General features: G+C 40.9%; 3 protein-coding genes across 3 annotated transcripts; all 3 read left to right on the forward strand.

The window, feature by feature from the left end:
- Positions 1-27,621: 27,621 nt before the first annotated feature.
- On the forward strand, positions 27,622-40,636 carry LOC140116633 (pancreatic secretory granule membrane major glycoprotein GP2-like). The gene is made up of 11 exons (XM_072133107.1): positions 27,622-27,747; positions 30,178-30,198; positions 31,760-31,942; positions 32,506-32,607; positions 33,611-33,831; positions 34,819-34,973; positions 35,120-35,362; positions 37,133-37,289; positions 37,394-37,457; positions 37,744-37,773; positions 40,000-40,636. The coding sequence occupies exons 1-11, from the start codon at positions 27,699-27,701 to the stop codon at positions 40,062-40,064; spliced, it is 1,290 nt and encodes a 429-aa protein (XP_071989208.1). The 5' UTR covers positions 27,622-27,698; the 3' UTR covers positions 40,065-40,636.
- Positions 40,637-67,194: 26,558 nt separating this feature from the next.
- LOC140118777 (pancreatic secretory granule membrane major glycoprotein GP2-like) lies at positions 67,195-86,142 on the forward strand. The gene is made up of 11 exons (XM_072137093.1): positions 67,195-67,320; positions 69,136-69,150; positions 71,817-72,005; positions 72,084-72,185; positions 76,330-76,553; positions 77,188-77,342; positions 77,570-77,815; positions 81,350-81,506; positions 83,403-83,466; positions 84,879-84,914; positions 85,752-86,142. Exons 1-11 carry the CDS (start codon positions 67,272-67,274, stop codon positions 85,811-85,813), a joined length of 1,299 nt encoding a protein of 432 aa, XP_071993194.1. The 5' UTR covers positions 67,195-67,271; the 3' UTR covers positions 85,814-86,142.
- Positions 86,143-87,734: 1,592 nt separating this feature from the next.
- LOC140118778 (pancreatic secretory granule membrane major glycoprotein GP2-like) lies at positions 87,735-118,101 on the forward strand. The gene is made up of 11 exons (XM_072137094.1): positions 87,735-87,840; positions 89,349-89,363; positions 96,010-96,186; positions 98,232-98,324; positions 105,144-105,364; positions 106,596-106,750; positions 107,332-107,574; positions 112,461-112,617; positions 114,132-114,201; positions 115,994-116,026; positions 117,686-118,101. Exons 1-11 carry the CDS (start codon positions 87,792-87,794, stop codon positions 117,745-117,747), a joined length of 1,275 nt encoding a protein of 424 aa, XP_071993195.1. The 5' UTR covers positions 87,735-87,791; the 3' UTR covers positions 117,748-118,101.
- Positions 118,102-144,179: the final 26,078 nt, after the last annotated feature.

Consider the following 144,179-nt stretch of genomic DNA (forward strand, 5'->3'; position numbering starts at 1 on the left):
TAGCATGAAATCTGCCATATGCGCCAGAGTACCAACGCGTAAGAATTCACTCCCCTCACTGGCCTGACTGTCCATTTCCTCCTCCTCCAACTCCTCCAACTCCTCTTCTTCTGCCCATACACGCTGAACAGTGAAGGACTCAACAATGGTCCCCTCTTGTGTCTCGCCAACATTCTCCTCCTCTTCCTCCTCATCCTCCTCCACCTCCTCCGATATGCGCTGAGAAACAGACCTAAGGGTGCTTTGGCTATCAACAAGGGAATCTTCTTCCCCCGTCTCTTGTGACGAGCGCAAAGCTTCCGACTTCATGCTGATCAGAGAGTTTTTCAACAGGCCAAGCAGCGGGATGGTGAGGCTGATGATGGCGGCATCGCCACTGACCATCTGTGTTGACTCCTCAAAGCTACTCAGCACCTGACAGATATCAGACATCCACGTCCACTCCTCATTGTAGACTTGAGGAAGCTGACTGACCTGACTACCAGTTCTGGTGGAAGTTGACATCTGGCAGTCTACAATCGCTCGGCGCTGCTGGTAAACTCTGGATAACATGGTCAGTGTTGAATTCCACCTCGTGGGCACGTCGCACAACAGTCGGTGAGCGGGCAGTTGGAGGCGGCGCTGCGCTGCCCTGAGAGTGGCAGCATCTGTGCTGGACTTCCTGAAATGCGCACAGATGCGGCGCACCTTTGTGAGCAAATCAGACAGATTGGGGTATGTCTTGAGGAAACGCTGAACTATCAGATTTAACACATGGGCCAGGCATGGCACATGTGTCAGTCTGCCGAGTTGCAGAGCCGCCACCAGGTTACGGCCGTTGTCACACACAACCATGCCTGGCTTCAGGTTCAGCGGTGCCAGCCACAGATCAGTCTGCGCCGTGATGCCCTGTAATAGTTCTTGGGCGGTGTGCCTTTTATCGCCTAGGCTCAGCAGCTTGAGCACCGCCTGCTGTCGCTTAGCGACGGCACTGCTGCTGTGCCTAGAGCTAGCGACTGATGGCGCCATGCCCACGGATGGTAGTTCGGAGGAGGAGGTGGAGGAGGGGGAGGCATAGTAGGCCTGAAACACCTGGACCGAGGTAGGCCCCGCAATCCTTGGCGTCGGCAGTATATGACCAGCCGCAGGGTCAGACTCGGTCCCAGCCTCCACCAAGTTAACCCAATGTGCCGTCAGCGATATATAGTGGCCCTGCCCGGCAGCACTCGTCCACGTGTCCGTGGTCAGGTGGACCTTGTCAGAAACGGCGTTGGTCAGGGCACGGATGATGTTGTCTGACACGTGCTGGTGCAGGGCTGGGACGGCACATCGGGAAAAGTAGTGGCGGCTGGGGACCGAATACCGAGGGGCGGCCGCCGCCATGAGGTTGCGCAAAATGTTTTGTGGAGATTGAGTCTTTCCGTAAAGGGAACATAACTAGGGCAGATGAAAAGCTTTCTGGTGTGAAAGTATACCACAATTGACTGAAGTCCCCTACTGTAGTCAATTGTTGTAAGCGGTGTGGTACATTATTTAAAAAGACCTTCACCCCCACATGAATTAGATGTGCGCTGTACTGGGATAATTGAGTATCAAGACTGACATACAAAACAGTGGTCTCGTTAAATGCCTACCACTGTCTAATTCTTGCTATAAAATACTAATACAAAGTAGACACCTGTGTACACCTTAACCATTTCATTACCAGGCAATTTTCCAGTTTTGCATTTCCGTTATTTACTTCCCACTTTCCATGAGCCATTTCCATGGCAGACATGACAGAGACATAGGAGGGTTTGCTATCTGCGGGACGAATTGTATTTCTAGTGGCATCATTTTATATTTTGTTCATTGTACAGGGAAGCAGGAAAAAAATTCCAAATGTGGTAGAAAAATTGCCAAAAAACACAGGGGCACCATTTCTAAATGTTTTTTTTTTTTTTATTACCGTATATACTCGAGTATAAGCCGATCCGAGTATTAGCCGAGACCCCTAATTTTACCACAGAAAATTGGGAAAACCTATTGACTCCAGTATAAGCCAAGGGTGTAGTATACAGCCAGCCAGCCCCCATGTAGTATACAGCCAGCCAGCCCCCATGTAGTATACAGCCAGCCCCCATACAGTATGCAGCCAGCCCCCATGTAGTATACAGCCAGCCCCCATACAGTATACAGCCTGCCCCCATACAGTATACAGCCTGCCCCCATGTAGTATACAGCCAGCCCCCATGTAGTATATAGCAAGCCAGCCCCCATGTAGTATACAGCCTGCCCCCAGTAGTATACAGCCAGCCCCCAGTAGTATACAGCCTGCCCCATGTAGTATACAGCCTGTCCCATGTAGTGTACAGCCTGCCCCCATGTAGTATACAGCCTGCCCCCATGTAGTATACAGCCATCCCCCCTGTAGTATACAGCCAGCCCCCAGTAGTATACAGCCTGACCCATGTAATATACACATCATTCACCCCCAGACACACAGCCCTATACACCAAAGCCTTCACCAGCCATAGAGCTCCATGACACATACATATCTTGTTCCTGTCCTGTCAGGCCCCCACCTCCGTACACATGGATAACACAGCTCCTGGGAGGTTTCTGTTCTCTTGTCACACATGGCAGCTTCTTAATTTTTCACTTTCTACTTTTCCCACGAGGCTCCGCCCCCTCCCTTGACATCACGGGATCACATGTTATCACATGCTCCTGGGAGCAAAGTCTGGTGGAGGCCCCCACTTAATGTGACATACACATCCTCCTGCTCACTATTGACTATCCCAAGTACCACAACCACATACACTTCAGTCTGCACAAAACACGCAGTCCCATGTAACATACACCTCACCCCCACAGATCATAAATATTTAATGACATGCCCCTAATATCAGATCCTACTTGACAAAGGTCGAGATGACCAAAATGTCGTTAAATATTTATCATGTGTGAAAACTTACTCTTGTATTTCATATACTACGGTGAAGGCTTTGCTATGTGATATAATCACTGGAATAAAAATAATTTAAAAATCAAGTTCTGTGTTTGTCATGTTCTCCATATAGATTGAACGTGGATTGAGAATCCTACATTGAGCATCACCCCTCTATCAAGTGTGCGGTCACTATTGTTCTACATGACTGACATTGTCAGTAATTGTTATTTGGTGGGGACCCCTCTGGGAGCAAGATGGTGGGGGCCCCGGGGCTCGAGCCACGGGAGCCCCGCCTATAATACATCCCTGGCAATACATCTGCTTGGAGTCCTTTTTTTATGCTTTTATACTGTATGTGTTGTATTTTTAATGATATTTTCTACAGTAAAGAATACATTCATTAGACCTGAATACTCTTTTCCCTTTTGGTTTTGTATCTCATGTTTAGAGTTGCTGCAGCACAGCACCAGCAGGGACAAAGACCCGGCTGCCACCCAGCATCCATACTGGTAGGCATAATATGCCCCACACAATAGTGTAGGGACCCACTACAACAAGGTCACTGGGGGTTATTTGCACAAGAAGCGCTGGCTTCCAGAGATTTAAAGGGCCAGCGTAGCGCTAATTGGCGCTGGTCAGCTGCTAATTCTGATAAATTCCCAACCCCTTCCTGTGTTCCCTGAAGGATCTTTCTGCTTCCATGTCTGAGAGAAAGCTATATTCCAAGCCCTTTGCGATTATCCTGATTTCCTGTTGTGACCTGGATTTTGTTCCTGACTTTGCTCCTGTGCAGCGGCACAGGATCAACTGACTTTGTCCTGACCTACCGCTGCATCCCCTACTCTGATCCTGTACTTCCCGTCTTGACTTTATGCCTGTCCCCGACCATGCTTCAGCCTTCACAACTTTGTACTAGGCCTTGGCCACCATCACGGACAAAGTCGCGCCTGTGGAGCGACATGGTGGTACCAAGTCGAAGCAAGTCCAACCCACTTTGCAGAGGGCTCTGGTGAAAACCAGGTGCCACTTAGACTCCGCTCCCAGGTGTTGGCTTACCTCATCGTCCGCGGTGGTCCAGTGGGTCCATTATCCCTGGTGCAATTAGCTTTAAATTCTACAAATATAATTTTATTTATGCCATATGAGTGCATGGGATTTGTATGGGATGAGTTGTCTTTTCAATGGCACTGTTTTGTTGTACACATGATTTATTAGCTATTTCTGGGGCAGGGGTGTATAGATGACACATTGGGGGACATTTATCAGTATTTCTATGCAAGGTTTGCAATTATTATCGTAACTACACCAATTCCACGCCATGTGGGCATGAGGTGGTGTGAAGGGGTGTGCCCACCGGCGGTGTGGGCCAGCATAGGGTGTTCGTGTTTCTAAAAACCTGCAAACATTCACGTCTGAATGTTCACAGGGGTTTACTTAAAACTATGCCCAGAGCTACTCATGTAGTTTCCCGTTGTTTTGCAGTTTCCCTGCTGGTGTTCTCGGGCTGATGTCCGTCCTCCAATCACGCGTCTGGAGTACGAGCATGCGTGATGTTGTCCGATTGGCAGCAAGTGGTGCATTACGTAACTAGAAATGGGGCGAAACGCATGCGCCATGAATGGCGTGAAACCACCTCTCTGGCACATAAAAACTTGGCACATATATATTTTTTTTCTTGGAACTAAATGGAAATCTTGTTTTGGAGAGATTTTACTGTACTGAACAGAGCCATTTGTGTCCCTTTCATTTTTAAAATGAACTTTTCAGCCTAGGGGTGATTACTAGTCCAGAAATGACGACATTAAAGGGACAGTCACAATGTACACACCTTACCCGTTGGCTTTTGTCCTTGCATACCAGTAGAATTTTTCTATTACTGTTTTTGTTCTATCTGCTACAGGGCTATTCTTTATGTATACGTAAATGAAACTTTTAAGTAAAGATCAGCCTAAATATGCAGTGGGTGTCAACTGAAATTAATGCCAAAAAGAATTTGCTACAGGCAGAATATGTTCGGGTGAAATTATGACCGGTTGCATGTTGGGGATAACCATCTTAGGCTTGGTTAAGGCATTATATTTAGTTAATTGTTTTATATAAAACATATCAAATAACGTATAAAATAAAGCCCCCCCCCCTCCTGAGATGTTTGAAACTGTCTACCTATACAGTACACGTCGTCGGGCTCCAGCTCTCCACATAATTATGTGGCCATCAAGGTCCTATGCAACAAATTGTAGATGCATTGCCACACCATGGGAACAGATTAGAGCTCCTACTCCAGACCCTGCAACAGATGTAGCAAATACATAAGGTACCATCCACACATGTCAGCTAGAATCCTCCACACTCCCATAGGGCACAATAGGAGCATTACAAATGGCACTTGTGTGGCCAGTGACAAAAATAAGTTTGACAACCTTATATAGTTTTAAGTTGTAAGTTGCTCAATAAGCCCCAAACAAAAAAAATGTTTTCATGCAGTCATATTCAGAAACAGCTGGGTAATGATCAGGATCGCAGGGTTGCAACCATGTCAGACTGCGGGTCCCTTTAGAACATGGGTGTACAACCTTTTGTGGTCCAAGAGTCGCATTGTCATACTGCTACCCTTCAGGGGTGGCTGCACTGTTAACCCTTGATGCGCCAAAAATCATAGTACAGAGAGAATTACCCCCAGAAACTGACCATGAATAAGGCGTAACAGCCGAAACTCGTTGGTCCATGGGTTGCTCGTTTGGATACATGCTCTGTATAAGACTTTTTATATATTATCTCCAATAAAAGAAGAATTTATTTTAATCAAGCCACGCTTCCTGAATTTGTGGATTAGTGCCGAGGTCATACCTGTTTCCTGTACTGTGATCCTGCCCCTGTACAAGAATTTACCTACCATAATACTGCCCCTTATGTACAAGAATATAAGTACTATAATACTGCCCCCTATGTACAAGAATATACCTTCTATAATACTGCTCCTATGTACAAGAATATAACTACTATAATACTGCCCCTATGTACAACAATATAACTACTATAATACTGCCCCCAGGTCTAGTTTCCCTCTCCCCTGCAGCACCCAGTCCTATTCCCCTTTCACCTCCCCTTCTGCCCACTGTTCTAGTTCCCCCTTATTGCCCCCAGTCTAGTTTCCACCCCTGCAGTCCCTAGTTCTAGTTTTCCTACTGCAGCCCCGAGTTCTAGTCCCCCCTGCAGCCCCCAGTACTAGTTCCCTTCTCCCCCCTGGTTCACAGGAAAGATCCTGCAGCCCTGTGTTCTTACTGATTTGCGGCTGCTTCATATTTTATTGTTAAAGGAAACCTTCCATCGGGTAGATCTGATGGTAGGGTAGTACTAACATTCTAAGACCTAAACTATCTTTCCCTAATCCTGTAATGCTTTCTAACCTAATCTACACTTTATATAACTAATTTTCTAATTTTCTTCAGGGGCTGCTGGTGGTGGGGTAGACTTAGCCCAGAGAGACTACTCCACACCCCAGTAGCCTCTGCTAATAATTTGCATATTAGTTAGATAAAGTTTGGATCAAGTTAGGCAATATTATAGGATTAGGGATTGATAGTTTAGGGCTTTAAATGTTAGAAACCTACCATTGGATGTATCTTAATAGGTAGTTTCTAAAAGGTAAGTTTCCTTTAACTCTTTCCCGCCGCAGCCCTTTTTTGTTTTTGCGTTTTCATTTTTCACTCCCCACCTTCAAAAATCTTAAATTTTTTAATTTTACATGTACAGAGCTGTGTGATGGCTTGTTTTCTGTGCAACAAATTGCACTTCAAAATGGTGGTATTAAATACCATGCTGACTACTGGGAAATGGGAATAAAAATTCCAAATACACTGGAATTGGTGAAAAAACTAAATTTTCTTGTGGGCTTGGATTTTACGGCTATCACTGTATACCCCGAATGACATGTCTACTTTATTCTTTGGGTCCGTACGATCACGGGGATACCAAATTTGTACAGGTTTTATAATGTTTTCATACATTTACAAAAATAATTTTAATAAAAATAATTTTGACATCTTCTAGTTTACGGAGCTGTGGGTGGTGTAAATTTTTGTGACTTTTGATGACATTTTCAATGTCAATTTCAATTTAATTTTTTCGACGTTTTGATCACTTTTTATAATTTTAAAAAGGCAACGCCATTTTCAACTTTGGGCGCTATTTTCCGTTACCGGGTTAAACGCAGTAAATAACTATTACTATATTTTGTTATATCGGGCGTTTTTGGACATGGCAATACCTAATGTGTTTATGATTTTTACTGTTTCAGACTCCCTAGGGTACTTTAACCCTAGGTTGTCTGATCGATTTTATAATATAAATAAAACAGTCTGACCGGAGCTCCTTGTGTGTCCTTTTATATATCCTTTGATAAATCGACGATTTCACTCCTTTCCCAACTATGTTCCCAGAACTAGCAAGTCTGGCGTCCACATGGTGGATTTTATATGCGCATGTTTTTATTCTATTTTGTGAGTATGTTTTAAGAGAATAAATTCCATATATTTGAACATACTACCCTATCTGCTGCTTAATCTCTTCTATAGTAGCTGTACACTATTTGGCTACAGGATGCAAGAAAACGCAGCTTAAAACTGTCTGAATAGCGATCTATTCCCATCCAAATACCGTTTGTGTGGAAGTGTACTGAAGAATTTGGAACATAGTTGGGAAAGGAGTGAAATCGTCGATTTATCGAAGGATATATAAAAGGACACACAAGGAGCTCCGGTCAGACTGTTTTATTTTTACTAATTGCTAGATGTGGTATCCATCTGTGACTGTTTGGCAGCTCCTATAGGGGATAGTGTTCATCACAAAAACACTTTTTCTTTTGATTTTATAATATATTGCCATACTACAGTATATGGGGATTCTCCTCCTCATTTATTACAATGTGCAAATCATACAGTATAATGAAATGGTTAATACAAGACAGCCTTGGGTCGTCTGAAGACCGATCCTCGGCAAGATGGCAGCGTCTATGCGCAAAAACTTACCAGCTCTGGAGAGGGCTGAGCCTGTGAGCACTCTCCATGCACCCGGCATGTGACGTACTATTACGTCACATGACGGTAAGGGGTTAAAGGGAGGCTGCTGTATATTTTATTAATAAGGAGAGTCTGCTGCATAGTTGATGAATGAGGAGAGGCTGATGCATATTTCATGAATGAGGTGTGCGTGCTGAATATTTCATTATTAAGGGGAAGTGGCTACATATTTTATTATTAAGGGGAGGTGGCTACATATTTCAGTTGTCCATTCCTCACAGAACCTTTAGCTTCACTTGAATACCATCAGCTCTTTTCAAAACTGTATTAAGTATTAGTCACATGCATTTCTCATGCATCTCCCACGCTCTGGAACTCACTACCAAAATTTGTCAGACTGTCCCCCAACATTCAAACCTTCAAATTTAATCTGAAAATCCACCTATTCAGGATTGCCTAAACACGGAATATCAGCACTGCTCTGCTCCTTCACCTTCTGTCTTCATCTAACCCACATAGATTGTGCAGGGTACTCCTTCCACTTGTTTCCTGATCTCTGTAGTTTTGTATCTGTACTTGCATTTGTTTTTGCCTTAATGTAATGTATATGAGTCTCCTATTGATTGTATAGCACCATGGAATAAATGGTGCTATATAAATAAATAATAAAGCTATTTTTCATGTATACAGTGGTTGTCAACTAAAATTTTTGCCAAAAAGAATTTGCTACAGGCAGAATGTGTCAAGGTGAAGTTATGACCGTTTTCATGTTGGGGATGACTATCTTGGGCTTGGTTCAGGAATTTTAAGTTTAAAAGTTTAATATGTAACATGTCCCACCAAATAAAGCTCCCCCACCGATGTTTGTAACTGTCTACCTATACCATACAGTATTAGTAGATGATACTCGAGTATATACGGTTATAATTGGCATTTTGAAGAAAAACCATAAGTCTCGTGTGGCCCGTGACAAAAATGAGTTTGACAACCTTATACAGTTATAAATTGTAACTTGATCAATAAGTTCCAATGAAAATTAATGTATTCATGCAATCATATTCAGAAGCAGGGGCGTGACGATCATGTCACAGTGGGTGCGACCGCAGCTGACCGCAGGTCCGTCAGGGAGGAAGGGAATCAATTGTATGCATGTAAGACATCTTTTAATTGATTTCGAGAACACCCAGGCAGAGACACATCCATGCGCTATGGCACACTCACGATGTCATCATCTGCGGACATACAGGGGCCCCACAGTGTGTGTGCAGAGCACATTGACGCGTCTCTGCTTGCGCTGCTACACTCCTAAGGGAGGAGAGAGAAGCCAAGAATGAGAATGTGAGCTTCATTCTTAAATATGAATGGAATACCGTGTATTGACAAAAATTATATAGTAGCATATACGATAGCTAAAAGTGGTATTATTCTTGTGACTACAAGCATTGAAATGTTTAAACTGGACATTACCGTAAAAACTACTGTGTCCATTTCACACTACAAAGCAGGTTTTGCTACTTGTGTACCTTTGAAGGTGGAGGATTGCCCTGTTTTCTGATCACAGGTGTGAATGCAAGGAATGCCGCTGCATGGGCTATACTTCGTGTGTATTTTAGCTTTACATGGGGTGGCTTGGCTTGCCTCAAGAGAGAAGAACTGTAAATATGAGACACTGGAAAGCTGGAAAACATTTATCAGGCCAGGTCTATGGTAGTGAAGTTGTTATAATCAGTGAGTGACAATTCCATTGTTGATCCCATACCTTCCAACAGTCCCAGATCCAGTGGGACAGTCCTGGTTTTCATAGTGGGGCATCAACATGGGAATACATTGCTAATGCAAAGAGGTGGCAGCTCCCTGTATTACTACTTTAACTTGGCTGCCGCAGGGAGTGGAGTGCTGCAGACGTATGACAAGAAATGAGGTAAGTATCTTGAGTTTGTTATTTTATTTTATTACAGAGCAACAAGGGGGAGCTGGTAGGAGGCAATATACGAGGGGGAGCTGGAGGGCGGTTTCGATATGGCGTTTTTTACGTGTTTTAAAACGCATCAAAAACTCAAGTGGGAGGGGATTTCCCATAGAACGCATGCGTTTAATTGGAGACACATATGTGTTTTGGCCAAACCCTCTCCCATTTATGTTTTAGATGTGTTTTAAAACGGTACAAAAATCCACGTGGGAAACTGCGGGGAGGGCATATGCTATTTTCTCCCGTATTTCAGTTTCGTATGCCCTAGAAGTCACGTATCACGTAAATACAGGCTCGTACGGCACAGCAATACAGGACTGGAGAAATCACACTTTCATGTGAATGCAGTTTAAGGGAGAGCTGCTTGGAGGGGGCGCAATATGAGGTGGAGATGGGGGTGCAACATCAGAAAGAGCTGGGAGACACAATATTAGGGGGGGCAGCATGAAGGGCAGGAGATGGGGGTGAGGCAAAAGGCAGGACTTAGAGCCACCTCTTTTGTCCCTCTTTTACTGCAACAAAAGTTGGGAGGTATAGTTTGTCCTGAGGTCCTACTGTGTGGTAACTACCACTGCACTTTCATCTTGATCTGTGCTGAGATGTGGCCTTGCTTTTATCTCCCTAGCATGGACAGAGGGGAAGCCGGAGTGGTTGGGAATTAAGAAGAGGAGTTTTTTTTATTTAATACAGTATATATATTGGCTAATGCTGGTAAGCTATGTGCACAATGGGGGAAATTTATTAAGTTGTTTGAAATAGCTTGTGTCACTTTTTTTTAAGGTGTTTAATACAGTTTAATACACTTTTCCAACTAGTATGAAATGGGGGAATGGGAATGAGTGTGCCATAATTTGGCAAAGTGAACTAGACCAACTAATAAATCTACACCAATGTTTGTAAACTGATTCTACCACAAACTTTTTGTTAAGCAGAAAAAGGCATAAATCATTCATTTCCTGCCCTCTCAGGAATGTGACCTCAAAACTTGAATGTTAATGTGACAAGCAAAGCCAGAAGGAGTCATGCTATATTTCTTGCAACATTCTTTCAACATTGTTTATTCTTTTATTTTTTTCGGACTATATGACGCACCTGATTTAAGATGCACCCATAATTATAAGGATAAAATAAAATGGTTCATTTTCAGACTTATTGGGGCAGATTTATCAAGCTGTCTGAAATTCAGAATATTTCTAGTTGCCCATGGCAACCAATCACAACTCTGCTTTCATTTTACCAGTGCTCATGAATATTTTAAAGGGGAGCTGTGATTTGTTGCCATGGGCAACAAGAAATATTCTGACTTTCAGACAGCTTGATAAATCTGCTCCATTACCTTTAAGTGGTCAGGAAAAAAATATTTAGTGCATATGAACAGACTGACAGCCTGACAACTGAGCTTCCACCCACAGCCAAGACACAGCCAAGACATTAATAATGTTCTGGATATTACAGAGTCTGACCACTGAACTAATACTCTGCAATACAGCGTCGCAGAAGATCTCTGTTGAACACAGGTTATGACCCAGAAGTCCATCACAAAACAACCCCGTTGGAGGCTACTAGATTCGCATTCATAAGATTCCATAAAGAGTGAGGCTCCAGAAGATTTTTTTCTGGTCAAACTCTGTTGCAATACATTGCTTCTCAGCTTGTTTGATTAATTTAACATAACACTTTACCTATAGGTATTGTTGAGTGGACCCGGACTGCAAAGTTTGGGTCTGTACCTTACATGGCAGGTTTGGTAGTCGCACAGCCAATCAACCAGATTTCACCCTCGTAGCAACCAAAGCCATGCCCAGTTTAAACATAGCTTTTATAGGCCAGGTGACACATGTGACTGTATAAGAGCTGGGTCAAATGTCCCGACAACATTACAGCCAAGAGAGAGTTAAGGTGGGGTTGCAGCTGGAGGAATTATATAATTGCTCTTTTCAGGGGAGATGGGGAGAGAAGGTTGTGACGGCAGTGTGATAGTAATATAATCTTATAATCTTACTGCGTCATCATCATCAATTATAGAAGTAGGCCCACTATTGCATAGGTGTAGGTACATAGGTGTTAATGGAGCCTGGAGCCCTGGATGTCCTTTAGAGACTGCATGGTGAGAATAACCTGTCTTATGTTAAAGCCTTTTGCCTGAAGAAAAGTCAACTTTATGCTATGCCTTCATTTTGCACCCTGCTGAAGAAAGCTGTTTATTTTCATTAGTGAATTTATTTAACCCCTTAATGACCGCCGTATCGGCTTTTTACGATGGTCATTAAGGGTACTTCTTCTGACACAACGCCTTTCTACGGCGGCGCGTCAGAAGAAGATTTCGGGACATCGGGTCAGCATAGTGCCGGTGTCGGGCTGTGATATCACAGCCCAGACCCGGCACTAACACCCGGGATCGGAGTTTTGCATGACCGCGGCGTGTAAGTGTCCACACCGTGGATCGGACCCCCCCCCCCCGATGCCTCCTGCCGCAGCCCCGGGTTCCGACGAGCGACCCGAGGCTGTCGGCTCCTCTCTGTGCCGGGTTCCGCCTCCTGGCAGGACCCGGCTGTGTGTAACTTACTTACACTATACACTACTTACTTACACTATACACTGATCGCTTGTTCAAGCCAAGAAGTAGAAAATGTAAAAAAGTTAAAAAAAAAAAGATTTAGTCATTTTAGAATATAATTAAATAAATAAATAAAATAAAAGTCCCATAATCTCCCCAGTTACACATAAAATGCAAAAACACGCACATATTTGGTATCACCGCGTCCGTATGAATCTGTACAATAAATCTAAATCAATATTGAACCCGCTCGGTGAACGACGTAAAAAAAAACTTGAAAAACTTCCCATAATATACAATTTTTCACCATCACTAAAAATGTTCTAAAAAGTGATCAAAAAATGTTACATTTCCTAATATTATACGACTGAAAAGAACAACTCTTTTCACAAAAAATAAGCCCTCAACCAAATCTGACAACAGAAAAATACAGAAGTTATGACCCTAAAAATTTGTCAATAGTAAAAACTATCCAACATTGTTTCTCCAACATTGATTTTGCTCAGGAAAATTGAGCAAAGATGAGAAAAACTATATAAATGAGGTATCACCGCAATCGTAGTGAACCAGAGGATAAAGATAAAATATTATTTTTACATTACGGTTAGCGGGGGGGGGGGGGGGTGTAGATGCTAAAAATCCAAAATAAAAATTGATGATTTTGTTTGTGTCTCCCTTGAAATAATTAATAAAATCTCATGAATAAGCTTTAGACTCCCAAAATGAATTATATATACATTGTATCTCATCCCGTAAATAATAAGCCTCACATGTTCGCATTACCAAAAAAATAAAAATGTATAGGTCGTACAATGTGACAATACAAATCTGCTGTGAATGGCGCCTCCATTCATCCTATGCTCGGCCGTGCGCCCATACAGCAGGACACCACCACATATGGGGTATCGCTACACTCGGGAGGAATTGGGCATGAAATGTTGCAGTGCGTTTCATCATTTAATTTATTCTAAAACTGTCAGTTTTGGCCTGAATGAATGTATTTTCCAAAAAAATAAAGTTTCTAAATCGCAGGTCCATATTGTTTTAACCCATGTGAAACACTTAAAGGGTTAATAGACTTAATAGAAGTTGTTTTACACACGTTGAGGGGTGACGTTTCTATAGTGGGGTAATTTATGGGGTTTTACTATTATTTAGGCCTCTCAAAGTCACTTGGAAGCTGAGAGTGTCCCTCAAAATGTGAGTTTTGGCAATTTTCATGAAAATGAGAAAAATTGCACCTAAAGTTCTGCGCCTCATAACATCCTAGAAAAATGGGAGGATGCATAAAATATCATCTGGTTTGCAGCTAGATCTTGTTGCAATGAGCTCTGCAGATTTTTGTGGCAGATAACCTTTAAAAGAAGCATCACAAAAGCGAGTGTGTGAGCTTGGCGGCGAGTGTGCATTGATCTGAAGTGTGTGCAGTGTCTTAAGTGTGACTTTAAGGGACTTAAGTGTGTTTAAGGGACTTAAGTTTGAGGGGCTTTAGCAGGTAACTGCTGTGTTTTGTGTTACTTTGACTGTAAATTCTTCTTTCCGTGCATATTTCTATTGTAATCCCCATTAGAACAATGGACTCCATAAGTGGCATTGCTACACGGTGTACATCCTGTGCCATGTATGCTTTCCTTGAACAGCCGTTCGAGGGGGAATACTGCTGTGTGGGGTGTGTGAAAATTGCTCATCTGGAAGCCCAGATTCTGGATCTAAATGAGCAAGTTTCAAGGCTGCGGGCAATTGATAATATGGAACGAAGTTTGCTGCTCCTGGAGCACAAACTCTCTGGGGAAGATGGGTGTGGGGAGGGAAGTATGGAGGTGCAGAGTGAGGGGGCAGCTAGTTGGGTAACATGTAGAAGGTGGGGTAGAGGGAAGAGTTGTAGGGAGTCTAGTCCTGATCTGGTGCACCCCAATAAGTTTGCCAGGCTGGCGGATGAGGGGGATTTCAGATCTGGGGTAGCAATGCTGCAGAAAGACGTGGCCGCTAGCAACCAGAGGACTGTCTGCTCCGGTAAGAAGGGTAATGGGAGCACAGGCAAGGTCAGACAGGTGCTGGTAGTGGGAGATTCGATTATTAGGGGAACACACAGGGCAATCTGTCACAAAGACCGTGCATACCGAACAGTGTGTTGTTTGCCGGGTGCTCGGGTTCGGCATGTTGCGGATCGGGTTGATGGATTACTGGGAGGGGCTGGTGAGGAACCAGCGGTCATGTTCCACATTGGCACTAATGACAAAGTAACAGGTAGGTGGAAGGTCCTTAAAAATGATTTCAGAAATTTAGGCCATAAGCTCAGGGCAAGGACCTCAAAGGTAATTTTCTCCAAAATACTGCCTGTACCACGTGCCACACCCGAAAGGCAGCGGGAGATCAAGGAGGTAAATAAGTGGCTCAAAAGTTGGTGTAGGAAGGAGGGTTTTGGGTTCATGGAGAACTGGACTGACTTTTCTGTCGGCTACAGGCTCTACAGTAGGGATGGGCTGCACCTCAATGGGGAGGGGGCCGCTGTTTTAGGGGAAAAAATGGCTAGAAGGTTGGAGGAGTGTTTAAACTAGAGACCTGGGGGGAGGGCAACTACACTTGTGCAGGGCAAATAGACAGTGTACATAGAGAGCTGGGAAGAGTCATAGTCCATGGGGGAGGAAGGGGGGCTAAAATGAGATTGAGAAATAAGGACAAAAGGAATACGGACAGGGAAAACCATATAAAGTGTATGTACACAAATGCTAGAAGCCTCACAAACAAAATGGAGGAACTGGAACTCTTGATGTTGGAGCGGAAATATGATATAGTGGGTATCAGCGAGACATGGCTGGACAGTAGCTATGACTGGGCTGTTACTATAGATGGTTATAGTCTTTTTAGAAAGGATCGTATAAATAAAAAAGGGGGAGGGGTTTGTTTATATGTGAATTCTCGCCTCAAGCCCGTCCTGCGAGATGACATCAGTAACGCAAATGTGGAGTCCCTATGGGTTGAGATAAGAGGGAAAAAGAATAATAAAATATTACTAGGGGTTTGTTATAAGGCTCCAAATATAATGGAGGCAGCAGAGGAAATGCTGATAAGTGAAATGGATGCGGCTTCAAAGCAAGGTGAAGTACTTATCATGGGGGACTTCAATTACCCAGATATTGACTGGGGGGCAGAAACCTGCAGGTCCTTCAAAGGCAGCAGGTTCTTGTCAACAACAAAAGACAATTACCTGTCGCAACTAGTCCTGGAGCCAACAAGAGGGGGGGGGGCACTGCTGGACCTTATCCTTACCAACAGACCTGATAGGGTATCAAAACTACAGATTGGGGGGAACCTGGGGAATAGTGATCATAATATTATTGATTTTGTATTATGCTTTACTAAGAGCGTTAGTGAAGGGGCAACCAACACTCTAAACTTCAGGAGGGCAAATTTTCAGCAACTAAGGGAAGACCTTAAAGGCATAGACTGGGATAATGTTCTCAAAGACAAAAGTACCCCCCAAAAATGGGACTTTTTCTTATATATTCTGAAAAAGTCCTGTGAGAAACACATACCTTATGGGAAAAAGCATAAAAGGAACAAGAAAAACCCTATGTGGCTAACTAGTCTTGTAAGGAAAGCAATAAGCGAGAAAGATAAAGCGTTTAAGGTGCTAAAACGTGAAGGTAGCAATGAGGCATTACAGGATTATAGAGAGAAAAATAAATTCTGTAAAAAGCAGATAAAGGCCGCAAAAATAGAGACTGAGAGAAATATTGCCAGGGAGAGCAAAAATAATCCCAAATTATTTTTCAAGTATATAAATGATAAGAAACTAAAAACAGAGAGTGTGGGTCCCCTTAGAAATAACATGGGGGTCATGGTGGAAGGAGATGAGGAAAGGGCCAATCTACTGAATGTCGCCTTCTCAACTGTCTTTACCCAGGAAAATCCCCTGGTGGAAGACACAATGAGGAATAATGTTAATTCTTTTTATAATGTCAACAGTTTAACCCAGGAAGAGGTACGGCGCCGCCTCGCAACCACTAAGATAGATAAGTCACCTGGGCCAGATGGCATACACCCCCGGGTTCTGCATGAATTATGTACGGTGATAGACAAACCGTTATTTTTAATATTTGAAGATTCACTGAGGACTGGTTATGTTCCACAGGAATGGCGCATAGCAAATGTGGTACCAATATACAAAAAAGGATCAAATAGCGATCCTGGAAACTACAGACCCGTGAGTCTAACTGCAGTGGTGGGGAAACTATTTGAGGGGTGTATTAGAGATGCTATCCTGGAGTATCTCACTGTGCACAACCTTATAACCCAGCGTCAGCATGGGTTTATGAGAGATCGGTCCTGTCAGACTAATCTGATTGGTTTCTACGAGGAGGTAAGTTCAAGACTGGATCTGGGGGACGCTGTGGATGTTGTATATCTGGACTTTTCAAAGGCATTTGACACCGTGCCACATAAAAGGTTGGTATATAAAATGAGACTGCTGGGAATAGGAGAAAATCTGTGTATTTGGGTAAGTAATTGGCTTAGTGATAGAAAACAGAGGGTGGTCATTAATGGCACATTCTCAGATTGGGTTGATGTTACCAGTGGAGTGCCACAGGGGTCAGTATTGGGGCCACTTCTTTTTAATATTTTTATTAATGATCTTGTAGTGGGTTTACACAGTCAAGTTTCAATATTTGCAGATGATACTAAGCTGTGTAAAGTAATAAATACTAAGGTCGATAGTTTAGCATTACAGAGGGATTTGTGGAAGCTTGAGGGATGGGCAGAGAAATGGTTGATGAGGTTTAATGTAGATAAATGTAAAGTTATGCACTTGGGCCATGGAAACAAAAAGTATAATTATGTTCTAAACGGTCAATTACTTAGTAAAACTGAAGCTGAAAAGGACTTGGGGGTATTGGTGGATGGTAAACTTAATTTTAATGACCAGAGCCAGGCGGCTGCTGCTAAAGCAAATAAAATAATGGGATGTATCAAGAGAGGAATAGATTCTCATGATAAAGACATAGTTTTGCCCTTATACAAATCCCTGGTCAGACCACACATGGAATATTGTGTACAGTTTTGGACACCAGTGTATAAAAAGGATATAGTAGAGCTGGAACGGGTGCAGAGGAGAGCAACCAGGATTATTAGGGGAATGGGGGAACTAGATTACACTGACAGATTAAAAAATTTGGGATTATTCAGTTTAGAAAAAAGACGACTGAGGGGAGACCTCATTACAATGTACAAATACCTGAACGGACAGTACAAAGATCTCGCCAAAGATCTGTTTATACCTCGGCCTGTGACCAGGACAAGGGGGCATCCTCTACGCCTAGAGGAGAGGCGATTTTACCATCAACATAGACAAAGGTTCTTTACTGTAAGAGCAGTGAGACTGTGGAACTCTCTGCCGCAGGAGGTTGTTATGGCGGACTCTATGTACATGTTCAAGAGAGGCCTGGATGACTATCTGGAGAGAAAAAATATCACGGGTTATGGGGATAAAACATTTATTTAATTCTTAAAGGTTGGACTTGATGGACTTGCGTCTCCTTCCAGCCTTATATACTATATACTATGATCTCAACAGAAAGCAGACATTCCATAAATGCTAATTATCAAGCTTTTTCAGTAGTTTTACTTCCTTTCTGGAAAGCAGAACATTTCAAACTTAGAAAATGAAGAATTTTTACAAACTTTTGCCAAATTTTCACTTTTTTTCAGAACAAAACGCAAAACTTATCACTTAAATTTTGTAACTAACATGAAGTACAATGTGTCACAAGAAAACTGTCTCAAAATCACCTGTATATGTTAAAGCGTTCCGAAGTTATAATTAATTATCGTGAGACAGGGCAGATTTGAAAAATTGAGTCTGGTCATTAAGCTGAAAACTAGTGTCGGTGATAAGGGGTTAAATAAACTTTCCCTTATTGGGCTGTTTCAGTGACCTTTGTGACGAAGCATAACCCGCACACAATGTTTGCTCTATCCTTAAATTCCTAAATTGCAGTGTCTGTGTTCTCAAATTTTCCTGCAGTTGTGGAATCAAAGATATTATTTTATCTTTATAGCACAGAACCAGAAAGCTGGCCACCCTGTAATCAGCACTTGGGTTGGCTAATAGAAGTCCAGGCCCTTCCTTTTACTAGCATAAAAAACACAATAGGAAAAATCAGGCCCTACCATTCACTGCCACAAAAGACACAATGTGAAAAACCTGGGCCTTCCTCTCACTACCGTAAAAGATGCAATGGTAAAAACACTGGCCCTTACCCTCCCTGCCATAAAAAGATGCAATGGGAAACTCCGTGCCCTTCCACTCACTGCCTCAAAAGATACAGTGGTAAAAGCCAGGTCCTTACTCTCACTACAACAGAAGACACAATGGGAAAAACCTGGCACTTCCACTCACTGCCCAAATTCAAGGGCATGTTGGGAGATGACTCATCCCCCTGGCCATACTAGTTACACTGTGCTTTGAGAAAAACTCCTTCCTCTTTCTTCAAAACTGTCTACTTGTTGGATAGTGGAGTACCTAGCCACTGTTGGACCAACAGCCCACACTACTCACATCATCGCTAACCAAATTGGTGGCGTATTAGAAGGAATGCAGTACAATAAAAATGTCCCCCGTGGAGGTCCAATGGTTAGTGGAGAAAGATCATGGTCACTATTTCCACTCCCGTCGGCATTTGAAGTGCTTGAACTCAACTATTGCGTGGTGCTGTGCACATACACTTTCCAGCATATGTAAAGCTGAATTGCACCTGCTTCACAAATCACATATTAGATGCTGGGGGGAAAGTCAACATTTCTCAGCATTGCACGCAGTGTGAACGCCAAAAGGGCACACAGATGGCCAGGAAACTTTGCACCACCAAGTTAAGCATATGCACAAGCTTCAGTTGCTACAAGGTTCCACCCACTAAGCCTTGCTAGGGCTTGAGATTAAGGGGCATGGGAACAAAACATTTTGTAAATATTTTATGTTTTAAAATTTTTCCTAAAAGTTAGTTACAGTTTAAAAAAAAAAAAAAAAAGTTTTTTTAAAACATTTGTTTTGGTAAATAGCCTCAGTTGAGGCGGAGAGTTCCTCTAGGGATCAGGAAGGAATTTTTCCTTAGGCAAGGTACAGTCTTTTGCCCAGACAGATGAGTTTCAGCAAAGCCTTCTGTCGGTTCCCCATGGCTATACTGAAAGTGGTGGAGTAGGTGCTGCGATGACTGGATGAGGAGGCAGAAGAAGAGGAAGCAGAGTAGAAGGAGGATATAGTAACAGGAGGCAAGAAGTGATGTCCAGCAATCCTGGGTTGTGAAAGTGTATGTGCTAAAGCGATTCCTGCCTTAGGCCCGGACGCTACTTGTCCAGGTGAATTGTGATGCCCACAATTAAAACTAATAGCATTGGACTGTGCACACCAGATTTTATTAATAGCCTGTTGGTGCAGGGATGTCATTTTCTGCCGAGAGAAGTAGTGGTGGCTGTTAATGACATAAGTCAGGACCAGGGCTTGTCGGTGAAATGGGCCAAACTTCTGCTTTTTCTCCAATGCTTGGGAGATAAAAAGCTGAACCCTTCTCTGAGATGGTGTGGACAGGCTTTCTGGTGGTGGTAGTGTCACTTCCTCCCTTTGTGGGTAGACGGGTGCCCTTGTCACTTGGGAGACAGTGGTAGAGGCTGCAACAACTGAGCAAAGGGAGATTCTGGTGCAGCGAGGGAGCCTCAGGTGTTTCCATGTTTTTTTTTAATGTCTTCTGTACATTGCCTGAAAAAATTACATGTTATAGATATTCTCTGCGCCAGACTTTGTGTGCTCAGTCACTGGGCATTGTGGGCAGCAGCAGGCGACTTTGTGGCTGAAGACAACCCTTTTCACCCTTAGGCATCTTCTGCTTGCTATCTTGTTAGTCTCCACATTGCAGAAAGACAGCAATGATGATGGTTTCTTTAATGGTCTGCTGTCTACATCCTAATCCTCCAACACAAATTTTTGGCATCTGGAAACTCTATGTGGATGGCCCTTGGGATCCTAGCTATGAGAGTTATCATAGAGCATTAGTGACTGCTTATTAACCTGTTATTGAGACATTTTTGCTGTTTTGAACAAGGTGACATTGACATTGAGGGTTTTTTTTTCATCTTTTTAAATTTAATTATTTGTTTATTTTTAAATTTATTTTACTATTTTAAGTACTTTCATGCACCCACTTTTGTTAGGGAAACTGTCATGCAATTACCCCCCATTTCAGCCCTCTACTAGTTCCATTTTACAGCCACTTTTGGGTGTTAATATTAAGGTTCCCATTGATTTCAAAGGAGTTCATGTTTGGGGTCAAGTCGGGGTCCCATACTAAAGTTTTTACTGATCTTTGGCCGAACTCGTCTATCCCGAACTTTGTCAAAACCTATAGTTACTGATAAAGTTTTGTCATGAAGGGATTAAATACCAATTTACAAAATGCAATGGTGAGCTCATACTGCTATATGTATGTTTATGCCATCATACTAACTGTATCTTTCATTATTTTTATTCTCTGGAGGATCCCGCTGGATTATTCAGAGCAAGTGGGTAAAGACTAGCTGCTATGATGTCTCACATAGAACATTTAGTAAACCAGAATCTCTGCTGTCTAAACTGCAGTATCCTGTAGGAAATTTTACTAAACAGTATTGATGTGATTCCAATATCTGCAAGGGTACGTTCACACGACATATGGCCGCCGGGCTGAAGCTCGGGAACATACAGCCACGCGCTGGAGAGAAGGAGGGATGCGTATAGAGAACCAAGCGCTCCCTTCCACATGTGGTCACATGAATTGTTTTCCCTGCTGTCCTAAAAGTTAATTCCACTAGGAACTCCATATTGTTGAAAATGTACTGTATATACTCGAATATAAGCCAAGGCACCTCATTTTAACACAAAAACTGGGAAAATTGATTGAATATAAGCCGAGGGTGGGAAATGCATTGGTCACATGCACCCCAGTATATAGCCCGCAGCCCCGCAGTACATAGCCAACCCCTGCACCCTAGTATATAGCCAGCACCTGCCCCCTAGTATATAGCCAGTAGTCCCCTGCCCGCTAGTATATAGCTAGTAGTCCCCAGTATATAGCCAGCAGCCTATGTCTCCCAGTATATAGCCAACCCACTGTCCCCTAGTATATAGCCAGCTTCCCCCTTGTATATATCCAGTGCGTGCCCCCTTGTATATAGAAACAGCCTTCCCCTTTGTATATAGACAGCATCCCCCTGCCACCACTGTATAGACAGCAGCCCACTTGTATACAACCAGTGCTTGCCCCCCTGTATATAGCCAGTGCTTGCCCCCCTGTATATAGCCAGTGGCTGCCCCCCAGTATATAGCCTGTGCCTGCTCCCCCCATATATAGCCTGTGCCTGCACCCCCTGTATATAGCCAGTGCTTGCTCCCCCCCCCCAATTATAGAGCCAGCAGCACCCTGCCCAGCCAAAAAAAAAAAAACTCTTTACTGACCTTTCCGACACCCCCGCAGGTCCTCTTCTGTCTTCAGCTCTGGCGCGGTCTTGTCCTGATGGTGGCGCACACAAGCCAGATGAAATGCCATGAGCGCCAAACAGCTGTCATGCGCCTTGTCTTTGTGGGAGTCCCAAATTTCTGAATCACCACTTTTTCACCTTTTTGAAATACATACATTTTTTTATAAGAATTGATCAAAAGGTTGTACAGTCACCAAAATGGTAGCAATGAAAAGGTCCATACACAAAAGTATGGATATGGTGAAAAAAAATAGTTTTGTAGAAAAGATTTACATTTTTTAAATGCATTAAAACATAATAAAACCTTGTATTTCAGTGATCATACAACCAATTGATCATATGAGTTGTCATCTGTAGTACACAGTGAAAGCTGTAAAAACCAAGCCCACATTAAAATGGCACAAAATGCAGTCTTTCATCATGTTGTGCATGGTCCTCAAAAACCTTCCCTCAAGAAAGGCCCCTCACACATTACCTGGCATTTTCCCTTTTGTTCCTGAAATAAAAGCAAATCCTTGCACTCACCCAGTATTAAACATGTGTATATGTATAGGCTAATTAAGTATTTTGGGAAACCATTACTTACATTAGTATAGTATTATAGGACCTGTCTTGTTACACCCATATACAATGCCTTGTGAAAGTATTTGCCTCCCTTGAACTTTTCTACCATTTGCCACATTTTAGGCTTCAAACATATTGATTTAAAATTGTAATTTTTTGTTGAAGAATCAACAAGTGGGACCCAATTGTGAAGTGGAACACAATTTATTGGGTAAAAAAAAATAAACTGAAAAGTGGGGCGTGCAATATTATTTGGCCCACTTAAGTTAATCCTTTGTAGAGCCACCTTTTGCTGTGATTACAGCTGCAAGTTGCTTGGGGTATCACATCTCTATCAGTTTTGCACATAGAGAAAATTGCATACTGAAATTCTTGCCCATTCTAACTTGAAAAACAGCTTGAGATCAGTGAGGTTGGATGGAGAACGTTTGTAAACCGCAGTTTTCAGCTCTTTCCACAGATTCTCGATTGGATTCAGGTCTGGGCTTTGACTTGGCCATTCTAACACCTGGATACGTTTATTTGTGAACCATATATTATAGATTTTGCTTTTTGTTTGGGATCAATGGGGCACATTTACTTAGAACTGTGCAAACTGCACTAAAAGCAGTGTAGTGTGCAGAGAGCACCAGATTCAGGATTTCTGGCGCACGTTCTTCATGAATCTGGTGTCCTCTGCAATGCCCCGACAGAGTGCACCCCTTTTTTTGGTGTACCTTTAACATGTGGTGTACGATACAATTCTGTCAGACTTTGCATGTTAAATCTGGCGCATGGTCTGACTGAACACCAGAATGCCCCCTTATTTGTGTTGCATGATGACGACTGAACACATTTGTGGTGCAGACTTCTTAAATACCGTAGCAAGTAGTTTGCACTAAAAAGTATGTTCAAAGTCCGCCAGAAATCTGGTCACGGCCCTAAGTAAATGTGTCCCATTGTCTTGTTGAAAGGTAAATCTCTGTCCCAGTCTCAAGTCTTTTACAGACTCCCAACAGTTTTTCTTCCAGAATGGTCCTGTATTTGGCTCCATCCATCTTCCCTGTCCCTGCTGAAGAAAAGCAGGCCCAAACCATTATGCTGCCAGTTGGGATGCTATGTTCATGGTGATTAGCTGTGTTGCTTTTATGCCAAACATATTGTTTGGCATTGTGACCAAAAAGTTTAATTCTGGTTTCATCTGACCAGAACAGACCCTACAAGACTTTTTATGGATATCTTTGAGGAATGGCTTTCTTCTTGCCCCTCTTCCATGAAGAGTAGATTTGTGCAGTCTGTGACTGATTGTTGTCCTATGGACAGACTCTCCCACCTCAGCTATAGATCTCTGCAGCTTATCCAGAGTGATAATGGGCCTCCTAGATGCATCTTTGATCAGTCTTCTCCTTGTGTGAAATGAAAGTGTAGACGGAAGGTCGGGTCCTGGTAGATTTGCAGTGGTCTGATACTACTTCGAATTCAATATGATCGCTTGCACAGTGCTCCTTGGGATGTTTAAAGTTTGTGAAATATTTTTGTATACAAATCCAGCTTTAACCCCTTCCCGACATTTGACGTAATAGTACTGCATCGCGGGAGGTGCGTTCCCGAAAAATGCAGTACTATTACGTCATGCTTCTGGCACCGGCTCCTGAACCGAGCCGGTGCCAGAAGCTGCGGGTGTCAGCTATATATTGTAGCCGACACCTGCCTCTAACATTTCTCCCATCGCGGGTGTTAACCCGCAAGGGGCATTTGAGAAGAATCGGACCCCACCGCGGCGCTTACCAGGGAGGTCCACTGCTCCAATCACAGCCCCGGGACTGCCGGTGCCTGGGGCTGCGCGATCCTCCTCTGTGTGCCGGGTCCCTGCCTTCTAGCAGGACCCGGCTGTAACACACTGAGCATGCGCAGCACATCTGTATTACATCTGTATTACACTGTGTAATGTGAAGAAGAGCTTGAACAAGTGATCAGTGGATCACTTGTTCAAGCTAACCTGTAAAAGTTAATAAAAAATATGTTAAAAACACTTCATATATACATTTATTAATAAAAAGAATTAATTAAATACAGTTAAAGTCCCCTAAACACAAATATTCCCTATACACATGCAATAAAGTGAAAAAAAGACAAAATAGCCAAAAAACCCAACATGTTTGATATCGCCGCGTGCGTAACAATCTGTACAATAACTCAGGAACATTATTGGACCGGTTCGGTGAACGCTATAAAAACAAAACCCAAAAAACACGCCAAAAATTGAAATTTTTCATAAAATCTCTACACAAAAATGTTCTAAAAAGTGATCAAAAAATGTTATGTGCGCAAAAATGGTACCACTGAAAAAAACAACTCAACACATAAAAAATAAGCCCTAAACTAGCTCTGTCAACCAAAAAATATTAAAGTTACGTCTCCGAAAAGATGGCAATGCAAAAACAAATGAGATTTCCTCTATATTAGTTTTTATCCAGTAAAATTGTAAAAATAAATGAAAAACTATATAAATGAGGTATCACCGTAATCGTAGTGACCTATAGAATAAAGATAATATAGTATTTTTAGTGAACGATGTACAACCCCCAAAAAATACGAAAAGACAGTAAACCAAAATTGACAATTTTCTTTTCACCCATACATTCAAGAGTTAATAAAATCTCATCAATAAGCTAATGACCCACTAAAATGAAGTATTTGTAAAGTACATCTCAAGTCGCAGAAAATAAGCCCTTATATGTCCAAATTGCCAAAAAAATAAAGATTGTATAGCCAATAAAAAGTGACAATGCATAATCTGCTCTGAATGGCGCAGCTCCCCCTCAATGCCCTGGCGTGGGCCCTTACAGCAGGTTACCACCACATATGGGGTATTGTTATACACGGGAGAGATTGGGTATCAAATTTTGTGGAGGGTTTTGGTATTTTATCCACTGAGAATTTGTACATTTTTTGAAAAACACATTAATTTAGCCAAAAAAATTTTACATTCAAAATTGCATCCGATTTTGTTTTAACCCCTGTAAAACAATTAAAGGGTTAACAAACTTCATAAAAGTTGTTTCACGTATGTTGAGGGGTGTAGTTTCTATAATGGGATAATTTATGGGCTTTTACTTTTATTTAGGCCTCTCAAAGTGATTTGAAATCTGAGCAGGTCCCTCAATAGCAGGATTTTGCGTTTTTTATGAAAATGTGAAGAATCGCACCTAACGTTGAAAGGCCCATAACATCCTACAAAAATAAGAGTATACATAAAAAACCATGTCCACATAAATTAGACATTTAGTGAATGTTATTTATTACGTTTTTTGCGGTTATGAAAAAGTAGAACATTTTGAAGTTCGAAAATCAAGAATTTTTCCAAATTTTCACCAAATATCTGATTTTCTCATAAATAAATGCAAAACATATCACCAAAATTTTTCAACTAAGATGAAGTACAAAGTGTCACGAGAAAACAATTTTAAAATCACTTGAATATGTTAAAGCGTTCCAAAGTTATAACCACTTGTAGTGACACAGGGCAGATTTTAAAAAAATGGGCCATGTCAGGAAGGTGAAAAGTGGCTTCAGCGTTAAGGGGTTAAACTTCTCCACAACAATATATGGACCTGCCTGGTGTGTACCTTTATGATGCTCCCTGCTCTTTAGGGCCCTTTCACATTGGCGTTGGTGCTCCGCTTGAGTTCTGCATCCGTTGGTTTGTCTCTGTTGTGTCTAATTCCGTGTTTTTCTTCCGTTTCGTGTCCACAAAAAAACTGAACGTTTAACATTGCTTTGCAACATCACACCTGGTCTTTCAGCCTCATCAGTGAAAAATGGGATGTTGCATTTGTTTTGTTTGCGGACCTGTAGACTTCTATTTCCTTCCGTGATCCGCATCCGTGAAAAAAATAGGACATGTTTCATAATTTTTTCAATGGATCAGCCAATGGGGCACATTTACTTATCTGTTCACAGAAAGTACATTTTCCACCCATAATGCACTCTGCTGCGATTCCCTAAGATCTTGCGCCCGATATCCGTCAGGTGACGCTTCCTCGCTCAGGTCCGCCAGAGTTCACCTTCTTGGTGTATGTAAGTGTATTGTCTTGCGACACAATTTGAATCTTAAATTCCGGAGCAGCCGGATCATCCAGCGCGCCCCCCCCACCCATTTCTGTCGCATGAAAGTGACACAAGAGACAAAAATCCAGCCCAAACCCCTGTTAAATACCTGTTAAAACTGCGCAAATCCCGAAACCAGAGAACAGTCTAACAAAAGTGCGTTCCGCGACCCTTATTAAATAAACCACAATGTGAAAACACCCATATAAATCAATGACTGAATGAGGCATCCATGGAAATCGTGGAACCACGCACGTGAAAAACAATGCCAATGGGAAAGAGCCCTTAAACAGCACCCTGAGACTCTATCACAGAGCGTGTATTTATACGAAGACTTGATTACACACAGGTGGGTTATATGTATCATCATCAGTCATTTAGGACAATATTGGATCATTCAGAGATCCTCACTGAACTTCTGGAGTGAGTTTGGTGCACTAAAAGTAAAGGGGGCGAATAATATATATTTTTTTTTTACAAAAGATTAAAATATCTAATACATTTCATTCCACTTCACAATTGTGTCCCACTTGTTGTTGATTCTTCACCAAAAAAAATTACAATTTTATATGTTTAGGTGGCAAAAGGTAGAAAAGTTCCAGGGGGCCGAATACTTTACTTATTTGCTTCTATTGCATTATAGAACACTGATTACACCTATATTTATCGGTGTATCTGCTGCTAATGGCTACACCTTTTTATACTCCTTTGACAAAAAGCTCTTTCACGCTTAGTAAGGATCTAACAAATGATGTCTTTTAGTTTTTGTGAATGTTTTCTTGAAGATATTTACTTTGTAAGTTATTTTAGTAGCTATCCTGACCCTAGCATTACCTATTCTCTCATCACATCCGCAAATGTATTTTGACGTGCATGTTTTTTTATACTAAGAAAACACGCTGCACCTTTCTTAAAGTATCATTTTTCCTTACATATTTGGTCCATTCAGATGTCAATCAACTTGCCCACTCAATGGAGCTCACCTCCCACATCTCCCTATATAATGCATGAAATCACTGAAGGTTTTACCTAACAGAAATTGTGTCTCATAAGATATCCAGCAAGAAGACCCCTCAACCCAACATGCTACCCCTCTATGTCCTAGTGCTTGTAGCTGTATTCATACAGAAAGGTATGTTTCTGTAGAAATGATTTAACACTTGGTTAGCAGGTTATTATTCTGTTTCCTCTGTGTTGCATGTATATTTATGACAGACATGTATAGCTCATTAACTTGCACTAAGTATTATACAAATAGTGTCTAGTCATCTTTAATGAAGCTTTCCATCTAAGGCTATAACACATAAAACAGTTTTCCTGTACATACAAAAAAACAAATTTTCTATTTCGTTACACTGTTTCCATTCATCTCTAAACTATTTTTGTATTATTCCATTAGTACATAAAAATAAGAAATTATCTCCTATGGTTATAGACAAGTTCATACTCATAGTTGTAGATTTTGTTTGATGCATACAGTGTAGAGATAAGCAGACCCAAATTGGTTTGGGGTTCTGATTCATCCCACACAACCTGGACATTTGCCGTATTGACGGCCATGCAGCCAATCCAGCAAATTGACGGATCTGCCTACTAGCCATAGCTGTGATTGGTCAGGGGAATCTCCTGATCTACACATGTTATCTGTATGGAAGTGATGAGCATATGTTGATAATAACAGACACAAAGCTCTCAGGGAAGATACCAGCATATCAGCCTGGTATACAGTAGGTCAACCGTTGGTAGGAAAACCTACAATGTTAGGAGGAGTGGTCAATAAATAACAACTATTTTCAATGGGTATTCCCATCTCTCCAAAAGGAACATATCCACCTAATATGCCACATATGCATGTCCTATATCATTCTGAGAAACACACCTTAAAGGAGTTGGCCACTTGACTTCAAGTTTTTTGCAACTTGGGGGGAAAGGATATTAGGTATCTCACTAAAATAGATCTATTTAAAGGTTCTGCAAAACACTTGGTTTAGAAATGTATTTTAATTCACCAGCTGTCATTCCTGTCCTTAAAATGGCTGGTGATGGAGGTTCATGTGATCTCTAGCTGTCCATTACCAATCTACCTTTCAGGACCTTATCATAGTAGTCAGGAATGCATTCTTAAGGTCCTGAAACAGAGATTGGTGAGTGACATTTAGAGATCACATGACCCTCCTTCTCTTTTTATGGACAGGGTTGAAAGCTGATGAGGTAAAAGACATTACTGAATCAAAGGCTTTACTTTACATTTCAAGAAATTGTGCAGAACTTTTAATAGATGTATATTGTTAAATTACCTAATAGTCTGCCCCACACATATTACATCAAACATTAAATAAAATGGCCAATCCCTTTAATCCCATTCATCAGCTATCTACAATGTCAATGTCCAAGATCTGAATACAGATCTTGGTTCACATACATTCTTCATTGCATCCAGAAGTGTTAGAGGGATTTATGTTTGCATACCTTCAGCCCTTCTTCCCCTCAACATAATGGGGCACATTTACTTACCTGGTCCCTGGGAGTTCCCAAAAGTGCATTGTCCGAAGTCAATGCACTGTGCCGCTATTCACTAAGATCATGTCTACAATCTACATTGAATAAATCCTGTAAAATAAGTTTGTTGTGTGAGCCCACAAATCATAAAAGCCTTTTTAGATTGTGAATATACTTGATATGCTAAACAGTATTTTGCAACTTTAATCTCTAAACTGACAATATTCATAAAACTATTGGGAGGATGTGTCACTGCAAGTAAATCAGTTTTCTGTTAATTGAATGTCTCAAACATTTTGCCAGCCAACTGCATCTTTCACTATATTCACTATGTTACCCTCAATTTATGCAGATGTGCTAGAAATATTTATAAACTTCAACTTTTTATGTGACTGCTTTAACATCTGGAGCGGATTCACAACTTTTTGACAAAAAGTCTCAATTTTATTCCAGACATTGAGACTTCATTTACCACTGTAGGGTGCTTATAATAAAACCTCATTTATCAAGTTGGCTAAACCACTATTGCAAAGCAGCGAAAGTTCATACAAGATGAAAGATACCTGGTTAATGACAAATTGACCCCTCTCGGTTTAATGAAATTAGTTTTACATAGGATTAAGGGCACATTCACATGGCCGTCTGCGGGGACATACATGCGGCCGCAAATTTGCGGCCGCATGTACGTCCCCATAGATGGCAATAGCGGCGTGGCGCAGATACGGTGCCACACATGTGTGGCACCGATCCGGCCCGCACACCGCAAAAAGATAGAGCAAGCTCCATCTTTTGGCGTGTGTGCGGCCGTGCGCCGCTATTCTCTATGGAGGGAGGAGGGGTCACCTCCTCCTCCTCTCCAGCACACGGCGGTATGCCTGCACGGCGGGCATACTGCGTATGAATGGACCCTAATATTAAATGGAATTCTAATTACTAGTCACAGAGTTATATAAATTGTTTTTTACTTGATAATGTGATGAAATGTTTGTGACCAGATTAGATCTGTTTCACATTCTTTATATCCAATATATATTGATTTTAATATTGTTTTCCCTTTACACAGGAGAGACATATACGTGCTACAGTAAGTACTTGTTTATCTATTAGTTTATAGAATAAATAGTTACTCTTTATCATGTATTATCATGAATCAATCTTATGGAAAAACAATTTATACATATATGTAAAGGAAATCTACCACCACTACTTACATGATGTTGTGTTCCTCCTCTGGCAGGATCTGCTCTTATTTTAGCTTCTTATGCCCTAGTTTAAAAAAAAAAAAAAAAGAAAAAGAAAAAGAAATGTAATTATGCAAGTAAGTGCAATTATCCATTAAGTGTTAATGGAGCCTTGGAGCTCAGGCTCATTTGCATAATTCGTAAAGCCTCCTTTTTCTTCAAAAACAAGGGCATAGGAAGCTACAAGGGGGGCACACACCAGCATGAAAGTGTGCTTGGTGTACAATGAACATTACTAACATGCTGTATCATGGACCTCCAAATGATAATACGATGATAAGAAAGGGCGTAACTACAGGGGTAGCAGCCATAGTAGCTGCTACAGGACCTAGTGTCAGGGGGCCTTGCCACCTGACCTGCCACACTACAGAGTGGAGGATGAGCAGTGTTATATACATGTTATGCTGCACATTTTACTACATAATACACATATAACAGTGCACATCTGCCACAGTACACAGCTCAGATCATAAATATTAAGGGAGTGGACAGTAGAACGGCAGGACTAGGAATCTCTTCTACTTCCCCCATGTTGTCAGCAGCTATTGGGATTCATGAAGTCAGATCTGGGACTCCCCTGCTTGACAGTAAGGATATACTGTACATGTGTTTTTGGATGTACAAATGTATGTGTATGTATATTCTGTATGTGTGTTTACGGTGTGTGTATGCTGTATATGTATGTATATGCTGTATGCATGTGCATGGGCTGTATATACCATATGTATGTTTGTATATGTGTGTATGATGTCTATATACTGTATTTATGTGTGTATATTCTATATGTATGTGCATGTAGTATGTGTGCATATTGTGTTTAAACTGTATGTCTGTATGTACATGATGTATATATACTATATATGTGTTTATAATGTTATACTATAAAGTATGTCTGCATATTTGATATGCATATACTGTATGTGTGTATAAATGTATGGATGTTTACATATCGTATATGTATATGGTATGTGTATATACTTTATGTATGAGTGTATAAATGTATATAGTGCATAAATATGTGCGTCTGAATCTATACATGTAAAATGTGTGTATAACTATAGAACTTATATGTGTATGTATCTATAAAAATGTGTCTGTATACATAATTGTATAAATGTGTGTGATTGTATAAACATGTACATGTGTGTGTACAAATAAGTATATTATTTTAAAAAGAGAATGCAGAAGTTTGGTACGGGACCCAACCTCTTCTAGTTATGCCCCTGTTGTAAGATGATTTTACATGGTAGTCTTACGTGTTCCTTCTGTGGGGACTGTTTTATTGCCTATCTATAGATCAAAGTTTAGACTGAACTATTTTACATTATACTTTGGGTTGCTATTCCTGCATGATATAATCTTACATGGATAACTTACAATTATTCAAATATTCTTCTTTCCTAGGTGGTAGTAATCCTCCCCAATGCAGTACCTGTGGAGGAGGTAGCTGTACATCAGATAATGGATGTTCATGCAACTACGACCTAGTAACGCCTTGTGTTCCCAACTCTGAGTGTGCTAGTGTGGGAACCAACATTTGTTGCCCTTCAGGTTACTTTTGGTCTTCAACAGACAATTGCTGTACAGGTAACATAAGACCTGGCTTGAAATATATTTCTTTGTGACCTCTTTAATGGACTTGTATATCTTTCTTTCATATCTATTCATGTATATGTTATGTCCACTTTTTGTAAGCCGTAATAATTAGAACATTAAAAAGCACAAAAATATTTTTAAGTTGAAATAAATTTAATCTGTAAAACAAACAATCCTGTATATGTAATAGCTTTTGCTCTGTACAGACAGTCAGATTTAAGGACACCCAACCTACAGATGATTCCTGGTTGTGTCTGTCAACTGTTACTTCTGGTGAAGCTGCGTGGACGCTGCTAATTTACTGTACCTTAGCCCCAGGTTTTAAAGATGAGCTGTATGGAGTCTGCTATGAAGCATTATTGTTAATTCTTTTTCTCATGGCAACCCAAAATTTTGAAAATGTAACTGTCACAAGTACAAAAACATTTTTTGGTCAGGAGTTACACTTACAACATATGTGTTCCGACTTACATATAAATTCAACTTAAGAACAAACCCATCTTGTACTAACTTGGGGACTGCCTGTATACTATATTGTTTGTTTCTTGTTACAGATACACTGATCTGCAATCCCTCCTGTCTGAGTGATGAAATATGCACGAATGTTAATAACGTAGCAACCTGTACCTGTAACACTACGGTCTACAGTGGATTAAGTAAGTGTCCTCAAAAATGTTTAACGACTGATATTTAAAAAGCTTTTTGCTGCTTTTCTATTGGTTTTTTGGTGTTTCTTCACACATATTTTAATACAATGGCCCACATTTACTATTAGTGAGGCAAACTATGCAGAGTCCGTCAGATCAATGAAGACTGGTGCACAGTCTTTATTAATATTGTGCACCCTGCACATGCAAAACACGCATATAGTGGTGCACTCAGTTTAACTCACTTGTTAAAACCTAACCTTTTAATGTCACACCATTTTTGTGTTTTGGTTTTTACTTCCCTCCTTCCAAAAGTCATAACTTTTTTAATTTATAGTTTACAAAGCTGTATGAGGGCTTGTTATCTGCAGAACAAACTGTACTTACTAGTGGAGCCATTAAATATTAAGTGCAATGTACTGGGTTTCTGGAAAAAAATCAAAATGCAGATTTGTTACAGATTTGTGCTCTGCAATTTGGTGCCTATATAATGGAACAGACACCTGTCTTCTATGGCTCGGTCCATGAGCCTTATTGCAACATAGACGTCAATAAAAGGTTAAATATTTCACAAAATAAATGAATCTTAGTTTGTACAAGTTCTTTTGCTTACAAGATGCAGAGAATATAATCTAAATACACACTGAAATACGGATCTAAATCTGAATCTACATGTAATAAACATTATCTGTGGATTTAGCTTCTCCCATTACGATCCACAAAGTGTTCATAATCATTGATTTCAAAGTTACTATAATTGGCAGGGAATTTGGTGCATGCCTTTTATTATAAGGACATGGATATGCTCAAGGATGAATCAGGATTTTCTCTTTCATGTTAAATTGTTGGTGGATTTCACTGAAATCAATTGGTTTCATATAAATTGTCAAATTTTTCACCTGTTCTTTCCTGCCTTAGCTCTCAAGATCAGATAGGCCAACTTCTTTTTTGAACATATTTTAGAGAACTTGTTACATTTTTACTGTTCTAATATACAAATTATTCTTTTTAGGTGTATCATCAATTTCTCCAACTGTAAAATGTGACTCAAAATTAATGACCATTTCCCTGAGTAAATGCTTACTTGAATCTTTTGGATTTGATACCACAACTTTCCAACTAAACAACAATTCCGATGCCTGTAGAAACATATACACTGAAGTTATTGGTGGCCTCACTATGCAGACTATCCAGGCCCTTCCAGAGACAGACTGGTGCGGTAATATAGTGACGGTAAGCATTTCTACTTGGTCTTGTAAAAGGCATTGCTACTAATTTAAGTTTGAAAAATAATCCATGAAAATGGATGATCCATGAAAATTCTACTATTTCATTTATTACCAAAACCAAAATTAAAATTCACACTCTACAATTTTGAAATAGGATGACATATGGACTGAAAATCCAAGTGTGTAGAACTGCCAATATGCACTTAATTATTGCCATGAAATAACTCTTTGTTAATTGAGTCATGTGGTCCTGCTTAAAGGCTCAATGAAGTCCATCTATTGGTTTCCAAAATTGGTGCACTTTTATGTGCTGCCATCTACCACCTGTATGAAAGATTATAAACCAAGTGAACCGACATACTGGAGTGTGGCCCCTCTGGGCCTTTATTTTCATGCAAGCTTCATGTTTATGCTATGCTGTTATCATTTTCTACTTATTAACATTAATATCTTTGCTAATTCAGTTTGCTTTAATATCCTCTCATTTCTTATTAATTTTTCTTGCTGCCTAAAACTTACTCTAATAAAATTAATTTCCTTAAATAGTACACCTTTTAAGTACACTTCTACGACATCCCAGACCATAAATATATCAGGTGTCCTATAATTAATCCCCCAAAATTGTGATATAAGTCCCATGATTTTCATTTTGTCTTCCAGTAAATTTTTCACACCTGGAGCGGGGAGCCTCTCAGGCTCATTTGCATAATTTTAAAAGCCTTTTTTGTAAAATCCAAGGCATAAGAAGCTAAAAGAATAGCAGATCCTGCCAGAGGGGGCACACACCAGTATGTCAGTGTGCTTGTTTTACAATCCTTAGTGCTGGTGGTAGATGTCTTTTAGGAAAATTTCAGTGGATAGCTTTCAGTACTGCCTACCCCACTGTCTTACTTTTCAGGATTCCTCAAAAAGTTGCAAAACAGTCAAAGCTGTTAATGAATATATTTGCAAAAAAAGTTATCTTGATTTTTTCAATATATTTAAATTTCAGACTGATTCTTCGAAAATTTATTATAACAATATGCTCTACATTGGAATTCAGAACAAAAGCCTTATTACTGTCAACCCTGCCAATATTTCTTTCTCCTGCTCTTACAATCTAACCATGCAGACAGTTCTGGCAGCTTCACTCCATCCTACACTAAGGTAACAATATGAACTGTACTTTATTGAACCTCAGATCCATTTAAAAAATCTGATAGTTTTCAGATTATTGTCTTGTTGAGTCACTGCCATGAACTGCTGTATACAAGCTGCAATATATAAGCTCTATTTACATTTTTCATTCACAGCACTGTCAACATCTCAGTGAGTGGGCAAGGAATAGCAGAAACCACAATGGCAGCATATTGGGATGCTCAATACACTTCACCAGTACAACAGGATCAGGATGTTCCAGTTGGATCAAATGTGTATCTTGGAATATACGCAGATATCATGGATTCAAGCAAATTTGTTCTGAGGGTAGAAAACTGTTATGCTACACCTGATAATAATGTAAACAATGTAAACAAAGTGGCAATTGTGAGCGGAGGGTAAGCTATTTTATTAATTTGCTTTTACTTTACATTAGATTACAGAACTACAAAAATGCATTAAATTATTGCCAGCAGACATTAACGTCACAAGAGATACCTTTTGAGCATAGTAAGCTTACATACATAGCAAAGAAACTACAGAGTAAAGCTTTATAGACAACAAAGCTATACTAGTTGCTACCAGGGCCAACTCCAGTGAACTCATGTGGTGGCATGAAAAATGCAGAAACTAAAGACACCAAATATGAAAACATATTCTTTGCTTGTTCAGTATAATACCCTGCAGTACTGATGTATTGCAGGGTATTAAGCAGTGTCGAGCTATACAATCGCATAGGTCAGGACATTACGAGTATTCTCTATAGACTCCCCTAAAATGCTACATGTGGGCTACTTGTGGGCATTTAACACCCAAGATTGGAGTTGCACAAGGATGTCAACTGTGAGTGATAGCTGACACCCTGTATTTCGGGATACCGGTTCAGCTTTGGTATCGATCAATAGTGAAGCAGCACTACATAAAATGAAAATATCAAGTTTCTTTATTCCACCACAGTGAAGCGACGTTTCGCCTGTTCAATCAAGGCATTCTCAATGTTTGGGATCCTCGTCAGACCCGTTAGAAGACCTGCACCCATTGTTTTACTTTGTTTGCATGGTGCCGCCACAATGCTTCTTTTTTGGTTTATCGGTTCAGCTTTGGTGATGTACCTAAACAGCATCAGCTCTATGATGTACTATTACTGCATAGTAATAGTAGGTTAGGGAACACTAAGGGTTAATTATATACAGCCCCTTAAAGTTTTAGTATATGCAGACTCCCCAATGAATTAATTATACTAATTAATTTTATAAACCATGGGAAGGGGCTGTACGTACTAAAACTATGAAGAGCTGTATACAGGCAGTCCCCGGGTTACATACAAGATAGGGTCTGTAGGTTTGTTCTTAAGTTGAATTTGTATGTAAGTCGGAACTGTATATTTTATCATTGTAATCCCAGCCAGAACTTTTTTGGTCTCTGTGACAATTGGATTTTAAAAATGTTGGGTTGTCATAAGTATTAATATTAACACTAAATCTTCATTACAGACGCCTCTGATAACTGTTACAGCTGATCAGTGTAGCCTAGAACTAAAGTACAATAAATTACCAATATCCAGAGGTCCGTTTGTAAATAGGGGTCGTATGTAAGTCGGGTGTTCTTAAGTAGGGGACCGCCTGTATAAACTATATACATAGTTTTATGATTCAATGTGGCTGGCAAATAATGAGAGGTACCTCATCACCTCATGCAGGTCCAGGGCTTCTGCTCTCCTCTTCTGTTGCTACTTCTGGGCGAGGTACATTCTAGGGCAGAAGTTACTGCTTCAAGTCCTCTCCCAGGTAGCAAGCGCCGGCAGCGCTTCCCACTTCACAGAGAGTCAGCGTCAGTGTTCCTAAACCCAATATAAGCCCTTCCCCAAGTGACACCCCCCGGCACTGCCAGGCTGTAGTCAGTTGCTCCTTTTCCTGAAGGCATGTGCCACTCCATTTCATCTGCTGAGCTGCCTAGGTGAGCGCCTTCTGGTAGCTGTGGGCTCCGCCATTTGCCCAGACGTCAGCCCTGGTTCCTTCTACTATGAGGTCTCCATTTCTTTTCATTCTTTTTTAATGTTAAATGTGGATATTATTATTTTCCTTGTGCTGAATTAGTATCACCATTCAATTTAACTCATCTATCCAATGCCATAATAAATGTGGTAAACGTGTTCATTCATCTCATAGGTGTCCTGCAAATCAGGGAGTAACAGCAGAGGTGCAGGAGAATGGAGTAACTCTACAGTCCCGAATTAGATTTAGTTCATTTGCATTTCAAGGACAACCTTTAGTCTACATTACATGTGATGTTCGACTGTGTGACAAGAATAACACATGTACTGGGGTAAGAAGAGGTTTCTCATTTACTAGATCTTCTATTCATATTATCTACTGATATATTATCCAGCCATACAGAAAATAACAATAGCCATGCTTTTTGTGTTACAGTGTAACGCTGCACGTAGCAGTGAGGATGGAGCAGCAACATTACAAATCCCATTGAATTTCTTAGGTGAGTTAGATTTTTGATAGCCTTGTTAAGGATATTATCCGTCCTGCAGCTTTATTTTTTTTAATGTACAGTAGTGTGTGTGGCCTAAACTAACAGTGGATGTAAATGAAATGCAGATGCATACAATTTTGAGAATGAAATTACATAGGACTGCATCCCATGCTACAGTTTCCCTTCATGCACTGCATTTCACAGCTACCGTAATAGTAAAATATAGCTAATGGATACAAAATACATGTCACACATGAGTATATTTTGCATGTTAATGTTCCCTCTTATATTTCAGATGACTACAGTAGCTCAGCATCTAACACAGGTATGACTAATATATTGATGTAAAAATATAATCGTTTAGTTAAAGGGAACCTATCAGCAGAAATTGACCTAATAAACCACTTGCAGTATGTTGCCAAGCAGCTGAACACCTTCCAGATCATGTTTCTTTCATGACCCAGTGCGGTGGCGTCATCTAGTAAATCAACTTTGAAGTGAGATGTAAATTGGTTCTATAAAGTCAAGAAGGCAGTGATTTTAAGTCAAGCTTTCTCCTTCTCAGAAAGCCCCCTTCACTGTAATTGATGGTCTTGTATCTAGAGACATCACTAAATAGTTCTCCTGAAGTCCGATGCATTAAGTCAATCACAAAGGACAAGGCGTTCAGCTCCCCACCTTGACTCTAGTGTTGACAACCAATTTACATCTAACTTCAAACTTGATTTTCTGGATGATGTCATCACACTGGACCATAAAACAAACAAAAACTAGATGGTGTTACATTTGACAAAAAACTGTGTCTTATTAGACCAATTCCTGATAAAAGGTTCCCTTTAAATTACTGTTCATGTTTTATAAGAAGTCTAAAATATGATCCATTGAATTATTAGCTTTCCTGATTTATAGCGTGAAGATGATACATTCTCATCTTGCTCTTATTATACATAAAAATGCACTAACATGCAGGCAATGGAGTTTTATAAAAAAAAATACAAATAGTGTTATCTATGGATATCTAATTTGTGCGGTCGCACATCGATGTTGGGTGCTGTTGAGGATTAGGGTTCCCACCCCAATAATATCTGCCTACAGACACATAGGGGCACATTTACTTACCCGGCCCATTCGCGATCCAGCGGCGCGTTCTCTGCACAGGATTCGGGTCCGGCTGGGATTTAAGATGGTAGTTCCTCCGCCGTCCACCAGGTGGCGCTGCAGCGCCAAAAATAATCTTAACGCCCCGGAATGCACCATCCCATAGAAGGTGAAGGTGAGCGCTCCCCAAGCGACACATTTTCGGTTTTTAAATGCGGCGGTTTTTCCGAATACGTCGGGTTTTCGTTCGGCCACGCCCCCCCGATTTCTGTCGCGCGCATGCCGGCCCCGATGCGCCACAATCCGATCGCGTGCGCCAAAAACCCGGGGCAATTCATGTACAAGCGGCGCAAATCGGAAATATTCGGGTAACACGTCGGGAAAACGCGAATCGGGCCCTTAGTAAATGACCCCCATAGTGTCAATACCTGATGCTCGCCAGCACAGCCAGCCAAGCCCTGATCTCCATCCTGATCGTGCTTGACAAAGACCTGAGTGTAGGTCGAAACGTCACACCTTTTGATCACTTCTGTGTAAATAAAATATCACTTTCTGGCATCAAAAACCCATACGGAGTGCTTGGATTTACTTTTATTTGGTTATCTATGGATACACAAAGAGAGAGCACAGCAAACGGGACTAGCCAGGTGGTATGTCCAAAATAATTAAAGGAAACCAAGTACAGTAAACATGCTTACTTATAGTCCTCCTCATCTTGATAGTAGTAAGTTACTTGTACAGTAACTCACTGAAGTAGTAAGTTACTTGTACAGACTACAGCAAAAATCTGTCCCTTGTTGACAGTACACCGAAGTTTTGTAATACAAAACTGAACTTAAAGAGGACCTGTCACCCTAAATAATCTCTGTAGGAGCTGCTTACTAAAGTAAGCAGCTCCCTAGCCCTACCCCAGTAATAGCAGTGTTAAATCGCTAGCTTTATCAGAACATACCGGTAAAGCTAGCAAACACTGCACTACATAGCTGCCCATTCATGAGGGGGCGATCCTAAGCGCTCCCCTCTACTTAGCTTATCACCCGGACCGCCCCTCCCACACTATATGCCGGTAGTTACTGCCAGTCTTCATGTGGCAGTTACCACCTCCTCGGACTACCCCCTCATGAATACGCCGGGCTGCTGTAAGTTTGGTCCGGCGTTTGGGTGGCTATGTAGTGTAGTGTGTTCTAGCTTTATCGGTATGTTCCGATAAAGCTAGCGATTCAACACTACTATTACTGGGGTAGGGCTAGGAAGTAAGCAGCTCCTAGAGGGATTATTTAGGTTGACAAGTCGTCTAACTACTTACATGGCTTCAGCATCTGGTAAAAAATAAGTTTTTTGTATCTGAATGGGCCTAGAAAGCATAATTCAGCCACAATCTAGTATATTCTCATAGTATGCAAAGCATATTAACGCACAAGTAATGGAATTCTTTTCTGTTTAATCCATACAGTTGTATCCTCCTGGGCCATGCTGGTGAGCTCCCTGCTGGCATATCTGTCCATTAAGCTCTTCTGAGAATATCCAATTCAGTGAGATATGGAAGAAAGAGATATTGAGATTAATTTGTAACTAATTCTTTATACTCAGGGACTTAATTTATTTTATCGATCTTCCTACAATTATTCATCCACACTAGACTATGACATGGCTCCTTTAAATTCACACAAATCTGTTGCCAGACAACTTATAATGTAAACTTATAATGTAAATGCTCCATATTGTGCTAAGAGTCTTTGATAGCATATTAGGTTTCTTCATAAATAACTTGTTTGTTAGCTCTCACAGTTAATAAAATAAATATATTTTAACATATGATCTTACTGGTGCATGTGTTACTGATCTTTGTATCATATAACTGTAGAAAATAAAGTGCATAATGTAGATATAGCCTGTTTATTTTGATCTCATGACTTCTAATACCTTAGTGTGTTTACTTGTTTTTTGACTGATCTTTGCCTTGAATCAAATTGTCTAAATAGTTCCAAAATATCTCCTTGGTATGTAACTACCTCTCCTTTATGACTTCATATACTACTGATTCTGCACCTACGATGGTGAGGATACACAATAAAGGATAATTTACCTGGTTTTCCCTTTTTCTAGGAGATTTTTAGGCCACTGAAAAAGATTTTTTCTGGGCCTTTATTTATATGCAAGCTTTCTGTTTATCCTGTGCTGTTATCATTTTTTCCTTATTGACATTGAAAGTTAACTTCACAAATTCAGTTTGCTTTAATATCATCTCATTTCTTATAACTTTTTCTTGCTGCCTAAAACCTACTCTAATAAAATTATATTTCTTAACTAGTACACCTTTTAAGTACACTTTTAGGGCATCCCATACGATAAATATATCAGGTAACCTGTAATTGATCCCCCAAAAATCTGATATCAGTCCCATGATTTTCTTTTTGTCTTCCAGTAAATTTTAACACCTTCGAAGCCTGGAGCTTCTTGGGCTCATTAGCAGAATTTTAAAAGCCTTTAAAAAAAAACAAAAACAAACCAGAGCATAAGAAGCTAAAAGAAGAGCAGATCCTGGCAGAGGGGGCACAGACTAATAAGTCATTGTGATTGGTTAACAATCATTCATCCTGGTGGTAGATTTTTAGGGGTTTTCCTATGAAAGAAAAAACTCACATCTCAATCCCCTAGTGATGTTAACACAATAAAGATCACTTTAACCCCTTGCTTTACAATGTTACTCAGTTTTATTGCTTTTTTAGCTCCTATCACTCTCTATGATGCTCAGTGCAAAATCCCAGGGTGTGGGCGGGGCCTTTCTAGCATGCAAATTATGACTCATCTAGTTTTGTGAGGTGACAATGTGGTTAGATTATTGGGGTACAAGGTGTATATGCACTTTCATCTGGCTTCTGACATTGTACTAACAGACTGACACAGAGAGAGATGAGACGGATCAAAGATGCATTAGATCCATTAGATGCCTATTACAGAGTCAGCTCTGCTACATCTCTGTTCTCAGTCTCACAGGTATGTGCCTGCATTCCCCTTCCCCCGGATCACTTATCTCCTTGTAGTTTGCAGCTTGTCTCTCCTCACAATCTCCTGCCAGGAAGTGAATCAGTGGGGCAGATTTACTTACCCGGTCCATTCGCCATCCAGGGCGCGTTCTGTGGGGATGATTCGGGTCTTCTGGTGATTCACTAAGGCAGTTCCTTCGATGTCCACCAGGTGTCTTTGCTGCGCTGAAGTTCATCGGAATGCACTGAAGTACACCAAGCCGGGCCAGGTGCAGGTAAGTGCGTGTCCAACTACACTTTTTTTTTAAATGCGGCAGTTTCTCTGAATCTGTCGGGTTTTCGTTCTGGCACGCCCCCGATTTCCGTCGCATGCACACCAGCGCCGATGCGCCACAATACGATCGTCTGCGCCAAAAACCTGGGGCAATTCAGGGAAAATCGGCGCAGAACGAAATAATTTGGGTAACCCGCCTAAAAACGCGATTCGGGCCCTTAGTAAATGACCCCCAGTGTCTGTGTCTCTGAGCTCCGATGCTAGGACTGCAGGGGGCGTGGCTACAGGCACAAGGCACAGAAATCTCATCTGCATGATCTCACACAGAAATCCAAGATGGCGACCCGACCCTAAGTCTGAAGTTACAGGGTCGGATCCAGGGGCAACTGAAATTGTGTACAGCAAGACTGATGGAGACAGGTTGGACTCTGATGGGGAAATAAGGTATATCCGAGGGTAGGTTGCTACTATCTACCTTATTCCTATAGTGTCCCTGTCTAATCTTTTTATTTGGCAGAAGCAGATAAAAATCTTCTCTTATATTTATGCAAATGATCAGCAGAGCCTACTGGGGCATGGAGCGGGAGCAAAGGCCCCAGTGGCCTGTGTTGAACCTGCCTACCAGCGCGTATTCAGCATGCTCCTTCCTGCAGCTGCACACCCTCATCTGCGAAGCCACAGATCTGTGGTCAAGTCAAGTATTCATGATCCTCCAAAACTGTATAAAGAACCAAGGCTAGAGCATTTACCAATTATAGACAGAAAGTGCTGTAATAATATAAAACATAATTTTAATAAGTAAACCTTAAAATGAGACTTAACACGCCGTCAGCATTCCATACCGGAAAAACAAGAACAAAAATGACAATCATGGCTGGATGGCCATAAATACAGTACATAGGTGTAACCATATAAACCATATGCAAGACAGTGTACCAGCAGACAGAAGGTCAGAAGAATTGGGTTTAAGTCCAATAATAATGGACTATCTCTAGAGGGCCCTTATGTCTAGTAAACTTGACCATGTCATGCCCACAAATTGACTCCCGCCCAAACTCATCCACAGAGCTGGATGAATTTCTGGAGCAAGATTCAATCCGCTACCTTCATCAGGGGAAAAGGAAACAATCAATCTGGGTCTGCTGTATAGTATCGCATGGCTGATTCTAGCCTTTTTGCTGCCTGAGGCTAAACTTAAAAATGCTGCCTCCTTTCCGCCGCCGATGGGGCTACCTTACACACTAGTAGTCAGTGACACAGACATTAGTGACACCTAATCAGGAAGAGGACTTCTTTACGATTTCTCCCGACCGGTTTTTCTCTGCTGAATACACAGTCTTCTGCTCCATGCAGCACAACTCCACACTGTGCCACTCAACATACCACAGTCACTTACAGTATGATGGAGCGAGTTCCTAATATATATTATTCTCAAAACATGACTGAACAAACTATTCACCACATAAAACATCCTTTATATAGTCCCCCGAATAAATAATAGCATATACAGCACACACAATTTATTGGGTACCCTAATTTAATCATAACAGCCCCCACATACATACATATAAGGCCACCCAGTTTTATAAAAATCCAGCCCCTACATACCGCAGACAGTGGATAGAACCACACCACCACCTGTAGCACACAGTATACACAGCCTCCCTCCAGCATTGCACAGCCTCCCCCAGTGCGCACAGCCTCTTCTGTAATACAAAGCCTTGTACTCACCTTCAGGCTCCAGCCCCGGTGCTCCCCCACAGTGCCCTCTTTTATTCCCACCAGCAGCCGTGGCTCCTGTGTAGTTACACAGACGCTGATGTAATTGATTTTTCAGGTAATTCGGACTTGCCAGCCATTGGTGAGTCTGTACTACCGGCGGTGATATGCCACCACTAAAAGGGGTCAGCAACCTGCCTCCAACATCAGGGGACTTCATCGCTCCTCATGGCAGTTGCGGCCCTGGACACCACCACCAGTAGCTGTCAGGACTTGAAACAGTGGACTCCAGTGTCCCAGGCTGCAGCTCTACCAACTGAGCTATGTAGCTCTTTGGACAGTTCCAGTGCTGATCCTTGGCCTAGTTTTTGATCTTTTAGTTCCCAGTTCCTGTTTCCCTGGTTTTGCTTCACCCCCTTCCTTGATAGAACTTCCTATTTAAACTCAGCCTTACTTATACTTCCTTGCAAGATTATTTTGCTTCCAGCCTGTAATCTAGCATGTCTCCTTCTCTCCAACAACCACCAGCTATCTCCTGACTACGATACTTGCATGCCTGCTCAAAACTGACGCTAATCTTCTGTGCTACGACCCCCGGATTCCTCCTGACTATGATTCCTTCCTGCAATAACCCAAGTAAGTTTCAACACTTAGACTGTTAAAGCAGCACACAGTATACACAGCCTTCCAGCAGCATTGCACAGTCTCTCCCCAGTAGTATACACAGTCTCTCCCCCAGTAGTATACACAGCCTTTCTCCAGTATACAATGCCGCTTCCCCAGTATACACAACCACTTCCCCAGTATACACAGCCTCTCCCCCACTATACATTGCCTCCTCTGTGATAAATAACCATGACACCCAAAAAAATAATAAACCTTGTACTCACCTTCAAGCTCCCCAGCAGCCCACCAGCAGTAGTAGTATCAAGGGCTCAGATGTTATTACATTTGCAGGCTGTATGGAATTGCCAGTCATTGGCGTGTATACTAGCGGCAGCAATATGCAACACCTAAAAAGGGTCCGCAATCTGCCACCTGAGACGTGGACTTCATCACTTCTTATGGCAGTTACGGCCCTGGACAGTGGTCGCTCAAAACTAACGTGGGGCCCTTCAAATCATAAGCATGATGAAATTAAAATGAGACCTATGTAAACCAGGAGGGGGAGGGTACAACACCCTGTTAGCCAATCTGGGATTTCCCAGCAATCAGAAGATCCTCCCTCATTAGCATAAACCCAATCACGACAGCGGTTGACATATGCATCATATCCAGGTCATTAGCGGTGCTTAGGAGAGAGGGATGGGCTACATCTAGGAAATAAAACAAGGTCACCTGTAATCATTAACCCCTTAAGGACCAGGCCCTTTTTTATTTTTATTTATTTTTCCAAGAGCTGTGTGGCGGCTTATTTTCTGCATAACAAATAGCACTTCGTAGTTGTAGTATTAAATATTCCATGCTATGTACTGGGAACCGGGAAAAATATTCTAAATGCAGTGAAAATGATGAAAAAACACATTTGCGCCGTTTCTTATGGGCTTGGTTTTTACAGCTTTCACTGTGTACCCCAAATGACAAGTCTACTTCATTCATTGGGTCAATACGATCACAGGGATACCAAATTTGTATAGATTTTAAAATGTTTTCATACATTTACAAAAATTAAAAAAATTCTTCATTTTGCCATCTTCTTGCGCTTATAACTTTTTCATACTTTAGTGTACGGATCTGTGGGTGGTGTCATTTTTTGCGACTTTTGATGATGTTTTCAATGCTTTTATTTTTAGGACTGTACGACCTTTTGATCACTTTTTATAGAAATTTTTCTATTTTTCATAATGGCAAAAAAATGCCATTTGCGAATTCGGGCTCTATTTTCCGTTACGGGGTTAAACGCAGTGAAAAATGGTTATTATATTTTGATAGATCGGGTATTTTTGGACGCGGTGATACCTAATGTGTTTATGATTTTTACTGTTTATTTATATTTATATCAGTTCTAGGGAAAGGGGGGTGATTTGAATTTTTATGTTTTTTTAATATAATTTTTTTTTTGTTACTTTTTTTAATTTATTTTTTTTTCCTATTTTTCAGACTCCCTAGGGTACTTTAACCCTAGGTTGTCTGATTGATCCTACCATACACTGCCGTACTACAGTATGGCAGTATATGGGGATTTTGCTCACCATCTATTATAATGTGCAAATCGCACATTATAATAGATAGCCGAGATCATGATAGCCTCGGATCATGGCCTATGAGCTGCGCCTTCCTCCCACCATGCTCATCCCGAACTCCTTTCATGTCTCCCTGCTCAAGCCTGTCATCCTGAATCGCTTCTCCCAGCAAGTTCCTCCTCCCACTCCAGTGGCGGACTCCACCAACACCTATGAGGTAAAAGAGATCTTGGACATGAAGACAGTAAGGGATAAGCGTTTTTTCTTGGTTGACTGGAGGGGGTTTGGGCCAGAAGAGAGGGCGTGGGAGCCAGAGGACAATATATTGGATATTGATCTTCTGCAGAGACTCCTCCAGCCCCGGAGGGAGGGGAGGCTGAAGGGGGGGGGGTCACATCACAGGTCGCGGGCTCACCCGTGCTCCGCTGCCCCTGCCAGGGTGCCTCCAGCTCATCTCACCCATCCCAGCTCCTGGTTTGCTCCCCTCCGCTGTGCGCGTGCTTCCTCGACTGCTAGGGCACGCGCGTGGCAGCTTCTCCAGGTTTAAAGGGCCAGTGTGCCACTAATTGGCGCTGGCCATATTGCCTAATTCTACATAAGCCTGCCTCTTCCTGCCAGCACTGTCGGATCTTTGTGCCTCAAAGCCTGAGAGAAAGCTTCTTGGTGATTATTCCTGCGTTTCCTGTGCATTCCTACGTTTCCTGTGTGTTACCCAAGCTCCTCTGTGTGCCTGTGTTCCGTTCCCACCTGCTTGGACCTCCTGTTGCTGACCCCAGATTTGGACTTGACCTGGCATCTCTGCTGCCTGCCTTGACCCTGAGCCTGGACTTGACCCCGAGACTGTTTTCTGCTAAGATATCTCGACCTCGGCTGCCACCTCGGGCTAGTTGCCCCTGTGGAACGACCTGGTGGTATCCTGCCGCAGCAAGTCCAACCCGCTTTGCGGTGGGCTCTGGTGAAAACCAGGTGCCACTTAGACCAGGTGTTGGCTAGTTCCATCTCCCGCGATGGTCCAGAGGATCCACTGATCCTGACAATTATAGGTATGGGGAAGAATCTGGGGGTTTGTTTCCCTGGCATACGATGAGCTTTTTCCACCAAAAAGTTCTTGGATAGACCCTTGATCCGTAAACTCTCAGCAAACCAATTTTGATGAGACATTAAAGTCTCTGGCTCTAGTGCACCCTCAGGGAAGCCAGTTATCCGAAGATTAGCATGTTGTGACCTATCCTCCAGCTGTACAAAATTAAATCACTTTTCTTTAGGCATATTTTCAACAGCTTTCTTAGTGGTCTTTCTTTTTCTAACTCTTTGACCTGAAGTATTGTTGCCATGTTTCTCTAATTTTGACCATGTCATCTCTAAGTAGTGTTATTTCCGATCTTACTGCACTAACCTGTTTTATAAGTTTTACATAAGTTTTATGGCTACTTTTTGCATAATGGCCAGAAGTTTTGTCCTCCACTTGCTGTGGAGCATTTCACCCCCCCCCCCCCCAGATGTCTGACCCATTGAATGACCCAGTGAATCCAATTGTATTGATGTCCTTTCCTTACTTGTCTTGTTTTGAAAGCAGTAAATTTCCACATTTTATCTTTTTTTCACAATGAAGAACTTTTACCCTCTGTTTTATCTTTTGGGGATTATAGTCTCATTGATTGTGATTTTGATTCTTTTGTACCATTTGGCAAAGAGATTTAAGGCAGCAGCACAAGTAACAGAAACTTAATAATGGTACATGCCCTTTTCTGTTTTTGCCTTCCTGTAGTCTTAAATACATATGTTTTGTTATTCATACAGCCAGAGGCACATGGTAATCTTATTCGCCCCTGCTGCCAGTCAAACAGTAGCCCACATCACATCATAGATGGGGCTACCACCAGCTGACGATGGCTGCTAACAACTTGTTCGGGTCCCCGCTTTGGCGCCGCACACAGGCGCAATGGTTCCTGTTAGCTCAGCTGTGAGCCGACTGTCACTCTCTAAGAGCGATGTGCAGCAACATTTGTATGTGTCATGTTCACGGGACCCAGTGCACCGTTGGCGCTCCCATATAGTGAGGCCATGCACATTGCTCCCTGAGAGTTTAGATAGTCGGCTGGCAGTGAGCTGGCTGGGTGCACAGCGCTGCCGCTATTCCATGAGTCAGCTACAGTCAGCTTTGAGCTGATTGTCTTTGGCTCCATGCTGTATGCAGATGTATTACTGGGGGTTTGGCGGCTGAATATTGATGTATTACTGGGGGGTTGGCGGTTGTATGCAGATGTATTACTGGGGGGTTGACGGCTGTATGTATATGTATTACTGGGGGGTTGGCGGCTGTATGTATATGTATTACTGGGGGGGTTGGCGGCTGTATGTAGATGTATTACTGGGAGGATAGTCAATAGTGAGCAGGAGGATCTGTATGTATGCTACATTCAGTGGGGGCCTCCACCAAACTTTGCTCCCAGGGGCCCCCACCAACCTTAATCCGGCCCTGGCCCACATTGATTATTAAAGTGTTTGAGCCAGTTTCCTGTCTGACTTTTTACTGAAAATAATGTGCAAACTGCTTGCACGTGCATTTAAGAAGTGTTTATGCCAGTTTTGTGTCACGATTGCACTGTTTCTGCCACAACACAAAATTATGCAGCTAATGGTACGTTCCAGGGCCATTTCGGTCTGTGCACCACGCTATATGGTAACACCCCATAGGGGAGCAACGGTCTTTAGCTATGACAGCCTCTGGTCTTTGTAAGACCTGAGGCTGTATAGCAGTGGTTCTCAACCTTTCTAATGCTGTGACCCCGCAATACAGTTCCTCATGTTGCGGTGACCCCAAACCATGTACAATAATATTGTATTTGTGCCAAAAAATGCAATAAAATCGTGGCTCCGATGGCTTTAGGCGACCCCTGTGTTTTGATCATTCGACCCCCGCCGGGGTTGCGACCCACAGGTTGAGAGCCACTGCTGTATAGCATCTGATCATTTGTTACAATGTGACATTGTAATACATGATCAGTACTGTAGTATGGCAGTATATGGTAGGATCAATCAGACAACTTAGGGTTATAAATATAGTGGAACACCAGCTCACCTTCCCATATCATGCGATACATGTGAGATCCGGCACGGGCCTCCTTTCTGCCAGGGTATATAAACTGTACAAATTAGGGTCACGGCCAAGCCAGGTTCCTGACACAAAATATCTTTATTTGGGTTACATCATCATGAATAATCCATAGAAGTAAAAAACATCAACGCGTTTGAGGCGGAACGCCTGACCTTAATCATGAACCCTTAAACCTATGTTTGTCATAATTAAGGGCAGGGGTTCCGCCCGAAACGCAATCAACATCTTTTACTTCTATGGATTATTGATCATGATGTAACCCAAATAAAGATATTTGGTGTCAGGAACATCGCTGGATGTTGACCTTATTTTGTACAACCTAGGGTTATAGGAACCTAGGGGGTCAGAAAAATATTAAAAATAAATAAATTAAAAAAACTCAAAATCAAAATTCAAATCACCTTAGAACTTATAAAAACGGAAAATAGCATCCAAAGTCAAATTTGCCACTGTTTCTCCGTTTTTCATTGTATAAAATTTTTTATAAAAGTGATCAAAATGATGTACAGTCCTCAAAATGGTAGCATTGAAAACATCATCCCATCTTGCAAAAAATTATACCACACACAGCTCCATACACGGAAGTATGAAAAAGTTATTAGTGCCAGGAGAATAAATTATTTTTTTGTATAGGAGGTTTTTTTTTTGTAAACGTATGAAAACATTATAAAATCTGTAAATTTGGTATCCCTGTGATAATATCAACCAAAAGAATAAAGGAGACTTGGGGTCCACAGGGAAAACCGTAAAATCCAAGCCCACAAGAAAATGGCTCAAATGCATTCTTTCACCAATTTCACTGCATTTAGAATTTTTTTCCTGCTTCCCATTACATGGCATGGGCTCTTATGTGTATACAATAGCGCTGTTACTCCCCCTGCACTACACACTGCCACTCAGTCTGAATACATGCTAAGAAGAGTATAGAGATTCTGTGCTCCCAGCTGCAGGCTCCCAGCTTGTAACCAGCAGCTGCACACGGCAGTCTCTGCAGCTAATGCTGTGGCGTGGTATAGAATTCCTAGCCCGCAGGCTGTTTAAGCCTGGGGCGGCAGGACTGGCAGTGTTCGCCTCCCCCTTCCCCTTTTGTTTTATTTCCTAATTAAATCCCTCCCCTCTGGTTCCCGTCCCCCGGGTTTTTTTTCTGTGCAGCCAATCAAGTGGCCAGGAAGTGCGCCTGGCCACTTGATGGCGCTAGCCCTGGGCTATTTAGCCCCGAGCGCGGAGCTAGTCTATTGGACTTGCTCCGCGCTCAAGAGATTCCGACCCGCCCACCCTTAGATACTGTTTTTCGTTTTTTTGTTAGGTATTTGCTAGGTGAAGTTTTTTGTTATGTATATTTATTTGCCAGTTTTGTTTTGTACATTGTTTGTGTTTTTAATGTGTTTTTTCACTGTTGTTTGTTGGTAGTCACAGCTCGGCCTGTGTGGAATCTGGACCCCCTCGGCTTACGTCGAAATCGCCTGTCGGACCAACAAGGACATGCCCCCGCGTAGGAGGGGCCAGGCATGCGAGGTGAATAATTCCGGAAGGGTCTGGGTCTTCCCACAGGTCAGTTTAATTTTGTAAATATTGTTAATTAATAAAGCTGTGGCCGACCTCCACTTTTTTCCCATCAGACAGCCTCATGTTTAGTTTTTTGTGCAGGGGACGGGTGGGGTTTATACCATTGGTTTGGTTTTATTGATACGGACAGTCCAGTTCACACTATGTGGATGAATTTACATGCTCTCATTGTACCGCGCTGTATCACAGAACTTCTGTCATTAATTGATCGGCGTCCTGCAGCGTGTTGACATACAGCTCTGATGGCTGATCGGGCAGGAGTAATGTGCGGCAAGCAAACTTCAGTGATATGAAATAATGTAAATAAAAACTCTTTTTTATTTTTATTAGTCCCTAACATGTACGATTCCTCTGTGCTGTGACATGCTATGTGCTGACAATATGCTTAGATTATCAGGGTACAGAGTATAGCTACACTTTCATTTAGTTTCTGTACAGTCTACTAATCTGACACATTGAAAAAAGAGATGAGACAGACCATGAGCGTCATGAGATAGATATAACTCACAATGGAGGAGATTTATCAATATAAAAAAAACTGGAGTAATTTACACCTGAAATGCTGGCCACCACATTTACTGAAGATTTTATTTTAGGATGTTTTCCAACTGTACTGTTGTCAGATTTTCTGCATTAGTATATGATTAAAATAATAATAATAATAATAATAAAAACTTATGTCTGTAGAATGTATAATGTAATTATGTTACCTTACACTTCTGGAACAGTGAGTATATGTATTGTAGAGATGCTAGAATGCACAAATCTGAAGAAGGAGATGTGACCTCCAACACGTCACAAACTATGCGAGCGCCGTATCTTCTAGATGCAACACATGTTTTTTCGTTAATTTTGTTACTTAAAGCTTGTGAATAGTCTCCTCAGCAACGAGTCAGAATGAATCTCCATTGGGAATTGTCTTGCTTTAACCCATGATTAAGAAATGGATGTTTATATTTTCAATTCAATGAAGATTTTTCGATTTAATGCTTTCGATTCTATACTATCTGAATGTGGTCATTTTACTTTTTTCTTATATTTGTTAATAACTTTGAATTGGAGAATTTGTTATTTTGTTATTTTTTGTTATTTTTTGTTTTGTTATTTAACCCCTTCCCACCGCAGCCCTTTTTTACGGTTTATTTTTTCACTTCCCACCTTTAAAAATCTATAACTTTTTCTTTTTCCAAGGACAGAGCTGTGTGATGGCTTGTTCTCTGTGTAACAAATTGCACTTCAAAATGGTGGTATTTAATATTCCCTGCCGTGTACTGGGAAGCAGGAAAAAAATTCCAAATGCAGTGAAATTGCTGAAAAAACATGAAATTTATTGTATTGGCCATATATTTGCATTGCTTTTTTCTCTTCATGTACTTATAGTTTTTTATGCAATAGACTCATGTACTTGTTACTGCATTGCTGTGCCATTTCTTTCACAATTGGTTCATTATGTCTTTTTAGGTGACCTCTGTCCATGGTCACCTGTTTCATGGTTCTGAGCATGCGCTTAGATTATTTAGACATATTTTGATATTTTCATTGGATTGTTAATTTACTTTGTAAAATATTGGATTTTATAATGGATTTGCAGTCGAGGGAACCAGTCCAACTCAGTTTTTTCTGGGAATTTGGATCCAGTATTGGAGGGAGTCATTGATTTCAAAAAAGTCTCAGGTGTATTGATTGTTTTACACAAGAGATTAACCCGCACTTGGTGGATTATTAAGAGCCTGGAAGAATATGTACGGTTGAATATTGCACCACGGGGAATAAGGGTCAAGATCTTCCCATCGTGGGAAGTTTACCAGAATTTTCATGGTACTTGGGAGAAGGGTCTCCTACAACGTTCTACAACTTAATACATTGGTCAAATTTGATTAAATGACTCTGGTGGTCCCCTTCCAAAATAAACTTAGGGGCATTATTGACAAATTAGAGAAAGAGGTGATCCAAAAGAAAAAAGATAAAATGTCACAAGATAGGTTTGAAAGAAACAGTAAGTATTTACAAGGGCAATGGGAGAAGAAGTGTACTCTCATATACTGTACTAGGAATGACACACAAACTGAACAATCATCCAGCAAGTTTTTTTTTTAAATCCACAGATGGGAGCGACGTGGAAGGCAGATCAGATGGGGGAGGATACCAGATGGAACAACAAGAATAAATCGAACATGGTCTAACCAACAGTGATAAAGGTGATTTCCAAATCATCAACTTAACTGATGGTCAACTTACTCAATCTTAAATTTCTGTTTTGAGCAGGTTTCCCCCCCCCCCCCACCATCTTGATAAATTTAATAAAGGATATTTATCTTTATTACAGGCAACTTTCTTTCTGCATTATGTATCAACAACCTAATTTGGTTGACAGTTTAACACCTGATGATCAAAGGGTCTTCTCCTATTTAATGTAACTACCCCGGGAGAATGAACAGGACACCCATATAAGTGGGCACCAATTTATAGCACGTCTGCCATCCCAGATCAACCCTAATCTTGACTTGGTTCCTGCCCTTAATCTATTTTTCCAGAGTATGGTACATGATATCAAACAATTGCGAATTGACCATCAGAAAGGTACAAACCTCTCCAAGGAGGAACAACAAAGTATACGCTCTTTGAAAACCAATGATCAATTCATAATAAAGGTGGCGGACAAGGGGGGCAATATAGTTTTATGGCCAATAGATCTTCACGCGGCAGAAGCAAAACGGCAACTTGATAATAAATCATACCATTTTCCTGTACCATCTAACCCAAATGACATTATTAAGGACAAACTACACCATTTGTGAACATCTGGGACTCAGTATGGTACCTTGAACAAAAAAGAACTAAAATTTTTGACCACTAAACATTTGCTGGTCCCCACTTTTTAGGTATTTCCCAAATCTCTGACTTGCCACAAATCTCTGACTTCGACCCCGGGAGACCAATTGTGGCTGACATTGGAGGGATTTGTGAGAAACCGTGTATGTATTTAGATTTTTATTTACAACCGATGGCTCTGTGTTTACCCTCCTATGTCCGCAACTATATTGATCTTCTTACAAAATTGGAAAAAGTTGCCAGCAAATACGTATATTGTTACGTTGGATGTGGAGGCCCTTTATACTAATATAGCACACATTGATGGCTTTCGGGCTGTGGCACACATTTTTAATACCAACACTACGGGTGACCGCATGCATGACTTGTTTCTATTGGACCTCGATGAATTCGTCCTTAAACAGAACAGGTCTTAGCTGAGTTCCTGGATTCGCAGATTTCTGTTCAGAATGACAAGGCTGTTACCACTCTGTTTCATAAACAGATGGCTACAAATAGCCTTCTTCATTACGGAAGCTTTGAGCCACAGCATATCAAGATGGCATTCCAACAGACCAATTTTTATGCAATAAACGCAATTGTATGAGAGAACATGATTTCGATGAACATGCCCAGGAGCTGACTACCAGATTGAAAAATAGGGGGTACCCCAAAAATAATATTTCAAAGAGCTCATGACTCTTATCGACCATCATTATTACAACCACGTATTAAACCATTGTTGGATGTACCTAAATCAATGGGACGACATATGCCACCTCCTTTGAAGAAACTGGTTGTCTCACAGTCACTGTCAGCGTGCCAAAAATCTTTTGGGAGAGGACAAAGAATCAAGAGCACTTACCCGTGTGGCAACTGCTCTGTTTGTCCTTTGATACAAACCGGCAATACATTTTATGAACCTCTGACCGGAAATGAGTGGAAACTTTAAAACTACATAAATTGTAGAAATAAAAATGTAATTTATGCCCTGAAATGTCCTTGCAATAAACTATTCGTTGGACAAACTTCTCAAGAACTACACAAACTTGTACAGCAGCACTTGTTATAACTGCAGAGGCCCATTTTGACCAGGATAACCCATTATCCACAGTTGCTGCACATTATAGAACTTGTCACCAGGGAAGGACTCTTGGAACCAAGGTGATAGGTCTTGATTGGGTGAGACATAACCTCAGAGGAGGCAATATTACCCCGGCCTTACTTCGCAATGAAGCACAGTGGATTTTTAAATTGGATTGCCAAGCCCCAAAAGGCTTGAATGAGGTTCTTCTCTTCACTGGATTCTATAAACAATGAGCACATTTGGGATCAAGATCTGTATACAACTAACATCCGGGTAAGTGGCTCTTTAGAGTTATAACAAATTCTTCCTTTTGGGGGTACCATATATGTATATTTTTGATATGTGGGACTTCATACACATGTGTCTGCTTTGTTAGTTTTTTTGCATGTATCCTTTTTTTCGATTTCGCCTATTTGAAACATAAGTCATGGGTTTCAATGGAATAAAGACTGCATCCATACAGGTACACATATGCTTTTGTTACACCCCTTTAAATTTTGGGTGTTTTTGTCACTACTTTATTTGTATATTCAGCTCATTTTCTTTTTCGTTGTGGCACTATGTTTGGCACCTTTTGGGACCTCCTCCAACATGTTTATTCTGTGTCTTGGTCCCCTTTCTTACCTCCACACCCCTTTTTTTATCCTCTTTATTTTCTTTCATGTCTCTATTTCTCTTTGGGTTCATTTTGTACTTCTACAACTGTGCCGACACCCGGTATAGTATTTTATTATCATTTTCTTTCTAATTTTGTGCTTGTTTATTTTTAGTCTACGCTGCTATCCAGAGTTCTCCCTTTTGGACTACGTTGGTCCTCTGTCTCTGGTCTTGTGACTAAGAACATCATGATGACATCATACTGTTGCAATATTCAATTCTTTCCTCCATGTCTTTTGGAATACATGTCTTTACTTTGTAACATTGTTATTTATCATGCCCTGAAACAAAGGGATCCTTGCTGAGCTTTTTTGAATATATTTGAAAATGAGTTTATGACTATGGCTCTTCCCCGATGACGTTCGGGGGGCGGCGATCGTAATAAAGATGGCGGCGCCCGCGCGCCGCCCTCTTTTAAACGCAGCCGGTGACTTTGCCGGCGGCGTTGAAAGGGTTAATAGCCGCGATCGGTGCAAGCACCGACCACGGTTATTAGCGGTGGGGGTTTGCTGCAATATGCAACAACCCCCACCTCTGTATGAAGAGGACTCAGCCCGTGAGCCCTCTTCATACATCCCTTATACCTCTGCGCCGTAGAGCTTCGGCGCAGAGCGTTAAGGGGTTAATATAGGGGCTTATTTACTAAGGTCCTGCGGCTGTCTTTCCCTCTGGTTTTCCGATGTTTTCAGGGATCACGCCGGGGATTGTGCCGGGACCGGGCCGTCGGATGATCCGCCAGATTCGGACAACATGCGGGATTTAACATGTCAAATTGTGTCACAGGACATACACTCACATACACTGGGAAGAAGAAGGTGAACTACGGCGGACCTGAGCAGGGAAGTGACACATGCAGGATATCGGGTGCACGATCTTGATGAATCGCGCCGGACTTCATCCTCATTGGACAGTCCGGGTAAGGACCAACTAAGTAAATGTGCCCCATTGAGTTTAGTATTGGTCTACAAAGGCGCACGCGTGTGGTGTTAGCTTTCCCCGTACTAGTTCTCTTATGTGCACATGAACGATGTGCCTATATCGATGCAGGCGCTGTAAACCCTCCCAGGGTGACTTGCTTGTCTCTCTGGTGGGCATGCGCTACTTCACGTTTCCGTCCGTTTAGCTACTTCACGTAACATAGCTGCACAGGCACCACGCTTCCCTCACCTGACATCAAGGTAACTCATCAATTATGTCTACATAAGTGGTATAACACCACCCTCAGTACCCCTAAGGAAGTCACGTATACGTGACGTAACATGTGGGGGGTCTTCACCCCCACCCTGCCCCCTCCCCTCTGTGATTTCCCGTCATTTATTGTTTGTCTTTATTGCAAGCTGTCTTGCCATTGTCACACATTTTGTATTGAGGTATTGTATGCAACTGTTCTTGCTATTTTCACACCATTCAGGATTTGCGTTTTACTTTGACAGGGGTTAGAATTCTCTAAAAAACAGGGGGATGTGGGTATTTGGGGTGATCCCTGGATATGGGGCTTTGGTCCTTCACTCATTGGGGAATATTGTGCTTTATGGCAGCACATTTTTATTGCTTCTATATTGTTTTTTGTGTCTCAGTATATCTTTTGTGATGACTAATAAAATTTATTGTATTGGCCATATATTTGCATTGCTTTTATCTCTTCATGTACTTATATGTTTTTATTTTATGCAATAGGCCCATGTACTTGTTACTGCATTGTTGTGCCGCTCCTTTCACAATTGGATAATTGTTACTTACATGCTTTGTACTGGGAAGCTGGAAAAAAATTCCAGATGCAGTGAAATTGGTGAAGAAACACATTTGCGCCATTTTCTTGTGGGCTTGGAGTTTACAGATTTCACTGTACACTACAAATGACATGTCTACTTTATCCTTAGGGTCGGTATGATCACAGAAATACCAAATATGTATAGGTTTTATAATTTTTTCATACATTTACAAAAATTAAAATCTCCTGTACAAAAAAAAATATTTATTTTGCCATATTCTGGTGCTAATAACTTTTTTATACTCTGGTGTACGGAGCTGTGGGTGATGCTATTTTTGCGACTTTTGATGAAGTTTTCAATGCTACCATTTTTAGGACCCTGAGAACTTTTGATTACTTTTTATAGAATTTTTAATATTTTTTTAAAATGTCAAAAAAGTGCCTATTTTCCGTTACGGGGTTAAACACAGTGAAAAACTGTTATTATATTTTGATAGATCGGGCATTTTCGGACGTGGAGATACCTAATGTGTTTTTGATTTTTACTGTTTATTTATATTTATATCAGTTCTAGGGAAAGGGGGATGATTTGAAGTTTTAGGTTTATTATTATATATTTTTTATTTACTTTTTTTATTTTTAATATTATTCAGACTGCCTAGGGTACTTTAATCCTCGGTTGTATAAATGATCCTATCATATACTGCCATACTACAGTATGGCAGACACACCCCCTTTTACAGAGGACATGCCCCTTTTTGTTGGAGTCTGAAAACAGGTCTATAACCTTCAGTAAATGTGGTGTACTGCATTTCAGGTGAAAATTATTCCAGCTTTTTGGTGTAGACAGATTTATAAATCTCTCTAAATTATCTTTAAATAGGGGTTTTCAATTCCATTGTTTCCTGGATGTATTTGTACTTTTCAAAGGTCTTTGTACCTCATCATTAAGTAATAACCATGTAAATGATTTATATGAATATATTGAACACCTGATATATGGATTTGCATGGTATAGGGTACAGGCAGTCCCCGGGTTACATACAAGATAAGGTTCATCGATTTGTTCTTAAGTTGAATTTGTATCTAAGTCGAAACTGTACATTTTATAATTGTAGCTCCAATTTTTTTTTGCCCCAGTGACAATTGGATTTTCAAAATTTTAGCTGCAATAGCACCAGGGATTATCAATTAAGCTTAATAACAGACACCTTACAGCTGATTATTGCAGCCTGGGACTAAAGTAAAGAGCATCCAGAGAGCTTCACCAGAGGCCACAGTGGGCAGAGGGGTCCAATTGTAACTAGGGGTCATGTGAAAGTTGGGTGTTCTTAAGTAGGGGACCGCCTGTATATGGTTTTATAAATGTTTTTAGAATATTACAATATATAGTGGAGTAGAAGGTAAGGTTTTTTTTTACTGAAAAAGCCCCATTTCATTTATATACTGGAGTAAAAAATAAACTTAGTACTTACTCCAATGCTCATTGCAGCTCCTCTCCCCTCTCAACTTATCAGCATAGGTAGAGATGGGTCTATCTCTTTGCCTGAGAACGTACTGATGACATCAAAGGAATTCACACAGGATGCTACACAGGGAGCAGAGAATAGGAGCTGCGGGGAGCACCAGAGTTAAATATGAGTATTCTTTTATTATAGATGCTCCCAAGTGTTTCATTGCTAGGGAGGCTGCTGAGAATTTCATTACTGGGGAGGCTTTTGGGGATTTCATTAGTGAGGAGAAGCTGCTGGGCATTTCATTTGTGAGAGGATGCTGTGGAGCGTTTTATTAGTGACAGGAAGCTGTTGGCCATTTCAATAGTGAGGGGGAGGCTGTTGGCCATTTCAATAGTGAGGGGAAGGCTGTTGGTCATTTCAATAGTGAGGGGGAGGCTGTTGGTCATTTCAATAGTGAGGGGAGGCTGCTGGCCATTTCATCAGTGGGTGGAGGCTGCTGGCCATTTCAATAGATAGGGGAGGCTGCTGGCCGCAGACTGCTTAAAGGACATCTACCACCAGGATAAGGATTGTAAACCAAGGACACTGACATACTGTTGTGTGCCCCTCTGAAAGGACCTACTTTTCTTTAAGCTTTTTATGCCTTTGATTTTAAGAAAAAAAAAGCTAAAGAAGCTAAAAGAAGAGCCAATCCTGCCTGAGGGGGCACACCCCAGTAAGTCAATGTACTTGGTTTACAATCCTTCATCCTGGTGGTAGATGTCCTTTAATAAATGTGGGCCAATAAGTTTTCCCAGTTTTTTTGTAGCAAAATTAGGTGCCTAGTCCATATATTTATGGTCTCTAAGATATACGTTTTTAAAATTGTGATAACATTTGTTACATTCTGTGTAATTTTTTATTTTTTATTTTATTGACCAATTAATTTTTTTTTTACAATACCATGTTCATTTCAAACCCCTCTATCCTGGAAATATACAGGGATTGCTATTTTAAGTACTTCCAAAGCACATATTATTCCTTTATTATTTCAATATATTTTTTAGTTTTCTTTAGTTTATTCATAAAGACTTTTCAAAGTCTGTACAGGTAATAATACTTAGCATATAGGTCAATTGTACAGAAAACTGACTACTACGTCAATATCCTTAAAGTGCTATTCCCATTTCAGCAAATGATTGTTATTGTTTTTTCTGATAAAAAGTTATACAATTTTCCAATATACTTTCTTGTATGGAAAGCTTCTATGTTTACTACTAGGGGACAGAAATCTGAGCCATGTGTTATAACGAGCCGTGCACCTGTGTTACCATGGTCAGATTTCTGTTCACTAGTAGTAGTAGTAGCTTTCCATACAATGATAGCATGCAGAGATCTAGAAAACTGTAAGGAATTCATAAAGAAAGTATTTTGAAAAACTGTATAACTTTTTATCATAAAAAGAATTACAGTAATTTGCTGTAATGGGAATACCACTTTAACTTTGGGGATGGACTCCCATCTTCTCTCTCAGTGCTGTATTAGGTGCTGGGACAGGGGACAAATGGGTGTTCCCGGCTGCCCGGAAGTTCATAGTCTAGCACTAAAGTCAAGCTCTTCCACCTTAAAGCTCCCCGCTGTGAGGAAAGTTTGTGATGTCCCTGGCATTCTCAGCTTATAGAAAGGCAGACAATGAGAGACCGAATAACGCTCATATGGGTCATTTATCTTATCTCTGTTTGTTTTTCCGTCTGCTTCTTTTGTAATTGATCAATCTCACTTTTACCTTGTGTTAAATGTTCTTTTTATTCAGATCCCTATTTTGAGACATAAGTTACAAATGTTGCACAAATGTCTCAAGTCACTTCTATCCATTTTCTAAGTTTTCCTTAAGTCTGGTTTTGTCTGGAGTTTTTCGTGCCAAAAAATGTTGCAAATTTTAGACAATTTGAAATTATAAATATCATTTAGCACATCTGGAATAGAAGATAAATGTGTCTCACTGACAAAAAACAAATGTCTGGTGGACAAAAAGGAGCAAAAATTGCAATGCGCCAAAAAAGTCTCAAAAAAGACAGAAAAAACGGGCAGAAAAATAAAGATATAGGGGGTCATTTACTAAGGGCCCGATTCGCGGTTTCCCGACGTGTTACCCGAATAATTCAATGATCACAAAATGTGACATTAAAGTCTACACATTTAATGACTTTGCCTTGAAATAATTACCTTATAATTTATCTCTCCTGGAATCTATAGCCTCTTTACAGAGGTTAAATATCAGTATATTTCTAATCAATATAGAGAACCCCATCCCTTTGGAAAAATAAAAGTGAGAAAAGTTATTGGGCAGTTTTTATGGAACAAAGTGTTATGTCCAATATTTCATATAGTGTATTCTTCCAACTAAAATATTATATCCCTTCTGCTTTCCTCCTCCTAAAAGTGGTTACAGTTTTTTCAGTTTTAATAACTTGATACATCCTCATACTTTGGATCAGTAGGATCATTGAGATACCAAATTTACTTATCAGGTTTTACAGGTTTTTTTTTAAGAAATGTAAAATCTTCTATAAAATAATCATTTGATTATTTTTTGTAATATCTGTTGTGATATGACATCTTTTTCATACTTTGGTGTTTGAAGCTATGTAATGTATCTTTTTTGTGGGATGAGCTGATGTTTTATATTTTACAATTTTGGGTACTGTATAATCTTTTTTAATAATTTTTTTCTGTATTTTATAAAAAAGTTTTTTTACCATTATGGCATTCATCACTTATTTAAGGGTTTTGCCCATGAAAGAAAGTTTTAATCCCCTAGTTATGTTTACATAGTAAAGATAATTTATAACCCCTTACATGCTAAGCAGACACTTCATGATTCCTCTGTGCTATGAGATGCTGTGTGCTGACAATGTGCTTAGATAGATGATCAGGGTACAGGGTTTAGCTTCACTTTCATTTGGCTTCTTAAGATTCTACTAGTATCTGACTCGGAGAAAGAGAGATAAGACAGATCAGAGTCATGAGATGCATATAAGACTGAATGAAAGCTCTGCTGCTTCACCTACGCAATAAAACACACAGTCAGCATTACTATGTAACCCCTACCCTTGGATCAAAAGCTTATCTTGTCTGTAGAGCTGCTGATGTCTCCTCTACATGCTTCTGTCAGAGAAGTACCTCTGTAGTGCTCTCTTCCACCTGCCTTTCCACCAGCAGTAAAAGGGAAGCTCTTCATCTCAGAGGAATCTGACGACCACATTCAGGAGTTTATGGTTGTATCCAGGGACAACCAAAATGTAAACACCAAGACTGATAAACAAATTATGTATTTTTGTAGCATTAAATTAGAGAAGTATTATTTTTTCTGAGTATATTTAAGAATTTTGTAAGGATTTCATCTCCCTACAAGCTTTACACTCCTAACCTAACCTAAATTAGTATTTATATTTAAATCTACTTAAGAGCTTGAGGTATCAATTTACCTATGAGCAGACAATATTGGATAATATACCAATTTTTTTTTTGTAGTGTTTTTATCTTAAGTGCGTCTTTACAAAACTCAATATTCAGAAGCAGTATTGCCAAAGGAGACATATGGTAAATAAATTGGGAATGAAAGGTCATAAACATAATAATTTGTTAAAAGTTAAAAAGGATTTTGTTCCTCAGATATCCAATAATGACTGTATAGAACCTATTGAGGTTGTAATCAATCAGAGACCTTGTAAGCAGAAGTTGTTATATGAGATATTTTAGTAAGGGCCTAGAGATGACCTTTACAAGATGATATGAAACTTTCTACAATGCAGAAAGAGAGAATACTTTCTCCACCAAACAGTATAATCTGTTGGCAGTATGCTGAAGAGAAGTGCACAGTGATTTACAACATACCTTTATTATTTCCATCCAACATGCTATTTTCAAGATATTCCCAGTTGAGTCTGGATGCTAGTGAGGCATGTGGTGCATCAAGGTCATGGCTGCAGCACAGAGCACTGCTATCCCTGTATAAATCATTTTCATCCAGCCTAATGAATTAGACAAATCTCTCACTTAGCTGATGGTGAGAGTAATGGTCCAGACAATAATAGCAGTGATTCAGGTGCAAAGTTGATGACCATGGCTCACCAACTGCAACATTGGCATCCAGTTTAAATTGAGAATTTTTCAGAAACAGCATGATAGAAAAAATATTAGGGCTTTTTTTTAAGTTATAGAGCCGTCTGCCAAAAGAATATAATGCTTGGGGGAGGTGGTAGACACCCTTTCAATGGGCTGTCCAGTATTTTAAATTTATTGTCTATTTTCAGGAAAGACAATCAGTTGGTCCCCACACCTGACCCCTACCTATTCAGACCTGTTAGCTCTGTGTGATAACTGCAGGATAAGGGTGCATATCCATAAGGCATATTTAAGTGCAAAGGAGCACATATCACATGTAGTTTTGTCCTGTGAACATTAGACAGAGCATAAACCCATGTCCTTCTTTCTCCTTACTCTCTTGTGCCAGGTCCTGATGCTTATGGAACCGCAGCTATTCGGCTGTATGTTCAAATAGTCTTCCAGTCTTATTCAACTTTTTCTTCTATAGCAATGATCTGGACTCCCTACTATAAAATGGTGGACTGTAATGATGCCATAACGTTTTGTTAACTTTCCTCTGTGTTGTGATTTTCTACATATTCCCACTAATATAATATAATATTAATATAATTCCAGAGAGGAGCTTGGCTTGCTAACTGCCTTGGATGGACGTGTGAGTTGTCAGCTTCAGTGATAACCCGTGCTAACAAGCGACTATTCACAGCACCAAATCTACATACCGTTCAGAAAGGGATCGGAAACTGCAGTCAAAATGTCGGAAACGAGGAGAAATATTATAAAGCCACAGAGCCATCTCTCACTCTACACTAGTGATGGGGAACCTTTTAGAGACCCAGTGCCCAAACTACAACCAAGACCCATTTATTTATCGCTAAGTGCCAATACAGAAATTTAATTTGTGATTTATACTCCGTGCTCTATCACAGCTTTCATTGATACCAGCACCCTGAGGACACCAATGAAGCAGAAATAGGAGAAATTTGGATGATCATTTCAGCTTCACTCCAGGGTCCCATAAACAGGAAGAATTGTCAGGGCCGGAGCCGGAGCTACAATGATAATCCAGATCTGTCCACACCTTCCCACTGCTCCAGTAGTCCCAGGTAGCACTGTCACATTAAAATAGCTCTGTACACAGCAAGTCCTGGGCTGTCTGGGACTGCAGGAAGATACCTGAAGTCATCTCTGGCGATGGCCTGAGTGCCCACAGAAAGGGCTCTGAGTGCCACCTCTGGCACCCGTGCCATAGGTTCGCCACCACTGCTCTACACATATAAGCACACTCTTCATCCGACTCAGAAAGACCAACAGCAGCATATACCCCATAAGAGAGACCATTATCTGCTCCCGGATCTCCAGCTGCGTGCTCTGCTGTGGGTCAGCATCTGTAGCTCTTTACACTGAGGACAGGAGTCCCCTTAAACAAAAGCCCAGGCTGCAACCAGGCCTTGAAAATAACCAGTCCTTAGGTTTCAACTAAGGGCCACCTGCCTCAAGGTCACCATTTATCCCACCAAATAGTGACCTAATAGAATCACTTCCCGCCACCAATCATACCATGACAGAAGCTACTATGAAAGACATGCTACTCACATTGAGAAAATCATTCCAATATGACATATCTCAAATACTGTCTCACGTTCAAGCTACAATACAGTCATAAGGAGAACAGATAATGTGGAAAACAAAATGAGTGAAGTAGTTTCCTCACATAATGATCTTATCGATGCTCCTGCCAAGCTTGAATCTGAAGTACAGCAATTGAGAGCTAAAATGGTGGACATAGAAGACAGATTGCGACGCAATAACATTAAATTCAGAGGCATATCTGAACATGTGTCAAAGTACCAAATACCTAAGAACTCTCTTCAAATTGTTACTCCCAGAGCTTGACCAGCAAGAATTCATTATAGATAGAGCTCACAGAGTTTCGCGACCAAGACACCTGGATGAATCCATACCAAGAGACCTAGCACATATACATTTTTATACAGTAAGAGAGTGCCTTATGGAAATATCCAGAAAATTGACAACTAATGCACTAATACAAAAAAAAAAATATAATACAACTAAAAATCACCTTTACACTCCGTGATAACAAAATCCTATGCAAATGGGGCTTCCCAGTACATATCCTCATAACCAGAACTGGAGTTCCTCTATTCGCACCATCGATAAAGTATTCTCACGGCTCAAAAATAGGAACATTGACATCCCTACTTCTGTCACTTCTGCCAAAAGAATCAACCCTGAACACCTGGAAGACGAGTGACAGAGGGTGCAACCCAGAAGAAACAACCGTTAATTGAAACACTTCTGACCAAACAGGTCAGAGCTGACACCATGATCAAACCCGCTACTGGTAATTGCCAAGACTTTCTCCCCAATACTGATCCATAGGTGCTCTACCTGATAGAGCGCCATATATTCTGGATCACATTTTTATTTTATACTTTTATGTTCTTGTAATATTATGTGAGGATAATTATCTTTGTTTTTCCACAAAGCAGAGTCAAACTATATATAACATTTGATTTGCAGGTTAATATAGAGTGTGACACCACGAGATCACCCTCCTCCTATCAGCCCATAACAAACATCGCCTATGCACCTCTAACAGTAAGATGGGATGGTAATTAAAATCCTATCTATAAATTCATTGGCTTAAACAGCCCATACAAAAGATCTCAACTGTGGTTTGAAGTGAATTTGCAATCCTGCAAGAAACGCACCTATTAGAAAATGACAACCACTGCATACACTACTGTAAATCCTATCACACCATTCATATAGAGATAAACTAGAGGCAGACCTAAATGAATGCTTCAAATTCAACTATCCATCAGTACAAGATGCTTTTGTGCTATGGATTGCACATAAAGCTGTAATTAGTGGAAGATTGATAAAGATATGACATCAGGACAGGAAACCTAGAAATAGCATATTACATAAACTCATGATAGAGGTTGAACAATTGGAGACCCTTAATAAAAACTCGCCCTCACAGTATCATTGAGAAGCTCTTAAAAAGTCTTACAAATATCCCATCTACCTATACGCTGATGACATACTACTATCCCTTGAAAGCCCAGAACAGTAACTTGAAGCAATGACGCAGATATCTACCTTTAGTGCCCTTTCATACTACAAGCTCAACGTCAATAAGTCACAAGCTTTAGCGCTTCACATTTCCCCCGTATCCCTAAATTCTTGAAACAAAAATTTATCTTAGATTATTAGCAATCCACATCCATTTTATACCTGGGAATAAATCTTACTACTACAGGCGGTCCCCTACTTAAGAACACCCAACTTACAGACGACCCATAGTTAAAGACGACCTCTCTGCCCACTGTGACCTCTGTTGAAGCTCTCTGGATGCTTTAGTATAGTCCCATACTGCAATAATCAGCTGTAGGGTGTCTGTAATGAAGCTTTATTAATAATCCTTGGTCCAATTACAGCAAAAAATTTTGAAACTCCAATTGTCACTGGGGCAAAGTTTTTTTTGTCTGGATCTACCATTATAAAATATAAAGTTTCGACTTACATACAAATTCAACTTAAGTACAAACCTACAGACCCTATCTTGTATGTAACCCGGGGACTGCCTGTAACTACAAATGCCTTTATCAGCATAACTAAATACCAATCATCACAACACTAAATAAAGACAGTGCCACCATACAGAAAATTGAACTATCTTGGTAAGGTAAAATAGCCGCATTCAAGATGATGTTGATTTCAAAATTACTATACTTATATAGAACCATTCCCATTTTTCTCACACAATCCTTCTTTGATAAAATCCAATTTGGAATATCTAAATTCATATGGGCAAATAATAAACTGTGCATTGCCATAAATATCTTAATCACACACAAGACAGTTTGAGGACTTTGCGTTATTATCACACAGTCCTGATATGCTATCTCTCAAAGTGGTATACCACTAAACACCCATCTATCCTCCTATTAAATCCTCCTTTATCGGAACATTCCCCTCAACACCCTGCTCTTATCATCAATATTAAAACTGTGAATGCCAAATAATTTGTCACTGCGAACAACCAATGCTATCAAATGCTGGGCACAAATATACAGGGTTATATATACTATAAGGGTTCGGACAAAGAAATTTTCCTTCTAGACCAAATCCCAATATCGCTAATCACAAGGCCGTTTCCCTCCTTCCCAGTACATGAGTGGGAGACATATGATATATAATCCACTCCATTGCCCAAATTTGGACTTCTATTAAATTCTCCAAATTAAGCAGAGATCACTTCACCCCATCCAGTTGGCAATCCACATTCAAGAACTAATTCAGTTCTTCCAACTCATCATTTCAGCCAAACCAAAATATAACTTAAATGCATTTAACCTAACTAGGTGAAAATAGTATTTAATGCTTTATTTTTTTCTCTCTTTGTATATCTGCCTCTCACTTATTGTTAAAACCAAATAAAAAATATGTTTAAAATATATAAATAATTTCATATCATCACTTTCATCTTTATCTCCTCTTAAGTGCAGTATCCTAAAAATTGCACAAGGATACTTGTACTTGGACACCTTTTTAAGCTAAGTTGTTGGGTACAGCGACACCATCCACTTATACACAGGTATACATACAGCTATGTGAAGAAAACATGACATTTTATCCTCAGTGTCATGAATAGCTCATGACATATAACCTTGGGGGTAAGGTAGGGCAAAGGCTCACTTTCAAAGTTAGTATCCACTACATCTTTTATAGCCACATTCCTGAAATACATGACTATTCTACTTGAAAGGCCAATGTCAGGTCTATGTAAATGGGGAAATGCAGTGAGCCATTTTCACCCCAAGCTAGTACCTCCCTTTTGGATTTGACCTATACAACTGTAGGTTTTTTGAGGTTGTCCTGTTACATCCCCTCCTCATCTAGACCATCCTGTATTTTTGGTACCACCTTTCTGCCTCTGTAGAACTACTGCTCCTATAAAAGCCATACACAGTTTCTGCATCACAGTTGTTGGTACCTCATCATCTGATCTTGAAGAAGAGGCAAAAGCAATTTAAGGAATGAAATCTTTTCTCTTGCTTGCCTTGTGCGCTCTGCTGAAATATGCAGGTAATGTCTGTAACTGTGAATTATACAATTATCAAATCTTGTATTTAAATCTGAATTTGTTTTATTATTATTTGGTCAGTTATACACTTTTACAAGGTTTGGTATAGTTTTGTCTCATACTATTTTAATGGTTTTGAATGTTCAAATTTAATGTGATCTTTGTAATTGAGAAGAGCAAGAGTTTTAACTACTCTGCTATATCATACCTAAGTTCAATTAATACCCACAAAAAAGATGGTACAGAGGCCACTACCTGTCTCTTGGTCAAGAAGTTACCGGAGAAGGTTTATTCAGGACGTGGTCAGTGGATTAACTTGTGACGTATTGGTGGTGCTAAACTGTATTTAGTAGATTTGCAAAGTCAAATAAATCGGAGAAGGAAAAAATAGTGGTACTCACCATAAACTTCACTTTTATTCAGCGTTTAAAATATACAGCACCTTAGCCATCAGGGGTGGGAGCAGGGCTTTTTTTCTGGGTGCCGCAGCACCCAGAAAAAAAAAACCCTGCTCCCACCGCTGAAGGCTATGGTGCTGTATATTTTAAGTAGCTTTCAAATGCTGAATAAAAGTGAAATTTTATGGTGAGTGCCACTATTCTTTCCTTCTCCGATTTATGTAAGCTCAATTAATACTGAACAAGCAATGCCATTACATTTTGGTGTGTCAAGAACAAGCCTTGTCAAATGGTAAATTGGCAAGTATTGGTCACCTTCAATTTCTTGTGGTGATTTCACCAGCACTTATTTCTCGCCTTTGGATATTGTGTTGTGACAGTATCCAGACAACATTATCCAGACGACGGTGCATCCAACGGTGCAACAAACACCTACAAAAGACACACATCACCCCAAGGCAATAAACAATTACAAGAGTGCAAGAGTTAGAAATAAAGTATACTAGCCAAGAGGGTGATAACAAGCCTTATGCATATTATGTGAATCCCTTTTAGATCAGAGTCAATGAAGATATTTCAAAGTTAAAATTCTTTTAACCGATCTGGAATTACTCATGGAATAGCGTTGGATTTGAGCTACACGCTGTTTAAGTGGTTATCTATTTTTGGATGTGAATCAAAGTTCCTGTTATAGTATATTCAGTTAATAGTTAGTAAACCAACATTATGTAAATGAAATACTTTCTATTAGTTAAGTCATAAATGAGCTTATTTATCCATACTCTAAGCACTAGAAGACTGGCCTTGGAATCACACAAAGATAATAGGGGATATTTATTAATCTGCCCATGACAGAAATCTGTCTTTTAGACAGTTTACTGGCTCTCCTACATCCAGGTTGACAAAAGGGGTGTGGCCTATGAAGAGGGGCCTCTCACCAAAAAAGTCAGTGTGCAAAAAGTACTGCTGACCTGACAGAATTGTGTCCTAGTAAAATACACCAACTAATAGGGGAAGGGGGGGGCAAAATGTGGCTAGTCAGTCTTAAACTGAGGTATCATTTAGCAAGAGACACTTACATGAATCTTGTGCAGCATAAGCATTACCTTACAATACTTTTAATAAATGTCCCCCGATATTTTTATTCCATAATTGAAATTAGCACTATATTATGGTTCGCATTTTGTGTAAAAAACATGGTCATAAATATTAAAGCCTAACAATATCAGATATGGAATCAGAAACTGGATGAAACAGCCAATGGTTATATAAACCATAGCAAAGAGAACTACAACGATAAAACAAAAAAAAACCTGTCAAACTTAACATTGGAATATTGATTTAATGCATGCGCCAATCTGCTTTTCATAACTATGCTTGTTCATTGTCATTAATGCATTTTTTTCACTTTCTTTACAGAGGCAGGCTGCTACAGTAAGTAATTTTCATATCTAGTGAAGCCGGTGCAAGTGTTGCTTACAACAGACATGTTTTAAAACCTTGTTTAAATTTTGTGTATTTTCTAAGTATTTAGAGAGGAAGTATTTTATGTTTAGTTGCTTATTCTGAACTTATAATTCAGATCTATTTCTAGGATATGCCTTTACTTTCTGACTTTTAGAGGCTCAAGTAATGGAGTATAGTTGCAGTTATCTGTGTGCTTGTGAAGGGAGTACAGCACTAAATAAATAATCACTCTGCAACATCAAAAGGGATGTAGACCAGATCTTTAGTGGTAGAAGCTTATTGACAAGCCTTGGATGTTTTCCTCAGCTTTGCATCTGGTGCTTCCTCATTCCAACTAGGATATTATGTGGTATTTAAAAAAGATAATAATGGTTGCTGCCTCTGATTGAAAACAAGAGAATGTCTCAAAATCCACTCCAGAAAAACTGAACTTATATGAACTTGTATGAACTTAAGTGAACAGACCGCAAGTATAAGTCACGTTAGTAAGTGTTAAAATAATAGATCAGTATATACAGATTTAGAGCTAGTTTTAGACATAGTGGGGCCCTGGTCAAAACTAAAAGTGAGCCCCCCAAAAAAAGTATTTTATGAACAGTCACTTTAGCCCTGCATAGTAATAGCACTGTGCAGTTTCCCAACAGTAATATGTATTATGTGATTTAAGAAGATTTTTATAGACATGAGATAGACAGATAGACAGACAGAAATCTTAAAGCAGCATACTTAGGGTTTAAAAACATGTGGGTGCAAGCTACTTTAGGGAAAGCAAATCCCTCCAGAAATATATGTAGAAAAAATAGCAGCAATGATACATGCATCAGGTGAAATAAACAACAACGTTTAAAGGAAATCTACCATCTACCTATCTTTGATTTCATGCTTTATGAACCAAAAATACCTTGAGAATGCTGTAGCTACACTGAATTCAGGAAGTAAGAGTTCTCCTTACAGAGACTGCCAATTAAGGCTGCCATGTAGGCATGTGGAGTCTTATAGCCATTGATACTCCACTAGGGGATTCTGGAAAAATATGCAAAGTTTTCCAGGATGGGATAAGGAAAACTATGCCTCTTTTAGCTACCTTGTAAGGCGGCTCCCTTGACATCAAGCATGACCTACAAGAGGCCTTATGAGATGATGCGGGATTAAACCAGAATATCTATTCCAGTAGGAAAAGACTCCCAACTGTAGACAGCACTGTTCTGACCTGATTGGGTCTCCTTAGTACAGTTAGGGGAACTGGTTTGGCTGAGAGGCTTCTGACTAGGGTCGGGAAGTAAGAGTTCTCCTTATGGAGGCTGCAAATTAAGGCCACCATGTAGGTGTGTGGAGTCTTATAGCCATTGATCTTTTTCGAACCGTCCCACAGTGATTAGTAAGTTCCAGGCCAGTTCTGACAGGATCATGTTAGGATTTTGTTTCTGACACTTGTGTCCTCACTGTTCTCAGGTTTTTGAAGGGAATTGCCTGGTTGTCTCTGTAAAAAGCAAAGCGATCCCATTTTATGAACTATGCATTGATATGACAGATAATCAATGAAAAGAGTGATGTAGGGGGTGTCAGACAAGTAACACGCTGTGGGAAACAGCCAGGAACTTGTTGCAGGTCCTACAATGATATTTTAGATGCCCAAATATCCTCTGTCTTAAACTTGCAATAATTTCTTTAAAGGCAAGACTAGCCCTGGCCCTGATGTTGCCTTACATAGAGCCTGTCATCAAGATCACACATTTTCACCTAATGACAGGTTCCCAAAGTTTTTTGAAACCAATCTGCTATTCTCATTAACATTAGTGGCTCCACTCACTTTTAAATATATTTAAATGTATACAAACTGCATTTTGTCATAGGGGCAACTGTTACAAGGATGCAATCATTATCATTATCTGCTCTCTGCGCTGCTAAATTTCCCACTTTCCTCCCTGTCATACCCCCATCTCCCTCATGTATCTGTGAGCTGACCCTGTGTTCCAAACAAATATCTGTCAGCTCACCTCTGCATGAGGGAGGGGGAGACACTTACTGATGAATCCAGGCACAGTGAATGTGATAATCTTCTTATACTCCATGGCTTCCTTTCTTCGAAATCAACTTTAAAATTTTTGCTAATGAGCCCCTACATCCTGCAGTTTCACACGCTGTTAGACTGTCTCTCCCTTCCCCTCTAATTCTATCTGGCACTACATCCTCCATTTGCCTAATGTAATCTTACTGCAGCACAGGAAGTTTCAGCAAACTTTGGAGGCGGGGAGTGCTCCTTGCACAACATAACAGCCTGTGAAGCTGCAGCACGGAGGGGCTCTAGGAACTGCCCAAGTAGCCCTTCAGGTTCATATTAAATATAAGAAGATTACCAAAGTTACGGTGCATGGATCTATGAGTCAGTGTCTATGGTTTAATTATGCAGAATGTTGATGGTTGATTTCCTTTAACTATACTCTCTACCTCTTCACAAGCCTGTAGCATTTTTGTGAGCTGACAAGTAATATTTTAGTATTGGAGCTTAATAAAAAAAAATAGAACCTAATGTAATTATTGTTTTTTTTAATTACTGTAGACTAACTGGAGTTTTGTAGCTTGTTAAATTTCATGCTTCACACAAATATTTATACTATTTATATTTTTCACAGATGGTACTGATCCTAGCCTGTGCAGTGATTCTTCCTGTCGTGGGTCATGCACTTTTGCCAACGGGTGCTACTGCGCTGGTGATATATTAGAGTGTGTACCAACTGCAACTCAATGCCCAATGGATGATGACTCGTGTTGTAACAACCTTGTAGGCTGGTTCTGGGATACAAGTTTACAATGCTGCACAGGTAATTCATATTTTTGAACAATAGTGTTTGTGCCTTATTTCTGATTTCTTTAGATTAATTTAAGTTTTTGTGTTGCAGATGTACCTTTGTGTAATCTAGCCTGTTTAACAGATGAAGTTTGTCAGATTATAAATAACGAGGCAACTTGTGTTTGTAATACCACCACATATAGCGGAATAAGTAAGTTTTATTATTCCTGGTTTTACTGTATAATTTATGTATGATAATCTCTTTCTGTATCTCTCTCTATGCATATATCAATTATATCAGACTGCTTTCTAATCTTAAAAGAAAACCTGTCACCCACAGGATGCCTAAAAATGAACAAGAACATATATATGCAGTCAACTACTCACAGTGCTTTAAAAACATTTATTATCAGAAAGAATTTAAATACAAAGACAAAGGTTAACAACATACAATTAATGGGAAGATTTATCAGAAGTATTTTAGAGCAGAAGTGTGCTAGTTGCCCAAGGCAACCACTCAGAGCTCTGCTTTCATTTTCTTAAAGCTGTTTATAAAAGTAAAGCTGAGCTCTGTTTGGTTTCCATAGGCAACTAGAACAGTTTTATCTCAGACACTTCTGATAAATCTCCCCCAATAAGCCAATCTTACTTAGACTAAACTTGGACAGACTAAACCTACAATTACTATGAGGAATATTTATCAAGAATCAATAATAGACAAGACCAAAATTAAGTAGAATTAGAAACATGTAAATGCTTCTTGCCTATACCACTTGTTTTTATCTTTTCATTAAAAAAAACTAAAAAACTTTGTAAATCTCAGACAATCCCAGACAATCTCAGACTAATTTCAGGAACCTATGGCTCATGAGCCCAATGTGGCTCTTTTGATGTGGCTTGCAAAAAACATATACAAGGCAAGGGCAAGGTTAGACATTTTATTAGTGAAGAGGCACATCTGCTGCTGCTGGAAATTTCATTAGTGAGGGTGCACAGCCAAATGTTTCATTAGTGAGCGGGCATAGCTGCTGCTGGACATTCCATTAGTGAAGTGCCACGGCTGGAAATTTTATGTGTGAGGGGGCAATGCTGGACATTTTATTAGTGAGGGGGCAATGCTGAACATTTCATTAATGAGGGGGCACGGCTGCTGCTTGACACTTCATTAGTGAGTGTGCATGGCTGCTGCTGGACATTTCATTAGTAAGGGTGTACGGCTGGACATTTCATAAGTGAGGATGCATGGATGGACATTTCATTATTGAGTGGGAATGGCTGGACATGTCATTGGTGAAGGGGCATGGCTGGACATTTCATTAATGGGTTGGCAATGCTGGACATTTTATCAGTGAGGGGGCAATGCTGGACAATTCAATAATGAGGGAGCATGGCTGCTGCTTCACATTTCATTAGTGAGGGGGCACGACTGCTGCTGGACATTTCATTAGTGACGGGGCACAGCTGGACATTTCATTAGTGAGGGGGCAGGGCTGGAAATTTTATTAGTGAGGGGGAAATGCTGGAAATTTTATTAGTTAGGGGGCACGGCTGCTGCTGGAAATTTCCTGAGTGAGGGTGCAAAGCCGAATGTTTCATTAGTGAGGGGACACAGTTGCTGCTGGACCTTTCATTAGTGAAGTGGCACAGCTGGATATTTTATTAGTAAGGGGGCAACGCTGGACATTTTATTAGTGAGGGGGCAATGCTGGACATTTTATTAATGAGGGGGCACGGCTGCTGCTTGACACTTCATTAGTGAGGGGGCATGGCTGCTGCTGGACATTTCATTAGTGAGGGTGCACGGCTAAACATTTCATTAATGAGGATGCATGGCTGGATATTTCATCATTGAGGGGAAATGGCTGGACATGTCATTGGTGAAAGGGCATGGTTGAACATTTATTAATAAGGGGCAATGCTGGACATTTTTTCAGTAAGGGGGCAATGCTGGACATCTCAATAATGAGGGGGCATAGCTGCTGCTTGACATTTCATTAGTGAGGGGGCAAGACTGCTGCTGAACATTTCATTAGTGAGGGTGCGTGGCTGTACCTTTCATTAGTGAGGGGGCAATGCTGGACATTTCATTAATGAGGGGGCAAGGCTGCTGCTTGACACTTAATTTGTGAGGGGGCATGGCTGCTGCTGGACATTTCATTAGTCAGGGTGCACACTGGACATTTCATTAATGAGGAGGCGCGGCTGGACATTTCATTATTGAAGGGAAATGGCTGGACATGTCATTGGTAAAGGGGCATGGCTGGACATTTTATTAATGACGGGGCAATGCTGTACATTTCAATAATGAGAGGGCATTGCTGCTGCTTGATATTTCATTAGGGAGGGCGCAAGACTGCTGCTGGACATTTCATTAGTGAAGGTGCATGGCTGGACATTTCATTAATGAGGGTACATGGCTGGACATTTCATTAGTGAGGGGGCACGGTGCTGCTGGACATTTCATTGGTGAAGATGCACGTCTGGATATTTCATTATTGAGTGGGAATGGCTGGAAATTTCAAATGTGAGAGGGCATGGCTGGACATCTTATTACTTGTACTCCATATTGTATAGCTCTCATGGAATTACATTTTAAAATATGTGGCATTGCATGGCTCTATCAGCCAAAAAAGGTTCTTGACCCCTGGCCTATAGGTTCCTGGCATATGTAAGGTATGTGTCATGGCCTTTTTTTGACCCTTTAATTTTTGACCCTTTAATTATTTGTCACCAGAACTAAAAGCTAAATGATGGAAAAACTAAAATGACGGAAGTAACAGTCTACTATGCCATCAGAGTACTAATTACATTACCTTGACATGTATTGTTTTGCTACAGAGTGCACAAATAGTACTGCAATGCTTGGTATAAATAACAAGTTACAACATAATAGCATTGTGTAGTTCTTTACAATATCATAAAGTTCTAAAACAATAATGACAGCACCGTGATTCCAGTTATTCTGATGGAGGCATCTGATCAGTGGAGGCTTTGTGGCCAAAATGGAAATAAAACGTCAAGTGGGTAGGTTAACTGTTAATGAGAGAGAGCACTGCTATTACAACTATTTCTACAAATCATAAATTAGAAAAAAAAGGCCAAGATACACTATATATACTCCTAACAGTGAATGGTTGAAGTAAAGGACATAAAAAGGTGGGTAAAAGAATTAACAATCACCAGAGGTAATACAAGACCGTTATTATGAATAGAATAAATACAATATTCAACTTGAGGTCACAAACAGATGGCCTGATATTCTCCTTCTGGATTTGTTGGTCGACAGAAGAATTTATGGTATTATTTATTGCAGCAAGCCTTCAAGTTCCGGAAGCAACAAACAAAACTTAATTAGCGCATGTTGGAGCCTCCCCAGACATCCAGCACATGGATGGGGGACATGCCCCAAAATTTGGCACACTGGCCCATGTTTACTAAGAACAGTGCAAACTGCACTATGTAGTGTGTAGAGGGTACCAGATTCAGGATTTCTGAGTCTATCGCCCCCTGCACTGCTCTCACAGAATGCACCGCTTTGATTTTTGGTGCACCTTTAACATAGGCCATGCAACTTCTCTTGGATTTTGCATGTTAAATCTGGTGCACGGTTTGATTGAACACCCATTCCAGTGGAGAAATTTGTGTTGCATGAAGAATAGTGCAGTGCGCCACAAATCGGTTGCGTATGACACAATTGTGGCATAGGTATTTCTGCAATACATGTGCAAGCAGTTTGCACAGAAAAGAATGTGGAAAAAGTCCGACAGAAACTGGTTCAATGTCCTTAGTAAATGTGTCATACCTAAATTATTGTTGTAAAAGTCCGGAATTTGTATGTGCTTGTCTTGGTAAATATGCCCAATTGTATCTGTTTGCTAGAGGACATCAGATATTCACCTCTGTGCAGAACAACTTCAATATTTTCCAGCTAAGGAGACAGATCATGATTGCTAATGTAATACAGGTAGTCCCCGGGTTACATACAAGATAGGGTATGTAGGTTTGTTCTTAAATTGAATTTGTATGTAAGTCGGAACGGTATATTTTATCATTGTAATCCCAGCCAGAACTTTTTTGGTCTCTTATGACAACCCAACATTTTTAAAATCCAATTGTGAAAGAATCAAGATTAACAATAAAGCTTCATTACAGACACCTTTGATAACTGTTATAGCTGTTTATTGTAGTCTAGGACTAAAGTACAACAAATTACCAATATCCAGTGGTCCGTTTGTAACTAGGGGTCGTATGTAAGTCGACTGTTCTTAAGTAGGGGACCGCCTGTATTATGTTTTATGAAATTAAATATCGGGGACATTGTCACATCTCTATCAGTCATTTTTATTTGTTAACAGAGACTTCAGATTTGCAACCTTCATTGAAGTGTGATGGTGGTACGATGATACCTTCAATCAGTCAATGTCAACTAAAGCAACTTGGGTACAACATAAGCAGCTTGCACATTAGAAACGACTCCATTGCATGCACATATGTATTTGATGACATTATTAACAATATTCGAGTACAAAGTTTTCAAGTAAAAGCTGCCATAGGATGGTGTGGAAACACTGTTAACCAGGTTTGAGAATATTTTTTTTGTGTATTTTTTTTTTAGCTTTTTAATTGAAATGGTTAGTTTCATTTAAGTTTGTCATTTTAGTTTGTCTCATCATTATAACCTCTTTTCCAAATGAGGATGATATTGCCACTATCTGTTTTCCACAAGTTCCAAATCTCAATATATAGTATAGTAAAAAATATAGTAAAAAATGCACAGAAACTGCTGCTGGAATCACTGGAGGGAATTCATTGAGACTGGCATTTTAAACACCACTCTTAAAATTCCCCAGAATGGCATTCCGGCGCCAATATATATTTATAAGGCTGTGGCCTCTTAGTAGATACAGGCGCAATCTACGCCAGTTAGGACCTATTATTGGGACGGTTTTATAGAGAGTATAGTAAAAGCTGTAGGCTGGGCATTCATACCTCTGCCTGCCCAAAATAGCTTGCGGGTGGGAGAAGACAGGAAACTGGCGTGAAGGGGAGATTTATGTGCCTTCTCTGCCAAGAAACTGGTAGAAAAGGCATAATGAATCCCCCCATTGTGTTTATATAAATCTAAAACAATAGAGCTTTGATCTGTGTTTTCTAGCAAACAAAACCATAAATGTCAATGTATTACAATTCAATTATTGTATTTTTTTCTACAGAATGATTCCTCAAAAATCTATTTCACCAATACTCTCCAAATTGATCCGAATTCTGGCCCACTCATTACCAAAAATCCAATTGTCTTCAATTTTACTTGTGGATACAATCTGACCATGCAGACCAGTCTGAACTTCTCTCTAAACCCTATTGTCAGGTGATGATTATATGTGGAACATTGCAAAGTAAAGTACATTTCATTAAGATATTTGTAGTCACACTGTATGTTATTCCAACATACATAATGTTATTTCCAAATGTATATCCATGGACAATACCTGGGGTTTCTTAAGCCAGCTTTACTAATAAAATGATGTTCCTAATATACAGTGCATAAAACATGGCTACCGTTTATAAAGAACATTTCCTCCTTTTATTTTACAGCTCAGTTGTTTTACCCTCACAAGGTGAAAGTGGATCATACACTATCACTCTGGCTGCTTTTTCAGAGGCAACATTCACTGTTCCAATACAAGTTAATGAAGAAATAAAAGTTGGATCAAGTGTTTATTTGGGATTGTTTTCTCCTGATATGGATGGAAATTTATTTGCTTTAAGAGTGGAGAAATGCTTTGCAACTCCAACCATTAACCCAGATGACCCTACGAATGTTGTGTTTGTAAGTGCAGGGTAAGTCAAATATTTTGTTCAAATCATCAGAAGATAATGTAATGGCACATACCCATAAATATGTGCATTAAACTTGTCCAGATAACAAAGTCCTATCCTAATTCACTGCTCCTCTGGTCTTTATACTGCCTTAGACAGCTTAAGAGGACCTGTCACCCTGGAAAACCCACCCATCAAATGTGCCCTCCATAATCCTCCCCCCAGCCCCTTTCTCCCTAGCCATTTTTATTTTAAATTTATGTGCAGTAAATGTATTTAAAACGATCCGACCTCTTACTAAATAAGAGGTCGGATCGTGTATCTGGCCTGCTGGCAGTCGGCGTTTTCATTAGGGGACGTGCCGACACCCCCCCAGCACGCCCCCGCCAGTGGTCAAATTGTAGGAAAAGCCAGCAGCATCGCATGGCTGCCGGCTCTCCACGGTGCGGCCACGCTGCACTAACAGCGGCTGCGGACTGGCTGACTCACATTGCCGGCGGGCCGCGCCGCACTGCCAGGGGCTGTGCAGGGCCGGCGCTATGGGTAGGCAAAGGTGGCAATTGCCCAGGGCCCCCAGGGAGAAAGGGGAGAATCTCTTCTTTCAAATGAATCTTGAATTGTGTTTCTAGGTGCTATGGATCCAGAGATATTCAGGTTTAAAGTGAGAATATCAGGTGCCATTTTTATATATAAATATCACTTCCGACGGCAGTTTAACAGTTAATATCTCAGTTTTTCTGCATTTTAGAAACACAAATTTAGATTCATATAAAAGAGGAGACTCTCTTCTTTCATAGGAAAAAAGAAGTGAGTTTCTATGAGTCACAGAACCAGAGATACAGCCCTCTGAAGTGTCTCCCCCATCTCCAGATTTTTAGCCATCAGGCTGCAGGGAGTATTAGCTGCACACAGGAGCTTCTGCACCTCACAGATAATAGAAATAATCACTTTATATGTTACTAGTACTACATTTTGAGAAGGGATAATATCAACTAATATTCATGTTTTTAACCCTTCTCTATGCAAATCTAAGAACACACTTTGGGCCACATGTATCAATCGTTTTTTTTCTGTTGTTTTTGCGCCTTTTCATTCAGGCGCACCATTTTTTGTGCCATTTTTGCGACTAAATGCTAGCTACGCAGCAAAAAATAACCAGCTTTCCCTCATTTATCCTAGCAATCCAGATGTTTTGATGCGCCTAATGATATTCATCACTTGCGACTTTTCATTTAGGCGCAAAAACGGGCGCAAAAACACTGCAGCCCGGAGCTGGCGTTAACTGAGAAGAAAGCACTGAGCCCCTTTGCAGAAAAGCTCATCCAGACACTGCAGACACTAGAACAGATCATACAGACATGAGATACTCTGCAGACACTAGTACAGATAATACAGTCATTAGATACTCTGCAGACAGGAGCTACAGACTCTATTTACACTTCATCACCTTCTATTTACAAAACATTCTGCAGAATCCTGAGCTCAAAGCAAGAGAGAAGAGAACGTTACAGAATGTTGCAGATAGTACTGACAAGTGTCCCCCATGTCATTCTGCACAGTATCTGAGGGGGATACTGTGCAGAATTACAGGGGTGCAGCAGGAGACCAGCACTGGGGGATCCCCTCCAGGAGAAGCCCCTGCTGAGGAGGTCACTGGGTGCAGGGTGTCACACACCTGGGTGCTGCTGTGAGTGTTATCTTCATTCTGGGCTGTGGGAAAAGCAGAGAGGAGCTTGTAGCAGGATGACATGTATGTGCCTGAATCTAACATTACGCCTTAACTGCGCCAAAATTGCGCCTAAACTGTGTTAAAGTGAAGTGATTAATAAGAGGCAGGAAATTAACTTATCATAGATGGTTGTAGCTTGTGATAATTCTGGAAAACAGTGCACCAGAATTTAGGCGCAACTGCTACACCTAGGCGCACAAAAGTGATAAATGCGGCCCATTCTCTCTTATTCCCTTTTATTTTGTGATAGTTATTTTTTGTTGGGAAAATTGACTGATACGATGAACATTCAATCCTCTTCACCTAATGTGACTACACCACGACCAGAACATGTCCATAAAGTTATATGTAACACCAAAAACACACACATGTCCTGGAATAAAGTTTTTATTTCCCATCATCCTCCATTATTTACACCTATGTTATGACATTCTCACTTTCATTCTTATGAAGCGCGGAGGGTTCTGTTATTGTGATAATACAATGGCGCACATCTAAACGTGACTTTTATTATCTCATTAGAGGGGTTTATGGATATATAATTATTTATTTGGGTTACCATTGTGTAAGGAACAGACAATGATACATCTGTGTGAATTTTCTGCAGTTCCCTTTGCTACATATTTTGGTGAATATACACATGTGGGGTCTGTATGCTCTCCTCACATCTGTTTTAGGAAAGTAGATTTTCTTTATATAAGTATCTGGATTTGTACATATTTTAGAGGAAATTTTGAATGTTAATTGCCAAATGCATCGCCTGGTTGTCTGCTTTCAAAATTCTCTAGGTTTCATGGCTCCTTTACTTTTTATTCTGTTTTATTGCTATATTTTGCAGGTTGTGACTGTCTAAAAATGTCTAGCTGAAAAGCAGATATCTAGTTATTACAGTTTTAGTGATATTATGTGGATTTATTTATGTGAACATATCAATAGGGCACATTTGTGAACTCTACAAATGTCCATGTATTACATTTAGGAGATGTGAAGGTAAACATTTTCAGTTTGGATCAAATTTTTTGCCATCAAGGTCAAATTTTAAGTATTTTTAATAGAATGTTTCAATTTGAATCAAAATTGCATGAAGGCGCCTATGTCTATAAAATCTTTGATGCAATTTTGAAAATGGGGCAAGTGTCTGCTTTCAGAAAATATTGGTCCCCCTCCCCAATGGGCCTCACAGTCTAATCAACCTACCAGTAATTTTTTGGAGTGTAGGAGGAAACCGGAGGACCCGGAGGAAACCCACGCAGACACAGAGAGAGCATACAAAATCTTTGCAGATGTTGACCAGGGCTGCAAGGCTGTAGTGCTAATCACGGAGCCACCATGCTGCCCATAAATCTCCCTATCATCTATCTATCTCCTATAAAATTCTCCCATATTACAGTTTGTTTTACCATACTAAAGGAGTCTCTTACTGACTGTGACTGGTCATAAAATAGTTTTATTTTGGGGCCCCACTTTTAGTTTTGCCCAGGGCCCCACTTTGTCTAGAACCGGCCCTGGGGCTGTGGCCGGGCCGGGCTTATTTACAGGGGCGCGGAGAGCTGGCAGCGATGCTCTTTTTGTTGCTCTTTTCTTTGTTGCTGTATCTTCAGGATGGTGTTAGTACATCTATATTTTAAAGCTTTACTATGTTTAGTGATATGCTAATATGGTTGGTGTGAGCTGTATGCTATCACACAGTGAGTTCTTTAATGTGATTTTATCTTACCCATTATACATTACACTTCTAGGCTTCCTTCTTTTCTGATGCTTTTAAACAAAATGTATGGATAATTGATAGAATTCAATAAATTATGTCATTTGATCTGTATCAACAGCTGTGCTGTAGATGGCGATATCCTGACTACAGTTATACAGAATGGAAACTCTTCTGAAGCCAGAATCCAAACTAGTGCATTTCTATTTCAAGGATATACAGAAGTGTATATATTTTGTAATGTGAGGCTGTGCAACAAAACAAGTGGATGTGAAGGGGTAAGTAACAGCACTTTTACTTATAGTGAAAAATCTGTCATCTTGCACTTTGTCTCCTTAAGTTCAGCAAGAGCTGGACAGATTTATTTATGGATTTAGACAAAATGTTTTAGACAACTCCTTTAATGTGAAAGTATACTGTTTTTATGTATTAACTTAGAGAATAAGAAGTTAGAACGGTATGTCAACAAAATTTTAAATGCATGTAAAATATTGTCTTATACCAATGCAATACCAAACCAATGCAAAGAAAAGTCAAAAGAAATGCATCCAATCTAAGATCCCATTCCCACTGCTGTTGTGGGGATGCATAAACGGGCACAAGCTAGTGGCAAAAGGCGCCTTGTGCTGTATGGTGAGCACGTGTACCGTGCCGTGGCTGCAAGAACTGGCTACTTGCAGTGACCACTTCTCCTCCTCTCCTGTGCGCCAACTACGGCTACTGCCGGGTGAGCACAGGTTAGGTTATGTTTGTGTAAATGTAGCCTAAGGCACTAAAGATGGCTTCAGTCATGTGAGTTATGTGACCCTGTATTTAGTAAAGTTTTTAAATTAATGAATAGTAGTTTATTGAGGAGAGGAACATATATAGGATGACTACCAATGGGCGGTATAGCTGAGAGTCCAGGCCCTATATGAAGATTCGCCATCAGTCTTAAAAAATATATCTATACTCACCTTCCGGCTTCTTCTCCTCGGCCCTGCGGCTCCGTCTTCTGCTCTTCCGGCCTGGGTGCATCACTAAGACGCAGCAGTGTTGCGGCCGAATCATAGTATATGCGCGGGCCCTTGCACTATGACGTCATACCTTTTTTTTAACTTTAAAAGGGGGCACCTGGGATGGACATTTTATGAAAGGGGGCCATCTGGGGTGAACTTTTTATTAAAATTGGGCATCTAGGGTGGATATTTCATCAAAGGGGGCATCTGGGGTGGACATTTCATTAAAAAGGGGCACCTGGGGTGGACATTTCATTAAAAGGGGGCATTTGGGGTGGACATTTAGTTAAAGGGGGCATCTGGGTTGGACATTTAGTTACAGGGGGCCATCTGGGGTGGACATTTAATCAAAGGGGGCATCTGGGGTGGACATTTCATTAAAGGGGGCATATGGGGTGGACATTTTATTAAAGCGAGCCATATGGGTGGACATTTAATTAAAGGGGCATCTGGGGTGGGCATTTCGTTAAAGGGGGCATCGAGGGATTTGTGTTCTGGACGGCATTCGGATTGAGGGTTTCATGCAGTTAGGGAATATGATTTCCTAAATAAATGGATTGTAAGAGCAGGATTCAAGTTCATCATTAAATTACTTTTATGGACAATATAAGATTGAGGATATGTAGGATATAGAGTAGTATTTAAGTCCTAACATCCAGGTACATGTTGGTTTGGGGCGATCGGGGGGCCCTAGTGAACAGCCCTGGGACACTTAATCCGCCACTGCTTACTACAGGATCTCCTCATAATGTCTGTTAGTGTATACAAAGAAGTAGCTCCCTCATTCTTCTCCCGGCATCTTCTTTCTTTGCGCTAACTTTTTATTTTTGTAATATGTAGGTTACTAAACATAATGACAACAGCTGGTCTGGGTTTTGAGACCAGTAGGCAAAGTAGAACAATGGCTGATAGTGTAAGCATATAAACTTAGATAGCTGTCAATCACCTAATAGACTCAATCCTTATGAGCTAAGAGATGACTAGCCATAGCATAGCATATTCAATGTCCCAAGTTTTCTTTTAATATTTGTTAAAACTGCTAACACCAAAAGATCATTGATAAATATAGTGGTTGGTAATTTGTTAGAGAAATCATGATTGCAGAAACCACTTTATAAATTTTATGCAGGTGACTATAAACTAATCTTGACAATCTTTTTTGTGTTTTGCTTGCAGTGTGGCCTTAGCCGTTCTTTATTAGCTGATTCATCACAACTGGGAATACAACTGACTTTACAAGGTATATACAATTCGTAAACTCATTACATTTACACTGTTATATAAGCTGTAGACTGACTACTTTACATTGTATCATGATGTCATAACTTCAAGCCTGCAGTTTCTTAACTATAAACTTTCACCAAGTTTTTACGTCTTTCACCGTGTGCTCCACATAACCCCTCTACTTTATTCTTTTGTTCAGTACGATCATGGTGATAACAAATTTTTACAGGTTTTATAAACACACTAATAACAAAAAGTTATTAGCGTCAGAAGATTTCTTTTTCGTACACAATCGTTTAACTTTTTAGTTAAACGATTGTGTACGAAAAAGAAATCTTCTGACGCTAATAACTTTTTCATACTTTGGCGAAGGGAGCTATGTTAGGTGTAATTATTGCCCTAATGAGCCGACGTTTTCATTGCTACCATTTTAAGGTCTGTGTGACATTTTGGTCACATTTCATTGCATTTTTTATGTGATGTAAAATGGTGTAAAAGTCGTGTTTCAGACATTTGGGCGCTATTTTCTGTTATGTGGTTCACTGCCGGCAATAACCATTCTTATATTTTGATAGATCGGGCATTTTGAGACAATTTATTATGTTTTATATCAGTTTTAGAGAAAGGGGGGTGATTTGAACTTTTAGGTTTTTTACTTTTTTTCACTATTTTTTAGACCCTCTAGGGTACATTAACTATAGATGCGCTGATCATTCCTACCATATACTGCAATACTACTGTATTGCAGTATATGGCATTTTTGCACAGTATTCATTATAATGAGCCAGTGGCTTATTGTAACAAATCTTCAGAAACCAGACAGCCTCGGGTCTGACAAAGACCCAAGGCAGTCATGGCAACTGATCGGCGCTCCCGATGTCATTCGGAGGAGCAATGATTGGATCCAAGATGGCGCCGCCGGTTTTTAAATGCCGCCGGCAGCTTTTCATTTGCTTATGGACTGTTTCTACATCTGTCACAGTGTTCCAAATTTATATAGGTTTTAATATATTTTTTAAAAATTATCACCATATGTGTAAAAAACCATTGTGCCCTATTCTGAGACGTATAACTTCTTAATACTTTGCTGCATGGAGTTGTGTAAGGCGTCGTCATTTCTTTGCAGAATGACCTGATGTTTACATTACTACCATTTTGGGGACTGTATGACTTTGTATTGCAGTATATTATTGAATATACCACTTATGTATTGTAATCTGTCCCTGAGCAAGAAAAGCAATTGAAGTTAATCAGGACTGATAGTTATCCAAGCTACATGATTGAGAAACCCATGCTCTCATTCACAATGCAATTCAGGTGCAATGCCAAGTGCTCCCTGGATATTCAGTATCCAGATTATCCAATCCAGTATACAATATTAAGTATTTCTGATGTGCACTATTTGATTTTCTCCAATTTCTGTTTTAGATTTTGATTATAACACCAGTTCTGGACATTACACAGGTATGGTCATAATATCACAGAAATAATACTCCTTGTTTCTCTTAATAAAAAGGAACATTTTATGATTCTGCTAGGTAGATTTAAATGGTAGATAGCAGGTGGTGCAGAGGCTATAGTAACTGTTGTGTGACCTGATACTCATTTTGTATGGAGGCATGCTACTCCTCTGGTGAAATGAGTTTATAAGTGACATATATATATATACCGTATATATGGATATATGGATATATGGATATATAGATATATATGTATAGATATATAGATATATATGTATAGATATATAGATATATGATGTATAGATATATAGATATATGATGTATAGATATATAGATATAGATGTATCTATCTATCTATCTATCTAAAACAAGAGAAGTCCAAGGCAGCACAACCAAACGGCCTGGGTGCAAAAATCTGGATGTCCGTGGCAAGGACCAAATGGTATATACAAGGAAGGCAGCAGCACTCCAGTTGGTAGATTAAATCAGGGTGATCTTTATTTCAGATGCGACGTTTCGGTGTATCCACCTTTTTCAAGCATGCCGAAACGTCGCATCTGAAATAAAGATCACCCTGATTTAATCTACCAACTGGAGTGCTGCTGCCTTCCTTGTATATCTATCTATATATTTTTTTTTTCCTTTTCTGAGCAACACATTACTTATGACTTATGGATGGGCTGGGTTTTGGATATCAAGGGAAGTTTACAGCAGTGGAACATGATTTTGTATTATTTGTAATGTAATTATAGACACGTGATTGGAATGTTGTTTCCTGTACAAGGGAACAGCAGATTTTAAATGATGTTGAATGATCCCTTGTGTATCTCTTTCTTTCTAGTTGCCTCCTGGACTATGTTGGCTGCCTCCCTGCTTGGATTGTTATCTGTGAAGCTCTTCTAACAAGATAAGAGCCAGATTCTAGCCATATAAATGGATTTGATCATGGGTATTACATATATTTTAATGTTATTCATATGGGACTATAGTTAATTTATTTTCTTCCTAATTCAGAAATATTTCTATGCTATGCTAATATGAAAGGACAATATTTAGTAATAATAAAAATTATTATAGCCCAGTTCCTGACAATATTCCTCAACTGGCATATCCCTGTGAAAACAATCTACTTCATAGTCCCTCAATGGTTTGCCATTTTTTCTTCAATTTTCTTTGATGCTAAAATCAGAAATATACATTCCTTTATGTACTTTTTTCACCTATTGTATAAAATAAATGCATTTGTATTATACAAGAATTGTGTCTGTGCATTCATTTATTTAGTATAAAAAGTGTGTATTTTTGGCCTAGTCATGGACAAGGTATACCTTTGACGTAACACATTATTCTATGATTAATAGGTTCCACAATTGGTATCATTCCTTTAAAAGGAATACATACCTTTGTTGCTGGATGTCTCGGGTCTTCTATTCCTTAATTTTGAACTCTTTTATTTATGAACCATTTGCTTTACAGCCTGAGATGAAATTCAGAATAATCTTATTGACTTCTGAGAGTGTCTAGTGTTCGGCTATCCTTAGGTCAGCGTTGACATGCACTACAGTTGTGTCTGTCTATGGCTTTGCATAATTTTTTTTGTGTTGAAGCTTATTGAAAATACACAGAGCACACAGAAAAAAGTCCATCACTTATTCCAAATAAAAGAAATAAGACTTTATTGTGAGACAATATCCATGTAAAAGAAATTGTGGATATAGAATCCAGTGTAGGGCCAGTTGTGTGATGTACTACAAATGCAAGCACTGAGATCATGAATGTCCATATTACTACCATTTCATTTAATTAAACCTGAGCTTAAAAAAAAAGTGGGCATTAATGCGTAGAGCCAAATACCTCAAAATAAGCCCTGCAAAATTCCTCAAACAGTACTGTTGGGTGTTAATGTACATAATGTACATTAAGAAAAAATGTATAGACCTATCACAACTCTTATTTGCTAAACAGTAAATACTTGAAGATGATATTTAATAGGTTTGCGCGTGTATGTATATATATATATATATATATACATACATATATATATATATATATATATATATATATATAAACAAAAGCGAACGGCACTCCAAAATGGTGGAATAATTGGTGTTTATTCCCGAGAGAAAGGCTTGAGAAAGGCTTCGGATGAAGCTGAAACGTAGCAGCTTGTGAATAAACACCACTTGAATTGTTCCACCATTTTGGAGTGCCGTTGCCGTTCGCTTTTGTTTTTCTATATCTGGAAGGACGTGGCTGACCGGTTGTAGCGTGCACCCAGCCCTTACTTTATTGCTGTGCCGCTAAATAAATCATCTTTTTTCGTATATATATATATATATATATATATATATATATATATATATATACACTTATTTATTTATTTTTTGCTTAGAGAGGCACAGAGTTACTAGTACTATGTGTATTACAGGCAGATATGAAATGCGTATCCTTACAAACAAGATAGGGAGCAACATTGTGAGAATTTAATAAATGTTTCCAATGTCAAAGATTTGGTACAAGGCTTGTGTCTTCAGGGCAGGGAGGAGGTATCTTGCAGAGAAAATAGTGATGCTTTATGTACATCACCACATTCTCTAGAGGACATTCCTCAGATATTAAAATAATTACAACCAGACCAGCAAGTTTGTCACTAAAGGAAAGAGTTAACTGTTCACAAGTCTCCCTTACTTACAAGTTCAGCCAATCCATATTATTGGTTATTGTGAAATTCTCCTAATTTCAGGTTCCAGTTACACTGACCTCCTACTTGCATAGTCCTCTCCCCTTTACCTCTCTCTATATATAAATAAAGCTTCAAATGGAGCTGTTTAGCACATTGTAGCTGTGATTGTTAAGGCACATTTTATTTTAGGGTGCAGAAATGAGACTACTTTATGTTGTTGTTCTGATAGCTGGGCTGAAGTATGCAGGTAAGATGTCCTATTTAATATGTATTTATTACAAATATATTTTTATATCATGGTGATACTAAACAGTTCTCTGTTCAGATGATGGTCTCATATATTTGACTTGGTTTGAGACTTTCCCTACTTGTCATTGGTTTATATTGTTTAGAAGGAATATACAAAAGAAGTTTCTTTTGATAAATATTTGTATCCCTATATAGTTGTTTTGCATATGTCTGATTCAAGTTTATATTTCTATGTTGCTCAAGAGGACAAAGGACAAATTTATAATACTGATGACTTTTTCATTATTTTATGTATTAAAAAAACAATGTCAAAAAGCAATGCAAAAGTTATTGTTGACCTAAACCTTGTACCTAGTATTGTGCTGTGGGTAGTCATGATTAAAGCTCTAGCTTATGCTTCCTATCTACCTTATCTATCCATCTTATCATTCAATGTACTATATATGTTTCTAGTAAGGTAGTATCTAAGCCTATAGATAGTATCTATGTATCTCATGACTCTTAACCCCATTCTAACCAAATCTTAAAAGGCTTTAATGACCTGTGAATTTTTCAGGAATTTGCATCACTGCTGTGTTTTTGTGCAAAATTGCACCTTTTTTTGTAACACGTAAGGGTAGTTTATAACTAAAAAATTTCAAAAACTAGAGAAAAAGGTTTTTTTGTAATGTAAAGTATATATTGTTTTTCAATTTTCAAAATAACTAAAAATGACCATTATAAATTAATTTCCCAGTGTATAACAGTTGAATTCATATATATTTTTATAGTGTAGAGAGGGATATTTTAAAATTTTATTTGGACTTATTAATGTTATTTTTTAAAAATATTGTGTATGTGTGCTTTTTCATATCATATCATATGTCCCCAATGTGGTCATAAAAATACCTGAGGGACATTTTTACATTATTAGAGCCCCAGCTACAAGGTACAACAACACTCTGTGGGGGTTCTGCTTAACCCTTTCAGACTGGGGTCTATAGAGCCACTTCTAACTTCTCCCTAGGGTCTCTGGCTGTGTCATCTCCTGCACTATTTGCTGAAAGACGTTGCTGCGGACTTGGAACCTGCACCCTCTGATATCTTTCGTCAAGGGACATATTAAAGATTCTTTAATGAACCTTTTGACTCATTAGCCTAATTTAAAAAGTTAACTTTAGAAGAAAAGAGGCCACAGATAACAAATTTTAGAGGATTACCACAGTCCCTGTGCGGAGATATATGAATAAGTGTCCCTGATTTTGTGCTTGATTTTGATAGTAAATTTTCTTTAAGGTTTGAACTCAAGTTAAAATTCTATACTTACACTGTGTTTGACATTGAAAACACTAGGGGGCAGGTTTGTTATTTTTCTGGTTTGTTAGAAAATAATATGTTCTGGTTAATGTGAAAATAACTGCGTAGCTGTAGCTATAAGATTTTGATCAAAGTTGCTGTAAAAATTTACAAGGGTCATCATTATGTTAGCATTTTCAGTAACTCATTCTTTTTTTCTTTCACTTCTAGAATCTGCATGTTACAGTGAGTATATGTTTATGTTACCATTCAAATTGATATAGAAATGTATTAAAAAGTTTCTTTCACTTCATTAATAAGTAGCTTAAATGTTGCTCACTATTTATTATTTAACCCTTTTGCAAACATTGTTATTTTATCTTTAGTGACAAAAACTGCTAAACACAATTGAAAACTGTTATTCTTATTGCATTTTAAAATTCTCAATATTGCATAATAATCATTATATTTATGCATATTTATGCATTATAATAATTAGAGATGAGCGAACATACTCGTCCGAGCTTGATGCTCGATCGAGCATTAGCGTACTCGTAACTGCTCGTTGCTCGGACGAGTATTTCGCCCGCTCGAGAAAATGGCAGCTCCCGCCGTTTTGCTTTTTGGCGGCCAGAAACAGAGCCAATCACAAGCCAGGAGACTCTGCACTCCACCCAGCATGACGTGGTACCCTTACACGTCGATAGCAGTGGTTGGCTGGCCAGATCAGGTGACCCTGGGATAGACTAGCCGCTGCCCGTGCTGCTCGGATCATTCTCTGTCTGGATGCCGCTAGGGAGAGAGCTGCTGCTGGTCAGGGAAAGCGTTAGGGTGTTCTATTAGCTTACTGTTAGGCAGGAGTGATTCTACAACAACCCAACAGCCCTTCTTAGGGCTACAATAACGTTATACTTTTTTTTTTTATTTGCTTGTGGCTGGGCTTGCTGGCACTAGTAGTGCAGCTAGTACCATATTGTGAGGAATTAGCAGGGGGACTTGCTACCGTTGTGTTTAGCTCTTAGTGACACACATATCCACCTCAAACACCAAAGTGGGAAAATTTATTAGGGGTTTGATTTCAATTAGGCACAGTCTGCCAGTTTCTTTTTATTTTACGTTTATTTTTTTAATAACTCAGCGTCATCTCATCTGGCATAGTAGTGTGCTTTCATACTTGGCTAGAAAATAGCCATAGGAGAATCCAAACGGCTTACTTACGCCTACAGTAGCGTTATATATATTTGATTTCTGGTTGATCTGCTGGTGGCTGTAGTTGCTGCAGTGCATCTACTAGCAAATTGTGAGCAATTTGTAGTGAGACTTGCGACCACTGTGTTTTGCGCTTAGTGACGCACATATCCATCGCAAAGACCGAAGTGGGAAAATTTATTAGGGCCCGGGGTTGGATTTCAATTAGGCACAGTCTGCCATTTCCTTTTTTATTTTACGTTTATTTTTTTCATAACTCAGCGTCATCTCATCTGGCATAGTAGTGTGCTTTCATACTTGGCTAGAAAATAGCCATAGGAGAATCCAAACGGCTTACTTACGCCTACAGTAGCGTTATATATATTTGATTTCTGGTTGATCTGCTGGTGGCTGTAGTTGCTGCAGTGCATCTACTAGCAAATTGTGAGCAATTTGGAGTGAGACTTGCGACCACTGTGTTTTGCGCTTAGTGACGCACATATCCATCGCAAAGACCGAAGTGGGAAAATTTATTAGGGCCCGGGGTTGGATTTCAATTAGGCACGGTCTGCCATTTCCTCTTTTATTTTACGTTTATTTTTTTCATAACTCAGCGTCATCTCATCTGGCATAGTAGTGTGCTTTCATACTTGGCTAGAAAATAGCCATAGGAGAATCCAAACGGCTTACTTACGCCTACAGTAGCGTTATATATATTTGATTTCTGGTTGATCTGCTGGTGGCTGTAGTTGCTGCAGTGCATCTACTAGCAAATTGTGAGCAATTTGGAGTGAGACTTGCGACCACTGTGTTTTGCGCTTAGTGACGCACATATCCATCGCAAAGACCGAAGTGGGAAAATTTATTAGGGCCCGGGGTTGGATTTCAATTAGGCACAGTCTGCCATTTCCTTTTTTATTTTACGTTTATTTTTTTAATAACTCAGTGTCATCTCATCTGGCATAGCAGTGTGCTTTCATACTTGGCTAGAAAATAGCCATAGCAATAGGATAGCATCGTTTGGTTTTAAAAACTAAAAAACACACAAAAAAAAAAACCACAAAAAAAAGTTAAAAAAAAAATTAAAGTTATAACTCTCATTTTCAAAATGTTTAACCCGAGGGCTAGGGGTAGAGGACGAGGGCGGGGACGTGGGCGTCCAACTACTGCAGGGGTCAGAGGCCGTGGTCCTGGGCGGGGTGAGACACCACCTGCTTATGAGGGAGCAGGGGAACGCCGCAGAGCTACACTCCCTAGGTTCATGTCTGAAGTTACTGGGACTCGTGGTAGAGCACTGTTGAGGCCAGAACAGTGCGAACAGGTGATGTCGTGGATTGCCGACAATGCTTCGAGCAATTTGTCCACCAGTCAGTCTTCCACGCAGTCCACCCATGTCACCGAAATCGGCACTCCTCCAGCTCCTGCACCTCAGCCTCCTCCCCCCCAGTCTGCCCCCTCCCAGCAAAATTTGCCATTTGAACCGGCATACTCTGAGGAACTGTTTTCTGGACCCTTCCCACAGTCACAAACCACTTGTCCGGTTGCTGATGGGCAATTTTCCGATGCCCAGGTTTTCCACCAGTCGCAGTCTGTGGGTGATGATGACCTTGTTGACGTACTGGAAGAAGTGTGTAAAGAGGTGTCCGACGATGAGGAGACACTGTTGTCAGACAGTGGGGAAGTTGTTGTCAGGGCAGGAAGTCCGAAGGGGGAGCAGACTGAGGGATCGGAGGATGATGAGGTGACAGACCCAAGCTGGGTTGAGAGGCCGGGTGAACACAGTGCTTCTGAGACGGAGGAGAGTCCTCGACCAGAACAGGTTGGAAGAGGCAGTGGTGGGGCCAGACGGAGAGGCAGGGCCAGAGCTGGTGCATCAGCGCCAAATGTGTCAACTAGTGAAGCTCCCGTGGCGAGGGCTCCTGCGGCGAGGGCTAGATTTTCAGAAGTCTGGAGGTTCTTTAAGGAAACACCGGATGACCGACGGACTGTGGTGTGCCACATTTGCCAAACCAGGATCAGCAGGGGTTCCACCACTATAGCTTAACTACCACCAGTATGCGCAGGCATATGAATGCTAAACACCCCACTCAGTGGCAACAAGCGCGTTCACCTCCGGCCGTGCACACCACTGCTCCTTCCCCTGTGTCAGCTGATAGTCAGCCCCCTGCCCAGGACCCTGCCACAAAAACCCCATCGTCGCCTCCACGATCCTCCACAGCATCCACCAGCGTTCAGCTCTCCATACCCCAGACGCTGGAGCGGAAACGCAAATATAGTGCAACCCACCCGCACGCCCAAGCCCTTAATGTGCACATCTCCAGATTGCTAAGCCTGGAGATGCTGCCCTATAGGCTAGTAGAGACCGAGGCCTTTCGCAGCCTCATGGCGGCGGCTGCCCCTCGGTATTCGGTCCCCAGCCGCCACTACTTTTCCCGATGTGCCGTCCCAGCCCTGCACCAGCACGTGTCAGACAACATAATCCGTGCCCTGACCAACGCCGTTTCTGACAAGGTCCACCTGACCACGGACACGTGGACGAGTGCTGCCGGCCAGGGCCACTATATATCGCTGACGGCACATTGGGTTAACTTGGTGGAGGCTGGGACCGAGTCTGACCCTGCGGCTGGTCATATACTGCCGACGCAGAGGATTGCGGGGCCTACCTCGGTCCAGGTGTTTCAGGCCTACTATGCCTCCTCCTCCTCCCACCCCTCCTCCACCTCCTCCTCCTCCGAATTACCATCCGTGGGCATGGCGCCATCAGTCGGTAGCTCTAGGCACAGCAGCAGTGCCGTCGCTAAGCGACAGCAGGCGGTGCTCAAACTGCTGAGCCTAGGTGATAAAAGGCACACCGCCCAAGAGCTATTACAGGGCATTCCACATCAAACTTGTTAACTTTGTCGCCACCGTGCTGTGTAAGCCACAAAATATACTGGAAAACTTTTTTCATTTACGGATATTATTTCAGCGCTTCTTGCGCAGATGTTTACATTCCCCTCACCCGCCATATCCCAAACTTATAAGAACGCTACTACACTTGATCTTATACAAAAGGTTCTTAGAAGTGCTGTTTGGGGAGTAGCCTAGAGACAGGGGCTTGGATTGGCGAAAACTCGCCTGGCAGCGGAGCGCCAGCTCCATGCCAAGATCCAACTAACATAGTTTTAACTGCAGCACCTTTAATCTACTACTAGTTCACTGCCTCCATACATGGTCCCCTTATCAAACGAGCTGTGTCAGGCAGAATTGTGGATTGTTTTCATGGCTTCCATGTTAACTTTGTCGCCACCCTGCTGTGTAATCCACAAAATATACTGGCAAACTTTTATCATGTACCGATATTATTTGAGCGCTTCTTGCTCACCTCCTTTGGTTCCTCTCTGCCACCCATTGGTTTGAAGCCTGAGTCCATTTAGGGTATGTTGCCATGACACTCTCTAGCCTGCCGCTGCTGCCGCTGCCGCTGCCTCTGCATGCCGTCCCCTATAGTGTCAGGGTCAATTATTGGATGTTTTAGATGCTATCTAGCCTCATTCGGTCACTCTGTCATGGCCATGCTGTTGCCCATAATTTTGGCATAATGGTGCGATTAAGCAGCCTCAGAGGCATCCATGCATGCTGCCCCTGCTGTTTCCTGTCCATTTCCGTGGTGTTTCGATCCTTTTCTGAGGTTCCCAGGTGTTTGGCCAAGCTTCCCTGTGCAGAGCCTTGGTCCCCTTGAAAAATGCTCGAGTCTCCCATTGACTTCAATGGGGCTCGTTACTCGAAACGAGCATTCGAGCATCGGGAAAAGTTCGTCTCGAATAACGAGTACCCGAGCATTTTAGTGCTCGCTCATCTCTAATAATAATCAATATTTAAATTCTTAATAGTGCGTTCAAAGTTCTTGCATACTCAGTCCAAGTGAGAGAGCTATGACACAGGTGTAAGTCCAATCCAAACACCTTCTAATTCAAATATTGTGAGGATACCAAGCTAACACCTCTCATATATAATTTCCTTCAGAATGATCACAAGTGTTCACAGTACTTTCTCTATATTAAAAATAGTTTACAGAACAGATTAAACTTGACAACGCTTCTATGTTATATTTTAACTTGGAGTCCATTCACACCAATAAGAATCGCAACCGCCACTCTTCTCTGTGCTGGAGGTATCTCCAAAATCTAAATATGGTAGGAAAACTTCATAACTTCATGGCCTAGATTTAGGTGCAAAAATATCCATTTATTATACTCACAATTATAAAATTAAACATCACTTTTCATTAAAAATTGAGCCAAGAGATCATAAACTTAACCCTCGGTTTTGCTGATTCTGGCTCCTTCCAAGGTTTGGCTTCTATGAATTTCCTTTTATACAATGTCATTACCACATAAAACATATTTTAAAAATCACAAAAATGTATAAACATTTATGCTATCTTATCTTACAACTGTATTCCGTTTATTGTCCAATCAAATATCCACTTCATTTCTATAGGTTTTCAATAAGGAAAAGAACACCAATCAAATATCGCACACCAGACATACTCTCTTCTAAACAGAAGAGCGTCTAATATCTATGTTAAATTCTAGAAAATAGATGACAAATAACAATGTTCAAAAAACAAACATCTCTTTCCTTTCTTCAATCAGCAAAGCACCTACTTCCTGTGGGATTTTCAATACAAATTTTCACAGAAGAGATAACCAATCACGAAGTCCAACAAGCACACACCTTTTTATTCTGCAAACACAGCATTAAACTTTAATTTTCAAACAGCAATTTATAAATTAAATCTGAGTTATGATTTGTTGCTATGAGCAACTGGAACAGTTTTTTCTCTGAAACACTTCTAATATAACTTCCCCAAATTTAAATTGTGTGTTCTGTCTGGAATGGATCGTAAATCATATGCATGCACTCTCTATATAAGACTTGCCTTCTCCCTATTCCTCCCCTTTTCAAGTTATACCTTTTATCTGTATACAAACAAATGTCACAAGATAAAAGGAATCTTGTAAGATCAGCTCACCGCCTCTGATCGAACAGTCCAAATGAACTCGACCCTGGACACTCCAGCACGGATAACCTTGGCCACAGGTGCAATTTCCAGCTGGACATCAGGAGTCGATTTGAAGATAAAAATTACAAGTTTTATTTATATTCCATTAAAAAGCTTGTACAGCACACAGCATATGGAAAAAAGAAGAAATAGCAACGGAGCTTATGCGTTTCGGTAATATACCTTATTCATAGCTTCATAGCTATTCATAAGCTCCGTTGCTATTTCTTTTTTCCATATGCTGTGTGCTGTACAAGCTTTTTAATGGAATATAAATAATTATTTTATCTTCAAATCCACTCCTGATGTCCAGCTGGAAGTTGATTTCTTTTATCTGTATAGTACAGACTAAAGAATATAAGAGGGCGGACATTTTTTCAGCCTTATCTCTGGCCAGGTAATATTGTGGGGGGATAACTGCTATACTAGTCTCCTCTTTGTTCATCATACCCATATAATTTTAACTCTTTCTTTCTCCTTAGCATAGGAATCTATTAAATGAAAAGGTTTCAATCATTTACAGGTATATACTAAGTAGCAGTTGTGTTGTGTGGTAAAGGTACAGTATTATGGTTCAAAATTACATGATTTTGTATCTGTTCAGTTAGATAGAGAAGAATGTAAATGATGATACATTATATGTTCTTGTTTCTGCAGATGGCACTACTGTGGCATGCAATACCTGTGGTGGTTCCTGTGAGACTGGTGGATGTTATTGTTTAACTGATCCTTTGCAAGAATGTGTCCCAACAGAAGCAGGAAATTGTGCTTCAGAATCAAATTCATGTTGTCCCTCCGGATATTTCTATGACAAAAATAATACCTGCTGCACAGGTAAGAAGAATAGTCCAATGGAGCACTGTATTTCTCAAAAGAAAGGGGGAAATATATCAATCCCCTTATGTTAGTATTCGTGAATACTCTAAGATCATCTTTTGGAATTCCAGGCCAATATATTTTTTTCCCTGCTGGTTTTAGATTGTAGTGCAGGGCTAACATTAGGACAGACTTATAAATGACTGGTCTTAATAGTTTTTTTAATACTCCAATAAAAAGTGATACCTACCTCAACCCCCTCTCTCATTTGTCTGCTGGTCTTCACTAGGTGAGGAGAAAGAGAGAGGACAGAAAGATAAAAAAAAAATTCTTTCCCAAACTTTACTAAAGTGATCTAGCGTACGCAAGTTCACCATCTTTCATATTTCTTGATTTTTGTTACCAGTCCTAACCATTGTTCAAGAACAGGTGACTCCGAGTTGCCCTATTTGCAAATTACCAAATTCCTGCTGTAGATCTAAATCTGCCCTCAGAATCCTCCATTCACCCATATAAAAAATCCTTCATTATTATCATTATACCTCAATTTCATTCTTATTAAATCCTTTGGTGAATAGTGTAACTTGTGTACTAGATTAAATTGTATGATTTCAATTAATATTCTTTAGAATATATCCCCAAACCTCATAAACATTACCTAACTAACTAAGCAGAATTTCTAAGTACAGTATATATTAGAAAAATGTTCACAACTTCCAGACCCCCCCCACACAAAAAAAAACACTGTCAAAAACATTTGAAATTACGGTTACTCTTTAAAGCATCTCATACCACTAGTTTTTCTGTGGGTGGGGCCATTGGTGGACTACCAAAAAAATGATTTTTACTGTTATTTTTAATGCTTACTGTCCAAGTGGTTACAGATAGACATAGGTTTATTGGTCATTTTTAAAACGTGGCATAATGCGTGGGAGTTTGCTAGACAAAAAGCAGCTCTATAGAGGCACTCAAGAGTGCAGATATAACACAAAAAACTCTTTTATCACCTCTAAGTCATATCTAGAGATGAGCGAGCATTAAAATGCTTGAGTGCTCGTTACTCGATTCGAACTTTTCCCGATGCTCTAGTGCTCGTATCGAATAATGAACCCCATTGAAGTCAATGGGAGACTCGAGCATTTTTCACTGAAAGAACACATTGAAAGAACACTGAAGAACATATTGCAGATGTTTGCAGATGTTTTCACTGAAAGAACACATTGAAAGAAAACTGAAGAACACATTGCAGATGTTTACGTACATCTGCTAACTTATCCGAAGACACGCGTGCCGAACGGTGTTCTTCACAATAGTATCTGAAGAACAATATGTGTGAAGAACACATTGCAGATGTTTCCATACATCTGCAATGTATTCTTCACACATATTGTTCTTCACATACTATTGTGAAGAACACAGTTCGGCATGCGTGTCTTGAGATTAGTTAGCAGATGTACGGAAACATCTGCAATGTGTTCTTCAGTGTTCTTTCAATGTGTTCTTCACTTAAATGATCCTGTCTGTGTTCACTGTTTTCATTGTATTCTTCACTGTTCTTCACTGTGTTACCTTAAGTAAATTTTCGATCTCGAGCAGGCGAGATACTCGTACGAGCAACGAGCCGTTTCGACTACGCTAATACTCGAATGAGCATCAAGCTCGGACGAGTATACTCGCTCATCTCTAGTTATATTCAAATCAGCTAAGAAGATTTAGCTAAGACATAGTTGAAAATGCAAAGTATACATAAATATCCAATTCCTGACGTTTTCTGTGTATGCATAGATCTTCAGTTCTATAGCTCACAGAACCATACTCAAGATGGATTCTCAACTTTACCATGAAACCAGAGCAATGGTTCTAGAGTCCAAGATGGGGGTTTCTGAAATGGTTCTACCCTCCAGCTTCTAAAATAAACTAAATCAAAAAGTGACTTCTTTACAGTTTATTTGCGTGTGACTCTTTTCCCTTACTGAGGTCTATGGTAATTTAGTCGGCTGACAGATCCCTTTAACCTTTCTATCTTTCAAAGTTGATTTTTCAGAATTTACTTTAAATTTCAGATACACCTATATGTAATCCATCATGTTCTGCTGATGAAATATGCGCCAATGGAACCCAATGTGTGTGCAATGCAGATATTTATAAAGGCAAAAGTGAGTATAATCATGCATTTAATTATGTTAATCTCTCTCTCTATATATATATATTCTTATATATATATATATATATATATATATATATATATATATATATATATAAAAAGAATTTCAGTATACGTGGTTTCAGTTCAATAGACATATCTTTATACTTTAAATTTGAGGCTTCTACTTCCCATTTAATTCCTTAACTAACCTCCATATTCACAAGTTGGCCCCTTACCTACAGAAGCTGATCCTAGAAGGAAGTAACTACTCCATTTTGTAAAATGTTCTGATGATGTTTCATAGCCAGTAAAACATATCAGGTGATCACTGATGGAGCTCATATTTTATTTTTCATTCTTATTAACAATAAAAACTCTACTAGTTTGGATAGCCAAATGCCAGCAATAACCATCGATATTATATTTAAATGTATAGTGCTTGTAAGTAGTTAGGCTTAGATACTAGGGAGCCATAGATGTTATTCTAAAAATGTGGTAAAGTGAAATAAACACTGGGTAAAAACAGTGAGTGGCAGTATAGATATTAGTGACTAAGTAGAATTATAGATGGTAAGGAGCTAGTCAGGAGAAATTCTGCTTCAATGGGTTTGTCCAAATAACGAGAAAAATGTGAAAGTTTAAATCAATAGGGTACCTGAATTTTAACACCCAAAAAGGCCTGTAAAACTGCTGAAAAATTGTGGGAATAACAGGGCAGTTGCCATGCCCAAAATGGGCTAAGGAAAGTACTTACAAATAATAATATAACATAAAAAATAAACAAAGCAAAAGTTCTGTTCATTAAAAACTAATAGAAAAAATTATGTTAATATCACAGCGGCTAAAGATGCTCTGGGTGTTGAGACCTAGTTATTCTCATAGCCTTAGAAGCAATAGAAAAACTACAAACCCTTCCTCTAAGTGTGATTAAAGGTGCTCTGTGTGTTACACTTCAAAATGATGGTATTTAATATTCCATTCCGTGTACTGGGAAGCAGGAAAAACATTCCAAATGCAGTGAATTTGGTAAAAAGACGCATTTGTGCCGTATTCTTGTTAACTTTGATTCTACGGATTTCACTGTACGCCCCAAATGACATGTCTACTTTATTCTTTGGGTCAGTACGATTAAGGGGATACCAAATTAGTTTTTATAGGTTTTAAAATGTTTTCATACATTTAAAAAAATTAAAACCTCCTGTACAAAAATTTTTGGGGGGATTTTGCCATGTTCTGGATCTAATAACTTTTTTATACTTTGGTTTACAGAGCTTTGGGAGGAATAGTTTTTTGCGAATTTTGATGACGTTTATAATTTTATCATTTTTAGGACTGTACGACCTTTTGATCACTTTTTATAGAATTATTAATTTTTTTTTTAAATGGCAAAAAGTGCCATTTTCGACTTTGGGCACGGTTTTCCGTTACAGGGTTAAACGCAGGGAAAAACCATTAATTTATTTTCATAGATCGGGCATTTTCGGACATGTCGATACCTAATGTGTTTATGATTTTTACTGTTTATTTATATTTATATCAGTTCTAGTTAAAGGGGGGTGATATGAGTTTTTACGGTTTTTTATTATAAATTTTTTTAAACTTTTTTTTTTATTTTTATTTTTACTATATTTCACACTCCATAGGGTCTTTAGCGCTAGGTTGTCTGTGCGATCCTATCATATACTGCCATACTACAGTATGCCAGTATATGGGGATTTTACTCCTCATTCATTTCAATGTGCTGATAGCACATTGTAATGCATGGGTTAACCCGAAGTAGCCTCGGGTCTTCGAGAGGCCTGAGGCTATCATGGCAATGGATCGCTGCTCCCCGATGAAGTCACGGGGAGCAATGATTCTCATAAAGATGGTGGCGCCCATGCCGGCGGCGATCAGCGGGAAAACACACAGCAATATGCAGCAAAGACTTACCGTCTATGGAGAGGGCTCATGTCGGTAAGGGGTTAAAAGGAGCAATGGGAAAACCACACACTCATCCTCTCACCTTGATTAAAGGTGCCCTTGTAGTTCAGACCCAGTTATTGTCATAATGGTAAAATCAGAAATGGAAAAACCACAAAACCTTCCTCTCAAGCCACTCTGGGTGTTCAGACCCATTTATTCTCATAGCAGTAAAGGAAGCAATGAGAAAAGCCCATACACTTCCTCTCACTTCAGTTGAAGACACTTTGGTTGCGCAGATCCAGTTATTCCCATAGTGTTTAAAGAAGCAATGGGAAAACCATTCCTCTCACTGCGGTTAAAGGAGCTCTGGGTGTTCAGGTACTATATAATTTGTTAAGTTGAAGTTTCATGTAATGCAGAATTTGACAATTTATAGTCAGAATTCAAGTAATGCAGTATTTCACTCTCTAACACCAACAAACGGGCTACATACATTAAGGGGATCTTATAGTTCGTTCATGACGCACTAACCGTTGTCAGGATTCCCTTCTATAAACAGTCAGATCATACAATTGGCTATAAAAGATTAAACACCTAGAAACAGAACATTAAGCCAATTTAAACAAAATATCTTTCTTTTATTAAACACTCAGTTTACACAAGACAATATACAATAGAGTAATTTTCACAAATGGGTAGATGAGGATATCACAGTAAAAACATGAAATTCATGGGGCAGGGGTATGAGATATAGGTGATTTTAAAGGGAGGTCACGTAATCAAAATGCTAGAAAGTTTTTATGTGCAAGAAGCTGCATTAAAGTGCAAAGTGCTACAGTACCAATCTACTGATAATCGTGCTGCCTTCAATGCACAAAGTAATATAACTGTATTTGACAACAAGGTTTAATGATTTGACAACATACCCATGATGATGATGCTACACCCATCCACAATGAACAAAAAGTTCCCCGACGCACTTTTCGGCGCTAGCCTTCGTCTGGGGCAACCTCTGGCCACATCTAATGTCCCCATCCAGAAATTTAATGAAGAAGACCTGTACCAGGAGACATATGGACAGATAATCTTTCACCATCCCATCAGTCTGCCTTATGGTACTTTGCACCATATCCTATGGTGGTGCAGTTTGAAGAGAATTGAACATGGCATTCCACATTGTTGCCATGCTCACTCTCCCTCCGGAAGTATGGCTGATGTTCCATCTTCCCAGCCACACTCCATTGATGCTGTGAGATGCTCCTATAAAAAACTCATCCTCTTCCACTTCCAAAATTGTCCCCTGGTTGGACAGTGAAGTACCTGCAAGCCAAGTGGAATTGTCCTTTCTAGCATATGGAAAGTGGAATTCCACCTAGTTTGTACATCACACACCAGGTTTAGCGCATGCGCAATGTAAGGGACAAGCATCAAACTGGCTCTGTCCAAAGCTGCAACAAGGTTCCTGACCATTGGCACACACCACCTTGATTGTGTGGCAGGAACCACTCGTCTGTCTGCTCCTGGATCCTATTCTACAGTTTCCAGGCAGTGTGAGTTCTTTCACCCAGATGAGTTTCAGCATGGCCTGTTGTTGTTTCCCCATGTCTTTACTAAAACCGATTATAAAGGCACTGTGCTGACTGGATGAAGAAGCAGGGAAGGAGGAAGCAGAGTAGGAAGAGAAGGGAACTGGAGGCAAGGAGTTAAGTCCAGCAGCCCTGGTTTGGGGCAGAATGTGAGCCAAAGCGTTTCCTGCCTCGGGAATGACTGCCACTTCATTTATCCCGTCTTTGCCCAGGCTTAATTGTCCATGTGTCATCTGCAGTAACTAATGACTGATGGCACTATGCAGTGCACTCCCAAATTTGTCCACAACCAGTTGGTGTAGGGCAGGGATGGCCTGTTGGGAAGCCCCTTTAAGATTTTGATGGAATTGCAAACTACACACTGACAACACCTTCAAGATTTTGATGGAACTGCAAGCTAAAAAGTCTCAGCAATTTAAGATTTGATAGAAGTGCAGTAGCTTAATGTATTTTCTCACAGTGCCCTATTAAGGGCAATTATTTGAGATTTCCTTCAAATCAACCCCCTGTTCTTACCTAAGTGCCTTTTAAATGGACTATCATTGGTATTTGAGAAGTCCCTGTCTATCTGAATTACCCTAGGAAGAGCAGCAACCTCTACCTAGCTCTGATTCCTTTCTGTTATGGTGTCTAGAAACATGATCCTGATCTAATAGCTATGTCCACAGTGGACATGCCTGTGGTTGCTAGGGGGCAGCAAGCTGGTTGATTAGCTGCTTAGCAGACCTGAATTACGGTAGGTGTTTTGGGTTTACTAATCACTAATTATAGATGCTTACCAATAAAATAATAAAAAAAGGTTCATCCATATTAGATATGGCTAATGGCCTCAACCATTGTGTAAAGGAAATCTACCACCAGGATGAAGAATTGTAACCCGAGCATACTGACATACAGGTGTGTGCCCTCTCTGTCAGCATTAACTTTTCTTTAAGCTTCTTTAGACCTTGTTTTAAAATTATGCAAATTAGGAGTTCCAGGCTCCATTAAAACCTATGGAGCCCAGAGCACACCAGGCTCATTTGCATGATTTTAAAATCCTTTAAAAAGGGCATAAGAAGCTAAAAGAACAGATTGTGCCAGAGTGGGCACATACCAGTATGTCAGTGTGCTTGATTTACACTCCTTGATCCTTGTGGTAGTTGTCCTGTAATTTGTGAGAAATTTAAATCTATGACTTGTTAGGGAGGATGTTTCTAATGGGGCTGTCATCCTTTGTGTCTACTAGAGGGGAGAAATTAAAGGGGTATTCTCGTCCGGGCATTCACATTCAGTTTCATTAAGCTGCCATATATAAACATTTCTTCAATTAAATGTTATTAAAAAAAATGTTCCTGTGTGAAGATAATTTCTCATAAATGTAGTAATATGGTCCCTTAGAAACAAGATTGTGTCCTCGGATACTGCCACCTCTGCTGGGGGGATAGCACAAAGAAACAAAAGGTGTTTGTATATGAAATGTCTGGGAGTTACTGCATGTCCCATAGACGTCCTGTAGTAATGATTACTGAATCCAGGTGGTCAGGCAGGACTCAATACTGCATGTCTGGCCACCGCTGCCAAAATGTGAGGTGGTCGTATCCGAGGAAGCTATCTCTTTTCTAAGGGACCCTATGACTACATTTATGAGAAATTATCTTCACACAGGAACATTTTTTTTAATAACATCCAATTGAAGAAATGTTTACATATGGGAAATAAATTCAATTTAATATGAATGCCCAGATGGGAATACCCCTTTAAGTCCAGTCTTGTAGTCAGAACCTCTTGTCTTTCTGTGGAGTCTCCTGCAATTTAACCCCTTACCAATCCCTTACAGATACGTCACGTATTGTCTGTGGGTGATTGGACAGGGCTCACGAGCTGACCCCTCTCCATAGATATATTGCATCAAACACTTACTGGTAAGACCCAACAAGTTGTCGCTCCCTGTCCGTTGCTATGACAGACTTGGGTCACACAAAGAGATGAGGCTGTCTCTTTTTCCACAATAAACACCAATAGAGTATAGAGTGTGGGGATATGGGCAATGCATAAAATGTAAGCTATTCATCCCCAACTCAAGATACCATACATCAAAAGTTTGTTTCAAACAACAAAAAGAAAATGTGCACCATATGTTTTAAAAAAACATAATCTTTATTAATTATAATCGTCATAGTATAGTAGCAAAATAGAACCAATTAAAAGCTAAATAACAATGCATATTAGTTAAGTAACAAACAGTAATGACCATAAGGGGCAGAGTATACACTAGATATCAAACAGTAATACAAGTCGGCTAGCATAGAGACAACAAAGAGCAGCACACAAACATATGCAATAAGAATATCCTTAGTCTGAGACATAATTACCATACCAAAAGTGTAGTTATGCACTGTGAAACCCCGACCCAAGGAATAAAGTAGAAGTGTCATTTGTGGCGCTCAGTGAAAGCCATGCAATCCAAGCCCACAAGAAAACAGCGCAAATGCATTTTTTCCCCAATTTCACAACATGTGGAATTGTTTTCCTGCTTCCCAGTACATGGCTTGGAATATTAAATACCGTCACTATGAAGTGCAATTTGTTACGCAGACAACAAGTCCTCATAAAGCTCCTTACATGGAAAAATAAAAAAAATTATGGATTTTTGAAGGTGGGGAGTGAAAAATGAAAATACAAAAAACAAAAAGGGCCTGGTCGTTGATGGATTAAAACAGATATTTTTTAATATGTAAATGTAAGTGTTAATATTGAAAAGTGTTAATGAAGCAGAGCAATTGTGTCCCTATACCGCAAATATATTTAATTCATCCTATATTACTTAATTCAGTTGTTTGTACTCATCTGAAAATTCTTTCTATAGTCTCTTCAGTTGGGTAATGTGATATCATGGTAACTACCTCCCAGAGGCTCCCATGGCTGCCTTTTCCTATTACATATCTTATAGAAATCTGTATGCTAATTAACGACTGACTACTCAATTCATATAAATACAACAGGTTTCAAACTGTAAACTTTCTGTAAGAAATGTGACTTATGTTATTATGGTATAATAACCCTACAAAGTATTATATATTTAGTTGGCACCGAACGCACATACTTGCTAATCTGTCTGCCCGTGTTATGTCAGTATGTTTATTGTACAGTCCAATAAAAGACACATAGCATGAACCATGGGAAAACAGCAAATTATTTGTGCTAGTTTCTCCCAACATGTGTTGTGATTTTGTCTTAAAATTTTATTGTATTATGTGTTCTGCTGAATGTTTACCAGAGGACAGAAGGCAGGAACACAGCAAGTGGATATTATTACTAAGTTACTGACAGATTCTATTTCTAATTATTCTTTTCAGCAATTAAGGACCTGATTCCATCAGTACAGTGCCATGCTGATGCCATGGTAGTCTCACTCCATAGATGTCTTCTGACTTATCTTAAGTATGATTATAGCACCCTACGGCTTGATGGTAACTCAGTCACTTGCAATACTACATATCCCACAGATGATAACGGTACTACAGTAGATAATATTGAAGCTAAATTGACATCTGGATGGTGCGGAAACATTATAACGGTAAAATCTCTTTTTTTCTGTATAGATGATATACTGTATTTGCAATTACTACTGATATGTTGCTTGTTATCTTTCACATATACACCCTGTTCTATACAGAGGAATAGTTATCATCTGGGACCATACAATTTAAATCTCTTAACGTGGATGTCCCAGAAACATTTTCAATGCATCCTGAGACTTATTAAAATATTGATTTTTCTTCCCCTAATATATATGTGTGTGGCAGTAAAAACTTCAATCTTCAATATCAAAATAGCATATGAAAGTAACATATTCTGTTTCGATATGCTTGATATTTTTTTTTAGGTAAAACACCTGTAAAGCAACAACCAATACAGAATAAAAATGATAAAAACATTTTTTTTAATATGCAGATTTCACTTCACGCAGCCACACTGTGTACATATCATATATGATGTTAGCGTCGAAACAGAGGTTTATCATATAGATTTTTTTTTAAATGAAGAGGAGTATGACATACTGTATTCAGTAGTACAAGTAATTAAGTCATAGACATGTATAATGTTAACGGAAGGCTATTTATACATGTAAATCACTACTGCCTTTGTTTTCTGTGATTAAAAAGCCAATATAGGCACTTATAATAATATTACATTAAAGGAAATCTACCTCCAGTATCACTGATGGCAGACCTCTTTCACTCACATGTGCGTCCAATAAAGTCCTTACCTGTGTTTTTTATATCCAGTAATGGCTTTTTATAATATAATTTGATAAAAAAACTTCTTAAAAAATATGCAAATCAGCCTGAGGGATTCTGGGGGCATCAACCAAGCCCCTCCGCACTCTGCTGTCTTTTAATTTATTTACTACTCTAGTTCTTTGCTGCTGGCCTTGTTCAACCCCTACTCCAGGCAGAGAGCCAGTGACGGCACTGTGCATGTGTGGTTGTATGTTCCTTGCAAAGCTGGCAAAATACATTAAATTGATCTGTAAGGTTAGGGTCCCATCTATGTTTTACAGCAGTAAAACTGAGGAGATGATTCTATGTCCTGATTGACTGGGCTGCTAGTAATAATATACAGTATAAGAGGAGAGCTCAGAATAGTGGGAAGTGAGGGAAGATGCTCTAGTCTTAGCACCCTTAGCAACTATTTTACTGTATTGCCAGAAATGTGTGTTATGAGATATTGGTATAATATATTCTGTATGATTATGTTTCACTGCGGAATAATACTGAATTTGATCTCTATTTTGTTTTTTCAAGAATGATTCAGAAAAAATATATATTACCAATACTATTCACATCAATATTCTGCCAAGTTTACTCATCACAGTGAATCCACTCAGCTTCAATTTCACATGTGCCTACAATCGAACTATGCAACTGAATCTGAATTATTCCTTACACCCAGTTATAGGGTAAGTATATTAGAATTAATGTCTTATCAATGACATAGTAATTAATTATAAAAATCTCACCTCATAGTATCACATCAACTATTTTAAATGTAAATGCCACATTGGCATACAATACAGTACAAAAATTGATGAACAATACAGACAGGTGCGGATTAAGACTGCCATGGGCCCTGGGCTGTATGAATATTATAGCCCCTTTACGTCTGGAATTCCCTTACTACATATTGTACTATAATCGAGCTTCTTGGAGAATGGAGGATGCGTCCTTTTTGCCTGCTTTCAAACTGCAAGCTCAGGACATTTGGACCTTCAAAGGTCTTGAAATGACTCTTGTGGTGTACATGTGTATTGAGAGCCTAAACAGATGTACAAGGATCCATGGGTGAAGGCCATTCTGGGTATAAAATTTGGTGAGTGGCTTGAGTGGCCATGGGCCCCATAGAAGGCTTGGGCTCCGGGCTACTGCCCAAATCTCTTATATTATAATTCACTACTGAAAACAGATACTATTAGAAATGCAATGTTTGATTCAGTTACTAGAAAATAATCATCAAAAATATTTCTTTGACTTCCTTTTTTAGGACAGCCAGTCTTCCAGGTATTAATGGAACAGGTTTATTTGATCTTACCATGGCTGCATATTGGGATGCTCAATACGCAAAAGCGATTCAAGAAACAGAAACTGTGACTGTGGGAAGCGATTTCTTCCTGGGATTATTTGTTAGAAATGTCGATGGAAATTTGCTAGCATTGAGAGTTGAGAACTGTGTTGCTTCACCAACTTCAAACCGTGATTCTTCCAGTGTTTCCCTTGTGAAGGCAGGGTAAGTGGGCCAATTACCAACCATACATTCTGAACTCTAATTTATGTAAGGTATAGGGTACAACAAAAAGGACATAAACATATTATTAGTAGTAGCAAGTGCTGTTCTCACACTTTCCATTCTCAACCAGAACAAAAAGTGAATGAAAGGAAATCTACCATCAAAATCAAACATGATAAACCATGGGCACTTACTCATTATAATCTTCTTATATTTGTTATGCATGGCCTCCTTCCTAAAATAAACTTTTAAAATTATATCAATGAGGCAGAAGGGCTCTAAAGGGTGTTACCAGAGCCCATCTCTGCTGTAGCTTCACAGGTTGTCACACTGTCCCCCCTCCCCCTGCTCCCTCTGCACTTCACAGTGGGGAGAAGAAATGCTCCTGCACAGTGTAACAGCCTGTGATGCTGCAGCATGGAGGGACTCATGATAACATCCCACAGAGCCCGTCTGGCTCATTAGCAACTTAAGAAGATTACCACAGTCATGGTGGCTTGATTTATGAGTTAGGCCCATTCCACACTTGCGAGTGTGATGTGATGAACTTGCATCACACTTGCAGCGTGTGCTGCTGGGAGTTAAAGAAAAATGTTATTCAATAAAAAATAAAGTGAAAAAATCAATAAAAATGCCCATAATCCCCATAACATATAAAGACACATATAACACAAAAAAGTCTAAATCATAACTCGAAACCCCATATATATAGTATCACCATGTCCGTAACAACCTGTAGAATAAAATTAAATCATTATTGAACCCATACGATGAACGTTGTTAAAAAAAACTGTTAAAAACCCACCAAAAATTAATGATTTTTACCTATTGAATCACACAAAAAATGCAATAAAAAGTGATCAAAAACAAATATGTACTCCAGATGATACGGTTGCAAAGTACAACATGTCCCGCAAAAAACAAGCCATCAACCAGCTCCATATCCAAAAATGTAAAAATGTTATGCCACTTGGAAGACGGCAATGCAAAAGTGATAGATTTTTCCCCACATTAGGGTTTTATTTGGGAAATTTTGTAATACGTAAGAAAAAATATTCAAGTATTACATCCCTGTAATCCTATTGACCCATAGAATAAGGATAACATGATTATTAGGCTATACAGTGAACACCAAAAAAAAAAAAAGTAAAAAATCCAGTACAAAATTCATGCTTCCAATGAGGAAACTAAAATCCTGGCAGCTACATGGCGCTTCTTCCCTTCTGCGCCTCGCTGTGCCCCCATAAAACAAGTAACGGCCACATGTGGGGGGTCGCTGCACTCAGGAGAAATTGCATAACAAATTGTAAGATGGGTTTTCTCTTTTTATCTTTTGGAAATGTGTAAATTTTAGGGCTAAATGAAAGTATAACTAACAAAATTTGACCATTCTAAATTTCACCTCCATTTTGATTCAATTACTATTAATTAAGGGGTTGACAATCTTCTTTCTGATAGTTTCTGATAGTTTGAGGGGTGCAGATTTTATAATGGGTTGATTATATTGGGTTTTTTTATGTTAAATATGTACAATTTCCTTCAAAAAAGTATATATCACCAAAATAGTCAATTCTGAAAATACGGAAAATCGATATTCGATTTGTAAGCCGTGTGACATCAAAATAAATTTTCCAGACATTTCAAAAATTATGAAAATGTAAAGTAGACATAAGGGAAATGTTATTCAGTAACTTATTTAGGTGGTAAATCTATCTGCCTGAAAAATGCGATGATTTAGAATTTCAAAAATCGCTATTTTTTTATTTTTTTGTAAATTAATGCAAAACTTAGCAGCCAACATTTACCACTAAAATGAAGTACAAAACGTGAGGAAAAAACTGTCTCAGAATCGTTTTGATAATTAACATTGTTCAAAAGTTATAACCATATAAAGCAGGGGTTCCCAAACTTTTTACATAAGGGGCCGTTCACTGTCCCTCAGAGACGGTTGGAGGGCCGGACTAGAGTTTAAGAATAAATAGCGGTACATGTGACCGCATCCGTAAATACACCGGGCCCCCCTCAATTAATTATTTAATATACTGCACCCCCTTGTGAACTATTTTTATATATTGGCCCAATTAATTAATTAATGGGTCAATAAATTATTAAACATACTGGGATTAATTATTGAATAATGCTACCCCCCCAAATTAATTACTAAGCTGCCCCTCATAATTAATTATTTCCTATGCCCCCCACCATTAATTGATTACTATGCTGCCCTACACCTTTTATTATTTCCTATACTGCCCCTAATAATTATTTATTTCCTGTTCTGCCCCTCATAATTAATTATTTCCTGTTCTGCCCCTCATAATTAATTATTTCCTGTTCTGCCCCTCATAATTAATTATTTCCTATGCTGCCCCTAATAATTAACTATTTCCTATTCTGCCCCTCATAACTAATTATTTCCTATGCTGCCCCTGATAATTAATGTTATAAATTAGGGCCCCCGGCCGCCACAATCTTTCTCCTGCCATTTTTTTGTGTACTCACCTCAGTCTCCGCGCTTCTTCTATCTTTTTGGTGAGTCCGTGCAGGAAGGGGTGTGCGGCCGCGTGATGATGTAATCTCACGGCCGCGCATCCTTATTCACGGAGCGATGTGCACCAGGGTTGTCTTCCGGCCACATCGCTCCAGTGATAGTGCTCGAGCGGCCGTTTCCAGCCGCATCGAGCACTATACAGTGACGGGCAGGAGCTTCCTGTCCAGAAGGAAGCCCTTGCCCGACTGTTAAAGGCGCTTCAAGCATCAGGGGTCGATTAGAAACGGTCCGCGGGCCACTAGTGACCCGCAGTCCGTAGTTTGGGGACCCCTGATATAAAGCGAATCAAAATTGGGCTGAGCCTTAAGCTACAAAATGGCTGCGTCCTTTGGGGGTTATAGTATTTTGTGCCAGTTTTCTGTTTGACTTTGCACTGAAAAGAACGTGCTAACATGCTTGCACAGTGTCTGCTCCAGTTTTCTGTCTGACTTTCCACTGCAAAGAATATGTAAACTGCTTGTACATGTATTTTTAATGTGTCTGCGCCAACAAGACAGAAGAAATGTGCCCTTAAGGGGCGTGTTAGTGCTTAGTCAGTCTGTGTGCCACATTTATTACTGATGTGCGCCACACATGCACAGTTCCCAAGCAGTGCAGGTTGCTCCAGATTAATGAAGACCGTGCAGCAGTTTTGATTAATATGGTGTGCTCAGCACACTCCACAGGCCAACTGCACATAGCACAGACTGCAATAGTTTTGATAAATGTGGGCCACTGAGCCACAAGGGGGCTGTTTTTTCTTTTCCAACATCTGTGGGTAATTTTGTGCTTCGAGGCACACATTACATTTTAACATCTTACACCATGTTGAATAAATAACTATAAACATTTTTTGGTCCATTAGGTTTCCGTACCCAAGTCATTTTATGTTATTATTATTAAATTTACCAAGAACTTCTAAAGGAAATATACCCAATCCCAAATAAAAAATTCAGTGAACATTAACCCCCTTCTGAAGACCCGAGGCTACATCGGATTAACCTATTCATGTGCTATCAGCACATTGTAATGAATGAGGAGTAAAATCCACATATGCTGCCATACTGTAGTATGGCAGTATATGATAGGATCGTACAGACACCCTAGGGTTAAAGCACCCTAGGGAGTCTGAAAAATATTAAAAATAAAAAAAAAGTTTAAAAAAAAATTATAATAAAAAAACACCTAAAAACTCAAATCACCCCCTTTTCCCTCGAACTGATATAAATTAAATAAACAGTGAAAATCATAAACACATTAGATATCGACGCGTCCATAAATGCCCGATCTCTTTCACTGCGTTTAACCCCATAACGGAAAATCGCACCCAAGGTCGAAAATGGCACTTTTTTGCCATTTAAAAAAAAATTTTAATTCTATAAAAAGTGTTCAAAAGATCGTGCAGTCCTAAATCAAAAGCCACAAAAAAACGACACCTCCCAAAGCTCCATACACCAAAGTATAAAAAAGTTATTAGCACCAGAAGAAGTCCCAAAAAAATTTTGTACAGGTTTTAATTTTTGTAAATGTATGAAAACATTATAAAACCTATACAAATTTGGTATCTTTATAATCGTACAGACCCAAAGAATAAAGTAGACACAGTGAAATCCGTAAAATCCAAGCCCACAAGAATACGGCACAAATGCATTTTTTTGCCAATTTCACTGCATTTGGATTTTTTTTCCCACTTCCCAGTACACGGCATGGAATATTAAATACCACCATTTTGAAGTGTAATTTGTTACACAGAAAATAAGCCAAAACACAGTTCTGTACATGTAAAAATATAAAAGTTATAGATTTTTGAAGGTGGGGCGTGAAAAATGAATACGCAAAAACGAAAAAGGGCTGCGGTGGGAGTTAATAATAACTCATGACACGTCCCTTTACCATAATTACACCAGCTTACATTCACTAGGTGGACTTGTGAATGATAATACACATTCTGGGGGTTATCTCACAGATGGTGTCAATGCCAACAGCACTTATCAGACACAGGGAGAAGTGGCCTGTAGTAACTCACAGGTGGCAATCTAAAGTCATTCCTGATGGGAGGTATTGCCCTGATGGTGGCCCTGGCCGTAAAAACTGTCACCATTCTTCTCTTTCCCAGTCAAAACACATAACCATTTATGTGTGTGTTTATGAGAGGTTCAGGAGGAAAAGGCGTTGGATGAACACTGTTTGATACTTTCTTGTGCTCATATACACTTTGTTATCACTTCAGTTTTTGTCCTCTGTGAAAATTTCAACCATCCTAGATAAGAATACATACACTCATATTGAATGTGGACCCATAACAGATCCAAAATTATACCAAAGTTGGAGAAATAACCAAAATGTTTTGTTGCAGTTGTTCAGCTGGTGGTGATATCAATACAGCAGTGGAAGAAAATGGAGTCTCCCTGGAAGCCAGAATCCGAGTCAGTGCATTTAAGTTTCAATCAACGGATTATGTCTACATATTCTGTGATGTACGATTGTGTGACCGTAGCACTAACTGTACAACGGTGAGTATTATTCATTTTAGGCTTTAGCATCATAATAATCATTTTTATTTATAAAGCACCATCAAAGTCCATAGCGCTTTACAAATCATCGGAGACATATACAAAATATAATATTACATTCATATGGAAGCTCATGTTAAGGAAGCTCATTTCTCACTAACATGTCATGTTCTTACTATGATGGAAGGTATTTAAAGCTAACAAAACAATGCATACATATTTCCTTGTGTTGTTTTTTTATGTTGGTTTCTCTGCACAGAATTTCAGTTCTCTGTGGGCCAAGAATATAGGACAAACCCAGCAGACACTAACACACAATCATTAGGAAAACTATCAGTCCATCATGAGGAGTTTGCTCAACTGTCAGTCTTGAAGAAAAACACTATCCATGAATAATAGTTTTCAATTTAGGGTTACATTCTGGAAAGTGTTGTGTGATTTCCTTAAATAGACAGAAACTCAAGGGGGTCTTCCCACAATCAACATTTATTCCAATTCACAGAATAGGGGAAAAATATGGTCTCAGGAGGTCTGACTGTTGTGCTGCAACACACCGGACTTCCAGCATGCCACATTTGTTATCAAACATCAGACACAATGATAAATCTGGCACAGTTCTAGAATGTCTATTATAAGGCTTCATTCTTGGTATAGAGCATTTAAGGAATATCTGATCTACCTATGTATGTATTTATGTCTATAAATGAAAAAAAACTGTTTAACACATTGGGGGTCATTTACAAAGGGCCCGAATCGCTTTTTTTTACGTGGGGTTACACAAATTTTACTGGTTTGCTCCGATTTTCCCTGAATTGCCCCGGGATTTTGGCGCACGCGATCGGATTGTAGCGCATTGGCGCCGGCATGCACGCAAAGGAAATCGGGGGGTGTGGCCGTCGGAAAATGCAGTTTGCCTGTGTAGTGTCCAGAGGGCACCAGATTCAAGATTTCTGGCTCCCGTTCTTCTGGAATCTGGTGCCCCCTGCACTGCCCCGATATAGTGCACCACTTTTTTGGTGCACTTTTAACATAGGGCGTGTGTCACGTGCAACACATGTGGCACGGGCACTTCTTTAATACATGTGCAAGCAGTTTGCACTGAAATTAATGTGCAAATTCAGCCAGAAAACTGGCACAAGGGCCTTAGTGAATGTGGGCCAGAATATCTGTCCTAAATTGCACTAAAAATTAAGATTTTTAGATCTACTTTAATTTGTTCTGAAATCAGATTCTGCTGGTAGATAAGGGCTTTTTTGTAATACTGATTTTTTTTTTTCATGAATGACTGCTAAAACTGGCTTCCCAGACATGCTTGTTATGCTCAAATACAGATTATAATCAGCTTTTCAGTTCTTGAAAAGGTCCACCTCACGGTTTGAGATGCAAAGATCTTAGTTGTACACCCACTTCAGTTGTGCATAAAATGCATCCGCAGCAGCCAATTGAATAAAATGATACTTGACAGACAAACTTCAGTACACAAAACTAACTTCCCATTCTATTTGTCTGAACAGTGTGATAGTTCAACTAAAGGACGGTCTGCCTCAGACACCAGAGCAGTGATGCTACAGCTACCATATGACGGTAAGTCTGGTCTCACCAACCTAAAAGTAATTCTTATCATATGAGACAACAATGTTTCTACTTATTTCAATGGATGTAACATATTTATTATAATTATACATTGGAACACATACCGTATATACTCGTGTATAAGCCGAGTTGTTCAGCACAATAAATTTGCTGAAAAACGTCCCCTCGGCTTATACACGAGTCAAATAAATAAGTAAAAAATACTTTAAAAATAATAAACTTATATACTCACCCTCCAGTGGCCCCGATGTGCAGCGCTGCTCCCCCAATGTCCGTGCGGCTCCTCTTCTTGCTTCCGCGCCGTCTTCTTTCTTCTGCTGGGCGCCGCCATGTTTTTCCCCCGGGCGGCTCCTAGTATGACGTCAGCAGCGGCGCGTCATACTATGCGCCTGCCGGGGGAGATCAATGGTGGCGCCCTGCAGAAGAAAGAAGACGGGCGCGGAAGCATGAAGACGAGCCGTGCGGACATCAGGGGAGCAGCGCTGCACATCGGGGCCACCGGAGGGTGAGTATATAAGTTTATTTTTTTTTAATGCTGGGTTTGGCTGTATACTACACGGGGGCAAGCTGTATACTACATGGGGCAGGCTGTATTCTACTGGGGGCAAGCTGTATACTACTGGGGGCAAGCTGTATACTACTGGGGGCAAGCTGTATAATCCATGGGGAAGGCTGTATTCTACTGGGGGCAAGCTGTATACTACTAGGGGCAGGCTGTATACTACATTGGGCAGGCTGTATTCTACTGGGGGCAAGCTGTATACTACTGGGGGCAGGCTGTATACTACTGGGGGCAAGCTGTATACTACTGGGGACTGGCTGTATACTACATGGGGCAGGCTGTATTCTACTGGGGGCAAGCTGTATACTACTGGGGGCAAGCTGTATACTACATGGGGCAGGCTGTATTCTACTGGGGGCAAGCTGTATACTACTAGGGGCAGGCTGTATACTACATTGGGCAGGCTGTATTCTACTGGGGGCAAGCTGTATACTACTGGGGGCAAGCTGTATACTACAGGGGGCTGGTTGGCTGTATACTACTGGGGGCAGGCTGTATTCTACTGGGGGCAAGCAGTATACTACTGGGGGCAAGCTGTATACTACTGGGGGCTGGCTGTATACTACAAGGGGCTGGCTGTATACTACATGGGGCAGGCTGTATTCTACTGGGGCAAGCTGTATACTGCTGGGGGCAGGATGTATACTGCTGGGGGCAGGCTGCATACTACTGGGGGCAGGCTGTATACTACTGGGGGCAGGCTGTATACTACTGAGGGCAAGCTGTATACTACTGGGGACTGGCTGTATACTACTGGGGACAAGCTGTATACTACTGGGGGCAAGCTGTATACTACTGGGGGAAGGCTGTATTCTACTGGGGGCTGGTTGTATACTACTGGGGGCAGGCTGGGCTGGCTGTATACTACTGGGGGCAGGCTGGGCTGGCTGTTTACTGCTGGGGGCAAGCTGGGCTGGCTGCTTACTGCTGGGGGCAAGCTGGGCTGGCTGTATACTACAGGGGGCTGGTTGGCTGTATATTGGGGGGGTCTGTGACCAATGCATTTCACACCCTCGGCTTATACTCGAGTCAATAGGTTTTCCCAGTTTTTGGTGGTAAAATTAGGGGTCTTGGCTTATACTCCGGTAGGCTTATACTAGAATATGTACGGTAACCTGCTTTTGTAAAGACTGTTGCTTCTTCTCAATGATATGTTATTAGTAGAAGGTTGATATTAATTATTTACTTATATATATATATATCATTATATTTTTCTTTCAGGTTATGACTATTCTAGTTCTGTAACTCATTCAGGTAAGATTACTGAAAAGTTGGTTCATAAACCATTATATTATAGTGGTCTAGAAGAGATCTCAAAACTGTTAGCATATCCAGACACTGCCCGGTATATGTGCTGATTTTCAATGCAGAATTAAGGGTGGAAAATCTCTGTAGTACCAGTGAAGCATGTCAACTTTTTACTGTCGATTTTTAGTATGAAATCTGCCATTAGCAATGCAAAGTTTGATCTCTGCATGCTCTGCAACAACAAAATCTTTACTTAAACCACAACAAAAGGCAGCCATGCTTGGTTGGATTCTACTTATGTGAAATGGCTATTGAGTTACTGGGATTCCTGTACAGGTTGCGTGTTTGGACTTCAAACCTTACAGGACCTTTTTCATTTTTGTGGTTTTTTTTACTCCCCTCATTCCAAAAGTGATAACTTTTTCCATTAACAGAGATTTATATGGGTTAGTTATCTGCAGGACACAATTGTACTTTTTAGTGGTCCCATTTAATATTCCATGCAATGTACTGGAAATCTGGAAAAAAAATTCCCAGTGCCGTGAAATTGACCAAAAAAACTATTTGTGGTGTTACACCTGCTGTGTTTGGCCTGTGAGCTCTCTCCATTTATACTCCCTGCAGCACCAGGACATAATAGTATTTTCTGGTGTACAAGGGGTTAAGATTTGGTTACTGTTAAAAGAATAACCAATATGCAGAAAATAGAGCAATAAAACAAAATAGTCTACTAACTTTAACTAAACTGACATAAGGCATGATATCCTCTTTTGTGTAAGCTGACTTTTTTAACTAGTCTTAGGTTTCAGAGTTCACTGCTGATATCAGCTAGGTTCTGTTAACAGAAAAGAAAGAGTAGCTGTGGCTGGACAACAAATAATAACATTTTTTATTTATATAGCGCCATCAAATTCCATAGCACTTTACAAATCACTGGAGACATACAAATAAAATACAGAACACAAACAGTTATATGGAACAATAGGAGTGATGGCCCTGCTTTCAAAAACTTACAGTCTATGAGGATGAGGGGGTGACACAAGAGGTATAAGAGCTTGTTTAATGGTCCAGCCATTCTTTATAAGGGAGGAAACTAAATTAGCTCTTTTAATAGCATTCATTTTATTTGCAACACATATTAATCTTTTAAAAATGATCACCTGTGTTCATAGGTGATAGATAATTGATCAAGAAAAAGGGAAAAAAAACGAATGGAGGATATACTAATTAATAAATTAGCATCAATATAATTTGACTCAACTCCATGTAGAATGATAGTAATTCATTTATTTAAAATACATTTACAATAAAAAAAAACAATAAATATGGTATATAAATATTTATTAAAAAGGTCCTTTGTGATGCGTTTCGGAGCATAAGCCCTTTCTCAAGTTTAGGAAAGAGCAATCATCGGAAATCCCAAAGCTAATTAGGATGAGGGACCTAGCCCTCTGTTGCCTGTAAACATGCTTTACACAATGAAAATAATTGTAATGTACAATCGCTATACATCATTGTAGGTAAACTTGAGACCATCCTCTATTTTTTTCTTTTTTTTTCTTTATTTTTCTCAGATGATTGATCAAAAGATACATAGATGTTTTGTAATGATCCATATATTTGGATATTGAATCTTGTCTGATATAAAATCTTCTTGTTTCACAGCCTTACCTTGGACTGTACTGTGCAGTGCTTTAATTGGATTTCTATCTGTTAAAATGTACTGAGAAGATTTCATTTGAAGCTTGATCAAATCTTTGGTATGAGCCTGTAATGAAAGTTGGGACTATAAATAATTTATTTTCTTCTTCATCATGGTTATTCTACATTTGTACATATGAATATTTTATTAGTAGCAAAGGAAAGGGGTGCTAACTATTTTTCAGTATGCAAGGAAAAAAATTCTGATAACTGTTCTGTAATAAAATCTTCATAATCAGTTTTTCTTGTATATTTTCATTTACTGTTTTCTAATCAACTAACTCCAGAATATCTTGTGTTTTCTACTTTACCTCAGCGCAAACATGTCATGCAGGACAAGCAGTGTGATAAAGTGAATAAAAAATTGTTATTACAGAATATTTTACATTTGTCATTAAAATATAATAGCACTTTTTCAGTAAATCATTGAGAATATCATTTTAAACGTCTTCATAAATTTTAAACTGTATGGCCTTATAAATGTATAATCTACAGGTACTTTCAAATAAATTACAAATGCAGGATTATGCAAGCAGTCTTTGTGGATAAAAATTATATGCAGTCTAATATATTATTATGTATATTATAAAGTAGTAATATAAAGATCTTACCTTTGGAAAAAGGATCTTAAATTAGTTTCTTAGTTTCGGTATGAGAGAAGTTATATGGCCCACCCAGATCCAAATGGCCCCCCCTCCCCACGGCAACACCCGTGATCTGTCCATGCAATGATCAATAGTGTTAACACATTCAATGTTGCCGGTTGTATTTAAACCTCCGTGGACACCACCATTTTGTGGTAGATTGTTGCTGCCCATGACATCATTGGGGAGAGCTGATCCTCTCCAAGCCTACATGAGCCCTATTGATTTAAATTTCTGCCAAAGTCATTTGGGGAGACAACACCCAGGTTTTCAATTGTGAGTGGTGTTGGTGTCTGTATGTGGGGGTTTGAGCGGGTCCCTATCTTTGCGGTTGGGGTCCACTCAATACTAGTACTAATAACTACCGAGACCAGAATCTCTGGAGTCATCTTTTCATTTAAAGTGTATTGAACAGCTTATTTCATCATACCCCCAAAAAAATGGATTAAACTAAAAGAAAAAAAGTGGAAAAAATCATATTAGATTTCCACCTAGAACCAGAAAAGCAGAAAACAGCTAAGTTCTTAAGAGATACTGAGGACTACCAGCAAAATTCAATATCAATAATCAAAGTGGGAAGACCACAACTTTCAGAAGGGTAGAGGCCCCCAGAGAATATGATTCTAGTAGAGAATCTGCTTCTAGTGGTGAACAACTATAAGTCCCACATAGCACCACTTTTTAGGATGCAGACAACCTCTTTAATCAACAACTGACTCCTAACTTTGGGACTAAAAGGAGAAAGAGAAAAAAACCCAGACAAGGAGACTGGAAGAAAACCACCACCTCAACAGTCACAAATTGTTTAAAGGCAAGTCTGGCCAAGTGGTAAATCTCAGACCCTAACCTATCTAAATGGTTGTTCTTGGCAAGGGACTCTCGTTCTTCCCCACCTACCCATCAGATCCTTTCTTATTGGGCGGGTTTGCATCACTTCTTTAGGAGTATAAGACTTAAAGGCCATCCAAACTAACTACTGACGGTCTGGGCTTCAAAGACATACTAGGGCTACTGACAGACATAAAACAGAACACAAACAAACATAATTCTAATTTTACAGCCATAGAACGCCAAGACCTCACCACCTTAAAATTATAAATCAGCAGACAAGGTAGCAACACCTACAGTCTAATAAAAGACAACCTTGAAAAATTCCAAAGCTTATATTCCAAAATACTACCTTATTATGCCAAAAAAATTCTGGCACCTATGGTTAAACCATCCAGTCATTTCTGTTAAACAGAACATGATTTCTGAATTCAGTCAAATGTCTGGCTCCAGATTCAAAGTCCACTATCTGCTGTACATGAAATTGTCTTAAAAGTTGTAGAGAGAATACTACTGTCCAACAATAAGTTCATACGAAGGAATTATTAGTATATATTACCTACTATTTCAGGGATCGTCCATGGCTCATCTATGACAACCTTCAATGTGATTATTGTCACGGGTGCTCCCACGATCCCTGTCTCGGATCATGGGCGCGCCTGTGTGCCTCCGTGTGCCCCTAGAGCCCCTGCACGCCTGAATTCACCTCTCCTGGCTCCAGCGGCGGTCTCTGTGGATCCTGCAGTTCGGCACGCGCGCTGGCTTTATAGGGCCAGCATACCAATAATTGCCACTGGCCTGCCACCTTACCACATAAATTCCTGTGACCCTTGCTGGATCTTTGTTTCTCAAGCTCAAAAAGCTCCCTAGTGATTATCCTGCATTCCTGTGTCTACTGCATTGCTGTATCTCCTGCTCCTGAGTTCCTGTTCCCATCTGCCTGAACTTCCCGTTGCTGACCCCGGATTGGACTTGACGTTGCATCTCTGCCGCCTGCCCTGACCTTGTGCCTGCACTTGGAAAGGACGGCACTCTGCTTCTTCAGTTGTGGTGCACGAGGACGGGCGAAGGTTCCGCCAAGTAACGTAAGCGAAAGTATCCCAGCACTCACGATAAATTCCAATTTTCTTATGCAATCAATTTATTTGGCACACTTTTTAAACAGAACGCGTTTCGGCTTACAAAGCCTTTATCAACTTCTAAATGCACATGCTATCGACTTTATTTATATAGTGTGAATAGGTCCCTTGTTGTTGACGTCACATCCTCGGTAAATCCAAATCGAGGTGTGATACCGTCAGGAGGCGTAGCTTCATTTCACCAGACGTTTCTACGGATGGGAACAAAGTAATAAAGAAAAATAATAGCAATAAAGGATAACAGTTTATATAAAACTAAACCAAAATTATAACCTCGTAATATCAAAATCACGATTTAACCCCTGGGGTTCCAAGGTATTCAGCGTATAGATCCAAAATGCTTCTCTGCGTAATAAAAGTTGTTTAATATTACCTCCTCGTCTCGGTTGATCAATTTTTTCTATTACCATGAATTTGAGTTGTGCAATAGTGTGTCCACATTTATGGAAGTGTGAGGGAATGGGTTGGAAGATGTCTTTACACCGAATTGTAGACTTGTGCTTACCAATGCGCTCAGATATGCGCTGCATAGTCTCTCCAATATAAAAGTAGCCACAAGGGCATCTGATCAAGTACACTACATTGGCAGAGTTGCATGTAAAAAAACCTTTTACTTTGAACGGATGGCCTGATCGAGGGTGATAGAATGTATCACCTCTCATTATATTGGAACATTGTGCACAATTTAAACAGGGAAATGTCCCATTCTTTCTAGACGCCAGAAAGGTTTGCCGTGGGATCCTTGATATACTGCCAATATCTGCCTTAACTAATTTCATGCGCAAATTAGGCGCCTTTTTGTTACAGATCAATGGTGGATTTTTGAATTCCTCTATATCAGGGAATGAGTTACCTAAAACTTTCCAATGCTTTCTCACAATCGCATCAACCCTCCAGTTAAGAGGGTGGAAACGATGCGAGAACACAATCCTTTTGTCGGTATCAGTTTTATCTCTACGGGGTGCATCCATCCATGATTTCGCTTGTTCCAGAACCCTATCAGGATAACCCCGTTGTTTAAATCTTTGTTCCATCTCCTTCACTCTAATTTTCCTCAATTCTGTATCAGTCACAATCCTGTTAATCCTCTGGAACTGTGATTTCGGTATGGATTTTTTGGTGGAATAGGGGTGACTACTTTTGTAATGGAGTATACTATTTCTGTCCGTCTCTTTTCGGTACAGGTCAGTTGTCAAAAAACCTTCAGTATCTTTTATCAATAATGTATCAAGAAAACTCACTTGAGTCAAGTCAGAGGTGGTAGTAAATCGTAATTCATCTCTTCTTGAATTAAGAAAAGAAATAAACTCATCAAGAGCCTCACGTGGCCCCGCCCATATGCAAACAATATCGTCGATAAAACGACGCCATAACTTAACGTGTTTCTGATACAAATGATGAGAATAGACATAGTCTTCTTCAAACATCGCCATGTAGCAGTTTGCATAGGGCGGGGCCACGTTCGACCCCATGGCGGTTCCGCATTGCTGCAAAAAGAAATTATCCTGAAATAAAAAATAGTTATCCTTTAGTACTACTGTGAGGATGTCAATTAGGAATTCCCTTTGTTCAATAGAAAGCCTAGAATCACCCAAAAGTAACCTCTTCGTAGCCTCAATCCCCTTATCATGTTCTATCGACGTATAAAGACTCACAACGTCTATTGTCACTAGAATATCGTCCTTCCCTACCTGTTTGATGTCCTTAATCAAAGATAAAAAGGCTGCAGTGTCCAATAGGAATGCAGGTGTTTTCATGACCAATGGTGTCAACACTTTCTCTAGGACCTTAGCCAGGGGGGTAAAGACCGAATCAGTGGATGCCACTATGGGCCTTCCCGGGGGGTCTACAAGGGTTTTATGTACCTTAGGCAATATATATAGTAATGGTGTTACAGGGTCATGATTGATCAAAAATTTTGCAAGTCTCTCATCAATGGTACCCTTCTGTTTGTGGTCATCGACCAATCGGATAATTTTGGATTTAATCTGGGAGGTCGGGTTCCCAGGTAATGGTAAGTATGTTTTAGTGTCAGAGAGTTGCCGTTGGATTTCTTTGACATAGGCGGATCGGTCTAAAACCACGATCGATCCGCCTTTGTCAGCCGGTTTTATTATTAGATCTTTATCAGACATCAATGACTCCAGAGCTTTAAATTCATCACGGCTAAGGTTACGATTCACTGTAAATTCACCTAATTTCATATGGTTGAATAAAGCGTCAACATCTCTTTTGACAAGACCAATATATGTCTCAGCCGGATGGGATTTTTTCGGAGGAGAAAAAGAGCTCTTTAGATTTAAACCAAGGTTGTTAAAAGAGCTCTTTTTCTCCTCCGAAAAAATCCCATCCGGCTGAGACATATATTGGTCTTGTCAAAAGAGATGTTGACGCTTTATTCAACCATATGAAATTAGGTGAATTTACAGTGAATCGTAACCTTAGCCGTGATGAATTTAAAGCTCTGGAGTCATTGATGTCTGATAAAGATCTAATAATAAAACCGGCTGACAAAGGCGGATCGATCGTGGTTTTAGACCGATCCGCCTATGTCAAAGAAATCCAACGGCAACTCTCTGACACTAAAACATACTTACCATTACCTGGGAACCCGACCTCCCAGATTAAATCCAAAATTATCCGATTGGTCGATGACCACAAACAGAAGGGTACCATTGATGAGAGACTTGCAAAATTTTTGATCAATCATGACCCTGTAACACCATTACTATATATATTGCCTAAGGTACATAAAACCCTTGTAGACCCCCCGGGAAGGCCCATAGTGGCATCCACTGATTCGGTCTTTACCCCCCTGGCTAAGGTCCTAGAGAAAGTGTTGACACCATTGGTCATGAAAACACCTGCATTCCTATTGGACACTGCAGCCTTTTTATCTTTGATTAAGGACATCAAACAGGTAGGGAAGGACGATATTCTAGTGACAATAGACGTTGTGAGTCTTTATACGTCGATAGAACATGATAAGGGGATTGAGGCTACGAAGAGGTTACTTTTGGGTGATTCTAGGCTTTCTATCGAACAAAGGGAATTCCTAATTGACATCCTCACAGTAGTACTAAAGGATAACTATTTTTTATTTCAGGATAATTTCTTTTTGCAGCAATGCGGAACCGCCATGGGGTCGAACGTGGCCCCGCCCTATGCAAACTGCTACATGGCGATGTTTGAAGAAGACTATGTCTATTCTCATCATTTGTATCAGAAACACGTTAAGTTATGGCGTCGTTTTATCGACGATATTGTTTGCATATGGGCGGGGCCACGTGAGGCTCTTGATGAGTTTATTTCTTTTCTTAATTCAAGAAGAGATGAATTACGATTTACTACCACCTCTGACTTGACTCAAGTGAGTTTTCTTGATACATTATTGATAAAAGATACTGAAGGTTTTTTGACAACTGACCTGTACCGAAAAGAGACGGACAGAAATAGTATACTCCATTACAAAAGTAGTCACCCCTATTCCACCAAAAAATCCATACCGAAATCACAGTTCCAGAGGATTAACAGGATTGTGACTGATACAGAATTGAGGAAAATTAGAGTGAAGGAGATGGAACAAAGATTTAAACAACGGGGTTATCCTGATAGGGTTCTGGAACAAGCGAAATCATGGATGGATGCACCCCGTAGAGATAAAACTGATACCGACAAAAGGATTGTGTTCTCGCATCGTTTCCACCCTCTTAACTGGAGGGTTGATGCGATTGTGAGAAAGCATTGGAAAGTTTTAGGTAACTCATTCCCTGATATAGAGGAATTCAAAAATCCACCATTGATCTGTAACAAAAAGGCGCCTAATTTGCGCATGAAATTAGTTAAGGCAGATATTGGCAGTATATCAAGGATCCCACGGCAAACCTTTCTGGCGTCTAGAAAGAATGGGACATTTCCCTGTTTAAATTGTGCACAATGTTCCAATATAATGAGAGGTGATACATTCTATCACCCTCGATCAGGCCATCCGTTCAAAGTAAAAGGTTTTTTTACATGCAACTCTGCCAATGTAGTGTACTTGATCAGATGCCCTTGTGGCTACTTTTATATTGGAGAGACTATGCAGCGCATATCTGAGCGCATTGGTAAGCACAAGTCTACAATTCGGTGTAAAGACATCTTCCAACCCATTCCCTCACACTTCCATAAATGTGGACACACTATTGCACAACTCAAATTCATGGTAATAGAAAAAATTGATCAACCGAGACGAGGAGGTAATATTAAACAACTTTTATTACGCAGAGAAGCATTTTGGATCTATACGCTGAATACCTTGGAACCCCAGGGGTTAAATCGTGATTTTGATATTACGAGGTTATAATTTTGGTTTAGTTTTATATAAACTGTTATCCTTTATTGCTATTATTTTTCTTTATTACTTTGTTCCCATCCGTAGAAACGTCTGGTGAAATGAAGCTACGCCTCCTGACGGTATCACACCTCGATTTGGATTTACCGAGGATGTGACGTCAACAACAAGGGACCTATTCACACTATATAAATAAAGTCGATAGCATGTGCATTTAGAAGTTGATAAAGGCTTTGTAAGCCGAAACGCGTTCTGTTTAAAAAGTGTGCCAAATAAATTGATTGCATAAGAAAATTGGAATTTATCGTGAGTGCTGGGATACTTTCACTGACCTTGTGCCTGGACCTGACCACGAGACTGTCTTTCGCTAAGGTACCTCAACCACAGCTGCCACCACGGTCTAGTCGCACCTGTCGCATGACCTCGTGGTACCCTGCCACCAACCCACTTTGCGGCAGGCTCTGGTGAAGACCAGGTGCCACTTAGACTCTGTTCCCAGGTGTCGGCTAGTTCCACCTCCCACGGTGGTCCAGTGGATTCATGCATCCCGAATCCTGAGAGTAAGATCTGGCGGTAGATCCCACCAAGGTTCCACCTCCCAGTCGGCCCGATCTTGCCACCATCGTGGTCCACCAATCCCGGCAGATTGCCGCACAGCACAGACAGCTGGAGCAAGTAATGCTGCAACAGCTGCTAGCTACCCAGCATCAGAAACAGGTTCCTGAGGCTGCTTCTGCGACTCCTGCAACCCCGGCTTGGATTCCTGCAGCTGAACCCAGGCTATGACTCTCAATGCCCGGCAAGTATGATGGAGATCCCAAGCTGTGCACGGCTTTAAAACCCAGTGCTCCCTGCACATTGAATTCATACCTACCTAATTTGTCATGGAGCGATCCAAAGTGGCATTCATCGTCACTTTCCTCTCCAGGAAAACCCTGGCCTGGGCTACTCCCCTTTGGGACAGAGACAACCCGGTCACGGCTACTCTCACAGCATTTTTGGCGGAGGTCCGATCCATCTTTGAAGAACGTGCACGGGCGTGTCCCGTTGCTACTCAGCATTGGCATTGGCACCCAGGTCTCTACTTTCTTGGACTCCGGTTCTGCAGGGAACTTTGTGGATGCTGCTCTGGTCTCCCGGCATCACATCCCCATGGTTCGCCTTGAGAAGCCTTTGGTCATCTCCTCTGTCAGAGGCCACCAAGCCTCTTTGTCCTTACAAGTCGGTGTGCTGCACATGGAAAGACTGTCTTTTTATGTACTACCACGGTCCACGTCCTCTATCCTGCTGGGTCTATCATGGTTGCAGCTCCAGGCACCCATTATTAACTGGAAGACGAGGGAGATCCTTTGGTGGGGACCTGATTGCCAGTCTCGCTATGTGGAGATGCCTCATCTAGTGCCAGTCTTGGTTTGTTCTGTGGCTCCCAAAGCCCTGGAGGGCCTCCCCGCTTGCCATAAGGACTTTTTTGACATCTTCTCAAAGAAGCAAGCCGAGACGTTGCCGCCTCACCGCCCCCATGACTGTCCTGTGGATCTGTTGCCGGGTATCTCCCCTCCGCAGGGCCGTGTGTACCCACACTCAGTACCAGAAACTGCAGCCATGTCAGACTATATCAAAGAAAACCTGCAGAGGGGATTCATACGTAAGTCCTCTTCTCTGGCTGGCGCAGGTTTTTTCTTTGTTAAGAACTGCTGTCGTTTTCCATTTCTCAGCTATATCATCTACGACAGAAGTCTCCGGATGGATCATGCCAAGCTGTCTGCGGTTCTTTAGTGGCCTCATCCTGTAGAACTACGTGCTATACAGCGCTTTCTGGGCTTTGTGAATCACTACCAGCAGTTCAACCCGCACTTCTCCTCTCTGGCGTCTCCTGTTGCGGCGCTCACCAAGAAGGGCGCCAACCTTCAACTCTGGCCTTTGGCAGCTGAGGAGGCCTTCAAGAACTTAAAGTCTATGTTTGCTTCAGCTTCAGTTCTTGTACGTCCCGACACAGAGAAGCCTTTCCATCTGAAAGTGGATGCCTCCTCAGTAGGGGCCGGTGCAGTGCTCATGCAAGGGGATCCCAAAGGCCGAACCCACACCTGTGGTTTTTTTTTCAGGACCTTCTCTTCCGCTGAGAGGAATTATTCCATAGGTGATCGAGAACTGCTGGCGAATAAACTTGCCTTACAAGAGTGGAGTTACCTCCTGGAGGGAGCTCGGTTTCCAGTCAGCATTTACACGGACTACAAGACCCTCCTCTATCTCCAGACTGCTCAGCGACTTAATCCACATCAAACTCGCTGGTCACTCTTCTTCTCCCGGTTCGATTTCCCCATTCATTTCCGTCCAGCTGAGAAGAACATCAAGGCTGACGCCCTCTCTCGTGTCTCGGATGGCATTGGGGAGGTACTGGTTCCTCAGCATGTCATCCTGTCTGAACGACTGGTACTGGCTGCGCCTGTGGATCTTCGTCAACTACCTTCTGGCAAGACCTACATACAAACTGCTCTGCGGAGGAAGATTCTAACTTCGGGACATTGCTCGCGTGTGGCTGGGCATCCTGGGGTGCAGTGCTCTGTCACCCTCATTTCCTGATTCTACTGGTGGCCAGACAAAGATGTTTGGGACTTTGCGGTCTCCTGTGCTTCCTGTGCTGTCACGTCTCAAGGCTGCTGGTCTTCTTCTGCCGTTGCCGATACACAGCTGTCCATGTACTCATCTGGCCATGGATCTAATCACGGATCTGCCATCTTCATCAGGCAATACCGTCATCGGATGTTCCTGCCATTGAGGAATTGATACAGGACCATCAGGGAGCAGACTCGCCTTTCCTTGTTACAGGCTTTGTCTCAAACCAAACTCCAAGCCGATAAGAGACGCAAGCCGCCTCCTGTCTTCACTCCTGATGACAAGGTCCGGTTGTCCTCCAAGTATGTCCGGCTGAAAATCCCTGGCTACAAATTGGGTCTCTGGTTCTTGGGTCTATTTGAAGTCCTCAGTCGCATCAACCCAGTGGCCTACAAATTGCGACTGCCCCCTAGCATGCGCATTCTCAACTTCTTCCACGTTTCTCACGTCAAACCAGTCATCTTGAATCGCTCCTCCCCCTTTGTCTCAGGCTGATTCCACCAATGTCTTCGAGGTTAAGGAGATCCTCGACATGAAGACAGTGAGAGGTAGATGACTCTTTCTTGTTGACTGGAAGGGATTTGGTCCTGAGGAGAGATCGTGGGAACCAGAGGATAACATCCTGGACAAAAGCCTGCTTCAGCAATTCCCCAGGTCCAAGAAGAGGGGGAGGCCGAAGGGGGGGGGGGTACCTGTTATGTGTGCCTCCGTGTGCCCCTGGAGCCCCTGCACGGCTTAACTCACCTCTCCTGGCTCCAGCGGCGGTCTCTATGGTTCCCACGATTCAGCGTGTATGTACCGCTGCTAGGTGGGCACATGTCGACGCACAGGAGAGGAGGAGGTGAACGCTCCATGCTGCACTATGCGGCCATTGCCGGCCGATGGGGGAGGTATATATGCCGGCCTTATTTACGTTCCCCTTCGGTCATGTGAATTTGGCCTTAATCTGCAACAAATGCACCAAGAACCTTAGGGATACTTTGGTAAGAGCTGACATTAGCAGCTCAAAAGAAAGGCACATACCCATGACTTGACTGTACCCATGACTTGACTGTAACCAATGTACTCCTGTAACTTTGCGATAATTCTTTGGTCATATCAGAACAAGACCTCTTTTTCACAAAACACAGGTTTCAGAGGCCCATTGCAAGTATGCCTTTCTGCTTTCCCTAAGCATTACAATATAATTGTGTGTTGTAACTTACCTTGCACCCTGACAGAATCCACTGTGTAGTCCCAGGAGTTGGGCTTTAGTTTGGAAGCATTTCATAAAACAACATGTGCCTTGTCTGTGCTACACACCCCTCATCTCTCATACCCCACCTGTGTACGCCTATACAACTCCTCCCAACCCCACTGATGTCAGCTCACCAGGCAGTGAGCTCTGTGATGGAGCAGGAAGGAGGAGCTGTACAAGAGCACAAAGGTGGGGGCTGAGGAGTGAGCAGCATCCAAACCAAAGCCCATACCCTGGGCCATTATATTGTAATGCAAATACGTAGAGAAGGCAGAAAGGCATATTTGCCTTATAAACCCCTGCTAGAATGTTGTAAAGCAGATGAGCAACGTCACAATCATGGCCCAGCATGGCGGCATCATCCAGAAAATCTTGACGCAATACAGATAGTGGTTTATTAGGTCAATTTCTGCTGAAAGGTTCTCTTTAAAGGCTACAACACTTCCAACTCACAATTTGTCATATATCTACTCGAGTGTCTCTGTGGACTTCCTCTACCACCTCATTTTAATTCTCATAAACACCATCCCTCACAACTGAGGATTTAATTTTTTGAGTAGGTGGAGGCACCGAGAAGAGATGGCAACCATGTTACAAAGTTACCCAAACTAGAAGCCTTTTTCATTCATAGTATACAAACTATTGAACCAATAGGACTCAATTGTGCCTATGATTGTGCCTTTTTCATAACTATCATTTACATATATTCTGTGTAACCTTGAGAAAAGGTACTGTGCTAATCATGGTCCATTTTTCTCCCTTCTTTCAGACAAAATAGAGCACTGACCACAGGAACAGATACATCACCTTTGGATGCCTTAATCTCTTGATGACCATATCACGCAAAAATATGCAATGGCTCACTGACCAGGCATTGTGAACTAAACACATTCCCTTTAGCTTTCTATATGATAAGCACAGCTTGATCGCCTCTGCACATTACCCAAGGGGTAATTAGCTATTTTTAGAGAACTAGTTATGTGCCAGTGCCTGAATGAGTGTTTACATCCACCTCCCCAGCCTCTTCCACTAACACCATCCCACGTACCTACAACACCTCCCACTTAGGTCTGCTGTGAAAGATTCCTAAAGAAATTCAATTCCATTGCTATAAAAGATACTCGTCCACTATACAGCATGATACTGCAACAACAGAGCATTATTAGCAATAGCCAGATGTGTTGCCGGAACTTGAGATTCCACAATTCATCCCGAATACAATTGAACTGTACAACAAAACAGTGTTGAAAACAAAGTACTGAAGCCTCCCTCCCCCCACAACCACACAACACCGCTGTCGAACTATGAATTAAGTTGCATCGTAACTTATTGTAACATAGGGGGAGGTTTATCACTCCATGACCAGTCAGAGCTCGGCTTTAATTTTAAAAAGCTGTGGGGAAATTAAAGTTATTGGTTGCCATGGTCAACTAGAACAGTTCTGCTCTCAGATGCTTCTGATAAATCTCCCTGCGTAATGTTTATTTTGTAATGTACTGTTTACTACTCTGTAAAATATGATTAGCCTAGAGCAGTGATGTACAAATAATTTCCCATTGGCATAAATACATTTTTATTCTATTATTCTATTCTACTGAGATCTGTTTTAAAACTATTATTTTATTTATTTATGAAGTTCTTTATTTAATTTTATGTTTCCTAGCACATTCCTAGCACATTGCCCTGATATACAGTATATATATATATATATACACTCACCGGCCACTTTATTAGGTACACCATGCTAGTAACAGGTTGGACCCTCTTTTGCCTTCAGAACTGCCTCAATTCTTCGTGGCATAGATTCAACAAGGTGCTGGAAGCATTCCTCAGAGATTTTGGTCCATATTGACATGATGGCATCACACAGTTGCCGCAGATTTGTCGGCTGCACATCCATGATGCGAATCTCCCGTTCCACCACATCCCAAAGATGCTCTATTGGATTGAGATCTGGTGACTGTGGAGGCCATTTGAGTACAGTGAACTCATTGTCATGTTCAAGAAACCAGTCTGAGATGATTCCAGCTTTATGACATGGCGCATTATCCTGCTGAAAGTAGCCATCAGATGTTGGGTACATTGTGGTCATAAAGGGATGGACATGGTCAGCAACAATACTCAGGTAGGCTGTGGCGTTGCAACGATGCTCAATTGGTACCAAGGGGCCCAAAGAGTGCCAAGAAAATATTCCCCACACCATGACACCAGCACCACCAGCCTGAACCATTGATACAAGGCAGGATGGATCCATGCTTTCATGTTGTTGACGCCAAATTCTAGCCCAACCATCCAAATGTCGCAGCAGAAATCGAGACTCATCAGACCAGGCAACGTTTTTCCAATCTTCTACTGTCCAATTTCGATGAGCTTGTGCAAATTGTAGCCTCAGTTTCCTGTTCTTAGCTGAAAGGAGTGGCACCCGGTGTGGTCTTCTGCTGCTGTAGCCCATCTGCCTCAAAGTTCAATGTACTGTGCGTTCAGAGATGCTCTTCTGCCTACCTTGGTTGTAACGGGTGGCGATTTGAGTCACTGTTGCCTTTCTATCAGCTCAAACCAGTCTGCCCATTCTCCTCTGACCTCTGGCATCAACAAGGCATTTCCGCCCACAGAACTGCCACTCACTGGATGTTTTTTCTTTTTTGGACCATTCTCTGTAAACCCTAGAGATGGTTGTGCGTTAAAATCCCAGTAGATCAGCAGTTTCTGAAATACTCAGACCAGCCCTTCTGGCACCAACAACCATGCCACATTCAAAGGCACTCAAATCACCTTTCTTCCCCATACTGATGCTCGGTTTGAACTGCAGGAGATTGTCTTGACCATGTCTACATGCCTAAATGCACTGAGTTGCGGCCATGTGATTGGCTGATTAGAAATTAAGTGTTAACGAGCAGTTGGACAGGTGTACCTAATAAAGTGGCCGGTGAGTGTATATATATATGTATATATATATACACATCACTGATGCCAATTCAGCTCATCGCTGGAGCTATACCAGCATCAGTAAGCACTGGAGCTCTGGTCATGGGTGTTAACTTGTTAAATGCTGCGGTCAATTTGAGTGTGGCATCTAAATCCCTTGAGAGGGGTTCCCCCATGATTGTTCCCCACCCTCGCAACACTTTTGGGGGGGCTGTTCATTGCTATGGCACCGATGCACCGATCAGGACCCCTGGGTTGTCCATAATCAGTGCCTGTAAGATTGTGCCACAAAGGCAGAATCTTACAGTGCCCATGTCAACCTATGCATCTGCGTAGACATGAGAAAAGGTTTCCAGCAGAGGAAGTTTCCAGACACAAAAAATAGAGAAAATTCTATATAGGCTGACAGATCTTATACCGGGCAATACATTGGCCATGGAAACAAAAAGTATAATTATGTTCTAAACGGTCAATTACTTAGTAAAACTGAAGCTGAAAAGGACTTGGGGGTATTGGTGGATGGTAAACTTAATTTTAGTGACCAGAGCCAGGCGGCTGCTGCTAAAGCAAATAAAATAATGGGATGTATCAAGAGAGGAATAGATTCTCATGATAAAGACATAGTTTTGCCCTTATACAAATCCCTGGTCAGACCACACATGGAATATTGTGTACAGTTTTGGGCACCAGTGTATAAAAAGGATATAGTAGAGCTGGAACGGGTGCAGAGGAGAGCAACCAGGATTATTAGGGGAATGGGGGAACTAGAATACACTGACAGATTAAAAAATTTGGGATTATTCAGTTTAAGAGATGAGCGAGCACTAAAATGCTCGGGTACTCGTTATTCGAGACGAACTTTTCCCGATGCTCGAGTGCTCGTTTCGAGTAACGAGCCCCATTGAAGTCAATGGGAGACTCGAGAATTTTTCAAGGGGACCAAGGCTCTGCACAGGGACGCTTGGCCAAACACCTGGGAACCTCAGAAAAGGATGGAAACACCACGGAAATGGACAGGAAACAACAGGGGCAGCATGCATGGATGCCTCTGAGGCTGCTTAATCGCACCATTATGCCAAAAGTATGGGCAACAGCATGACCATGACAGAGTGACAGAATGAGGCTAGATAGCATCTAAAACATGCAATAATTGACCCTGACACTATAGGGGACGGCATGCAGAGGCAGCGGCAGCAGCGGCAGGCTAGAGAGTGGCATGGCGACATACCCTAAATGGACTCAGGCTTCAAACCAATGGGTGGCAGAGAGGAACCAAAGGAAGTGAGCAAGAAGCGCTCAAATAATATCGGTACATGATAAAAGTTTGCCAGTATATTTTGTGGATTACACAGCAGGGTGGCGACAAAGTTAACATGGAAGCCATGAAAACAATCCAAAATTCTGCCTGACACAGCTCGTTTGATAAGGGGACCATGTATGGAGGCAGTGAACTAGTAGTAGATTAAAGGTGCTGCAGTTAAAACTATGTTAGTTGGATCTTGGCATGGAGCTGGCGCTCCGCTGCCAGGCGAGCTTTCACCAATCCAAGCCCCTGTCTCTAGGCTACTCCCCAAACAGCACTTCTAAGAACATTTTGTATAAGATCAAGTGTAGTAGCGTTCTTATAAGTTTGGGATATGGCGGGTGAGGGGAATCTAAACATCTGCGCAAGAAGCGCTGAAATAATATCCGTAAATGAAAAAAGTTTTCCAGTATATTTTGTGGCTTACACAGCACGGTGGCGACAAAGTTAACAAGTTTGATGTGGAATGCCCTGTAATAGCTCTTGGGCGGTGTGCCTTTTATCACCTAGGCTCAGCAGTTTGAGCACCGCCTGCTGTCGCTTAGCGACGGCACTGCTGCTGTGCCTAGAGCTACCGACTGATGGCGCCATGCCCACGGATGGTAATTCGGAGGAGGAGGAGGTGGAGGAGGGGTGGGAGGAGGAGGAGGCATAGTAGGCCTGAAACACCTGGACCGAGGTAGGCCCCGCAATCCTCTGCGTCGGCAGTATATGACCAGCCCCAGGGTCAGACTCGGTCCCAGCCTGCACCAAGTTAAGTGTAGTAGCGTTCTTATAAGTTTGGAATATGGCGGGTGAGGGGAATGTAAACAGATGCGCAAGAAGCGCTGAAATAATATCCGTAAATGGTAAAAGTTTGCCAGTATATTTTGAGGATTACACAGCAGGGTGGCGACAAAGTTAACAAGTTTGTTGTGGAAGCCATGAAAACAACCCAAAATTCTGCCTGACACAGCACGTTTGATAAGGCGGCCATGTATGGAGGCAGTGAACTAGTAGTAGATTAAAGGTGCTGCAGTTAAAACTATGTTAGTTGGTTCTTGGCATGGAGCTGGCGCTCCGCTGCCAGGCGAGCTTTCGCCAATCCAAGCCCCTGTCTCTAGGCTACTCCCCAAACAGCACTTCTAAGAACCTTTTGTATAAGATCAAGTGTAGTAGCGTTCTTATAAGTTTAGGATATGGCGGGTGAGGGGAATGTAAACAGATGCGCAAGAAGCGCTGAAATAATATCCGTAAATGGTAAAAGTTTGCCCGTGTATTTTGTGGATAACACAGCAGGGTGGCGACAAAGTTAACAACTTTGATGTGGAATCCATGAAAACAACCCAAATTTCGGCCTGACACACCTCGTTTGATAAAGGGAAGATGTATGGAGGCAGCTATATGGACGACTTTTGGAGGTAGCAATGGAGACAACGTGTGGAGGCTGCTATGGAGACAATTCAATTTGGATAGTGCCTGTATGTGGCAGTCCAAAAAAGTTTTCAAACCAGAGGAGCAGGTAGGTGGCCCTCCAGAAAAATTGAATAGATTGAGTGCCTGTATGTGGCAGTCCAAAAAAGTTTTCAAACCAGAGGAGCAGGTAGGTGGCCCTCCAGAAAAATGGAATAGATTGAGTGCCTGTATGTGGCAGTCCAAAAAAGTTTTCAAACCAGAGGAGCAGGTAGGTGGCCCTCCAGAAAAATTGAATAGATTGAGTGCCTGTATGTGGCAGTCCAAAAAAGTTTTCAAACCAGAGGAGCAGGTAGGTGGCCCTCCAGAAAAATGGAATAGATTGAGTGCCTGTATGTGGCAGTCCAAAAAAGTTTTCAAACCAGAGGAGCAGGTAGGTGGCCCTCCAGAAAAATTGAATAGATTGAGTGCCTGTATGTGGCAGTCCAAAAAAGTTTTCAAACCAGAGGAGCAGGTAGGTGGCCCTCCAGAAAAATGGAATAGATTGAGTGCCTGTATGTGGCAGTCCAAAAAAGTTTTCAAACCAGAGGAGCAGGTAGGTGGCCCTCCAGAAAAATGGAATAGATTGAGTGCCTGTATGTGGCAGTCCAAAAAAGTTTTCAAACCAGAGGAGCAGGTAGGTGGCCCTCCAGAAAAATTGAATAGATTGAGTGCCTGTATGTGGCACTCCCAAGAATTGTTTAAAACAGAGGACCGGGTCGGTGGCCCTCCATAAAAATTAAATGCATAAAGTACTATAGCTAGAGCCAGTGGGCCCTGTCAAAAAATAGCCAGTTTCCTCTGCTTTACTGTACAAAGAGGAGGAGAAGGAGGAAAATGAGGAGGAGGAGGAGTGGATAAATTATTCAGGTTGAGCTTCCTTCACCTGGTGGAGATTGGAAATTAGGAGAAATCCAGGCTTTATTCATCTTCATAAGCGTCAGCCTGTCAGCGCTGTCAGTCGACAGGCGTGTACGCTTATCGGTGATGATGCCACCAGCTGCACTGAAAACCCGCTCGGACAAGACGCTAGCGGCAGGGCAGGCAAGAACCTCCTTGCCTGCTAGCGGCAGGGCAGGCCAGTTCGTGCCACATGTCCAGCTTTGAAACCCAGTAGTTGTAGGGAGCTGTGTGATCATTTAGGACGATGGTATGGTCAGCTACGTACTCCCTCACCATCTTTCTGTAAAGATCAGCCCTACTCTGCCGAGACTGGGGACAGGTGACAGTGTCTTGCTGGGGTGACATAAAGCTGGCAAAAGCCTTGTAAAGCGTACCCTTGCCAGTGCTGGACAAGCTGCCTGCTCGCCTACTCTCCCTCGCTACTTGTCCCGCAGAACTACGCACTCTACCGCTAGCGCTGTCAGAAGGGAAATACTGTTTCAGCTTGTGCACCAGGGCCTGCTGGTATTCATGCATTCTCACACTCCTTTCCTCTCCAGGGATGAGAGTGGAAAGATTTTGCTTGTACCGTGGGTCCAGGAGAGTGAACACCCAGTAATCGGTGCTGGAATAAATTCTTTGAACGCGAGGGTCACGGGATAGGCAGCCTAGCATGAAATCTGCCATATGCGCCAGAGTACCAACGCGTAAGAATTCACTCCCCTCACTGGCCTGACTGTCCATTTCCTCCTCCTCCAACTCCTCTTCTTCTGCCCATACACGCTGAACAGTGAAGGACTGAACAATGGTCCCCTCTTGTGTCTCGCCAACATTCTCCTCCTCTTCCTCCTCCACCTCCACCTCCTCCGATATGCGCTGAGAAACAGACCTAAGGGTGCTTTGGCTATCAACAAGGGAATCTTCTTCCCCCGTCTCTTGTGAGGAGCGCAAAGCTTCCGACTTCATGCTGACCAGAGAGTTTTTCAACAGGCCAAGCAGCGGGATGGTGAGGCTGATGATGGCGGCATCGCCACTGACCATCTGTGTTGACTCCTCAAAGTTACTCAGCACCAGACAGATATCAGACATCCACATCCACTCCTCATTGTAGACTTGAGGAAGCTGACTGACCTGACTACCAGTTCTGGTGGAAGTTGACATCTGGCAGTCTACAATCGCTCGGCGCTGCTGGTAAACTCTGGATAACATGGTCAGTGTTGAATTCCACCTCGTGGGCACGTCGCACAACAGTCGGTGAGCGGGCAGTTGGAGGCAGCATCTGTGCTGGACTTCCTGAAATGCGCACAGATGCGGTGCACCTTCGTGAGCAAATCAGACAGATTGGGGTATGTCTTGAGGAAACGCTGAACTATCAGATTTAACACATGGGCCAGGCATGGCACATGTGTCAGTCTGCCGAGTTGCAGAGCCGCCACCAGGTTACGGCCGTTGTCACACACAACCATGCCTGGCTTCAGGTTCAGCGGTGCCAGCCACAGATCAGTCTGCGCCGTGATGCCCTGTAATAGTTCTTGGGCGGTGTGCCTTTTATCGCCTAGGCTCTGCAGTTTGAGCACCGCCTGCTGTCGCTTAGCGACGGCACTGCTGCTGTGCCTAGAGCTACCGACTGATGGCGCCATGCCCACGGATGGTCGTTCGGAGGAGGAGGTGGAGGAGGGGTGGGAGGAGGAGGAGGCATAGTAGGCCTGAAACACCTGGACCGAGGTAGGCCCCGCAATCCTCGGCGTCGGCAGTATATGACCAGCCGCAGGGTCAGACTCGGTCCCAGCCTCCACCAAGTTAACCCAATGTGCCGTCAGCGATATATAGTGGCCCTGCCCGGCAGCACTCGTCTGAACTGAACGCTGGTGGATGCTGTGGAGGATCGTGGAGGCGACGATGGGGTTTTTGTGGCAGGGTCCTGGGCAGGGGGCTGACTATCAGCTGACACAGGGGAAGGAGCAGTGGTGTGCACGGCCGGAGGTGAACGCGCTTGTTGCCACTGAGTGGGGTGTTTAGCATTCATATGCCTGCGCATACTGGTGGTAGTTAAGCTATTAGTGGTGGAACCCCTGCTGATCCTGGTTTGGCAAATGTGGCACACCACAGTCCGTCGGTCATCCGGTGTTTCCTTAAAGAACCTCCAGACTTCTGAAAATCTAGCCCTCGCCGCAGGAGCCCTCGCCACGGGAGCTTCACTAGTTGACACATTTGGCGCTGATGCACCAGCTCTGGCCCTGCCTCTCCGTCTGGCCCCACCACTGCCTCTTCCAACCTGTTCTGGTCGAGGACTCTCCTCCGTCTCAGAAGCACTGTGTTCACCCGGCCTCTCAACCCAGCTTGGGTCTGTCACCTCATCATCCTCCGATCCCTCAGTCTGCTCCCCCCTCGGACTTCCTGCCCTGACAACAACTTCCCCACTGTCTGACAACCGTGTCTCCTCATCGTCGGACACCTCTTTACACACTTCTTCCAGTACGTCAACAAGGTCATCATCACCCACAGACTGCGACTGGTGGAAAACCTGGGCATCGGAAAATTGCTCATCAGCAACCGGACAAGTGGTTTGTGACTGTGGGAAGGGTCCAGAAAACAGTTCCTCAGAGTATGCCGGTTCAAATGGCAAATTTTGCTGGGAGGGGGCAGACTGGGGGGGAGGAGGCTGAGGTGCAGGAGCTGGAGGAGTGCCGATTTCGGTGACATGGGTGGACTGCGTGGAAGACTGACTGGTGGACAAATTGCTCGAAGCATTGTCGGCAATCCACGACATCACCTGTTCGCACTGTTCTGGCCTCAACAGTGCTCTACCACGAGTCCCAGTAACTTCAGACATGAACCTAGGGAGTGTAGCTCTGCGGCGTTCCCCTGCTCCCTCATAAGCAGGTGGTGTCTCACCCCGCCCAGGACCACGGCCTCTGACCCCTGCAGTAGTTGGACGCCCACGTCCCCGCCCTCGTCCTCTACCCCTAGCCCTCGGGTTAAACATTTTGAAAATGAGAGTTATAACTTTAATTTTTTTTTTAACTTTTTTTTGTGTTTTTTTTTTTTGTGTGTTTTTTAGTTTTTAAAACCAAACGATGCTATCCTATTGCTATGGCTATTTTCTAGCCAAGTATGAAAGCACACTGCTATGCCAGATGAGATGACGCTGAGTTATTAAAAAAATAAACGTAAAATAAAAAAGGAAATGGCAGACTGTGCCTAATTGAAATCCAACCCCGGGCCCTAATAAATTTTCCCACTTCGGTCTTTGCGATGGATATGTGCGTCACTAAGCGCAAAACACAGTGGTCGCAAGTCTCACTCCAAATTGCTCACAATTTGCTAGTAGATGCACTGCAGCAACTACAGCCACCAGCAGATCAACCAGAAATCAAATATATATAACGCTACTGTAGGCGTAAGTAAGCCGTTTGGATTCTCCTATGGCTATTTTCTAGCCAAGTATTAAAGCACACTGCTATGCCAGATGAGATGACGCTGAGTTATGAAAAAAATAAACGTAAAATAAAAAAGGAAATGGCAGACTGTGCCTAATTGAAATCCAACCCCGGGCCCTAATAAATTTTCCCACTTCGGTCTTTGCGATGGATATGTGCGTCACTAAGCGCAAAACACAGTGGTCGCAAGTCTCACTCCAAATTGCTCACAATTTGCTAGTAGATGCACTGCAGCAACTACAGCCACCAGCAGATCAACCAGAAATCAAATATATATAACGCTACTGTAGGCGTAAGTAAGCCGTTTGGATTCTCCTATGGCTATTTTCTAGCCAAGTATTAAAGCACACTACTATGCCAGATGAGATGACGCTGAGTTATGAAAAAAATAAACGTAAAATAAAAAAGGAAATGGCAGACTGTGCCTAATTGAAATCCAACCCCGGGCCCTAATAAATTTTCCCACTTCGGTCTTTGCGATGGATATGTGCGTCACTAAGCGCAAAACACAGTGGTCGCAAGTCTCACTCCAAATTGCTCACAATTTGCTAGTAGATGCACTGCAGCAACTACAGCCACCAGCAGATCAACCAGAAATCAAATATATATAACACTACTGTAGGCGTAAGTAAGCCGTTTGGATTCTCCTATGGCTATTTTCTAGCCAAGTATTAAAGCACACTACTATGCCAGATGAGATGACGCTGAGTTATGAAAAAAATAAACGTAAAATAAAAAAGGAAATGGCAGACTGTGCCTAATTGAAATACAACCCCGGGCCCTAATAAATTTTCCCACTTCGGTCTTTGCGATGGATATGTGCGTCACTAAGCGCAAAACACAGTGGTCGCAAGTCTCACTCCAAATTGCTCACAATTTGCTAGTAGATGCACTGCAGCAACTACAGCCACCAGCAGATCAACCAGAAATCAAATATATATAACGCTACTGTAGGCGTAAGTAAGCCGTTTGGATTCTCCTATGGCTATTTTCTAGCCAAGTATTAAAGCACACTACTATGCCAGATGAGATGACGCTGAGTTATGAAAAAAATAAACGTAAAATAAAAAAGGAAATGGCAGACTGTGCCTAATTGAAATACAACCCCGGGCCCTAATAAATTTTCCCACTTCGGTCTTTGCGATGGATATGTGCGTCACTAAGCGCAAAACACAGTGGTCGCAAGTCTCACTCCAAATTGCTCACAATTTGCTAGTAGATGCACTGCAGCAACTACAGCCACCAGCAGATCAACCAGAAATCAAATATATATAACGCTACTGTAGGCGTAATTAAGCCGTTTGGATTCTCCTATGGCTATTTTCTAGCCAAGTATTAAAGCACACTACTATGCCAGATGAGATGACGCTGAGTTATGAAAAAAATAAACGTAAAATAAAAAGAAACTGGCAGACTGTGCCTAATTGAAATCAAACCCCTAATAAATTTTCCCACTTTGGTGTTTGAGGTGGATATGTGTGTCACTAAGAGCTAAACACAACGGTAGCAAGTCCCCCTGCTAATTCCTCACAATATGGTACTAGCTGCACTACTAGTGCCAGCAAGCCCAGCCACAAGCAAATAAAAAAAAAAAGTATAACGTTATTGTAGCCCTAAGAATGGCTGTTGGGTTGTTGTAGAATCACTCCTGCCTAACAGTAAGCTAATAGAACACCCTAACGCTTTCCCTGACCAGCAGCAGCTCTCTCCCTAGCGGCATCCAGACAGAGAATGATCCGAGCAGTGCGGGCAGCGGCTAGTCTATCCCAGGGTCACCTGATCTGGCCAGCCAACCACTGCTATCGACGTGTGAGGGTACCACGTCATGCTGGGTGGAGTGCAGAGTCTCCTGGCTTGTGATTGGCTCTGTTTCTGGCCGCCAAAAAGCAAAACGGCGGGAGCTGCCATTTTCTCGAGCGGGCGAAATACTCGTCCGAGCAACGAGCAGTTACGAGTACGCTAATGCTCGATCGAGCATCAAGCTCGGACGAGTATGTTCGCTCATCTCTAAAAAAGACGACTGAGGGGAGACCTCATTACAATGTACAAATACCTGAACGGACAGTACAAGGATCTCTCCAAAGATCTTTTTATACCTCAGCCTGTGACCAGGACAAGGGGGCATCCTCTACGCCTAGAGGAGAGGCGATTTTACCATCACCATAGACAAAGGTTCTTTACTGTAAGAGCAGTGAGACTATGGAACTCTCTGCCGCAGGAAGTTGTTATGGCGGACTCTATGTACATGTTCAAGAGAGGCCTGGATGACTTTCTGGAGAGAAAAAATATCATGGGGTATGGGGAAAAAACATTTATTTAATTCTTAAAGGTTGGACTTGATGGACTTGCGTCTCCTTCCAGCCTTATATACTATGATACTATGATACTATACTATGATTAGTATTATGTCCCACAGTTTTCACATAAAAAAAATCTATAAATTTATAAAATACCCAATAGCCCCATTAACATTTAAAATTACATTTATTAAAAAACTCTGAAAAATACCACACAAACCACACATATTTAGTATCACTGTGTCTGTAACAACTCGTACAATAAAACTAAATCATTATTGAATCTGCACAATGAATCTATCAACTTCATGTATGTATCTACTCCACAATGGTGTACCAAAAAAACCCCAGCTCCGTACTCAAAATAATTTCCCCACATTAGGTTTTATTCTGCTAAATTTAGGAAAAATATAGAAATATGGTATTAATGTAATTATACTGACCCATAGAATAAAGATAATGGGGCACATTTACTTACCCGTCCCATCGTGGTGCATTGTCCGACGAGGATTCGTAGCTCGTGCGCCCAATTACCTTTATCTGTCGCTTCCCTGCTGTGGTCCGCCGGTGTTCACCTTCTTCCCGATGCTTGTACATCTTGCGACACAATTCGAATTTTAAATTCTGCGCGTTGTCCGAATCCGTAGGGTTTTCTGACGGCCACGCCCACGATTTGCATTGCATGAAAGTCGGCGTGCGCCAAAAACCCCTGTTAAATGCAGCGCAACACAGAAATCGCCAGGAACCCGACGAAAATGCGGTTCGTGGACCCTTAGTAAATGAGCCCCAATGTGTAATTTAGGCTATATGGTGAGAATAAAAAAAAGAATCCGTTACAGAATTGATGTTTTTCCTACCCCACTCCAAAAAAACTAAATAAATATTTGTCAATAAGAAATAGTCAACCCAAACTGGTATCACTGAAATATGGATCTCATCCTGCAAAAAAATAAGCCCTTAAATGGCACCATTTACCGAAAAACAAAGATAGTTTACTAAAACCCGCTACATCCTGTAGTGTAGTGTAGACCAAATGAGCTTATTACCGACAAAATCGGACCATTCTAAATTTCACCTTCAGTTTGTTTTAATTGCTATGAAGCTTTCATAGGGTTAACATCTTTCTAAAAGGTGTTCATAATAGTTTGAGGGGTGCAGATTTGAAAATGGGGTGATTCATTGGGGGTTTCAAAATTAATTGAAAACAAAAATGATCCCCAAAAAATTCTATTCTAAAATTTACTTAAAAATCCAGAAAGTAATTGATCGATTTTTAAAAATGATGTCGAAACAAAGCAGAGTGATAAAAGGGTGATATAACTATTGGTATAATAAGCAGATCATTTAGAAAAATCACACACATTTTTTAATAATTTTGAAAAATCACATTGGCCTGTCAACCCCCCTGTAGTATATAGCCTGCCTGCCCCCCCATAGTATATTGCCCTTCCAGCCCCCTGTAGTATATAGCCTGCCTGCCCCCTGTAGTATATAGCCTGCCAACACCCTTGTAGTATATAACATGCCAGCCCCAAAATATATAGCCAGCCTGCCTCCCCCCAAAGTATTTAGCCTGCCAGCCCCTGTAGTATACAACCTGCCAGCCCTCTGTAGTGTATAGCCTGCCAGCCCCCTGTAGCATATAGCCTCCCAGCCCTCTGTAGTATATAACCTGCCAGCCCCCTGTAGAATATAGTCTGCCAGCCCCCTGCAGTCTATAGACTGCCAGCTCCTGTAGTATATAGCCTGCCTGTCCCCTGTAGTATATAGCCTGCCAGACCTTTGAAGTATATAGCCAGCGCCCCCTTTTTTTTTTTTTTATTTATTTATTTTTTTTTAACCCCTTAAGGACGGAGGGTTTTTCGGCTAATTTCTCGCTCTCCAACTTCAAAAATCCATAACTTTTTCATTTTTACGTGTACAGACCTGTGTGAGGGCTTATTTTGTGCGTAACAAATTTTACTTTCCCGTAATGTTATTTATTTTAACATGCCGTGTACCGCGAAGCTGAAAAAAAATTCCAAATGTGGAAAAATTGAAAAAAAACCGCACGTGCGTCACGTTCTTGTGGGCTCAGTTTTTACGACTTTCACTCTTCGCTCCAAATAACACGCCTACTTTATTCTTTGGTTCGGTGCGATCGCGGTGATACCAAATTTATATAGGTTTTATTGTGTTTTAATACATTTTCAAAAATTAAACGAATGTGTACAAAAAAGAAAAAAATTTTTTTGCCATCTTCTGACGCTAATAACTTTTTCATACTTTGGCGCACGGAAATGTGTGAGGGGTCATTTTTTGCGAAATGAGGCGACGTTTTCATTGCTACCATTTTGAGGTCTGTGCGACATTTTGATCATTTTTTATTTCATTTTTTATGTTATGTAAAAAGGTGTAAAAGTCGCATTTCGGACATTTGGGCGCCATTTCCTGCCTCGTAGGTCACCGCCGGCCGTAACCGTTTTTATATTTTGATAGATCGGGCATTTTGGGACGCGGCGATACCTAATATGTCTGTGATTTTTACTGTTTGTTATGTTTTATATCCGTTCTAGGGAAAGGGGGGTGATTTGAACTTTTAATATTTTATTAATTTTTTTTATTTTTTAAACTTTTTTTTTTCACTATTTTTTAGACCATCTAGGGTACATTAACCCTAGATGATCAGATCGCTCCTACCATATACTGCAATACTACAGTATTGCAATATATGGCGTTTTTGCAGGTCTTACATTACAATGAGCCACTGGCTCATTGTAACGAACCTGCATAAACCATGTAGCCTCGTGTCAAGAGAAGACCCGAGGCTACCATGGTAACCGATCGCCGCCCCCCGATGACGTTCGGGGGCGTGGCGATCGAAAAAAAGATGGCGGCGCCCGCGCGCCGCCGTCTTTTAAACGCCGCCCGCGACTTTGCGGGCGGCGTTTAGAGGGTTAATAGCCGCGATCGGTGCAAGCACCGACCGCGGTTATTAGCGGTGGGGGTTTTGTGCAAAATGCAAAAACCCCCACCTCTGTATGAAGAGGACTCAGCCCGTGAGCCCTCTTCATACATCCCTTATACCTCTGCGCCGTAGAGCTACGGCGCAGAGCGTTAAGGGGTTAATATAAACTTTATTATAGCAAATCAATACATTACAATTAAAAACCATTCACATCATTCTTTTTCTTTTCCCCTTCTTCTTCTCCCTCCTCCCTCTTTCCTCGTCACATCCCTCATCAAAATTTCAAAACCTTCTTAAGCTATGTCCCTTCCCCCCCCCCTCCCTTATCCCTCCCTCTGGCGGTTGACAGGTTATTCTTTATATCATTTTCTATCGACAAAAGAAATAAGAAGAAAAAAAAAAAACAGGAAAAAAAAAAAAACAAAACAACCAAATCACA

Source organism: Engystomops pustulosus, chromosome 2, assembly GCF_040894005.1.
Source record: "Engystomops pustulosus chromosome 2, aEngPut4.maternal, whole genome shotgun sequence".
In the NCBI taxonomy this organism is placed as follows: domain Eukaryota; kingdom Metazoa; phylum Chordata; class Amphibia; order Anura; family Leptodactylidae; genus Engystomops; species Engystomops pustulosus.

What these genes read in the sequence shown, in the direction of transcription:
- LOC140116633 (XM_072133107.1), top strand. Translation starts at nt 27,699, where the DNA reads ATGCTACCCCTCTATGTCCTAGTGCTTGTAGCTGTATTCATACAGAAA. An exon ending in TACGGTCTACAGTGGATTAA is followed by an intron (nt 32,608 to 33,610) that starts GTAAGTGTCCTC and finishes TATTCTTTTTAG; the next exon opens with GTGTATCATCAATTTCTCCA. An exon ending in AATCCCATTGAATTTCTTAG is followed by an intron (nt 37,458 to 37,743) that starts GTGAGTTAGATT and finishes CTTATATTTCAG; the next exon opens with ATGACTACAGTAGCTCAGCA.
- LOC140118777 (XM_072137093.1), top strand. Translation starts at nt 67,272, where the DNA reads ATGAAATCTTTTCTCTTGCTTGCCTTGTGCGCTCTGCTGAAATATGCA. An exon ending in AAGTTTACAATGCTGCACAG is followed by an intron (nt 72,006 to 72,083) that starts GTAATTCATATT and finishes TTTGTGTTGCAG; the next exon opens with ATGTACCTTTGTGTAATCTA. An exon ending in CACCACATATAGCGGAATAA is followed by an intron (nt 72,186 to 76,329) that starts GTAAGTTTTATT and finishes ATTTGTTAACAG; the next exon opens with AGACTTCAGATTTGCAACCT.
- LOC140118778 (XM_072137094.1), top strand. Translation starts at nt 87,792, where the DNA reads ATGAGACTACTTTATGTTGTTGTTCTGATAGCTGGGCTGAAGTATGCA. An exon ending in AAATAATACCTGCTGCACAG is followed by an intron (nt 96,187 to 98,231) that starts GTAAGAAGAATA and finishes TTTAAATTTCAG; the next exon opens with ATACACCTATATGTAATCCA. An exon ending in AGATATTTATAAAGGCAAAA is followed by an intron (nt 98,325 to 105,143) that starts GTGAGTATAATC and finishes TATTCTTTTCAG; the next exon opens with CAATTAAGGACCTGATTCCA.